At 36.3% G+C, this 144,179-nt stretch overlaps 3 protein-coding genes and 1 long non-coding RNA gene across 5 annotated transcripts in view; 2 read left to right on the top strand and 2 right to left on the bottom strand.

Annotated features, from left to right (window-relative positions):
* Nucleotides 1–9,851, bottom strand: part of LOC136028441 (uncharacterized) — an 11,434-nt gene extending 1,583 nt beyond the window's left edge. Inside the window, exons 1-4 of the mRNA XM_065706284.1 lie at nt 9,723–9,851; nt 9,063–9,236; nt 8,282–8,420; nt 357–504 (exon numbers count right to left, since the gene is read on the bottom strand). Of these exons, the coding sequence (XP_065562356.1) occupies nt 365–504; nt 8,282–8,420; nt 9,063–9,236; nt 9,723–9,851 (582 nt within the window). The 3' untranslated portion in view covers nt 357–364. The remainder of the gene's footprint in view (nt 1–356; nt 505–8,281; nt 8,421–9,062; nt 9,237–9,722) is intronic.
* The window catches only part of LOC136028122 (uncharacterized), a 26,399-nt gene extending 7,632 nt beyond the window's left edge, over nt 1–18,767 (top strand). The window contains exon 2 of the long non-coding RNA XR_010617746.1: nt 17,896–18,767. This is a non-coding gene — a long non-coding RNA (uncharacterized LOC136028122). The remainder of the gene's footprint in view (nt 1–17,895) is intronic.
* Nucleotides 18,768–29,297: 10,530 nt separating this feature from the next.
* LOC136028120 (ubiquitin-conjugating enzyme E2 G2-like) lies at nt 29,298–69,488 on the bottom strand. The gene is made up of 4 exons (XM_065705763.1): nt 69,339–69,488; nt 59,746–59,827; nt 43,933–44,192; nt 29,298–30,667 (listed from the first exon to the last, which is right to left on the bottom strand). Exons 1-4 carry the CDS (start codon nt 69,379–69,381, stop codon nt 30,546–30,548), a joined length of 507 nt encoding a protein of 168 aa, XP_065561835.1. The 5' UTR covers nt 69,382–69,488; the 3' UTR covers nt 29,298–30,545.
* Nucleotides 69,489–76,493: 7,005 nt separating this feature from the next.
* LOC136028119 (nucleolar protein 9-like) lies at nt 76,494–130,285 on the top strand. Of its 2 annotated transcripts, none has more exons than XM_065705762.1 (9): nt 76,494–76,619; nt 93,543–93,754; nt 96,142–96,383; nt 106,125–106,491; nt 116,626–116,954; nt 122,491–122,619; nt 123,799–123,966; nt 127,745–127,888; nt 129,973–130,285. In XM_065705762.1, exons 2-9 carry the CDS (start codon nt 93,589–93,591, stop codon nt 130,237–130,239), a joined length of 1,812 nt encoding a protein of 603 aa, XP_065561834.1. In that variant the 5' UTR covers nt 76,494–76,619; nt 93,543–93,588; the 3' UTR covers nt 130,240–130,285. The 2 variants fall into 2 exon arrangements, with proteins under 2 accessions (XP_065561834.1, XP_065561833.1); XM_065705761.1 differs by having other exon boundaries at nt 106,122–106,491.
* The last annotated feature ends 13,894 nt before the right edge of the window (nt 130,286–144,179 follow it).

The raw sequence follows: 144,179 nt of genomic DNA, 5'->3' as shown, positions 1-144,179 counted from the left end.
GCACAAAACTGCTTAGACGAAATATATGATACTTGTCACGAGATGATAATTACTGAAAAAGATAGCCATAAATTTCAAGAGACTAATTGTGGTATATGTGAAAAACCCCTGATCGAAAAACCGAAAAAAGTAGGAGATAGAACAGTCAGACACCACTGCCATTATATTAAAGGACCGAATTTTGAATGTTTAGCTCACTCGACATGTAAAACCGTCTTAAGACATAAGCGGTATATTCCGGTTGGGTTCCATAATTTAAGTTATGACATAAAACATGTTTTGGAAGCCCTTTCACCAGCTGAAGGTTTTAACCTACAGTACGAATCATTGGTTAAATCAAGCGAAAAATTTCTCACCTTAAAAATTAGCTGGTCCCGGAGCCTTGAAAATAACCAAGAACGCCGCTATTCGATTCTCTTCTTTGACACTTTTGCATTCCTGCCAAAATCCTTGGAAAATTTGATTGCTGTACAAAAGGCTGAAGATCCACAGTCTTTCCAAAACCTACGACAGAAATGTTCAAATGATCATCAATACAATCTACTTACGCAAAAGGGTATTTTCCCGTAGAGTTATATGGATGAATTTACACGGTTTGAAGAACCAAGTTTACCATCTCAACCATCTTTTTGTGATGATCTCAACCAAAAGGATATAAGTACAGAAGAATACGCTCTTGCGCAAGAAGTTTGGGATGCCTTCGAGTGCAAAAATTTGTGGCATTATTGCGGAGTTTATCTTGCATCAGACGTGTTAACTCTAGCCGATGTTTTTATGACCTTTGTTGAAGATATACTAGATCTTTAAAGTTTAGACCCAAATGCATATTTTTCAACACCATCTTTAGCATACCAACTAATGCTGAAATTTGCAGCTCCACATAAAATCCACTTAATTGAAGATTTAGAAATTCATCTTAAGATTGAAAAAGCTATATATGGTGGTATGATATTCCATAATGATCGGTACATTCAATGTGACCCTACTCATCCTGATAATCCGAGCTATGTTTTCTGTTTAGATCATAATGGACTATATGCAAACTGCATGTCAAATTATAAAATGCCCATTGGTGACTATAAAATTTTAGAATCTCAGGATTACCCCGACTTTTCTACTATAGAAGAGAATGGAGAGTATGGCTATTTTGTGACAATTAGCGGAGAAATTCCACGAGAGTTCCACGGCTATTATCAAATAATGCCACACCCTATTTCCAGGCAGAAAATCTGCTTTGAACATTTGTCCCCATACAACCAAAAACGCATAAAGGAAGACAAGATCCCATGGACGTCAACAAATAAATTTCTCGCATCTTTTGGCTACGAAAAGAATATTACCCTACACCATACATACTTGAAATTCATACTCAATCATCATTTTCGTCTAGATAAGATCCATAGTGTAATTCAATTCAAACAGGATTTTTTTATGAAACCGTACATTGACCATTTTATGGAAAGAAGATCACAAACAAAATCTAAAACGAAAAGTGAGCTCTATAAGCTATTTAACAACAATATTTTTGGGAAATCTGTAGAGTAAGTACGAAAAAGGACGTCGTGTATAGTTACAACAGATCTGAAAACTACAAGACGTCTGGTTAGAGACTGTAATATATCTTCTTTCTCAATAGTTAATGAGAATCTTGCGCTGATATTTAGAATAAAGAGACAGGCCCTCCTAAACAAAAATATTGCAGCTAGTGCAGCCATCCTATATATATCCAAGAATATTATGGCTGAGACGTATTGGGACAATCTAGTTCCATATTATGGTGGGCCTCTTTCTGGTAGAATTTATTTAGCTTATTCTGATACTAACTCAATCTTTATTAAGATATTTACAAAGGATTTAGTCGGTGATTTGACATCCCCAACCCTCCGACCCATCATGGACTTTTCCAATTGGGACCCCTTCAAATATCCCCATCTGGTAAATAGCCAGAAGAAGAATGAATTTGGAAGCATTAAAAACGAACTAGGAAGCGATACGTTCATAAAATTAATCGGCGCTTCGCCTGAATGCTACTGTGTTGTAACGCAGAACGAGAAATTAAAGAAGGCTGCCAAAGGAACATCAAAGCATCTGATGAAGAAATATTTAATGGCGGAAAGATTTAAAGAAGCTGTTTTTGAAGGAAGGGTCAATAGAACTACAACAAACGCCATAAGATCTCTCAAGTTGAAATTATATACAATGGAAGTTGTCCGTACTGCCATCTCTGGTGTTTCGGACATGGTATATATTTTTGATGATGGGATCACTACCCTTCCTCTTGGACATTACAAAATTGAAGAAATGAAGTGATCTCAGATATGATTGAAAATTTCAAAAACAAATTTAGTATTGTATAGAAAGTGCTAGTGAAAACATGTATACTACAGTTAGTTTTCTTTGTGACTGTTTAGAAATCCTATGTCAGAATTTTATAGTAAGATATAAATGCAAGTGTAAAACATTTATGGACTATAATAATTGGAAAATTTTAAATAGTCGAGTGTGTATTTCATGCAATTCTTTACCTGAGCTACAGATAAGGCTCTTAGAAAACGGTAGAGAATGTAAATGCAGCAAAACAACAATTTTGGACGTTTTAACGTTGGATGCAAAATTAGCAGGCTACAGTAGCCATAGTGAGATATGTGACTTTGAAGATGCAATTAGTAACTGTTTACAGAACACAGTGTTATACTATATTGATAAAAATGAAAGACAACCTCAAGAAGTTAGAGCAATTATTCAAAAACAGAACAATCTTTTAATCCATTCTTGTGAAGACTGCAAGAACTTTCTAAAGGACATTTACAACCAACACTTTTTTTTTTGTTCAGAGAACTGGATATAGATAATCTATAAGAAGAGTGTTTAATCTTGAAAAGTGACAGTTTAAAGAAGAAAAACAATCAGTCAACATGTTTAAAATTGAAACACCATTTCGGATGATTATTGCTGGCCCATCGATGTCGGAGAAAAGTGTTTTCATATCTAAATTAATTCAAGAAAACGAAAAACTATTTGAAAAGCCTCCAAGAGAAATTTACTATTGTTATCGAACATGGCAGACAATATATGATAAAATAAAAGAAGAAATGCCATATGTCCATTTTATTCAGAACTTCGAGATTCTTGAGAACCTCAAGTCAAATTCTTTAGTGATTTTTGATGACCTTGCAACGCACATGGAAAAGCACTCTGAAAAGCTGTTGGATTTATGGAAAGTCGAATCTCATCATATGAACATTTCAGTGATATTAGTATTGCATAATCTTTTTCAACAAACAAAAAGTATTCGAACGATAAGTTTAAATACAAATATATTTGTATTATTTCGACAAGCACGAGATCAATCCTCTATTACAACTTTAGGGAAACAAATGTTCCCAGGAAACGCTCGCTATTTATTGGACAGCTATAAAATGGCAACCGATAAACCTTTTGGATACTTATTTATAAATTTGAATAGCAAGGATAGAAATCTTATGCTAACAAATAACATTTTCGAAAAAGAAGCAACAGTATATCTACCACACGCATTGAAAAAGTGACACTAGTCTTGAAGATGGAACGAATGAAGCAACTTCATCCTTTTGTAGAGATTTTAGCTAAAGCTAAACCCAAGCTAAGACGTGCTTTATTACAAAATTTGGACAAGGATATTGTGAAAGCATTTTCAGAACTTTGTTTAAATATTACCAATTCAAACATTTCGATGCCATTATGTCAAAAGAAACGGTGCAGTCAACATCGTAAAATTATCCGTGATTTATCAGTTAAAAAGAAGAATATTAAACAGAAGCGCCGGAAATTAGTGCAACCAGGAAGTGGTTTTTTTGGTGTATTATTACCAATTATTGGAAGTTTAATTGGATCTGTACTTACCAGAAATGGCAGCAGTTCGACCATACAAGCTCATTCCACTAGAGACAGCTATTCAGCCAAGGCAGCGCTTTGAATATGAGATGGCTGATTTCTTGAATAACGATTCCATATCTGTTTCTGAAAAATTACTTTTATTTCAGTCTGCAATGTCTCGCCTTCAAAAGTATCGAAATGATATGACAAAACCAATTAAAGTGGATGTTGTTTCAAAACCTAACCTACCCTCAGAACCGCAACCCAGCGGACCGCTGGCATCACGACGGGACCCAACCGCGGTAAATCAGAATCCGGGCCCGTGCGCTGCGCCGGAACCTTTTTCACCATAGGCGAGCATACAAGAGCATGAAGGTCTTTTTGAGAAGCTCCCTGTATCCTACCGACAGTCTGCACAATCATTATTTCATCACTTGCATGAACTGGATGGATTTGAAAATGAACGTGGATTTAACAATATAAAAATTCACGATAAGCTCTATAATGCAGCAGATTTATTAACGGACCTGGTTTTGAATAGGAGTCACGATATGCTATTGATTAAAACATTTTAAACTTTTTGGCTGACAGCAATATCCCCCTCAGTCTAATCAGAAATAAAGGCATTTTAAAAGACGTGCAAAATTTAAGAAGAATCAGTTCAGAACAAGTCGCTGAAAGTGACGGATTTTTTGCAAGTGTCAACTCTACAGTTCTCGAGTCACCAAGCCAGTCACCAATCAAATCGGGACAACGATTTAAGACTGGTACTTTTAGAAGTCATTATCGACGACCATCAACAACCCAACACAGATTTCGTTACTAAGGAAATGGCAAAAAATTTAAAGCAAGTTTATGAAAATATTGGCAAGTTTGGCGCTCTTTCCTCTCCACGCCGTCTTGCATTGGCTGCAAATACGTCTCAACAAGAACCTCAAAAGTTTTCAGAGAAGCAAGAGTCCTATACTTTGCATAGGAGAGCTGTTAGACCGAAACATTTTAGAAAAACTATAGCACTCTACCCCTATGAGATTGCTCAAGCAGATTTAATGAGTTTGGATGGATTTTATGCCAAGCATAATGCACCGTATAAGTTTTTACTGGTCATTATTGATGTTTTTTCACGCAAACTTTTTGTAAAGCCACTTTAAAAGTAAGCATGGAAGTGAAGTTGCAAAACAATTGGAGCAAGTGTTTTCTGAACAGACATTTAAAAAGATTCACGTAGATAGAGGGAAGGAATTTTTGAATCTAAGTGTGAAAACGACTCTTGAAAAGTATCAAATTGAACTCTATCATACCCATAGTCATCTGAAAGCTACAATAGTTGAAAGAAGCATACGTACACTTCGGTCTCATCTAAGTCCATTTTGTACTCATTTTAATGCATTTTCTTTTGTACCAAGACTTGACTTAATTGTTTCTCAGTATAATGATTCACCGCATCGTAGCCTTAGAAATTTAGCACCGAATCAAGTAAACTTGCAAAATACACCTTATATTTCTAATTTTATGTATGGAAAAAGTGAAAGCAAGTAGAAAAAGCTTAGGAATCAATTACAAGTTGGACAAAGTGTTAGAATCTTACGTGGTAAAGGAATCTTTGAGAAAGGACAGTTTAATTTTAGCAAAGAAATTTTTCAAATTGCTAGCGTTCAATCCACAGATCCAGTCACATTTAAATTAGTGGATTTGTCAGAAGAGCTTGTTCTTGGATGTGTTATCAGAGTGAACTACAAAAAGTTCAAAAGCCCGATGAATACGTTATAGATAAGGTACTTAAACGGCGAACATATCGTGGAGTTAAACAGTTGCTTGTCAGTTGGCTAGGATACCCCACCTCTTTCAACACTTGGATAAACGCAGATCAAGCTAGAAGCGTCGATTGAATCCTTCTATGTACAATTTTGTTCGGACGCCACAGACCCTATTTATGATCACACAAACAAGATTGCAGATTTCCTAACAAAGCTTAACCCCCCGATTGTGCTTCAAGGATCAGGATGGAAAATGGCCTTAGTATCCCTCCATTTAACCAACTCTTTCGATTCCTTGAGACAAGATAAAGACTATTTTTTCAAATTGTTTCGATTTGTTGAAAGACCCAAGCAAACGTTTAGGCACTAAAATAACGCTTCCAAAGAATAAGCGGTATAATACAATTCCGGGAATTATCAAAGACATGAATAATTTGGTTTATACCGGCAAAGACTCGGTTAATTTTCACTACAATAAACTATACGATCGAGTCTATATACTGGGACTAAAAGTCGGCAAATCCTGCTATCTTAGTGATGGTTTGCGAGAAGTTCTTGGATACAGAGAAAACATCATTGAGCCAGAACTGGATAATAATTTTCACCAGACTTATGGCTTTGAAGGACCTTTAGTCCCAGGACTTTACTATCAGTGGAATTCAATCTTTGTGTACACGGACATTGTTCATCGTTCACGTATTGGAAATACATCTGCTCCCATCCTAACAATTCTCCCGAGAAAAATGACAAACGAGGAAGTAATTAGCTATTCGTTCCAGCCACTTTTTTATTTAGATATAAGTAGACAAAACATTGAAATTGTTCATTTTAGTTTTAGAACTGAAAAGAACAACGTCATACCCATTTATAGAGGACTAATCTCGCTTACAGTCGAATTTAGAAAAGATGAATAGCCGTAGACAATTTGTTTGTCCCTCTGTAGACTGTTTTGTGAAAAAAATACAAAATGGAGTTGGAATGGATTACTATAAAGGAAAAGCCACACCTATGGTTGGATATGGTGCCTTTAGGCAATTTTTTGGAAAAATGATGCAATTTGCCATACCTCTTTTAATAAAATGTGTTGTTCCTGCGGCGTCTGATGTTGTTGGCAATACAATCACTGACTTTGAAAAAGGACAAGATTTTGGTTCATCCTTGAAAAAAAAAAAATATACGAAATAAAGTACGTGACATTACAGAAAGTATGAAACAACGTGGAAGTGGTATAAGTAGACCACGCAAACGAAAATTGATCAGTTTGCATCAATCAAAAGTGAAAGCAAGACCTCTCCGGAAAATTAAGCGGTCAAAAGCAGATTTTTTTGGCGAAAAATGAGTTTCCTTCCAACCGCAGACCGTGTGCCCTTAGTTAGTTCAGCAATCAGCTATTTTCAAAGCCCAAATGTTGATATATCCGTCAAGTCTGCATATTTTGATCCAATCTACCCAGTAGACCCTTTATCAGATGGCTCACCTATTCACTTTCGCTTTTCAAGCAACGAAAACTATTATTCTAATATGCGAAACAGTATTTTATAGTTAAAAGTCAAAGTTTTTAAATCAGATGGAAATCCTGTAACACATAGCGACAAAGTTTCATACGATGATGGGGGCATTATGAATACTTTATTCGAAAACATTCAAGTATTTGTCAATGATACGCTTGTATCGAGTAATAATTCGTTAAGTGCCTACACTTCATTCGCGTCGTATACATTATTAACGCCAAACAGTGCAAAAAATAGCGTGGTTCAAACCATGGTTTTTACACAAAAGAAGATGGTACTTTGGATGCTAAATTGGCTGTACTGGCCACTGAAACTTTATACCTTGCTGCGCGACCATCGCACGATTTCTTCCAACTAAATCAGTTTATACCACCTGTATTAAAAATTGACATAAAGTTTTTCCCATCATTGCCTAGAATTGTTTTTCGAAAACTCGAAAAAGCCGCTCCTGATGTTATACTTACAATAAGTGAAGCAGTTTTATATATCTGAAAAGTAAAAATTGTATCCTCGCTAGCATTGGCAGTAGAAAAGGTCAAAACAAGCGGAAATAATCTTAAAATTATGATTCCAAAACTGCTGCCTACAGCAAGAATTATTCCAACTGGAAGTCTCTCTTTTGCTGAAAGTTCATTGTCGACATATGGACATCTCCCTTCAAAAGTTATTCTTGGCCTCGTAAAAACGTCGAATCAGCTGGGAAGCTACGAATCCAGCCCGTTCAAATTCGAGCTTTTTCATCTATCTTCTCTGTATCTTAAAGTGAATGGACAGCCAATTTATTCACTAAGCTTTTCTGATCAGAGTTATAGACTTCTTTATGAAATGAGCATGCGAACTTTGGGAGGAGACGAAACAACTTTTGAAAATGGACTATCCTATGATAAATGGATACGTGATTCTTCCCTTATATGCTTGGATATTTCTGGAACTCCAGACCTATCTCTTATTAAAGACGGAACAATTCGATTAGACCTCACTTTTTCACAAGCTACAGATGCGTCTGTTAGCCTTATAATTATCGGATTTCAAGAGACATTTTTGGAAATTGACAATTCAAGAGCAGTATTTCTCCCGATTGCACCATGAATACGGTTCAAGTGCTAGCTGTTTTAAAAAAGGACATTGTTGCTAAACAATACAAAAGTTTCTGCTTACCTTCCGACTTTCTTGATCGTCTTACAATTACCAGTTTCCCGACAATTATCGTGGTGAATACCAGTTCATCTAGGCTGCTTTTTGGCCATTGGGTTGGTTTAATAGTGATGACCCGGAAGACGATTGAAGTTTTTGACACCTACGGAAGAAATTATTCTGAATGGAAAAATATTGGACAATTTGTAGACAAATTTGAAACAGTGACTCAGAATCGAAGAAAAATTCAAAATACAATGACTATGGCTTGTGGATTTCATGTTTTAGTGTTTATTCTTTTACGCTTACGCTGTTGTTCAGTTCAAAGTATTGTTAATGTTTTTACACCTAATTCGTTGTGGAATGATTTTTTAAGTGAGAATATTATTGTGAAATTCTTTAATGTTGATTTTAAAGCATTGTCTCCGTTCTGTATTGATAAGCATTGTGAACAAGTATCGCTTTCTTATTAAACTTTTATATCTATCAGCTTTGTTCAATAAAAATTTTTGAACTCAAAAATGTGTTTATAGGGAGTTAGACATTTGAGACAACAAAGTATAAACATAAGTGGTTGAAAACTAGACCTTTTACGTACTTTTCCAGTGGAGGCTCGAACCCAAGTCCGGTATGAAAAGTTAGATATGCCAGTCCAATCTAGAAAATATAGTCCAAGTTGTATCTAGCCTAGGTAGATTTCTCTATTCAGACTTTGCATATCTTTAACTACAGGTACTAGTTGAAGTACAGTATAATTTTTTAAAACCAACCTATACTAGAAAAAATAATGTTAAAAAAAACTTACCTCTTTTGAATGCAATCTATCCATAGGTGTGTGTTCGTATTCACAGTCTAATCCAAGATTGTTGCAAACCCACATTTCACGTATGAACAACGTTTTGGTCGCAAGCTTTTCACCGCTAGCTGTGTTGAAACAAACGTATGAACAACAATTAAACATTGCCAGATCGACCGCTATCTGCGTAGAATCTAGTTTAATTTAAAATTGTATCGGGTCACACGTAATTTTTTCCATGTCTTTAATTAGGAATACGCGAATAAGAAATAAAAATTAAGAGTAATGTGGGGAAAAGGGGTAGAGAATGAAGGATCATTTAGTGTAGGCTTAATTATACCTCCAAACTACTTACGCCATATTGGAAGCTAGGAAAAACATAGACCTACTCTTAGAAATATTTTTTTTCTAGCATAAAAAGAATTAAAATTCATAAATTTCCTCGCATGATACCTAAGTTACGTGACAATATTTTCGAAACTGACTTTAAATGATAGGGTATCATCAACATTGATTCCGAGGTATTTGGTGAACCTTGTTCGTTTAATAGTTCCCCGCTCCGAAATCATTTCCGTAAACCAAGGGTAAAAATTCGGAGATCGAGAGAAAATAACAAAGTTTGACATCTATATTCAGGTCAAGGTGGTTTATTTTAAGCCATGTACATACCTTGCTCATTGCTGCATTTATCGTTGTCATGAGCAGTTGTTCCGTAGGGGCAACACACACCAAGGTTGTATCATCAGCAAATAAGGGCATAGTAACCTGGGTCTTGCTCGGACCGTTGTCAACAGTCATCAATTCTGGGCAGAGCTTTCACAACATGCGGCAGATCATTAATACAAATTAAAAACAGAGTCGGACCCAATGGGGATCCTCGGGGAACGCCCCAATGAAAAAGATTTTTACTAGACAAAATCCTTGTAAATTGACATACTGCTGTCTGTTATGAAGATAATTGCAAAGCAAACCCAATGTAGCACCCCTTAATCCATAAAATTCACATTGTTTTATTAATATTCAATGGTCAACAGTGTCAAACGCCTTAATTAATTCCAAAAATTTACCAGCTACCCTAAGCTTTTTATCAAGAACATCATTAATTATAGTAGTAATAAGTGAAATCGCCATTTCTATTGTTCTACCCTTCCTGAAACCAAACTGATTTGGATTTAGAAGTTTATGACGTTCCAAATGCTCATAAATTCTAATATTAATACATTTTTCTAAAACTCGTGAAACAACAAGTAATAATAAAATTCGTCTAAGATTCCCCAAATCAATCTTGTTACCACCCTTAAACAAAGGAGTTATCCTTGGGATTTTAAGACAATTGGAGAACTTCTCTTGCTTAAAACAAACGTTAATAAGGGACGTAAATATATGTGAAATGCTTAGAAACGCGGTTTTAAAACAAGAAGTTTAATAGAGTCACTCCCAGCCGAAGAACTTTTCATCTCAAAGATAATCTTACGAATTTCATCATGAGTGACAGGTCTTATAAATTGATACATCGACAGAAGTACCCATAAAAGTCTAAAGCGGAAAATCATTATCAGAAGTTACTGCAGTATGAGAAAATCGCGCCCCAACAGTTGCAAAACGTTCCGAAAGCGCATTACGTATTACATCAGGTTCATTCGATTTTAACCCATTACTTGTAGTAACTTCATCACGCAGAACCGGATCTGTTAACGATATAACACTTTTAATAATTTTCGATGTTTTAGCTGGGTTACCACAAGCATCTTTAAATTTACATTCAAAATATTTTTTGTCGCGTTTCTCAAAAGTTTATTAAGAGCATTTCTATAATTTTTATAAATTCTAGTGCAAATTGGATCATTTTCATTCCTTATTGAATCCCTATATAACTGGTCTTTCTTATTTATGCACCGCAGAAGACTAGGTGACAGCCACGGCTTTTTGGGTATCTTTTTCCTGGACCTTGTCCGATTCATTATAAAAGTTTTGCTCAAAATAGAGATCAATGTATCATAAAATCTCTGAAAACTTATATTTATATCATCTAAATTTTCAACTACATTATTCCAATGAATATTAGAAAGCTCATGTTCAAACCTTTCAAGGTTACTCTGGTTGAGCACAGGTAACATACTCATTTTCAGTGTGGGGCCTTTCTGTCCCGGGAAACAAACTTAAAAACTTGCCGAAATCCCAAAATGGTCAAAAATATCACTAAAAATAACCCCTGGATCTAAAAATTTAGAATTAAAAATAATATTATGAGGTAGCTTGACCGTTAAAATGGTAACATGCACACAAATATTAATAGTGGGAAATAAACTATATGACATGCAAAGCTGTAGGAAATCCATAGTAGTATTTGAATTCATATCGTTAAGGACAATATTAAAATCCCCAAGCATGAAGAATGGGTGCGAAGTAGTAGGTAGTTTATCCAACTGTTCCTCCAAAATATCCATAAAGGACGATATGGACCCAGATGGTGGTCTATATAGTACAACAACATAAACGTATTTTGGCTTAAGCCTGAGCTGAAGGATAAGTGGCTCAAATAACATCCCGTGATACAGCACTAGATCATTTCTTACCGAAACCTCGATATCACTCCGTATATAAGCTCCAATTCCTCCATGTTGTCGAAATTGACGATTCCTATGATAAAGTGTATACCCTGGAATATCCAAGAGAGCAGAGTTATGCTCATTTAGCCATGTTTCTGTGAGACCAATAACCTGAAAAATGGAAAGTTCACATATCTCGCTTAAAAATTAAAAGATGAATTCAAACCCTGGCAGTTAAGGTGGAAAAATCTGAGATCTTCAGAATCACCACCACTATACCCGGACCCAAAACCGTCTTTAAGGTACTTTGAATTACAAGAAACATATTGACCAGCAATCCCAAAATCATAATTCCGGTGGAGCTGCGCCGTAAACATACTGCCAAAATCCACAAATGAAGCTTCCAAATTTTTAAGACGGCTGTTGCCCGGGGTGCCACGATCACCGTCAACCATATTTATACTGTTTTACAAAAAAGTAATATGGCCTCATCTCCAAAACAAAACAAAAACAAAAAAGAACAAAAAAACAACTAAACAAGAACAAATAGAATATAACAAATAACAAAAGAATGACACTTCCAATCTTGGAAAAAAAAAGGAACAGGCCGTATTTAGTTTGCCCGTAACGAATCCATATACAAGTCACCAAATACAACGGCTACTAATTTCCATAATTATCACGACAAAATAGCAAGTTTTATTTTTTATTTAATTTTTTTATTGATTTTTTCAATAACAAACAAATACTCACTAATTTTAACAGCAGCAAACAAAATTTAAGAATCCAACAAACTCTTAGCATTTTACCAAGGCACGACTGTTAACTGTACCCAAATCATTCTGAATTTTAAGTACACTCTGCTTTAGGTTTCCATGTTCACATTAATAGATTGGACCATTTCCAAAATTTTGATGACATTCTCTGCATTCGTTTTCTGGCAGTCCGCATTGACACTCGTATCCGAATTACTAGTAGAATTCATAACCGGATCCGATAACTTAGCTTCTGTCCGGTTGCGTTTGGGTCTGGCTTTCTTTCCCGTTCTGACTTTATCAAAATAATATAAGTCATCTACCTTTGCAAAACTTATTTTTTACCCACGCTAGTTTACAGCGTGCAATTTGCAGAAACCGTTAAAAGGGCACGACTAACACCCACATCCGGATTCCTCAGGAACTATCTCGAACGTAGAACTCACTCCTTTGTATCCAAGGTTATATTGTAACAATTAATTCAAGCAATTATCACGATATTATTCACATAAGTCTACAACATAGCATAGCAACCGTTATATTCAGGCAAAAGCAGTCAGATAAGTTTATCCATTGACTGCTAAATGTGAACTGAATATTATTATTATTTTTTTCATGTTCTCCCTACGGATGATTTCATCGAACCAAAAGTCCAAGAATATCGGGAAGGGGCTAATTTGAGCAGAAATTGAAAGTTCTAGTGCCCTTTTTAAGCAACCAAAACGATTGGAGGGCAACTAGCTCCCCTCTCATCCCCTTTTTCCTTAAAGGCGTCCGATCAAAATTTTGAGATAGTCATTTTGTTCAGCATAGTTGAAACGCCCAGTAACTATGCCTTTAGGGATAATATGACCCCCCCCCCCCCACAGCCCACGAGGAAAGGTCTATAGTCATGGAATTTGTCCACTGTTTACGTATAGTAATTGTTATTGGGAAGTATACAGACATTTTTCAGGGGAGGGGGGTTGAATTTTCTTCTGAGGGGGTTTTCCCTGGGTGTAATTTTCAGTGAGGAGGAATTTTTTTTTTTTTGGGGGGGGGGTTGAACTTTCCAAGGAAAATTTTACACAGGTGGAATTTTCCAAAACTCATATATGAAATTATTTTTATTCGTCTTAGTATTTCTTTGCCGACTGATTTTTGTATGTTGAAGGAATTATCCGGAGGGAAGTTTTACCGTGTTAGAATTATCTAGAGTTTCTTTATGGAGGATTTTCAACGAAAAAAAATCTCCATGGGGGAGTTTTCAACAGGATAAATTTTACAGGGGGAATTATCGGCTGGAAAAAATTTATACTAGGAGGCAGAGGGGGCGTGGTGCCTACTGGAAGAATTTTCTATGGAGGGGGGCACTTCTGGCCTGATTTTAAAATCAAACAGAAACTGAAGTCTATTTCAAATGAAAGTGTGCTAAAAAAAAATTTCGGTAGTAACATAGATACAGGAGGAACTTCCTTATTTGGGCACTAAAGCCTGCATATGCTAAACTAATGCATTGACCTGCTTGCATAACCAACCGCCAGACAGGTATCCGATGCTTTTGGATGAATGACCTACATATTCCTGTCAAGACATGATTAGCAAATATTCGATCTTCACTGAATAAAATTAGTGAAATGTTAATATAATACTTAATATTCAAGTCAGGACTATTATAGGAATAATTTTTTTGTCTTTTTTGAAAGTATTGCTTAGTATTGGAGTATACATAGTCAAAAATAAGTCAAAATAAATAAAGTCGTATACATATTAAGCAATGATACGACAGACCTTGTTCATCCATGACCCCAACCTCTTAAGGGGACCAATGCCCCTACCCCCTACTTTTGCCCTTCCCACTTTTTAGGACGTAGAATTTCTGAATCAGTGTTATGTCAAGAGATAACTACATAGTGAGAGAGACGAGCAAACAACAGCTCAAGGAAACAGGTATAGTGAGAGAGAGAGAGACAAGAATACATACAAACAGACAGAGTTAGACGCACAAACCAAAAAAAAAAAAGAAACGGAAACATGCAAGCATCCGATCAGACACACAGACATAGTGAGGGGGCCACCAAACAGCTGCTCAGAAACACAGGCATAGTGAGAGAGAGAGAGAGAAAGAGACAAAAGCACCTAAAAATATACAGAGTCAGACAAAAATACACAAAGACGGACACGAAAATATGCAAACACCCGCTCAGATACACAGGCATAGTGAGAGAGACAAGCAAACAGCCACTCAGACAAAAATGCATAGTGAGATATATATATATATATATATATATATACATATATATATATATATATATATATATATATATATATATATATATATATATATATATATATATAGAGAGAGAGAGAGAGAGAGAGAGAGAGAGAGAAATAAAAAAGAGAGAGAGAGTAAATACCTACAAACACAAAGAGTCAGACACAAAAACACACAAATATAGATACGAAACATGCAAACAGCCACTCAGACACAAAGGCATAGTGAGAGAGAGAGAGAGAGAGAGATAAATACAAAGAGAGAGAGAGAAAAAATACCTACAAACACAAAGAGTCAGACACAAAAACACACAAACATAGACACGAAACATACAAACACCCACTCAGACACAAAGGCATATTGTGTGAGAGAGAGAGAGGGGGGGAAAGAGAGAGAGAAAGAAACACGTACAAACACGCGGAGTCAGACAAACTATCAAAGACAGACACGGAAACAGGCAAACAGCCGCTCAGACACACAGGCATAGTGAGAGAGACCAGTAAACAGCATCTCAAACACACAGGCACAGTAAGTGAGAGAGAGAGAGAGAGAGAGAGAGAGAGAGAGAGAAGAACACCTACAAACACGATGGGTTAGACACGAAAACAGAAAATTACAGACACAGAAACATGCAAAGACCAAGTCAGAAACACAGGCATAGTGAGAGAGACAAGCCAACAGCCACTGAGACACACAGGCATAGTGAGAGAGAGAAAAACAAAAAAATCCCAAACACACAGAGTCAGACACCGAAACACACAAAGATAGACGCGGAAACAAGCAAAAACCCGTTCAGACACACAAGCATAATGAAAGAGACTGACAAACAGCCGCTCAGACGCACATTCATAGTGAGAGAAAGAGAGAGACATAAACATCTACAAACACAAAAATACAAAAACACAAAGAAAGATCAGGAAAAATGCAAACACCTGCTCATCAACATAGGCATAGTGAGAGAGAAAAAGAGAAAGACAAAAATACCTAAAAACGCACAGATTCAGATACACAAAAACACAAAGACAGATATGGAAACACAAAAACACCCTCTCAAACACACAGGCATAGTGTGAGAGAAGGCCAAACAGCTACTCAGACACAAAGGCAGAGTGTGTGAGAGAGAGAGAGAGAAAGACATCTACAACACACAGAGTCGGACGCACAAACACACAAAGATAGACACGGAAACCTGCAAACACCACTCAGAAACATAGGCAAAGTGAGGAAAACAAGGAAATAGTCGCTCAGATACACAGGCATAGTGAGAGAGAGAGAGAGAAAAAGAGACAAATACTTATGCAAACACACAGAGTCAGACACACAACAGTAGTATAGTAATTGTCGATTCTGGACCACCTAGATCGCCCCATTCAATTTACATCATCTTCTGTCCATTTCACATCATTTTAACATTAAATATTGCACAGGTTGAAATTTTTTATCCCTATATTCAACATAATAACAGGTTATTGAAAAATCAAATTTGGTCTCATTTCTACACTTTTTCACAATGTAAACATGGGATCTAGGCCCCACCTAGATCACCTGATCAATTTACCCCATTTTCTTACACTACTGGAAGAATGTAATTATTTAATATAATTTAATATTTAGTAGATAGTCCGATACCAATATCTAAATAATTGTTATTATCTTTATTTTTCTTTCACTAGCCTTTAAAATTAGACCTTTATCTATTTTTTTAAATTTCTTTTCTAGATCGGCTGCTTTACAGTCAAAAAGCTTAGGTTCAAATAGATCAACTATTTTGACTTTAAATTCAGTGGTGATAATTTTTTTTTTACCATATTTAGTTGTAAAACATTTCATTGCTATAATTCTTTATTCTATTCCAATGTCTAAATCTTTTATCGGAATGGTTCGATTATAATTAATTTCGTTTTAAATTCTCTGAAAAGACTCTCCATTTATGGGGTGTTGATTTCATTAGATAGATATTCTAAACCATAATTTTTTTGTTACCATTCCATTAGTATATAACTCTAGACAAGCCGCCTTAGCGCAACTTGTTAAAGCGCTTGACCCGGAACCTGAAGGTTACGTGTTCAAGCGCCGTAGCCACCAATTTTTTTACGATTTTATGCATCAAATGAAACAGAAAAACATTGTGTAAAATAACATTGGCTCTCTTCCTATGAATATTTCACTTGGTGAAAAAATTCTGTGAAGACATCCAAACACGCGTTAGAAGCATGTACGCAATCGTCTCTGACTTGTTTAATAAGCTCTATTATAGAAACTGGTTTCAAAAGTAATTATTTGAAACAAATTTTCAGAAATTTAAATGGAAGCTTCAGGTAATGACGCGTTATTTGGTTAGATGACATATGAGTAAAGCGTCTACAGCTTTAGGAAAAAGATGGTTTGTATTGTCTAACTTTTGGAGAATATATTGCAGAAAGTAAGAAGGTTCTCTATTTATGGTTGCACTTTATGGTTGCAAATTTCATACATTTTTCACGAGAAAAAAACCTGTAATGTTTTCCGTAATTCATTTCCACTTTTAATTATTTCTTCATTAGTCAATTCACCTAATTTATGCGTAGCAGGTAATCCTAAATAGAATGAATAAACCACTTTGTGCACAGCCTTTCTTTCTGCTATTCTTAGATATTTTTGAGAATTTCAACCAAAACTTTGCCAAGAATTAAAGAAGCAAGGGGTAACATTGCAAAGGCAGATAAACCTGAAGCACTAAATACAAACTTAGATACTAGGAAAGCATTGCTAACAATTCCATAATAATCAAAACTTCTAAAAAACAAATAATCTCTTTTTTAGTTCTTCACCATTTATATTTGAAAATATACATTAAATAAAATTCCGTGGATCCATTCCCTTAAATCTTCTTTTTATATAATCAACACACAAATGACCACAATTCACATCGTTAAAATTTTAGACTTGAGTAGAATGATAGACAATTTGTTTATTTGAAATTTTCAAGTAGCTGACAATTTCATTTCCAGTTTAGATTCCAAAGGAATCATAAAATTCAACAAATGAGTACTTGGGATCATTAAAATAACAATTCGAAACCATCCTATGCAATCCCTTGTAATCATAATTCATTACACCACATTCTTTATTTTACATCTTTATTTTTATTTTATTTTTCTTTATTCTTTATTTTTACACCACATTCTTTATTTTACTAAATAGGTTATCTCGAGAAAAAAAACCTCAAAAATAATGAATATGGCCTAATTTATTCAATCTATCAATATTTATCAACGGTATCATGTGATTTTTTATTTTTTCAGACGTTCCCCGTTTTCTGGAAGCGGGCATTCACTGACTTGTGAAATCTCAGCTTCAACAATTTTTCTCGGTCTTCCACGCTGTCTACGTGCTTTAACCACTTCTACTTGTAATTTCTTGGGTCTACCACGCTTTTTTGGGAGCTTCAACAACCAGTTCCGATCCAGATCCAACAATTTTGTTTTTACCGGGTAATTTTAAACCTCGACCTTTCGGTCTCCGGTAATGTTAAACCTTCGCATATAGCGTTAGAAGAATCTGTAATTTTATCCACAATTTTCTTTCCAGCATATGTACCTAATGCAGCTGCACCCCTTGTTAGAGCAGATTTACCTATTCCGGCTGCTAATGGTATCAAAAATTGAAATAAGCAGCAATTTTGAATCAGTTAATGATATGATATAATTATATAGACATCTTTATTCTTTATTTTTCCTTGCTCAATTTTTTCAATTTGCTTTCTTTTAAGCAACAAATTAACAAGTCCTGAGCCAACAATAATATTTTCTTTTCAAATTCGGCATTTTTTCTTAAGACATCTCTTTGCTTTTACTTTTTGAACAGGGGACAACTGAATTGTGTATTCAATAAGATCAGCTTTTTTCTTGATTTCAAACTTATCTAGCAAATATAAGAACGATAATCTTGGATGATTTTGAAGTAGTTGTTTGTAGGATAAATCAATACAACATCCTTTATTTTCATTTTTATGTTTTTTCAATCTTAGTCACCTGTCTTTTATGAAGTAATGGTTTAACAGGTTTTCGTTAATTCACTTTTGTATGCGTTACTCGCACTTTACATTTTGTTTTGCATCGAAACACGTTTTATTTTTTGCTTTGAAATTCTGATAAATAAATTTTATACTCTTTCATTTATTAGATAATTATTTTTACAAATAAAATTCCAAGGTAAGGCTTTTCGTAACACTCTTTTCAGAAAACTTTATAGGCTTGATTTTTGTTTTAACCTTTCTTTCATTTTCTTTCGAAAAATAAAATCTGGAATTTTTTCCAACATATTTACAACAATGGGTTCTAGATAACCATAAAATTCACTTAATTTACTAAAACAAAGGTCAAATGCAGCCTGTTCATAAGCGAGCGTCATTAATGTTGAAAAGTTAACTCCATCTGCACCAGTTTTAAGGTTGGCAATGTTTCTGATTCTTATATTTTCAGCATTAATTTCTTGATCAGTCAATTTTTATAATTTTTTTGTAAATAATCCTTTACCAGTGATTCCAGTTAGAGTATTATCCGGCGATTCATGTATAACAGTCAGTCTATTTAATTCTTCGCTTAGATATTGATTTATTTCAATTTGTTCTGAAATAATCTCATTCGTCGATATATTTAAATCTTCTTTACACTGATTTAAGGCAATTTGCATCGATTGTAAATTCACAGCATCACTTTATGATTTTGGATCACCTAGAGTAGTTAATCATTTCAATTGTAAATCAAGATTACCATTATCATCCAGTAATCCGCTTTCTTTATTAATATTTGCTTGATTATAGTAGTTGATACAGTTTTCTTTTTTCAAGTCAGATACATGGTTTTTTCTGATTTTATTAATTTCTTTTTGGGTTACAACACATGAAAAATGCAAAATAGTTACACTTTAATCGTATTATTTTAGGTGTATCAAAACACCTCTCAGAAATATGGATTACTAGCTGTCGGGGTGGCGCTTCGCGCCTCCCCGACACCTAGTTGGTGGGGGCGCTTCTCGCCCGCTAAGCCCCCCCCCGCACGCGTAAGTCGTTACGCGCCATTGTAGTTGTGTCCCTGTGTCCCACCTGTGAATATAGATAGATATATATATGTTTTTAACTACGTAAAACTTGCGAATATACAACATTCTTCGCTGTCCCGTTGTCTGTGCATATAAATAGATTGTCAGGTTTACCGACTCTTGAACATGCAACATATAATTGTCCATGGGAAAAATAATCCGTATTCAGATCTATACCTCATTATTATAATGATTGCCCTTGAGCTTTATTGATGATGATTGCTAATCGAACATTCCCTGTGTCCCCATCGTCATTTATATATCCCCCTGTGCCCCCCCAGTGTCCCCGTTGTAGTTGTGTCCCCGTGTCCCGGTCGTCATTTATATTCCCTGTGTCCCAGTCGTCATTTGTGTCCCGGTGTAGTTTTATTTTGGTTTTCCTTTTTTTTAGTTTTGCAGCTTTTTTAGTTTTTTTAGCTTTTTTTCTTTTTAGTTTTTTACCTTTTTTGTGTCCCACCTGTGAATATAGATAGATATATATGTATGTTTTTAACTACGTAAAACTTGCAAATATACAACATTCTTCACTGTCCCATTGTCTGTGCATATAAATAGATTGTCAGGTTTATCGACTCTTGAACATGCAACATATAATTGTCCATGGGAAAAACAATCCGTATTCAGATCTATACCTCATGATTCTAATGATTGCCCTTGAGCTTTGCTGATGGTGATTGCTAATCGACGATTCCCTGTGTCGCCGTCGTCATTTATATATCCCCCTGTGCCCCCCCAGCATCCCCGTTGTAGTTGTCTCCCTGTGTCCCGGTCGTCATTTATATTCCCTGTGTCCTGGTCGTCATTTTTTTCCCGGTGTCCCAGTCTGTGATTTCTCTTTGAGGGTCCTGGGCGTCATTTATATTCCTTGTGTCCCGGTGTCCCGGTCGTCATTTGTGTCCCGGTCTGTATATACATTCGTTTTTGAATTGGTCTTTTTTTTAGGTTTTAGTTTTTTACCTTTTTTTCGTTTTTTTAGTTATACCTCATGATTCTAATGATTGCCCTTGAGCTTTGATGATGGTGATTGCTAATCGAACATTCCCTGTGTCAACGTCGTCATTTATATATCCCCCTGTGCCTAGTCATTTATATTCCCTGTGTCCCGGTCGTCATTTGCATCCCGATGTCCCGGTCTGTATATACATTCGTTTTTGAAATGGTATATGATGAAATAAATTTTTGTATTTTTCCCCTTTTTCTTTTTATTTTTTTTTTGGTTTTTACTTTTTTTTTAGTTTTTTTTTCTTTTTTCTTTTTAGTTTTTTTTTTTCATTTTTATTTTTTTAGTTTTGTTTTTCTCCTTTATTTTTCATTTTTTTTTTTTTTTTTTTTTCTTTTTTTTTTTTTTTTTTTTAGCTTTTTTATTTTTTTTATTAGTTTTTAGTGTTTTTTTTCTTTTTAGTTTTTTTGTAGTTTTTACCTTTTTTTAGTTTTTTTAGTTTTTTTTTACTTATGTCCTGGTCGTCATTTATACTCCCTGTGTCCCGGTCGTCATATGTGTCCCGGTGCTTTGTTGATGGTGATTGCTAATCGAACATTCCTTGTGTCCCGGTCGCTTTCTCTTTGAGTGTCCCGGTCGTCATTTATATTCCCTATGTGCCGGTGTCCCGGTCGTCATTTTTGTCCCGATGTCCCGGTCTGGAATTTCGTCAGTCGAAAACATGACGTCAGTCGACACACAAACATGACGTCACTCGACAGACACACACACACACAGACAAATTATTTTTATAGATATAGATATATATATATATATATATATATATATATATATATATCATGACCGGGACATAGGGAATATAAATGACGACCGGGACATAGGGACACAACTACAACAGGGACGCCGGGGGCACAGGCGGGATGTATAAATGACGACCGGGACACAGGGATTGTTCGAATAGAAATTACAGACCGGGACACCGGGACACAAATGACGACCAGGGCACCGGGACACAGGGAATATAAATGACGACCGGGACACTCAACGAGAAATTACAAACTGGGACACGGGGACACAAATGACGACCGGGACACAGGGAATATAAATGACGACCGGGACACAGGGACACATCATTAGAATAATGAGGTATAGATCTGAATACGGATTGTTTTTCCCATGGACAATTATATGTTGCATGTTCAAGAGTCAATAAACCTGACAATCTATTTATATGCACAGACAATGGGACAGCAAAGAATGTTGTATATTCTATGATTTACGTAGTTAAACACACACATATATATATATATATATATATATATATATATATATATATATATATATATATATATATATATATATATATATATATATATATATATATATATATATATATATATATATATATATATATATATATATATATATATATATATATATATATACAGTTGTGTATATGTTGTAGTTGTGTACACAGGGACACAACTACAATGACACGTAACTAATATGGCGCGTAACGACTTAAGCGCGCGGGGGGGCTTGGGGGCGCAAAGCGCCCCACCAACTAGGTGTTGGGGTGGCGCGAAGCGCCACCCCAACAGCTAGTATATATATAAAAATAAGTTGTCTCTGTGTGTGTGTGTGTCGAGTGACGTCATGTTTGTGTGTCGACTGTCATGTTTGTTGATTGACGAAATTACACACCGCGACATCGGGACACAAATGACGACCGGGACACCGGGACATCTATATATACAAAAATAAGTTGTCTGTGTGTCGAGTGACGTCATGTTTGTGTGTCGACTGACGTCATGTTTGTTGATTAACGAAATTACACACCGGGACATCGGGACACAAATGACGACCGGGACACCTGGACATAGGGAATATAAATGACGACTGGGACACTCAAAGAGAAAGCGACCGAGACACAAGGAATGTTCGGTTAGCAATCACCATCAACAAAGCACCGGGACACAAATGACGACCGGGACACAGGGAATATAAATGACGACCAGGACACTCAAAGAGAAATTACAGACCGGGACACCGGAACACAAATGACGACCGGGACATAGGGAAATAACAACAACGGGGACGCCGGGGGGCACAGGGGGATATATAAATGACGACAGGGACACAGGGAATGTTCGATTAGAAATCACCATCAACAAAGCTCAAGGGCAATCATTAGAATAATGAGGTATAGATCTGAATACAGATTGTTTTTCCCATGGACAATTATATGTTGAATGTTCAAAAGTCGGTAAACCTGACAATCTATTTATATGCACAGACAATGGGAAAGCCAAGAATGTTGTACATTCGCAAGTTTTACGTAGTTAAAAATATATCTATCTTTCTATATTCACAGGTGGGACACAGGGACACAACTACAATGGCGCGTAATGACTTGCGCGCGCGGGGGGGTGGCTTGGGGGCTGGGCGAAGCGCCCCCACCAACAGCTAGTATATAAATAAGTTGTTTGTTTGTGTGTTGACTGAAGTCATGTTTGTGTGTCGACCGACGTCATTATAAGGATTGAGCATTATTCCGTCATAAAGTTGTTTGTCGACTGATGTCATGTTTGTCGACTGACGAAATTGCAGACCGAGACACAAATGACTACCGGGACACCGGGACACAGGGAATATAAATGATGACCTGGACACTCAAAGAGAAATTACAGACTGGGACACTGGGAATATAAATGACGACCGGGACACAGGGACACAATTACAACGGGGACGCCGTGGGGCACAGGGGGGATTTATAAATGACGACCGAGACACAGGGAATGTTGGACTAGCAATTACCATCAACAAAGCTCAAGGGCAATCATTTGAATAATGAGGTATAGATCTGAATACGGTTTGTTTTTCCCATGGACAATTATATGTTGCATGTTCAAGAGTCGGTAAACCTGACAATCTATTTATATGCACAGACAATGGGACAGCGAAGAATGTTGTATATTCGAAAGTTTTACGTAGTTAAAAACATATATATATCTATCTATATTCGCAGGTGGGATACAGGGACACAACTACAATTGCGCGTCCCTAATATGGCGCGAAAAAAGCTAAAAAAAAGAAAAAACCTAAAAAGAAAAAAAACTTAAAAAAAGGAAAAAAATAAAAAAGGTAAAAGGATAAAAAGAAAAAAACATCTAAAAAAACTAAAAAAGCTGCAAAACTAAAAAAGAAAAACTAAAAAGGAAAAACTAAAAAGAAACTATATCTATATATATATATATAAATAAGTTGTATGTATGCATGTTTGTTTGTTTGTGGGTTTGCATATTACGTCATTATAAGTATATAAGACTTTGTATACGACGTCATTATAAGATGACACTACAGACCAGGACACCGGGACACAAATGACGACCGGGAAACAGGGAATATAAATGACGACCGGTACACTCAAGGAGAAATTACACACCGGGACACCGGGACAAAAATGACGACCGGGACACCGAGACACAGGGAATATAAATGGCGACCAGGACGCTCAAAGAGAAATTACAGACTGGGACACTGGGACACAAATGACGACGGGACACCGGGAATATAAATGACGACCAGGACACAGGGACACAACTACAACGGGGACACCGGAAGCACAAGGGGATATATAAATGACGACGGGGACACAGGGAATGTTCGATTAGTAATCACCATCAACAAAGCTCAAGGGCAATCATTATAATAATGAGGTATAGATCTGAATACGGATTGTTTTTCCCATGGACAATTATATGTTGCATGTTCAAGAGTCGGTAAACCTGACAATCTATTTATATGCACAGACAATGGGACAGCGAAGAATTTTGTATTTTCGCAAGTTTTACATAGTTAAAAACATATATATATCTATCTATATTCACAGTTGGGAAACAGGGACACAACTACAATGGCGCGTAACGCCACCCCAACAGCTAGTCTTATATAAAAATAAGTTGTTTGTGTGTTGTGTGTTGACTGACGTCATGCATGTTTGTCGACTGACGTCATTATAAGGATTGAGCATTATGCCGTTATGAAGTTGTTTGTCGACTCACGTCATGTTTGTCGACTGACGAAATTACAGACCGGGACACCGGGACACAAATGACGACCGGGACACCGGAACACAGGTAATATAAATGACGACCGGGACACTCAAAGAGAAATTACAGACTGGGACAACGGGACACAAATAACGACCGGGACACAGGGAATATAAATGACGACCGGGACACAACTACGACGGGGACACCGGGGGGCACAGGGGGGATATATAAATGACGACCGGGACACAGGGAATGTTCGATTAGCAATCACCATCAACAAAGCTCAAGGGCAATCATTAGAATAATGAGGCATAGATCTGAATACGGATTGTTTTTCCCATGGACAATTATATGTTGCATGTTCAGGAGTCGGTAAATCTGACAATCTATTTATATGCACAGACAATGGGACAGCGAAGAATGTTGTATACTCGCAATTTTTACGTAGTTAAAAACATATATATATATATATATATATATATATATATATATATATATATATATATATATATATATATATATAACAAATTAAAAATTGCTTAGGTTTCCTCGTCATCCTTATTGAATTAGCGTATACTTATGATCTTGAACCAACAAACTCAGACATTCTTGTTCTAGATAATTCATCCTTCATTATACGTATCACTTTTCTGTTGATTGCAGGGAAGTTATAGGCGTTATATTTTTTATAATCCAAAGCATCAAATTTCCTTGGAGGTCAGCTTTATTATTTTCATAAACATACTCAGTCCGAGTATCACAAATAAACCTACAGTTGATATCGGCAACAGCTCAAAATTTGACCTAATATTTCTATGGTTTATTCGCACTTACCAATTTCATTCAGGCTCGTCTATCCCTGAAGTTAGTCGTTTATTTAAGCCCTAATTCTCGCCCCCAGTTGAAATCGACAACTGCTAAAAGTTCTACTGTCCCAGGGTTTGGAACCAAGCAGGGGTTAATTCATGCTCCACCCCCCATCCACTGGGCTCTTGAGGAATGCCGGGCGGGCGATGTTTGGCTCAAGATGCTGTTCTCTTTGGCGTGGCTCACAGAATGTATTCCGAAAGAATGGTGAGCTGACATGATTCTGCCTCTATGAAAGGTAAAGGGGAGCAAGAGAATATGTTCTAATTGCAAAATGATAACGCTCTGAAATAGTTCAGTGCCATGAAATCTAGTTGCAATGACCCTGCTAGATAAATGCACGAGTATCCTCCGAAAAAAGTAGATAGTACAGAGGACCAGGTTTACGCAGAGGAGACCCATTGTCGAGCCAATTTTTACCATGCGACAGGTAATAGATAAGACGAAGGAATTCGGGAAGAAAGCATACATAGACTTTAAGGAGTTCAAGGCTGCGTTCGACTCGATGTATTATAACCCGCTCTCGCTAATACTTCTATCAGTAGGACAGCCTGACAAATACTGCAAGCTGTTTGAAAAGCTTTACGAAGAAACAGAGAGTTGCGTTCAAGTCAACGGCAAAAGGACCGTGACATTTGACATCAAAACCGTTGTCCGCCAAGGGTGTGCTGTCACTTCGGAATTATTCAATTGAGAAATAGGCTATATCATGACGCGAACTATAAATAGCCTGCCGTTCAGTCTGCAATTTTGAGATCGCATCCTGATAGTTGTTGATGCCTATGGTGCTAGAATTTCGTCGGCTGGATCCGGAACTAATTAGTCATTTCCCATTTGGGGATGAAATATTTATGTCTATTATAGAAGTAAGGAAAGTTAAGAAATAAAAATATAGAAACAAAAGGGAAAATAATCTGAGCCTAGTCATCCACAGGACCCTATATACTTGTTGCCACAACTAATTTTAAACTAAGCCGCTGGGCAAGCCTAGTTTTTGATCCTGATGCATAGTTATTTCCATTGATAGAGGTTAAGAGGCTAGCGAAGGCAATCCCTCAAAGGAGCCGTCCCATGCACCGAAGCCCCGCTCTTCGATAATTTGAATCGTAAATCCGAGAGTGCAAGGAATCTTCTTCATTAATTAAGCTACAAAGACCATATCTCTAAATTACTCAGCACCCATTCATTTTTATTTGAACTAAGAATACTATTTAGCTGAGCCCTCACCATGAAATCGTCATACCTGAATGGTTGGTAGGCAACCTGCACATGATCCCAACGCCTTCTCCCCTTTTGTTTATGGTTGTTTAGTATAAGTAACTAAATTACTCCCCCTCCCCCACCCTGGATGAGCAAGCAAGCCCTCCCATTCCTCCACCGGATGAGAGTATAACCAGCATTCCCTTCCTCCGATGGATACAATTCTTCAACTTTAAGTCTTCTAGTGATGGCCATGTAGACCCACAATACGAATTTCCCAACACTGGAACCACTTCGGACCACAGTTGATATTCAGCGGGACGATACGTGACCAGCAGCCATAGCTCATAAATTTGAAAGAAGATATTAAGAGGAAGCAGACGCCAGAAAGGCGAAGATAGAAGAATTTTAAGTTGGTACTTTTCAGTTTTGTTTTTTTCGTATTTTTTCGTTTACACCTAAGATGACGGTAATAATTTCCATTTAGCTTAGTAGGGGCTGGTTGGATGTTGAAAGACACTCGATTAATTATGAAATAAATGCATAAATATTAAATGATTATCAAATTATAAAAAATAATTACAAATATTAAATAATAAATAATATATAATAAAATAATATACAAAAAAACTATACATATAAATAAAAAAGAAAGACCAAAGGAGAAAGGAAGACTGTTTTCCTACTTAAGTAATTAATATAGATAAGTACTTGAACGAGGCCTTAACCCTACTCATCCATCCAATTACATAGGTCAAACAGCATAGCCATACACAATCAACCGCAAAGAATAATCCATGGACAGGCAGTCGTGTCGTAAGTCGTCATATACCGAATATTTAAAACAATAAATAAGACAAATACTTCAAAGGCAACCACACAACACAAGGGCTCATCGGGAGAATACACACTTGCCTATAGAGTATTTGTTAGGAGGAAAATACTCAGGAAGCAACTCACTCAAGATATAAGTCTTTGCTTATATTCCCAGTGTTGTCGCTTTTTTTCTTATTTGTGCTAGTAAGTACGATATATGTTACGCTTAAGTATACCATTAGGCATTTGCACTTTTTGTTTACGTGTGGTATACAATTCTCTGTTTGTGAAGTGAATAGATATTTATCTATCTATCCATGTATCTACTCATTTAATCGGAGACGTTACAACTAAGCTTAGTTAGAAACGTTATTCCTGGAGAGGAACAATCGTCCAGTGAGACATCGTAAATTGTTTTCTTTGACATTGTACGATGATAAACTTCTAGGGAGTCAATTCATCGGATTATCGGGTACATTAAAAACAAAATCAATAACATACCTCCTTTAAGGATTTCTATGCTGTTTGTATTATCGACAGGTAGGGTAGATCATCAAGCCAATCTTAGTGATGTTAGTACCATAACACTACTACTGAAGCTGAAAGTTTTGATGGCCTTAAATCATTGATAGGGCGTTCCAACTTATTACTATGATGTATCGTTATTTATGTCTTTTATGTTAGTTATCATGATTGACTACTAACATAAAAGACATCCTTGTATTGTCATCAAGGATGTGACCAAGAGCAACTCCCATCACTTCCGTAAGAAAAAAAAAACTGTTTCAACGATAAACTGAAATTTGCCATAGGGGCTAAACAATATGTAATTCTTTCTCTGTATTTGTCCAGCTTGGCTACTACTACTGTCACAATCCTAGGAATGACTCGCAATGTAGCTCGACACCTGAACCAAAGTGAGCGTTCCAAAAGGGGATAACACTCTAAGAAAGTGTTGAAACTTCCTATATTCGAAAAACATGGCCTCCAGCAGTTTCACTTTAAATCCAAAGAAATTCTGCTGCATCCTAACTGACTTGAACAGTAAATCGCAGTAGACTTTAAGTCCATAATATATTGAAACAATCAATTTATTTATCATCGTGCCAAAACGAAAGAGAGCATAATTTTGAAGAGGAGCGAAAACAAAGTGTTTCAGCTTTCCGTGGGAATAATTTTTTTTAGTTAATGATTTAAATTATAAATAATCTCTAAAGATTCTGAGATTGTAGAATAATTTGTTTTGGTATTAAGTACATATTTTCATTTGGTGTGCTGAAACATTTTTATCCTAATCCAGACCCATCTCCCCTATTGATGTGACATGCCTTATAAATTATGACCAGCAAGAACAATTCCAAAAGAACAATCTTTTTCACTTTCAAACTGATGATTCCCGGAAACTTTTGATGACCGTCTGGGGACAAGCTTATTTTTGTCTTAGCAATCCTATCATTTCCCTCAACACTCTCTGTGTACTTGAGACGTTTTTAACTCCCTAAGGGCCATAGGGAGGCACCAGTTACCGGTTCAATTTTGCTTATAGAAACCAGGTGCGTACGGGCTTTATTTAATTCAACCTCCACGTATTTGAAACAAGACCGCATACTAATGAGAGTGTGCAAAATATATTCTTTGTGATTATCACACTTACGTTTTGACCGCTTCTTTTTTAGTTAAAAATCAGCAAAAGAAGAGCCTAGTCAAGATAGAAAAAAAAAACGAATGTTAGCGAAAATTTATTAATCAAACTCCTTATAATGGAAAAAAAGTAGGCTCTAGAAAAACACGATATTTCCAAAGGATACAACCAAATTTTATATAGTACTTTTATGAAAATTACCATGGCCTGGGAGACCATTTCAATGGTCTGGGTGGTAAATTGTGCAAAGATGAGCTGTCTAAACATCACCAACCATCTAACAAAACTTAAAATAAGGGACTTGTGTATTATATGGTACACACTAGAGAAGAGAAGTTAAACTAATCTAAATGAAATACACAAAATATGATGAAAATACAATATTTTGGTAACAAAATTATGAAAATTACAACAAAGAATTATTGTAGGGGGCCCGCACATAACGCATTATATTAAAAACCTAACCCAAACAAAATACCATCTCTACATAAATATTTAATAAAAATATAGCTAAAACGTACATTTCAACCGAGTCTAAGCTAATTTTCTTCAAATACTGACATGTATAACCGGTTATTGACTGATCTGTAGATCCAAATTCTCGAGTGTGTACCATATAATACACAAGTGTCGAAAGTAGTTTAATAGTTACGATGCATACCACAGCTTACTACTGGGAGGAGATACAAGATATACACAGGCGCATTTTTTGAGCAGCATTGCCACACTCAGACTAAACTCTTGAATTGCACCAGGCAAACATACTAATTATTTCTTGGATTAAAATTTTCTTAACGCCAGAAATATAACAAATTACACAATTCAAATGCCGTCAATCAAAAGACCGTATCGAATTTCGACGAATTTGTCAATAAGTCCTGCCTTTTTGATTATTAAGTTTCGTTCTGGTTCTACCAATATAGTCTAAGTGATGGGCAATATCATTAACGAATACATCACAACTCAAATTAACAAAGCTCACTTACTGTGCCTATGATCTTTACATATCTCATTTTATAAAATGTTATATATCAATTTTGATTGGTGATAGCCAAGGCGGTATCCAGGGTGGGTAGGAGTTTGAACACTCCCCCCCCCCCCTCCTCTCTATATTTTGTCTGACTCGTAAAAAACAGAAAAAAATCAAATATAAACAAATTTATGATGCGTTTTTTTAAGTCTTTTTTTTTAGAAAATCCTGGATACGCCCCTGGCAATAGTCAAGTTAAGATCTTGACATCCAAGTCAAGCACATGAATACGTTTATGAACTCCTCTTCACCGCTGAAAGTTAGTGATGTTGAGATAGCCTAGAATGGACACTATGGGTGGGTTATGGATAAGGTAGACCAAGACTTTTACGAACAAGACGTTCAGCAATTCTGTTAAATTCTTCTCGATTTTCCCGCCACATTTTGGCAGCATCAATGTTTGCCCCGCTTTCGTCATTTGGCTCTAAAAAATAAAAACGGGTTAACTTTAATTGAGTAAAAGTAAGTTTTAATGGTCTAAATTATATTTCAAACCTTAACCTGAGCTATCCTAAGACTCAATCCTTTGATTACACTTTCGTATTGGTGAGCATTTTGGCGTCGAAGCACTTGAATGACCTGTAATCTTTGCACAATTCGTAAAATACTTCACGAGAATAAAGACTTATGCCTCAAAATTTGGCTAGCGTGTGCCGAATAACTTTTTAGAAGGAAATTTGAGATGCTAAAATGTAACAAAAAATAAAAACATTCCCAATATTGCCACTCTTTCCCGTTGTTTATTTTAGAGTTAACCGTTTTTTTTTTCCTTTAAGCCGTTCAACGGTCAATAGAAAGAAAATATTGAGCGTATGCGTGCCGAAGACTATGTAGCCAGGGTTGTATCAGGATGTTTTTGTTTTTTTTTTTGGGGGGGGGGGGGTGATTTACACCAGGATTTTTTTTCCCGGGGATGGGGGGTTTACAAAAAAAAAACTCAAAAACCCCATAAAAATTTGTTTACATCTATTTTTATTACGTTTTTACGAGTCAGATAAACATTTAGGGGGGAGGGTTGAAGTCCCCAAAACCCCCTGTGTACGGCCTTGCATGTAGCGCACTAAAGATCCATCACAATAACTCGTCATTGTCAATTCAGTTACTATCCAAGCCGTAAATTCACTAGATCCAAAGGATTCCCAAACCTAACCTTTTTAGACGAGTATTTTTGACTCAGCAATCTTTTTTATTGAATTGTCTTTTGCTCAGTCAACATTTCACTGTTACGACCAGCATCAATCCTCTTCTCTATTACCTTTATTTTTATTGCAGACTAGTTCTTCTACTTCAATCCAAGCAAATCAGTATTGCAACAGAAACGAAGCACAGGGGTAAAGGATAAGATGTGCCTGTGAAAATATTGGAGAAAAATGATAAGAATATACCAAAGGATATTGTACTAAAAGTCAATTTTTTCAAAATCCAGAAAGAAAAAATCACAATGTATGCCTCGATTTAGCAGCTTGAAGAGAGCCTAGCGGGAGCAAGCACGAAGACAAGGGGGGATTGGGGAGATCATCCCTCCCAAACGATTTTTTCTGGAGTTCTTCCTAAATTATACAACTGAGCCCTATATATACGAGAAATAAGGACTGAAAAATCGCTTGTTTTCTGAAATAAGAACAATGAAACAAATCAACGCAATAGAATTTTTCAAAGACTGTATGTGTTATAAACCCAAGACTGAAACGTTTCTCTGATGTTAGGGAAAGCCAAAGGGGTATAGACCCAATACAAGAAGGTTGGACAGTGACAGTGCTGTGGCCTGTATAAGCATACTAAGGTTGGCAACTCACTGCTCCCCGGAGACAGAGACACAGATGAAGTGTGCGTAATACATACGTCCAAATGAATAACTTTTTTCCATCACTGAACTTGAACAAGAGCTAGGAGCTCATATGGCACTTGTGACGAGGTCGGAAGAGCCAAGGGCCAAGAGCTCATATGGCATGAGCTCTAACAAAATTCTAAGAATCAATAGATTGCTTTAAAAGGAAAATCAGAGGCATAATGCCGGTCGATTTAAAAGAAGAGCTCTGAGTCACGAGGTCCTTCTAAATATCAAAATTCATTAAGATCCGATCACCCACTCGCAAGTTAAAAATACCACAATTTTTCTAATTTTTCCTCTCCCTTCAGCCCCCAGATGTTCGAATCGGGAAAAACGACTTTATCAAGTTAATTTGAACAGTTCCCTGACACGCCTACCACTTTTCATCGTCCTAGCACGTCCAGAAGCACCAAACTCTCCAAAGCACTGAACCCCACCATCTAACTCCCCCAAAGAGAGCGGATCTAGTCCGGTTACGTCAGTCACGTATCTACGACATTTGTAAGCATTTTCCAAGATTTCTGGTTTCCCCCTCCAGCTCCTCCCAATGTCAACAGATCTGGTTGGGATTTGAAATAAGAGCTCTGAGACATGAGTTCCTTCTAAATATCAAGTTTCATTAAGATCCGGTCACCCGTTCTTAAGTTAAAAATAGCTCAATTTTTCTAACTTTTCCAAATTAACAACCCCCAGCTCCCCCAAAGAGAACGGATCCGTAAAAATTATGTCAATCTTGTATCTATAACTTATGCTTATTCTTCCCATCAAGTTTCATCCCGATATCTCCACTCTAAGCGTTTTCCAAGATTTCCGGTTTCTAAGATTTCTGTTTCCCCCCTCCAGCCCTCATGTTCCCGGAGCCGTTTCCAATTGATAATGGAGCATCTGATACATAAGATTCTTCTATATATCAAGTTTCATTGAGATCCGATCACCCATTCGTAAGATACCTCGATTTCACGTTTTCCAAGAATTCCGGCTTCCCCCTCCAACTCCCTTTAATGTCACCGGGTCTGTTCGGGATTTAAAATGAGAGTTTTAAAGCACAAGATACTTCTATATATCAAATTTCATTAAGATCTGATCACCCGTTTGTAAGTTACAAATACCTCATTTTTCTAATTTTTCCGAATTACTCCCCCGCCCCCCAACTCCACCAAAGAGAGCGGATCCGTTCCGGTTATGTCAGTCACCTATCTTGGACTTGTGCTTATTCTTTCCACCAAGTTTCATCCTGATCTCTCTGCTTTAAGCGTTTTCCAAGATTTTCGGCTCCCCTCCCCCCCCCCTAATGACACTGTGCCCGGTCAAGATAAAAAATAAGAGATCGAAGTTTCGAGGTCTTTCTAAACATGAAATTTCATTAAGATACGATCACTCTTTCGCAAGTTAAAAATACCTAATTTTTTAGAATTAATCCCCCCCCAACTCCCCCAAAAGGAGCAGATCCGTTCCGGTTATGTCAATCCCGTATCTAGGACTTGTGCTTGTTTTTCCACCAAGTTCCATCCCGATCCCTCCATTCTAAGCATTTCCCAAGAGTTCAGGTTCCGCCCCCCCCCCCAACATCCCCTTCACCGAATAAGGTTGAAATTTAATATAAGAGCTCTGAGACATGATATCCTTCCAAACATCAAATTTCATTAAGATCCGATCACTCCTTCGTAAGTTAAAAATACTTCATTTTTCTAATTTTTCAGAATTAAACCTCCCCCCCCACTCCCCCAAAGAGAGCGGATCCATCCCGGTTATGTCAATGATGGTTCTAGGACTTGTGCTTATTTTTCCCATCAAGTTTCATCCCGAACCCTCCACTCTAAGCGTTTTCCGAGATTTTAGGTTCCCCCTCTCAATTCCCCCAATGTCACCGGATCCAGTCGGAATTTAAAATAAGAGTTCTGAGACACAATATCCTTCCAAACTTAAAATTTCATTATGATCCGGTCACTCCTTCGTAAGTTAAAAAATACCTCATTTTTCTAATTTGTTCAGAATTATCCCCCCCCAGCTCCCCCAAAGACAGCGGATCCGTCCAGGTTATGTCAATCACATATCTAGGACGTGTACTTATTTTTCCCACCAAGGTTCATCCCGATCCCTCCACTCTAAGCGTTTTCCAAGATTTTAGGTCCCCCCCTCAATTCCCCCAATGTCACCGGATCCAGTCAGGATTTTAAATAAGAGCTCTGAGACACGATATTCTTCCATACTTCAAATTTCATTAAGACCCGATCACTCCTTCGTAAGATAAAAATACCTCATTTTTTTCTATTTTTTCCGAATTAACCGGCCCCCACTCTACCCCCCCCCCTGGATGGTCAAATTGGGAAAAAGACTATTTCTAATTTAATCTGGTCCGATCCCTGATACTCCTTCCAATTTTCATCGTCCTAGCTTGCCTGGAAGTGCCTGAAGTAGCAAAACCGGGACAGACAGACAGACCGAAAGACAGACAGAATTTGCGATCGCTATATGTCACTTGGTTAATACCAAGTGCCATAAAAAATCAAGACTCCTTTACCTACGCTGTAAATGTCTGCCAAATTGCTAGCACCCACACACCATTATATGAAGTACCCTGACAATGATGCCAATTCATATGCCAGCAATCTAATGTGTAGTCTCATTTCGTGGCACTGAAATAGCTTACAGTTACGACGAAGATACCGGCTTGTCATCTACTCTAAGGGTCACAGTTGTATCTTTTTTTATACCGAATGGCTTTGCATCCCACTGTAAAGAGATTTAAGAATCATGCGTCGCCTCATTCAAATCGAGAGTCTGAAATTTCGCTTCTCACTTTCTTTCGCAAAGTATATGTCCATAATTCAGCGAGTATATTTTACATCTCCCTTGATATGAGACCTGGTTACATTTATTTTTCTCACGTGTGGAACACGTTGCAGGGCACCATAAGGCTAACTGTACTTTCTGGCGTACCTCAACGATGTCCTTTGAGCAGGAAGATTCTTTGAAAGATGCATTTCCTGCTGGTAGGGCTAAGTATACTAGCACCATTTATTACCCCGTTCACCCATTTATCCTTTTTTTTCTTGACATCATATTCTGAACCTGATTAAGCTCTCTTGTAGTCTCCTACAGAAAAATTATGGACAAAAAATCAAACTGGCTCAAGAGTTTGCTGTCCACTGCATCAAAACGCACTCTTTATCTTCAGCCAATCTTTTGCCGTGTCTGCTTTTCACCTTAATTGGAATAAGTTTTGCATCCTCAGCAAAACTTGTCTTTTCTCCAAGCCAACTGACTAAGCTTTTTCTTATTCCTTGCCCTTTTTCTTTGCTTTCGAGTACTTTTGCCAAAAGTACCAGTAACAACTTTAGAAATAATCCCCTCAGCCTCAAACAGCCTTTCACGCTGGTGTCCAGGTGCTAAGAAAATCAATTCATCTCATATTGCAAACTTACAATACCGTGATGGTATCAAAGAGCAATCGAAAATATAACACCTCACTACATGCAACATGCAACGAGTGCGTAACCTTCCCTTTGACTGGGGTCGCCTCTGATTGGCCAACAGATATTGACGTTTAGTGGCAATCTAGACCTCAACAAAGCTTCACAATGCCTTGCACAAGCCGCAAAGTGATCCGGTTGATTTTCTGTTGCGTTACATTACGTCGATAATTCAATTATTGGTCTTAATTCAATTATTTTAAACAAAATCGTAGAGGGGGAGGGGGATGTTACACATTCTCCTTTTCGCACTTCCACCCCTACCAAATTAAAGCTCCGGATCCGTTCTTAATTGGGAGTAGGAGGAGATCCTTCCTTCGTAGATTAGACTAACTACCGCCAATGAGTAAAACTCCTTCCAAAACTATAACCTGACTTCGAGCCCCTACTAATCTTTCCAACTAAATTTTTTAACCATATGGTGGAGGGGTTATACCTGGCCGCAGAATATCGCACCAATGGACAAAAACTAAATTTCCCTTCCTAAACTAAATTTATAGGAAGGGTTAAGGCCTAGAGGGCCAAAAAATGGTCAGTATAACCACATTTCTAGGGCCAACGAAGTTCACAGCTGACAATTGCACAATCAATTAAGAGATTCCACCAAATAGGGATGGTACAGTAAAGACTTTTTAAGTTCTATTGTACCTTGCGAGGATATTCATATTTTTGCACACTTGAGCGTCCATTTCTTGCGATTTTTCTTATGCAAAAGGATCCTGGTGCATCCTGTGGCGTGACCCCCCCCCCCTCTTGGGCTTAGGAATAGCATTATTACCTGAACCCGCAGCTAAATTTGAACTTCGTGGTTATTTGTGAAGAGTTCAAAGCTTTAAAATTTTACATGACTTGTTGATTGCATGCTTCATCATATTAGCATGGCAATATGCCACTGGAGACATTTTATACTGTTAACAAAAAAAAGATTGCTCAAGAGACTTCCTCTTTTAGAGAGATATGGCTAAAGTGATTTGTCAGATACCAATATTGACAACAGCTAGAAATGGTTCCAACGAAAAAACTCCGTAAAACTGAGAAAAAAATTATGAAGAAAAGAAATATGAAGGCAAACACACAAAAAAAAACAAGAACATCATGAAAGCATATACAAGAAGCAAAACTTTTTCTGGAACATGAAAGTAGTACGAAAAAATGCCATTAGAAAATAACCAATCATAAAATTCACAGTTCCCTTTTTTGTTTTTATGGAACTGGAAAAACTGATCAAGATTTGTTGTTAAGTGGTGTTTACAAAGAAATGAACAAGCAATTTGAATTCATTTTACACAAAATTTTTCCACCCTTTTTCGTCTTTTATTTTTCCTATACTATAGGAATACTTAATTAGCAACAAATACTTAGAGACAAAGAAATAGTGTATTAAGAAGCAGTCTTGAAACCAGCAAAAGACTTCCATATTTGCCCCGTGCTAAAACAAAGGGTGAGGGAAACAGCTTTTCCTCCAACAGCTTGTGATTCGTAAAAAGGACGCTTGAACTTTCAAATTCCCATCGAATTTGCCTCCTCCTAAATTCCTACGGCCACCCCTTCCAAGATATATGAAGGCAAACGCAAAAAAAACATAACATCATGAAAGCATATACAAGAAACAAAACTTTTTCTGGAACATGAAAGTAGTACGAAAAAATGTCATTAGAAAATAACCAATCATAAAATTCACAGTTCCCTTTCTTTGTTTTACTGGTTTCAAGTGCTAGATCGCTGCCTCTGATTAAGGGACTAAGATACATACATCGTTCAAAATGAAATTGGATCATGTATGCACGTTTTCCTTACTTTCAATTAAACATAACCTATTTGATACTCGGCCCTGCTTCGTTAATTGATCAAGTCAAAAAGCTGCTAGGCATCCTAACTGCCTTTATTCAATGTTTTTCTTCGCTTTGAGCGTTTTTATTATGGACAACCAAGGCTTACAATCAGCGGCACATGTAGTATTTTTAAATATTCCAGCCTCTTGTCAAAGAAACAGAAAAGTGAGAGAGCCCGGTCAATGGCCCTTTGACAGGACCAAAACAGTATTTGAATTTAAAAAGAAGAAAAAACTAAACAATTTACTATACTAGTCTAGCAAGTACTATGTTGACCTCAGAGTATGAATATCTTCTTTATCTTCCTCTTTGGTATAGATCGGCGTTTGTCCCCTCACTATATGTATATATATATACATATATATATATATATATATATATATATATATATATATATATATATATATATATATATATATATATATATATATATATATATATATATATATATATATATATATATTCTCTCTCGGAGACCAAGTTGATTTTATGCTCTTATCCCTTTTCCAATCCTTTCCTCTTACCACACATCAATCATGCAAAGGATTTCTGTCACACTATCCCTTTATAATACTTAAAATACCTCGTTAAGATTCTTATCTAAAAGCATTAGCTTTCTTTTCTATTCCAAGTGTTTTCATTCGTCTCTTTCATGTTAAATTTTGTACCACATCGGAAAAGGCAAAGCAATAATCATTCATAAGAAAATTCTGACAATCAATTTTTTTAGTCCCTTTTGGTTCTATTAATTACCCAGCTAAATTAAAAGAAAACAGCAGCTCATCGGATAACACTCTAAAAGCATGCTTTCTAATTGCAGGATGTTTTTGCAGGAAGGAAGAGGTAAAAAAAGATACAAGGATAGGAGTACACATTAATCTTTTTACAAGGTAAAAAATAATGAACTAATGATCAAGATAACTACCTTTCACAAAAGGAAAAAACTAACAAATTATTATAGTCCTATTAGAAATAAGAGGCAAAAGCATAATCAACTCCTTTCCTTTTTCCCACACCGAGATTTGGGATACAATTGACTGCTTGATGATATGCAGCTAGATTCAACAATCATACAGTTATTAGCTGAGTTGACGGTTAGCCAAAGCAGCATAAATAGTCCTTCATACAATATTCCTTCACTAGCCACAGAACCTGTCAAATGACATACGTAAGAATAAAAAAAACATAGTATACTTTCTGCATATAATCAAACAAAAGAAGCAAGTTTTTTCAACAGAATGCAAGGAGCAACATTAAAAATTAAAACGAACAAAAATTATTCCGAATATGAGGGGCGCTGTCCCCTCCTCAATCCCTCGCTCTTCATGTTAAAGTTAGTTTAGTACTTTAAGAAAACTTCTTATTTTAATTAAAAGGCCCTTGTGTTTCAGGAGTTATTCTTAAGAAGGTGGGACAATCATCCAAATTTCAGCGCAAATAGCAAGGGATTGTGGAAGGGCAGCCCCCATATATACGAAATGATTTGTGTTCATTTATGTTACAATATGGCTTCTTACGTTTTGTTGAATAAACCACCAAGGAAAGTTTCTTCCATGTAGAAGCCCTCATCCGAAAAGTCTTCCGTAAAATTCGATCTTCACTGAAAATTCCGTCCTCACTGAAACTTTCCCCCAGAAAATTGCTTGCTCACATTTTTGGATGAAAAATTTTCCTTAGCCTACTTTCATTTGAAAAAAGATCTGTTTTTTATTTAATTTTTGATCGTTTTTCAAATCATTCCAGCATCCCTCTGAGTTGAAAATTTTCCCTGGAAATTTTCCTCTCTAAAGGAAAGTTTCTCCCGCAGAAAACGCTCATACAGAAAAATTCTCCCGTGGAAATCCCTCCTCGAACGGAAAATTCTCCCAGTGGAAAATCTCCCCAATGGAAAATTCTCCCCCAAAAAATGTCAAGTGTACTTCCCTATAACAAATACTATATGTAAACAATAGCCGAATTTCATAACTTGCAGCTATCTCCCCAGGGGCTGTGGGGTTATCTCATATCCAAGGCGTAGTTACTGGACCTTTCAACTATGCTGAACAAAATGGTTGTCTTAAAATTTTGATCCGATGACTTTGAGAAAAAACAGGCGTGGGAAGGGGGCTTGTTGCCCTCAAATTTTTTGGTCACTTAAAAAAAACAATACAACTTTTAGTTTCTGTTCAATTAAGCCCTCTCCCGATCATCTAAGTCCATTAGTTCGAGACATATCAGTGATCTTTTTTCTGGCAAAAAACACGAAACTCCACATTTTTGCAGTTGTGCGCTTGAAACCTCTACAGAAGAGTTCTCTGATACGCAGAATCTGACAGTGTGATTTTCAGTAAGATTCCATGACTTTTTGGAGATGTTTCCCGCCTTTTTGGTAAATTTTCTTAGGACCGTAGCTTTTCATGGATAGCATTAAAATTAAGAAATTTTGTATGGAATGAGCATAAAAACCGGATTCTTTTAATGTATCTGTTATTATGAAATTTCCGTTATAAGAGTTTCGATTAATATTTGGCCGACTCACTCATTACTTACAGTTGTTACCATGAATTGTTTGATACTAGAAGTAATATTGGCTAACAAGTTTTATTACCAAAAGCCATTAATATTATTCATAGCAGAATCGTGGCAATAATTGTTTGGTGACAAAAGTAGGAAATTAATTTTAAACGTCTATATTGTGATATTATCCACAGATTTGTACAACACAGTATTAGAAATCATTAATTACCAACATTGGTGATGGTCAAATATTATTTGCGGAATATGCGCTTAATGTTTTGATATCAGATGCTTGACATTTTTGATGCCACTTTAATTCAAAGTTTGATATTGTATCGATTCGTGACACAAGAATACCCGAATGAAATTGCTTATCCAATCAAATTGAAAATGAAAGGACACGGGAACCAAGACAACCGACCGTAATGAAGACGCAAAATACTGAAAAAAAGAGGTTGAAGCGATTGATAACACCTAGAACAAACAATTTTTGTTGTTTCTGATCCCATTGTAGCTTAATAGGCATGTAGGCTGGACAGCACGAGTCTGAGAGGACAACATATTTCGAAAAAAAATTAGATTGTATCGAACACAACGCTCCAAAACATGCCACAAATTATTTGTCTCCGATCCGATTAAAAATTTTGGGGAATGTAGACTGGATTAAGAGGACATCAGCAAGGAGAAACATTTTGAAGAAAAATTTGGTGTATTGGATCAAGTCAACCAGAAATTGCTTGGGTCGAGGAAAGCTCCGCGAAGATTTTCAGGAAAAAATTTGATCATAATGATAAATGATACCCGTTTTTTTTCTTTAGAGTAACAAATAGCCAAGATGTGAATTCATTTAAAAAAATTAATACTTAAAAAAAGACCATGAAGAGATTCTTTTAATACGGTCGTGGGCTAAGATACGTCAATATTCAAGTGTGTCTACAAGATAAGTATCACGGTGGTTTAAACCCCACAAAGGACCCAAAATCATGCAGATTTTCAAGCCGCATGACTTGAAGTCCCCTCCCTCCCCAACCCGAATTTTACAGGAGGATATTATTAAAACTCACGGCATAAAACTATGTCTGGTCGAAAATTTTTACTGAACATATCAAATTTTTACTTGAGGGAAGGGAAGAGGTAAATTGCAAGACACAATGTGTGTGAATGTAATCAACATTTCGGCACTTTAAGCTCCTATGGTATTTGTAACCTATGAACAGTTGAGTAGCGAGGCAAATCAACGAACACCGTATGTTGCCAGGTTATAAAAGTGACGTATCTGCAATATCTTGAGAGTGATTTGGGAATCAAGTGTTGCAGGAGGGTGAGTGGGGACAACTGGGCGTTGAATTATGACTTACGGGAGAATAGAGTTAAATCAAGACACTATTTGCGTCCGAGTTATCAATAAAGGATATCTGCAACATTTTGGAAGTGGCTCAAGGAGAGCATTGAAACTTCCAAGTAGTGTCTGAGAAGCACATATTGAAGAACTTCTAAGTTTGTCTCATGGGGGGAGGGGCTAAATGTGTTTTTTTCTCATCAGCTTAGGCTTTTTTACATAAGAAGCCGCTATGGAACTCGGAATTTAATCATCATTGAATGAGGATGCCAATCAAGAGACACTATGCATTGCAAGGTTATCAAAATAGCGCATCTGTAATATGTTCCTTTTATTATTCAGTTATCATTAACGGTATCTGTTATTTTTATCATTATTCGTTTATGTTTATTCGTTTTAGTTTTTGGTTGTTTTGATCTTCAATTATTATATGACCATTTCTGCTGGTTTTAGGTTTTAACATGGCTCTTTACTTTTCTTAGAAAAACTTCTTGTATGAACAACGTTTTGTTTTAAAATTAATCACACAGAAAAATCAGCCTAACATGGTAATAATAGGTGCTTCCCACAAAAATTGACAATTTTTAATTTGATGTGCATCACCTATATGTAATTTACAGAGTTTAAACATACGACAGCTAGTATCAGCTCTTTTGGGTTTACTATATGCCTGACGCACCTAATGTGTATAGACAGAGTGAACAACCGTGGAACATTTTCACACTGAAATTTACAGAATGAATATTTTCCTAAGACTAGCATAGATTAGATATCCCAACTTTATGTTCTTTTCTCATTAGCCAGTATTGTTCTTCTACAACACCATTACTTGGCACATATGTTTCTATGTCTCTACGGTAGCAACCTTATAAACACTCAAAAAAATTTGAACTGTACCAGTGAGAAGCCTCAGCCCCTTAAATTGTAACACGCGGATATTGTCTTTTGCCCGGCAACTTAACCAAAAGCATTTCTTCGAGTTCTAAAATAATTTAACTTATATAAATTATAATTTTACCTAATATTTTTTGCCAGTGGTTTCAGGAAAAGTTTATGATTTTAATCATTGCCTATTTCTCTTGCCTCCTGTTTAAAAGCATATTCTATTATTGGAATTTCCTTATCAAGATTTAATATCTTCTTCTAAAGGCCATTGGATACCTTCAAAATCATTTTGTTAGCCTCGCTGTGGGCTGATAGTGTCAAAGACAAAGGACCCATTACCGAATAGTGACAGCAACATAGGGAGCTCGCAAAGCTACCAAATTACTCAAATGATATTTTCCTGAAAATATTGATAGAAATTGATAGGGGATTTTGAATGTATCAACAGTCGAAAACCCAACTAGAGGCTAGATTAAAATAAATAAAATATAATAACTATTGAGCTAAGCGTTTTCTATTCAAAGTATCTATAGCACGAGTAATACGTCCCTTGTGTCGACAAGGCTTTCAATAAAGGTGGTTAGCACTACAGGGTATTCCCAAAGCTGCCAAATTGCTCGATCGCATCTCTTATCCAAGCTCTACAAGTTATGACAAGAACCTCTAATGAATTCTAAATAGTTTGACCGCACAAACTAAAGAGTTTTATTATGCATGAGATTTGGCGATCTTTGAGGTACCACATATCCTTAATTATACGTCACCTTTGGGGCAAGGATGATTTTCAAACTTATCATTCGCTTAGCATTAATTCCATAAATTAGTAAATACGACCTTCCTACTCTCACTTATAAGCATCAGGACTGCTGCAGATAGGCTTCTTTAAAGGCTATTGAAACAAATGTCATATAATAGCTGGTGCCAGTTGTTTGCACGTATAGGTCAATGTGTATAGGTTATATACATATTGATGTATATTGATGCATGATGTATACACATTGATTATATAATACCTGGTGCCAGTTGTTTGCATGTATAGGTCAATATGTATAGGTCATATACATATTGATGTATCATGTATACATACTAATTATATAATAGCTGGTGCCAGTTGTTTTAATTAATTACTTTTAAATAGTTTTTCTGAATTTTACAATATGAAAAATATCTCACTGATTGGGGCTGAATGAGCGCAGGGAAATACTATAGGAGGTTTAAGCGGGCCATATCTTAAGTCAAAAGCATAAGTATTTACAAATACTGAGCAACAAGAGGGACCATATCCTGAAAGAGTCGAAATAGCGTGCAGTCTTAGTCCCTTACTAGAGAAAGCCATTGTTCCCACCCCTACTGCAAAAAATCTGCGATGAGGTTACAATAGATTGCTAGAAACTTTTAATGAATATGTATAATTCGCACAAATATATACACCTTCTAAATTACTTTTGAGACAATTTTTAGGCACAAGTCTCAAGCTGTTTTGTCACTCAAAATAGAAACATGAATGTATCACAAAGCTTAGTCAAATTCCAAGTAACAAAAAGAAGAAAAACAACTTGGAAGAGCACAATTTCTTGCCATCCCTGCAGAGCTTGAGCATGATATTAATCTCTGGACCGAATTGTCAATTACCATTACCTTTGCTCAGGGCAAGTACAAAGGCACTTAACATTCCTTACGATATGAGGAGAATTTCATTTACCGCAAGAACGAGGCTTTGCGTTGGCTAAAATGATTAAAGGCTAATGCGTCGAAACTAGCAGCACCCGGTATTTGATGGCGCCACAGATCTTGCATTAAAAATGCAAAAAACGAAGAAGAAAATAAACGTACCTGCTAGCATACTAATGACGGACAGCAATATTTTCTCAACACTCTGTACTGGACTCCATCTCTCAGCGCTTGTCTCATAACCAGTGGGGTCATCACCCGGAGCATGTAAAATTGAAATACAAACTCGACCATCGGCATAAACATTCGGATGAAATATTTCAGACGTAAACTGCATCTTTGGCGGACTCAAGGGATAGTCGTGAGGGAACGAAATTTTAGCTGCAAACACGCCGCCTTCATAGCATGTGCCCTCGGGACCCCTAGAAATGATAAAATTTGCAAAGATTCATAAAAAAGATGTGTATCAACAAATAAAAGGATTGCTCGTAGAAACCAAAACAAATATAGACACAAAAAAGGTCTGACCGGTTTTTTTTGGTAAACATAGAAGAAACTTAAAAATTTGCGAAAAAAACTCAAATGCATAATCTTACTAATTTTACTAAAAACGTAAAAATAACTATAAGAGAGAGCCTGTAAAATATTTCTAAGCGCTTAGATAAAAAAAAGTTTAAATAGAAGCGTTTCTTAAATAAATGTATTTATAGAACTTCACGGCAGCAAACCTAGGACGACCAGTAATTTCAACCAGATAAATACGAAATAATCTTTTAATCTTTAGATTCAGACTTTAAGTTAATTTCAAGAGTTTATTTTAGCTGAAAAATCGGACTTCATTGGAATTAAATTTTAATTCTTGATATTTTGTCTTACTTTTGTCCTGTAAATTATCAGAGTCACCATCCCCTTATAAGAAGCATTTCCGTTTCAAACCAGAATCAAAATAAAACATTTCAATTAGACGCGATTAGAATACTTTCGAAAGTCCTTTTAAAGGCCCATTTAAACTGAGATTTTACTAGTACCGAGACAGATTTTTACACAGAATTTTTCTGTTTGGCTGAAAAATTTTACGAAAAATCCTGAATGTCTCAAAATAGCGTTTATCTCAGGTATTAGTAATATTTCGTTGCGAATGAGTCTTTACATGCACTCACCTGAGAACTTTGAACACAACTCTAGTAGACTTTGCTTTTTGTAAGTAGAGTTAGATTTTGTCTGAATAGACCACAATACACATATCTAGATATGCGTACTGTGGAATAGACCGTGACTGTTTATGATTTTACCAGCGGATCAGAAACGCTACTGACTTTTTTCTCTTTTACTAATGAAGGACCTTCAAATAATATTTTTGTTTATTGTTGATTTTTGGCAAGCTCGAGTTCAAAAAGGCTGCAGGGCAAGCATGTAAGAAGAAACTAATTTCAGGGAAGGGTTCATTGAAAAACTGGTCATATATATAAATTACGAGCAAAATAACAATGATCCCCTAACACATCATTAGTACCTGCCATGGGGATGCTTTTTGATTTTTTTTTTATTAGTCAATAAATTGAGCCCAGTTCACGAAAATTTAGCTGGGTCCACCGGAATGTACTTTTAAAAATTAAGAGGAGAGAATTTGTAACTTTTTCAATTTTACAATGAAACTAACAAAAAAAGGCAATTGTGAATGAAAAAAAAGTGTTTTCTAAAATCTAGAAAGGCGAAAAACTAAAGGGCGCAACCCCCCCTCCCCAATTGGTGCCACTAGTTGAACCTAGGAACTTCTAAAAGCACTTTTGAATGAAAAAGCTCTCACTGATTATGAAATAATCTTATAATTCAAGCAGTAAAGATACAGTCAAATAAATGAAAATTCTTTAGTTACAGGTCGATAATTTTGTCTTATAGAAGAGATCTAATAACGTAACATAGTTCACTTGTATTATATGAATGGAAACGTTTAAAACCAAACTAGAAAAAATAACAAGCATAACCTTTTCCCTCTAAAAGAACTGAAAACTAATTCAATAAGCAGAGGACGGTTACAATATTAATATTAAATGGGCATCAAAAATACTAATAATGCCACCTGTTATTATAATACCTGTTAATACTAACAGGACACTGCCACATGTGAACATCACCGCCAATCACAGTGATCTATCAATGGTTTTTTCTCTCTCCCTAGTTTTATATTCTAAACTGATTTCAGGTGATTTTCCTAGAACCCTTCTTCTGTAACATCGTTACTTCAAAGTATTTTCTTTTTAAATATCTACAAACTCCAAAAAGAAATAGCAAAACTTTAGCGGAGAAAATCTGAATCGCTGTAGTTTTGTGTTTTTGGTGAACATTTATTTTGTGTAATGTATTAGTCAATTTTTCAGTGGTTTTTGTTTTCAAAAATGATCTGAAAATGTACTTCAGTTCAGCCAGAACTGAAGCACAAAATGATGCTGAATACTAGTACTAGCTAATTCCTAAGATGATGGAAGAAGCAGTACCTGCAACCTAGTAAAGAGCAAACACCGATACAAAGTAGCCAAAACTCAGATAACGGTTGGTTAGAGAAACTCTAGTAAAGAATATTTCTCAAGGAACACTATTTGCTAATAGTAATTGTGGTTAGTGGAGCAAGAGTTTTGTGCTGTCCTGTTTTTATTTATTTATTACTTTATTACTTTTTTTATGCCACCAACTTCACTTATTTCAATTTCAAGAAAGTAACAATCTCTGCAGTTTTTACAGAAAGTTTTAACCTTCGATCAGGTTGAAGAACATGAAAAGAGCATTTAGAAAGTCGCATGGAATTCTTGCTTGGGTCCAAAAAGAATATTTTTTGCTTGTACTTTCAGCCAGAACTGAAGGGGTTTGAAAGTCTATATGAGAGAGGATTATCTGCAAGCAAATTTAGTCCACGAATTGACGTTCGACAGTTTGGTAGTTTAAGAAAAACTTCCACCACCCAAACTCCCACCGCCCATTACCTTGAGCGCTTAGTACATACAATCCTAGTAGTACCAACCAAGAGAAACCGAATGTTTGGCTAAACCTTGTCTAAGTCGATTTCCAAAAAGCGTTTGACTTGGTTGACGACAGCATCATAATTCGTTGATTACTAGATGATTTTGAACTTGATCCTCTCTTAGTAAATATTGAAATATCATTCTCTCAAATAGATCACAAGTTGTAAAATACAAAAATATTTTCTCTGACCCCCTTCATATTAACTATGGAATTCTTCAAGGAACCTTATTGGGATCACTATTATTTCAAATTATGATTAATGAAATTGGTAAAGATTTCTACAAAAGGTGGAAATATGTGGATGCCTTATCGATCCTTGAAGTATGTCATAGGAACGATAAAAGTGACTACCTCGAAATCCTAACCCATATTTTGGATGAAGCTAAGAATCTAATTATGAAAGTAAATTCCATTAAATTAAATATAATGACGATAAATTTATTGAAATCCACCCCCGTTTTCCTAAGCCCTATCCCATCCGAAAAGTTGTTGAAACATGTTACATTCCTTGGTGTCACAATTTCTAATAATTTCAAGTGAGACATACATGTTTCAAATATTGTTAAACAAGCAAATGTTTCACTATTCATGTTTAAACAGTTAAATAAATTTAACTGACCTAAGATACATTCCCTCCGTGGTTACTTACCCTTTGTCAGGCCGTTATTGGAATATGCATGTCCGGTCTGGCATACGCAACTTTCAAGTGAACTTGGCGACAAAATTGAGTCGGTCCCAAAGCTTTCGCTAATGATCATTTACAAAGAGAGCAACATCCTATACTTTTTCCTCCATAAATCTGCGCCCATTACCACATTCTAAGGTCAAAAAATATGTTTGCGTTTTTTTAAATCCGCCATTTCTAATCCCCGTACTTAGGACATTTCATCAATTTTCACAACCCTATTAGACCCCGACTCCCCCGCTTAGCCTCCTAAGCAATCCTAACTTATTCTCCGATCCATGCCGTTGGAGGTTCCAAAAAAGCGTTTTCCCTTTTATTCTGGAGTACCTTAATAATTCCTGATATGTGTCCTGAAACCAAAATTAACTTTTCTGTCCCTTATTTTAGTTGATGATGTATGGTAAAAATAATTAGGCCCACTTTTTTTGTCTATGGCCACTTATATTTTGCCCATTTGTGGTACTTGTTTGAGCTCTATTTCTTTTTAACGTAGTCGCTTGCACAATCCTTTCTTTAATTGTAAACATTTAAATTTGACTGTTAATTGACATTTTGACTTCAATTGTTTTTTTTTTATTCTTAAAGTATTCGATTTAGAATACGAATTCAGCAATTTTTCTATTAACCTGTGATAGTTGTTTGTAATCAAGAATTATCGTTTTATCCCCCCTCCTATATTTTTATTTTGTCATTACTTCATGAAGTACATTTTAGTTCTTGGAAATGGATCCTGAACCAAAATTAACTTTTCTGTCCCTTATTTTAGTTGATGATGCGTTGTCACAATAATTAGGGTCACTTTTTTTTATCTAAGGCCACTTTTATTTTGCCCATTTCTGGTACTTATTTGAGCTCTATTTCTTTTTAACGCATTCGCTTGCACAATCCTTTCTTTAATTGTAAATATTTAAATTTGACTGTTAATTGAAATTTTGACTTCAATGTTTTTTTTTTTTTTTTTATTCTTACAGTATTTGACTTGGAATACGAATTCAGTAATTTTTTCTATTAGCCTGTGACATTTGTTTGTAATAAAGAATTATCTTTTTATCCCCCCCCCCTGTGTTTTTATTTTGCCATTAATCACGTGAAGTCTATTTTAGTTCTTGGACATGGGTCCTGAACCAAAATTAAATTTTTTTTTCCTTATTTTAGTAGTCATTTTTTTTTATCTAAGGCCACTTTTATTTTTCCCATTTGTGGTACTTATTTGAGCTCTATTTCTTTTTCGCGCAGTCGCTTGCACAATCCTTTCTTTAATTGTAAATATTTAAACTTGACTGTTAATTGACATTTTGACTTCAATTGTTTTTTGTGTTTTTATTCTTACAGTATTCGACTTGGAATACGAATTCGGTAATTTTTTCTATTAGCCTGTGACATTTGTTTGTAATAAAGAATTATCGTTTTACCCCCCCCCCCATGTTTTTATTTTGTCATTAATCACACGAAGTCCATTTTAGTTCTTGGACATGAATTTTTTAATACGTTAAGATTTTATTGACCATTTTTATTCTTGATTGATGTTCCTTTTGCTTTAATCTTGCTGTATTGTTTTTGTTTGTTTTTTTTTGGTTCGTTTTTCTTAATGGACATACGAAGCAAATTCGGCTCTATTAAAGCTTGTGATAGCCTTCTGAAAATAAATCCTATGTTATCTGATTTTGAGCAGTTTCAGGTTGAAATTAAACTAAAATCTAAAAGTGCTAAAGATAAGTGATTATTTTTTAAGCCCCATTACCAAAATATTCTTTTAAAACAAAAAACTTTTCTTAGTTTGTTATTTCAGCTGTGTTTATGGTTTTATTTGTATGATCATGATTGAGGAAAAAGAGCGGCGTCCATTTAGCCTTCTAGACTATAATAGTTCTCTCATAGCTAAAGAAATTGGTGGTTCCCTTTCTGTCATTTCTTAGTAGTACTAATAGGAACATCGTTGGAATCAGAATGACACAGGGATTTTTAATCTTAGATCAGAATGATGCACGGTTTGATTGTGGAACCAAAGTGGGTTGCCCCTTCAATATCCTCTCCCCGCTCCTGCCACAACGATATTTTAAGAAGAGTGTTGGACATGTGGCACCTTGTTTAAGTCAAAAACAAGGCGGATATGCATTTTATTTACAAATCGACTTGAAGTTTATGGTGAAAGTACCCTCGGTCGATTGCACTTGAGAATGACTATTTTCAGAAAAATATTCCCTTAATCTGACCTCAAACCTCCTTGGAACTTTTCAGGCAAGTAGTTACAGGCTAAGGGCACGAAGTGCATTGGATTTTCAGAGGCTTTCTTCACGTCTGAGCCACTTACTTTCCACACAAAAGGGTCTATTCCATTGAAATTCGGTCAGAGGGTGCCTACAGCCAAAGAGGCGTTAAACAAGAAAATTGGAACAGTTTAACTTTAGAGATGAGTTGCTCAGAGACTCAAAAGTTCCAACATTCGGAGACGTCTTTAGGAGCACAAGGGGCGATTCGTAAGCAAGAACCGTAATGCCTGTTCCTTCTAACGGCCCGATGCAATCATAATTTATAGTTTTTACTAATAATTTTACAATCTTAGATTTCTTAAACTCCGGTAAAGATAAAATCCCAGTTAAACGCCAAAGAGGGGTCTATCAAATACCATGCGACTGTGGCAGTTACTATGTGGGCAGAACTCATCACAATCTAAAAAAAACGACTACACTAGCATATAGAAGACATAAATGAAGCATTAATCTCTAATAGTTCTAATAGCTCCTTTGATTCTGGTTTAGCTTGCTTGCTATATAATAATCCCACCCCCACAATACTTTTTGAAAAATCTTCTCTTATTATAGGTATTTTTGAAGACCACGCTGCCTTTCCATGTCGATAGATAACAGTTCAAATAGAGATAAATTCTTTTACTAGACAGTGAAAAAACAATCAAGAAATACTACATATTTCGATTACATATACAGTGACCGTCATCAGCTGATGACGGTCACCTATTAAGCTGCTGAATAGCGAAAAAAAAGATTTAACTCTATTTGAACTATTATTTTCTATTTATTTAGCACACTGGTCTAAGTTAACCCAGTCTGCTAACAGAGAAAAATTGAAACGGCTACAAGCAGGATTATACAGTTCTTCCTTTCAGCATGTTCGTTGGAGCCAAAAGCTGGAGTTATCTTAGAAAATTCTACGAATGCCACAATACAAATTTTGAACTAGAGCCTTTTGGCATCTAAAGCGACTCTTTGATTTTTGCACTTCTCAAGAAAGAAGTGAAATATCGGCCATAGTTTCTAATTTCAGTGCATAACCAAGCTGTGAAAACTTGAAGAAAAGTCGTAGATTTGATTAAAATTGTTGTCATATTTAGACCAGATTTTGGAAATCATAATGCAGGTGTGCAATTCAGATCACCTTATCTGTCAGTGGTATTATGTCTTCTGCAGTTAGTTAATTTATGGCACCAAAAACTAACGTCTTCCGCATCAACCCTGGCGGTAGACTTGATACTAGAAAGACCTGGTTCATTTACTTCAAAAGAAGATGCGCCTATGAACATCAGAAACGCTCTGAGGCGTAAATCCTTTCTAACTTCTTGTTTATTTGGGGCTGAGCTACTAAAACAAATTAGAATACAAGCCCCTATTCAAGCAACATCACAACGTGTTACATTTAAGAGACCTCTAAGAGAGGCAAGCTTCAGCCAGCAGGCAAAGAGATACAACCAGGAAGCACTTCAAATATAACATATCAATTTACTCCGCAATCCTTCGACAATAACGAAATGTCAAAACAACAATGACTATCTTTGTATCAGGCCCAATAATACGGATACGGGAAGAATGCATATGTTCTTATAGAATGTTGAGGAAGAATAACAAACGCTGAAAGGGTTGATTTCCAACCATCTTCTGCCATTCAGCAACAGAGCTATGCACCCCAGAAAACTTGTAACCAATGCTCCATGTCCCACACAAGAGCAAGAAGCAGCACAAGTTTCAGAAAATATCTAAGATTCGAAACGGAAGGTTCTCACTGTTACCATTCCTCCTGGCAACAGCAACATCTCTCTTCTGGTTAATAGTTGGAAAAAGCACCAGGTTTTCTACAAATCAAGCATACACATTCAAGATCATTGGGACGAATCGTCGTTAGACGATATAACCACAAAAGTCACATGCGATTAACTTCAGCTCGCCTGACGGTAATTCTGGCGCTTATGACTTCCAAGTCCAAAATCACAAGGAAAATTGAGATAAACAGTAGATTGTTAGGGAAAGTCAGATAAATCATTGGGAGAATAAAGCCCTTCCTCTCACAAAGATAGGTTACAGCACAATAGTTCATGGAAGTCTTTGGGACCTTAGACGCGGCTTTTCCACTCATAAAAGACAGTTGCATTGCCTTGAGGCCTCTACAAACAGAAATTTTCAACACACTGAGTTGTTTCAACTTAAAGAGATTCTTGGAATAAAAACACAATTTTGTCCGAATCTATAACACACAGGAGTAGCTGATAAAGGGGACTCCTTTGGTACCAATCCTTTCCCTGTTTATAAAATTTACGGGAGCCTCAAAAACAAGTTCGGAAGCATTCTTCCAAAATCAAGATTGTCAATAGCAGGCAGCTGCTTATTGGAGGAGAATCAAAATTACATAAATGCTATCGAAGGCAATAGTCCTCATTTTCATTTGTGCAGCAGTGTTGAGTATCGACCCCTTGAATCCTATTCGCTAAAAGCCCCTGCCAAAATTGTTGCTTGTTTTCCTAGTTCCAATATCCCCAAGACTATCTGGAAAAAAATATGTTACAATGACTCATTCATAGTATTAAGATTCCTTTCTTATAGAGAATCATCATCAGAAGTTTCAAAAAGAAATTATACTATGCGAGGTCATTTACTCTCTACCTTACTGGACTCTGTCTTGTAACATATAAATGAGGTAGCTTAGAATTGTGTGCGGTTACAATGTATGAAGCTATGACCCCTATAGCTCTGGGAGGGCTGGTATTGAAAAATTTTTCATCAGAGCAGACTTGGGTAAAAAGCTTGTTTTTTGGTTCAAACTTATACAGGAAATTATCCCTTTAAATTGCCTGCATCAGTGAGCCTGCGACTCAAATTATAGCAAATCTTTTGTTTTATTCGGCCTCTATGCTTCAGGAAAAAAACGATGTAGCTTGCCAACTTTTCATGCACATTATAACATGACGAATTTCGATATTTCCTGTTAGTTGTTACTTATCAATTCATAAAGGAATAGGAAGTGAATACTCCAACGAAGCTGCCAACGACCACGGCCCTTATATTAATGCATTGTTTTTAGAACCGGGTGAGAACTATGACATTTGTGTAGACCACCTACCCTAATGAAAAACTTTGATATAACCAGATGCTTTTGAACGAACCTACGTATTTTTTCATTGTTAATTTTTAAAGTCTACCTAGCTTTGGCTAGCTTTGGCTTTCATCTATAAAAGCTTATACTCCTTTAAAGTTAAAATGCTTAAACAAAAATAGTAGATAACTTTGCCTTCAAATTATGTTTGTAATTTGAAATCGACAGGTGATAATTATCGCCCGTTAAACCAATTAGATGGATCACTGAAATAGATACTGATTCCTTGGTTTGTAGAGTAAGCAAACCTATGCCTATGAAAGAAATTTAGCAGATCTTTTGAGACCTAGGCAACAATGCTGTATAAACAGAAATTGATGATAGACCTTAGTGGGCTAGTTACCGGTTCGTTACTAAATATTTTTATTGGTGCTTTTGTCTCTTTTGCCCCTTTAGTAGCCAAGGAACACCTAGCATTTTTATGAAGTACTTTGAGAAGAAATAAAAAATTTCGCACAGATAAATTACTTTATGTTGCTGACAACGTACTCAAGGGAAAAGGCTATGTCAAAAAGCTAGTTTTATTGGCTTTCAGACGATCTGATGTGTTTTAATGAGACACATTTCAAAAATAAAGTATTTTACTTGGAATATTGTTGCGAAGATTTTCCACTGAATATATGTATATGTTTTCGTATAACAACATAAGTTTTGTAAGCAGGTAACAAGTGCAACATCTAAATTTTTTGTAGCGCAGTAAAAGTCAAACTTGTGAATTTCTTTATAGGCTACAATAAATGGTACCCAAATTCTTGTCATTTTAAAGTCAGATTTTCTAGACATTAGAAATGTTTTTTTTAGCGTTTAAAGAACAGCAAGGCTTTATATTAAAACCAAAACATAGAATAATGACAGAAAAATTCAAGTTTAAAACAGAGATTACTGAGTGACTAAAGGAAAGGGCATTTATTTCTGTCGATATTTTATTTTCTTATAATTTCGTTTCATTCAGAAATGTAGAAAATCGACCACAAAATGAAATTTTTAAAGGCTCAGTGACAATTTTCTAAGCAATCTGTTTGGCTTTCAGTAAGTCAGTCTTGGAAAAAGTAGCTGTAATAGAAGTAGCCGAAGAAGGATTTTGGACTTTTTTTTATACAATACTGGTCCTAGATTTACAATCAACAAGCTTAAAAAGCCTTACATGCGATCTTGGTGGAAAACTTTTGCAAGTGTAAGTTCTTGTATATTTGCCATATTATCAGTCTTCTTTTTGGAAAACTGGACTAAAATACCAATATTTTTGAAATAAATAATAAATTCTATCGCTCTGTTTCGGATGAAATGAACTAATTCATCCCTTTCATAACGCAAAAGAAAGCCCATTGAATCGTTTTTAATAGATTATTAAAAGGGATGATAAAATATGCTTATAATAGAAACGACCGTTTTGTTTAGTTTTTCTTTTTGTCCTAATTGTTACTTTGTCCTTTTGTTCCCTCACTTTTAATGGTTTTCCTTTATCGTATGTCATATACAGCAGTGGGGTATTAGAACCTGTTTATACACATCAAATCGTCTGCTATATTTGTGTTCATTAGCAAAAATAAATTAAGTTCTGTTCAAGTAGCAGAAGCTGATCATCCTGATTTTTTTTTCTATAAATGCAGAGAATACACATTAACAGAAAACAATAAAAATATTTGTAGTGTTCCATGTAAGTAATACCTAAACAACCAGAGGAAACATAACACGTCCCCTTATAATGATCTGGACTCTGTAAGATGCCTAATCCCACACTCGGAAAAAGTACTGTGACTGACCCCCCTGGCCAGTCTTCTGATACTACTAAAGGTGACAACGATAGACATCATCAATACATCAATACTTTGACCAAGATCAGGGAAATGACCTCACCAGAGATATCAACTTGTCACAAGGAACTTCTAAATCACTTGCTTCAAGGTCAGAATCTACCTGACCCAGGTACAAAATTACCGTCTATTATACAAGAGAGAAGGATCTTCTAACCTTTTACACTGAAGAAGAAAATCTTGTATTCAGACACGGCATCTTGGACTCTGGGAAAAACTGAATCTTCCTGAATATTTTCTAGATGATTGGTGTCTAATTAATGGCAGCTCAAAGCAAAGTTTGAACTATGCTCTTCTGCGTAATGGAAAAAATAGGCTTCAACAACAACTTCTTACTAAATAAAATGAAAGAACGATATGACAACATAGCTTTGGTTTCGGACAAAACCAAATTATCCTGAATGGCAATGCGTAATCTGCGTAGCCTCAAAAACGGTAAACTTTCTCCTTTGAAAGCAAAGTGGCCTTACCAAACATCGTTGCTTCTTCTGCCTCTAGGGTAGTAGAGACAAAACGCATCGCCAGATAAGAAAAGAGTGACCAAAGAGAGAAAACATGGATATTGGGGAAAGAATACCGTTAACCTCTCCTTAATTCCACGAGCATCTTGCCACAACTACATATCAAGGTTGATCAATTTGTAAATTTGTAAAGGCTCTTAATAAAATTAGATTGTGCTTTGCATATATGGGAGGAAAATGCCTCAGTTTATTACAGAAAAACTTAAGCACAAATATTTGAATGCTCACAAATAGGACACTAGCTTCATAAATTTGATGACAGGGATTGAGTAAAAATTCTAAAATTCCTTTTTTCGCAGTAAACGAGATACTTAAGAGTTTCATTAAGAGTAAACTACACTATTTATGCAGTCACGTAGACCTTACTAATATTTTAGAGGAAACTAGTGAGAAATAAGGTGCTATCTGGAAATTTAGTCAAAATAAATAAAAATTGCAAACAGGTAACAAAATTACAAAATTGAGTTTGCAATTTTTTATTGGAATTTCTCACTTTAATTGGAAATCTAAGCTTCTTGGCAAAATCTGATAAAGTGTCTGAATTCAGGGTTGGAAATTCATATGGAATTGCCCCCCAAGAGCCTTGACACCAAAATCACTGTTGATCTTATAATACTAACTTTCAGTAAAGCCTATTGGAAAACAGATATAAGAATAAAAAAAAACTTAATGCCCAATAGTTTTGCAATTATGGAGAAAAGTTTTTCAGAAAAATTGCGTAAATACTGTTTTTTGACGAGAAAAGATTCCCCCTTCCCTTTAATCAACCTCTTTATCCTTCTACAGCCATAAAAAAGTCTTATATCAATTTTTCTTCTCCTAAAATGTAATTTATACCCCAAAATAAATGTTTTCTAAAAAAAAGCCTAATGATGTTCTCGAGCCTACGACATCGAGAACGAGATTCTAATGCTCTGTCATCTAAGACCACCATGCTTAATATTTGGTTTTATATCTTTGCTGCATTATTAGACACAAATTAAAGGATTTCTGTCAACTGGCATTGTCTACGTTACTAAAACTGTCAATTATATACATAGTAGATCATTGAGGAAAATACCCTATATAACCACTGAATGACCAAGACCCAGCATCACGTTAATGTTTGAAGCACGGAGAGTACGTGCTTGAGGGGTTACGGGCCTAAGGACTTCGGGTCAACGAATCATACAGACTAAAAATCTTTGCATGACTGATTTCATCATTGTGTGACATGTTCATCATCTGGGCAATTTCAAACAGTTCATGGTGACAGACTGTAAGTGAGGATGAACTTGGCTCAATAGTAACCAAAAGTCTAAAGAAAAAATATTTTTATAACAATTAATACATCAAAAGAATTGACTTTTTATGCTGATTCCAACTACAGAAACGTCATTAAGTTAATGTAATCCATCAAAAGATGAGAAAATTTGCCTGATTTCCGAAAAGAGGAAAAATACCCCCAAAAGTCAAACTATCTTAATGAAAATTCCACCACCAGATTCCACACATCAAGAGTATCCACGGGGAAAATATCAGAGAATTTTCCACGGGGAGAATTTTTCGTGGAGGGAGGGGGTATGATTTGAAAAACAGTAGGAAAAACAAATAAAAAAGAACAGTTTTTTTTCAGATAGAAGTCAGGAGCCACGTTAAAACTTCAAAAGAACAGAAATCATTCCGCATGTAAGTGGGCTATCTCATCCCCAACCCTGGCTCTATATTCTAAAGATTGAATTTTTGACACATTTCTTTAAAAACGACTGCTCGAACACAAGAGTCGTTGAATTGAAATGAGAAAAATTTTTGGATAACTTAAAAACTTTACTGTAGAGAGAGGATTGAGGAAGGGGCAGCCCCCCCTTCCTCAATCCTATATATATATATATATATATATATATATATATATATATATATATATATATATATATATATATATATATATATATATATATATATATATATATATATATATATATATATATATATATATATATATATAGCACCAGAAAATCTACTTTAAAAGCTTTGTGCACAGTCTTGGCATGCTGAATTGTGAAAAAAAAACATGGAAACAAAGTCCACAATTTAATCATGCTTTTTACTTGTAAGAACTCAGACAAACACAATCTTTTAATCTCCAGTACATTGATCATATATTATATTTTGTTTACAAAATTGGCATAAACTAGAAGAATAGCCTTGTGGTTAGAACTCATTTTTTTTATAAATGCTTCTATGACGCAGAAAATGCATCAAGTCTAGATTTTCATCTTGCCATCACAGGCCGAAAACTGAATTTGATATTTTCACCTTACATAGTAAAAATTAAGTAACAAAACCAATTTTTTTCAAAATCCAAAGAATATAAGTATTCTTTTGATCTGTGAATAAAGTTTGAGAGACTAATTGATAAATATATATATATGTGTGTATGTATATATATATATATATATATATATATATATATATATATATATATATATATATATATATATATATATATATATATATATATATATATATATATATGTATATATATATATATATATATATATATATATATATAAAATAGGATAATTGGTTTTACTAAGATGTTCTTGTATGTAAAACAAGTAACTAATAATTAAAATTGTTTAAACTTGAATAATTTAAACCAGTGGCTCCCAAAGTTGACTGGGCTCTGGCCAGTTGACTGGGCTCTTGCTTTATAGTTGAAGGAATGTGCCAGTATATGCAATAATGGTATGCGGGCTATATTCGGGAAAAATGGCAGTGTGGTTACTGGAGTTCTTGAACCAAGTCCTTGAGCTTTGTGGACACATTGTGGACTTCATAGAGCAGCACTGGTTTCCAAAGCACAGCCCAATGATTTCTCAAATTGATTCAGCTCAAATTGTACTTAAACAAAACCCTACCAAGGCAGTCTATTTCAAAAATGGGTAGCCATGATAAATTTCCTCTTCTGCATACAGAAGTTTGCTGGTTATCCATAGGAAAAGTACTGGCACGATTAGTAGAATTGCGAAATGAAGTTACAATTTACTTGGAAGAAAAAATTTACTGGAAATTACTTGGAACCTACTGGAAGACAACTTCATTCTCAAGCTCATTTATTTGACGGATATTTTTTTTCCAAATTAAACAAACTCAATTTGCAACTGTGGAGTTAAAAGGGATCAGACGCTTTTGCTGTTCACAATAAAATTTCAGGATTCATTAAAGAGCTTATGGTGAAAAAGTTCCATTGATAATGGCAAGTATGATTGCTTTGAACAATTGAAAATTTTATTGATAACCAAGTGCAGCCTTAGATGAACGTACTGTCTGAAACTTCCATTCATTTATCACTATTAAACAATAATTTAGATAACTATTTTGGGGAAGAGATTAAAAAGTTTAATTCAATGAGTTGGATTTGTAACCATATGAAGACAACTTGCCAATTAGTATGTCAACAAAAGCAACTGAAGAACTCTTTGATTTATCAGAAAGTATGTTGCTGAAAAATAGTTTTATTATCGACAATTAACGAGATTTTGGCTTTCAATTGCTGATCTACATGCAACCATGACCCACTCAATATTTGCTTGCAACCCACTGGTGGGTCATGACCCAAGATTTGGGAACCATTGATTAAAAATAACCATATTAATCCTCAACTTGGAATTATTGGCTATTCTATAATATATAGAATTCTTTCATATTCATGTTTGGTAATAAGATGTTAGGAATATATTCTTATATAATTCTACAAATTCAGTCACTTCTTTTTTACCCAGTTTACTACTAATTAATAGCAGCATTTTTCTTCTGCTGCAGCAATCAAGAAAACTATGCTTTCTAGAGCTCCGTTATGATGTTTTTTCTTGCTCAGTTTTTGTTGACTTTTTACATGTATTGCCTATTTTCAACTTTGCAACCCACTAAGCAATTAAACAGCATAATGGCATATGCCAGTTTTTTTCAAAACTGTGTTCCTGGGTTTTCCTAATTTTTCAAGATGTATAGGGTAGTGAAAGTTTCAAACTAACAAATTTAACAAATAAAATTTCATTTTTACCGTCATTGGTGCTTTCAAGATCTTCTGCTTGAGAACAAAAATACAGAATTGAAACTTAAATTTTTGACAAAGGCTAAATCTTCAGTCAAAAATTAAAAAGATCGGGTGAATTTCAAAAATTCACAAGATCAAGCAAAGCAATCTCTTTGCCTGACCAGCTAACTCCCAATCACAAGAATATTATGCCAAACTGCTACCCAAGCAGAGAAAGGCCTAACTTAAAACAGCATATCCACAAGAATATCAGAAAAAGAGTTACTACAAAAAAAGGAATGCAAATTTTTTGATTGATTTATAGGAAAACAGTTATAAGGAGTAGACAAGCCATTCAACATGATTTTGAACAAAACAATTCTCTACCATAAAAATAAAGGAATTTTCCTTTTCACATAGGTGTATCATGGATAAAAAAAAAAAAAAATTTAAATAATTTAATACATCCCAACTACATTTATATAGGTCCTTCTCAATTCTGATTGCAATAAAATTAGAGCATGGAAAGCAAAGGCTTACAAAATTAGAGCTTCCCAATCAAAGAAATTTTCTTCATTGGTAGGTCCAGCCACAATTCCATCTGGTGGATTTGTTGTGAGTTCTAGAAGTAAAAAAAAAAGTTAAACAATATATTCTATGCGTTGTCAAAACTAAAGAGAGATAAAATGGCAAAAATATACTATTTTTTACTTAAAGCCTCTTTTTACACTTTTTTGGGAGGGAGTGTATAGAGTATGTGTATTGTCTCTTCAAAAGAATTAAAAATCACTGAAAAAGATGTACATGTGCAACTAGGATGCTACTTCTGAAGTCAATCCACTGAACCAAATATCTTAGAAAGAAAAACAAGTCTTTTACAAAAAAAAAAACTATTTGCTTACAAACGTTTAATAAATGAAAAATCTTAAGAAAAAGTGGTCAGCCATGACAAAGAAACAAAGAAAGGAAAACTCAATAAAGAAAACAGACAAAAAGAGACTTGAAAAAAAACAACACATATATTTTGCCTGTATAAAAACAACAAAGTAACTGATACTTTCGCGTGTCGACTCTTGTTGATAGAAGAGCATCGCCAAGTGCTGAAAACCATGTTGTGACCAAGATGGGCCCAGGATTGCACAAAGCCTCCAACTTACTGGAGGTCCCAGGGACTTCTTGCTGTCCGGTTCTAAGCCGGCTTAAGCTCTTCGGTGTAGACTTGAGAAGATATGTTGGTCCCCATCCTGCACTGGTATCTGGGATCACTGCTTTTCTTGAGGCCAAAATAATTTCAAAGATTTAAAGAACATGAAAATTGGAACTTGGAATATTACGACGTTAAAAAATGACTATCGCATCGACATTTTGACTGACGAATTCAGACGGTTTGATCTGGATTTATTAGGAGTTTCAGAAACTCATATACCAGGGGTAGGAAGCATGAAATTAGGTGACATAGAATTTCTTTACTCAGGCAGGAAGGATGGGGTACATAGACAGGGAGTAGGGCTCATGATGAATAAGGAAGCTGCTAAGTCTTGTTTAGGCTGGGAAGGTATTAATAATAGAATACTAATTGCTCATTTTATGACTAAAAAGTTTAGGGTATCAGTTATAGTAGTATATGCCCCCATTGAACCAACTAATGGAGATACTAGTGACTCAGATGAATTTTACTTACAGTTACAGGAGCAAATAGACAGGGTACCAGGTAGAAATATGGTGTTTTTGCTAGGAGATTTTAATGCCCAGGTTGGTAGAAATAGGGATAGATGGTATCCTAGCCTAGGTAAATTTGGTGTAGGAAAAGAAAACAGTAATGTCTATAGGCTTTTGCAATTTTGTAGGTATAACAACCTAGTTATAACCAATACGGTGTTTGGTCACAAAATGGCCCATAAGTTGACATGATATTCACGTGATGGTAAGACAGCAAACCTTATTGATTATGTTATTGTAAACAGAAGACTAGCAGGATCAATACAAGATACTAGGGTGTATAGGAGTGCTGTTATTGATGTTACAAGCAAAGATCACCATCTAGTAGTGTCTAAGGTTAATTTAAAGCTGAAATTTCGGAAGGGTAACTCCCTCCCGGAAAGTTATGATGTTGGTAGACTTCAGGATGAAAATTTGAGAAAAAAATTCCAGGAACAGTTGAGTACTAAACTTGAGGGTCTAAAATTTGACAATGTGGAAGATGGATGGAATAATTTCAGAAAAACAATTTGTGAAGTTGCTGATGGTGTCCTAGGGAAGAGTGCTAAGACAGCAACTAGGAATATTAGTGAAAAAACTTTAGGTTTAATAGAGAGTAGAAGGGGTTTGTATAAGAATTATCTGAGTGATAGGTCGCATGAAAACAGAAGGAATGTAAAGAAAGTGGAGAAAGCATTAAAATATGAACTAAGGAGATGTGAAATGGAGGCGATGGATAAAATTGCCGAGGATCTGGAAGATGCAGCTAGATGGTATAATAGTAAAATATTATACTGGCATGTTAATAAATTGAAAGGGAGTAGCCAATCCGGACTAGTCCCAGTTAAAGATAGAATGGGGCCACAATTAGTGATAAGGAAAAAGTTAAAGAAAGATGGGTGGAACATTTTGAGAATGTGCTAAACCGAGATACAGTTGCAGGAAAAGATATAGATGAAAATGAAAAAGTTTGTGATACCTTGGATGTGAAGGAAGATTTGTTTAGTGAGGAAGAATTAGCGACAGTACTAGAAGGATTAAAAAATAATAAGGCCCCAGGTGCTGATAGTATGATTAATGAGTTCCTTAAATATGGTGGCTCTGAGCTTAGGAATAAGCTACTGAAGATTATGAACATGATTTTTGAAAAAGGGGAAGTACCCAATGATTTTAGGAAAACCTTAATTAAACCACTGTATAAGAAAGGTGACAAGAGTGAGTGTCGTCATTATCAAGGCATTAGTCTGGTCTCTGTAGGTAGCAAATTACTGACTAATATGATAATTTTTAGACTGAGACATGCTGTAGACAAAGTTTTAAGGGAAGAACAATGCGGTTTTAGAAAAGGTAGAGGATGTGTCGACCATGTTTTCACTCTTAGGTTAATAATTGAGAAGTCCCTTCGTTGTCAAACACCTTTGGTCCTTAGTTTTATCGATTATGCGCAAGCTTTCGATTCTGTTGATAGGACAGCGTTAACAAAGATCTTATCGTTATATGGTATACCAGAAAAATACATTAAAGTGATCTGTGCTATATACGAGAATAATACTGCTGCGGTTAAGGTAGGAAATGAGGTTAGCAACTGGTTTTGTATTAAATCAGGAGTTAAGCAGGGTTGTGTTCTATCCGCCTTTATATGGATCATTTTGATGGACTTCGTCTTAAGGAGCACAGAAAAGGCAATTGGAGACCATGGAATCAAATGAGGAGGAAGAACGCTCCTGGACTTAGATTATGCTGATGATTTAAGCATATTAGATGAAAGTGTGAGCAAAATGAATGAATTTTTAGAGGTTTTACGAGTTCAGGGTGCTAAAATAGGCTTGAAAATTAATGTTAAGAAGACTAAGTCACTAAGGCTAGGAATAAGTGAAGATGAACAGGTGACATTAGGTAACGAAACGATTGATCAGGTTGGGAGCTTCAGTTACCTTGGTAGTATTATTAGTAAAGATGGTGGGAGCAGTGAAGATGTTAAAAGTAGAATAGCTAAAGCTCAGGGTGTTTTTTCACAGTTAAAAAAAGTTTGGAAGAATGGAAAGATAAGCCTACAAACCAAGATTAGAATATTGGAAGCTACAGTGATGACAGTGGTAAAATATGGCTCTGAAGCATGGGCACTCCGAAAAGCAGATGAAAATTTACTATAAGTTTTCCAGAGAAATTGCCTACGGATTGTTCTGGGTACCCAGCTGACTGACTGTATTTCAAATTGTAGGTTGTACGAAAAGTGTGGTTCAATCCCGCTTTCTGGGGCTATAATGAAAGAAAGGTTGAGATTGCTAGGCCACGTTCTACAGATGAAGGATGACAGATTACCAAAGATTGTCCTTTTTGGCCAACCGTCTGGGGCTACACGGAAAGCAGGTCGTCCTTGTCTGGGTTGGGAGGATGTCATAAATAAAGATTTAAAGGAAATGGGAACTTCCTGGGAGGGTGTAAAGAGGGAGGCTTTAAATAGAGTAGATTGGAGGAGGAGCGTGCATAGCTTTGTTAGCCTCAGGCGGCTTGGTGCTGCAGTGAGTTATTAGTAGTAGTAGTAGTAGTAGTAACTCTATTAGTAGCAGTATCCCAAGAGGTCTTTCAATATTTGTAGTTTAATACTGGGGGTGGTTTTTTATATATTTTTGGTTTGTTTAATTTTTTTAATCTTTGCTTCTTTTATGCTGAAGACACCTCGTTTTTATACAGGCAAAATATCCGTGTCTTTTTTTGTCTTTTTGCTACAGGCTGAAGTCTCGTTTTGTCTGTTTTCTTCATCAAGTTTTTCTCTCTTCGTTTCTTTGCAAATGTTTAATGATATCAATAACCATTGAAAATACATAAACCACGAAGTGTATCCTCATATTATAATTTCAAAAGGTCAAGTATGAATATTATTTCCTGACATGATATTATGACAAAGGAAACTGTCTTTTTACATATTTTCTTTTTTACAACTTAGGTCTAGGGGCATTGTTGAGGAAGGGGGGGATTATCAAGTAACTTTTAAACCACTGCTTGTTTGAAGTTTCAACTTTGTTCTTTATATGAGCAGAGTTTTTTTTAATTAATCCATCCTCATTTGTAATATTAAAAAAAAACACGCAAACACAGGGGTCCATTACACTTCCTAATATGTTCCAAATTAATATTTATACAAATATGCCGCATCCAAAACCTTATCATCAAGTAAAGAGGCAAACCTAGCTAATGGCAAAATTGCGAAAACGTATTATGCTTCCTGTTTTGCCATGTTTGCTCAGGTCAAATTATTTCCCTTATAGATTAGGACCTCCTTCTTCCGGAAATGTATATCTCCCATAGCCTGATTTACACTCACAAAAAAATGTGTATTATTTTTCTAGATTTCATTCTTTTTAACAAAGTTACAATGGGGGAGCTAATTTTCAAACTCTATGTGTCAATTTTTCGCATCCAAATGGCATTCCTGGTAAGTATTCATTAATGCAAGGTTTCTACTGCAATGCTGTCAAGAACTGTTCACAATGCTCAACAAGTAAGATAGTAATTCACACATTTTCTTTTAATACTTTATCTTTTATGAATCCTTAAACAACTCTCTATGATGTTCCAGTGCCTCAATAGCAATGAAGAAAGCTAAGAAGATATATTATCACTGCTGCCCATGTAAAAAAAAAGTTTTTTTCCTTGTTGTTCAATGAGGGGGTTGCAATTTTCCACTAGAAGGGTTCAACAATGGTAATGTAGAGGGTATACTTTTCATTTATTACAATGTCATTTTCAAATCACATGCACCTGAATGACATTTTGCTTGGGGCTGTTGGAATAGTGCATAGTATAACAGCGAGATTTTGTTTACTATGATGGCATGCACAAGTTGAAGGAAGTAGAAGGGAGATATGCACTTTAACATCAATAGTAAAGCTGGCAAAGAATCCAAGCTTATCAAACTCACCATCACCCAACCAAAGTGTTTACAGTACACTACTGGTGTCTGCACCAACTCCTTGCTGACAACCTTAGTAAAAGCTGAGTCTACTACTTACTTTATGTTTGTTTGATGTGAGTGTATTGTTTATTTATGTATTCTGTAATGTTTTGAATTTAACCAAGTTAATGTCTTGGCTAAATAGTAACTTTTCTTTGTTATTGGTTGAAGAATAATATCATATTGAATACTTAGGGGAGAAACTGGCTATCCTTACTTTTTAACCGCTTGGTACACCCCCTCCCCCCACTAACTGGAAAGGTGCTCATGTGGTCCAAGAATTTGGACAGCTGGCCTGTTATGCATTCTGTAAATTATTAATTGAGAGTAAACGCGTCCTTAAGCTCAGCAATGTAAGATGGCCAAACTTTTGGTTCCTTAACCACAACTTTGTTCAGCTCTCAACTTTGATGTGTTTTATAATGTTATTAAAAAATATAATTTGTATCAATTTTAATTGGTTCTAACAGGCTAATAAAATCAAGAAAGGGTAGAGCTCCTTCTTACTTTCTTTCTTTGGCTTGGAATTAAGCTTACAAAGCAACAGAAAGTAAAACAAGAGGAAAAGGGTATTGAAAAGAGATTTGATTCCTATCTATGTCTTCTTATAGTAGCAAAAGAACAAAAAGTGAAGATGATCTTAACAGGGAAACCAGCTCATACTAGACCAAATTAATCAACAAACATGATTCAATTAATTGTCCAACCTCAGCTTGGGCTCATATTTGTGATGGCCCCTTTCAACAAAGGGACTTGATTTCTCCTTAGAATACTGAGAGAAAATTTGTAACAGAATCAGTAAAATTTTCAAACGTCTTTAAAACACATCTAGGCTTGTGTTTTTCATGTTTTTAATACCTCTTTGTCCATGGGTGGTTTCAGAGGAGAGGAGGCACTTGCCAGAGGCACAGATATTTTAGAGGATGGAAATTTGAAATAAATAATCTAACATTTCTAATGATTTTGTAGTTCTTTTTTCAATTTTATCTTTATTAAAATAAAGTAGAGGTCACAGTTGGCAGTAACTTACTTACTATAATACTTGAATAATAATACTTAATACTTACTAAGTATAAGCAAATTGAAGAGGCCAGAATGACCACTGCTTTCCCCTGACCATGTTCATTGACTATCTATAGGTGGACTCCCTCTTGCACCCCTCCCTCCAATAAAAATACTGCAGTTACACCCCTGCTTAGATCCATAGAAATAAGTTTAATCAAAATAGGAACATATTAAAGCTAATATAATCAAGAAATATGATCAGAAATATAATCAAGTCTTTCCCCAAAATAAACAGAAATAAAAATGGATAGTCATTGCAACCTTGGAAATAATTGAAATAGATCTGAAATGAATGAAATTTAGAACAAACAGAAATTACAAAAAATGTTCAATTCAAGTCTAAAATAACAGAAAATAACCACAAAAGAGAACACACCCATTGCCCCTTCAATTCTCTAAATCCCAGATCATGATTTAGGCTTACTGAAAAGATTTGTATTTCGAGTTGTGTATTTTTTAGTTGTTGTAGGCTAACAATAAACATCAACAAAAGAATATTGCAAGGCTATTTGGAGTTTTTTAAAATTAGCTACTTCAAATAAGAGCAATCCCACCCTCAAAGCCTCTTAAAGACTTGAATCATTTATACATCCTGAAAACAATATGTATTTTGAACAAAGTGGTTTTTATTTGTAAAAAATAAAGATGTAACCATAATAATCAAGATTACAAGAAATAAAACCTATTTATTGGAATAAAAACGCCTGTGATTTTCAATTTACATTGCTGTTACAATTACATTCTAGCTCCTCTCCTTCAATGGGGCTCTTAGGTTAAACACAAAAGTTTGTGCATTTTGAGGGGGGAAAGAGGTTCAACTTTGCTTTACATTATAGTATGGGCAAACTTTTGTGAGAAATATGTATTAAAAATGGTAGTCTTATGCCAAGATTCCTTTATAATACAATAATACCATTTGATTCCCTACCATAATACTCTTTTAAAGATATTGGCCAAAACAAGACAACTGCATTCCAGCTTGCCCCCAAAATCCCTTATGAGGCAGCCTTGCTAACTTTGTGTTTAATTTCATTGTTTGGTTAGTGTTTCTGGTGATTCCTCCCCATGCCCTCTCTCATTGTCTCATAAAGCCTTAGTTTATACAAAGAAACTAGCCAAAAATTGATGCAACTCTTAGTTTATAATATGCAGCAAGCACTAAGAAATCACATTTAATTCATTTTCTCATTTTTATCTGTTTTTGAATCAGCTTCTATAATTTATTATGATACTTTTGGTAAAATTCTAGTTTAGTCTAGTCTAGTTAAAGTAATTCTTCTTAAATTCTGCTTAGAAGTAATTCTGCTTAAATGAAGTGCTTAAAAAACAACTGTTTTCAGCTTCACAACTTTGCTCAATCCTAATTTATGACATATCAAAGATCTGCAAATACATTTACCAAATCTAGAGAAAAAAACTGGTTGATATGGCTTAAAATTTGGTACAAGCCTAGGACCCTAGCTGAACATAAGGAAACATGTTAAGAAAACAATTCTTGCTTCATAATATGTAGAACAATCAGAGTTAAAACATTTTGGATGGGGAGAACCTTATCTTCACTTCTGTCTTGTATTTCCAGTTTTACTATCACATTTCTAAATAGTTGTGTCAAATATCTAAGTCTTGAAAAATGTTTATAAGCAAACTCCAAAGCACCATTTAACCTAACCTAATTTATCACTATTAAATGTGATTTGCAAATATAATTAGATGGCACTGCTGATGGTATTTAATTACATAGAGTGTTTGAAAACAGAAAAATGCAACCAAATCCATTTTTATTTTTCAGAAATTTGTTAAAGAAATTGTACAACAATGAAAGAAGTATTTGAACTTGTGCAACAAGTTCAAAATGTGTTTTCAGATTGCTCTGGATGTTATGAAGTAAGAATTGTTTTGTTAACAAGTTTCCTTGTTTTTAGCTAGTGTCCTAGGCTTAGTAAACCTAAAATTAAGCTGAAACAGCAGGAATTGCATTTTTCAGAACTAAAAACAAGGAAAAAAGAACTGTTAACTGAAAATTAAGGTAAAATAGTGTTTTGTCAAAATTCCAGTATGTGAAAGACCTCTTTTTGGGAAAGACCACTTTTCTTTAGTATTCCAGAAAAAAAGCAAGGGGTTTTTTGACCACCCATATTTTACTACAGCATGATGTAATGTGAGGCTTAGTAAACCTAAAATTAAGCTGAAACAGCAGGAATTGCATTTTTCAGAACTAAAAACAAGGAAAAAAGAACTGTTAACTGAAAATTATGGTAAAATAATGTTTTGTCATAATTCCAGTATGGTGAAAGACCTCTTTTCTTTAGTATTCCAGAAAAAAAGCAAGGGGTTTTTGGACAACCTGTATTTTGCTACAGCATGATGTAATGTGAGGGCAGTAACAAGAACCCTGCCTTCTTGGCAAAAATTTCACCAATAATTTCTCAACATAAATTACAAATTTGGTATCTGTTTTGAAAAGCAATTGAAAAGAAAAAATTACATTTAACATGTCTGATTTAAAGGATAAATTTCAAGCAATCAAAGTTACATTTTTAGAATCAGAAGAAAGTCAGTCTTCTGTATATACATCAAAATAGGGTAATTGGCATTTCCAAAAAGAGGTCCTTGTAGGTAAGTTGGTAAAATTCTAGTTAATTGACTTCTTGCTATCTTGGAAAGGGGTTAGGTTAGGAAAATAAAACTTTTGGAGATTGGTCTACAGGCTAATGTATATCCTGGGAAGGTATTTTAAAGTAACCATCTCTACTCTTTCTCCCTCTGGAGGGCCCTGAAATTTGCCTACATGATAGTTCTATTCCTATTAAAATTTTGAAAAAACAACATTTTACCTTAATTTTCAGTTACTAGTTGCTTTTTCTCTGAATTTAGTTCTGAAAATACAATTCCTGTTATTTGAATAGAATTGTGGGTCATATCAATGTTGTTTTTTTTCAAAATTTAGGAAATGTATTTGCATTATCTTTAAAACCTTATAAAGTGGGATTGAGCAAAGTTGTGAAGCTGAAAACCATTTTGTTGTAGCCTACTTCATTCAAGCAGAAGATCTATTTTGCAAGGTTTCACTTTTATAAAACACATATTTTCAAAGGTCATGACCCTCTAGAGGAAGAAGGAGTGGAGATGGGTAATTCAAAATACTTTCCCCAGACATACTTTAGCCTTTAGACTCATCTCTGAAAGTTTCATATTCCTAACCTAACCCCTTTCCAAGATGACCAAAAGTCAAGCAACTAGAATTTTACCCTAACTTTTCTATATTTGGCCTGCACCATAAGCTATAGGCCTATTTACCGACTATTGGACAGGAAGAAATTCTATCTAAGGCCTTTGGGCCAGTAATGCATTGTCTATAGGCTACCCTATATGGTTTAACTAAAAGCCACTCCAAGCTTTAAATTTAAAGAAATACGTCTGTATTCAGCCATTAGTCTTCTAAGCGCAGAAACTGCCATTTTTTTATGATAAATAGTAATTTTTTGTTGTTGTAGAGAAAATATGCTCGGCTTTCGCACTCTGCGATAGTAATAGTAATTTTCTTCTTCTTTTAAATGAAATAGCGTTTGTATAATTTAAAACTAACGTCGCTTGCCAAAATTAGAAGGAAAGTGTTTCAATCTTTACAGGAAGCAAACATAGCATACAGAAAGAAAAATCTTCTTTTTCTGTCGTTTTCTTTTTGTTTTTGAGCGAAAGACATAGAGATGGAAAAAAATGCCACTTCTTACGAAATTTTGCAATCAGATTCCACCATTTCACCAAATTAGGCCATATTATTCTCCCAATCGCCCAGAACCAATGTTCCAGTTCCAAAAATTGTAGGGAGGTATATGGACTAACAGCAATTCCTTTCACCTCTTTGGCTTCTTCTCCAGAAAAACTAGCTACTGGAAGCGCTATTCTCCTCCAGTCGGCAAACAATGGATATATACAATTATGAACAATAATACACTGTTATTGATTGTGGGAAGTGCGAGTACCTGAGCTACCTGTCCCCAGCAGTTTAAGGCACTAGGCCGACCGGTACCAATACGGCTCTTCCTATTCATTCCAGCTCTCTTCTGCACAATCAAAACCTATGGATAAATCGCGTCTCTTTAAAAATAGACTTCTTCAAGCTTTAATAATTATTAAACAATATTTCTCTTCTTTAAGGTATCAATTGCTGCTTTTAATATCTTACGATCAATTTCCCATGGCAGGTTAGAATCCAGGATAGCTGTATAAGTATTTGGTATCTTAGCAAAGGAGCAGAAACGCTTAAGAGCAACAGTCTCCTCACTCTGAGCCTGACAATCAAATAAAATATGCTTGGTCGTTTCCTCTGCTGAAAAGCAGATTCGGCATAAAGGGGAATGATGTAGCTTCCAATTAAATAACAAGCTATTTAGAAGTAGGGCACCTGATTTCAGCCGGTAATATAGCACTGTATTTAATTTTGTATGAAATGGAGATAACATTAATTTACTTTGTTTAACTTTGGATCTTTGCCTGATAATATCTCGTGAATTAAGGTCAGAGGAAGGAGTAGGAGGTAACATAGAAGCCTTTGCTGCTAGAGAATCAGCCATATCATTATATTTTATACTTTGTCTTTAGCAATTCTATTAATATTTTGGATCAGTAGTAATGCTGATTTAGAGTCGGAGAGACAGAGTAGATTTTCAGATTCCATTTTATAATTTATAACTGCATCCAGGGCCAGGCGGATGGCACATAATTCAGCAGACAAGATAGAAGATCCCAATGGGGGAGGAGAAAAAATGTTCAAATTCAGGGATGGGATACATGCTCCAGCTCTTTCCCTCTGGGCAGATCCCTCTGTATATATTTTTCTATAGTTGGGGTAAGCCTTTGAGATGTGTTCAGCCAAAATAGTCTGGATCTCGTAATTAGGAATCAAATCTTTACTAATAGAGATAAATTCTACTTGACAGCTTTGAGGACTCATTTCCCATGGGGGGGGGAGACTCAGCAAAGGGATATGCATAAAGCGAATGTTGATTCCAGTTTGGGACCTCCAGTTGAAACTGATTCCATGATGAATGGGCATTGGGACAGGATGACTTCTCAGCAAAGGTATGTGCATATAGAGCATGCTTGGCTCCATAAGCCAGGATTTGCGAGAAATATTTTATCCTTAGACTAGATGCTCTTTCACTTAAGACACCAATCCCGACAGTATTTTCAACTTTGACAGAGGAGTATGCTTATGCACACCCAAAGCTATTCAATGTAGCAAACAAACCTGAGGATTTAAATGCCGATTTAATAGCGTTGAGTAAAGTAAAATATTAAAATTTGACATAAGTACGTACATGATCGATGAGCATTAACACTGAAGCAGTAACACAGAATTCAGCTGAAGCAGTTGAGTAGAATCATGGCAAAATTTTTGGCAGTGATGCTTATGAGCGGTATCCCCGGGCATTTCTTGCATTCAGCTTTATCCCCTTTGTTGTACAGGGGGATGATAGTTGAAAATCTCCAATCGTGTGGAAAAATCTCCTGTGTCCAAATTTTCTTGAGCAGTTTTTCTAGGTTCAGTGCAAGAAACCTGGGGCTTGCCTAGTACGTTTCTGCTGGTATGGCGTCAATTCTCGGTGTGACATATGGACCAGCAACCCCCCTCCCAATTACAGAACTCAGAGCCAAATCCTTCTTTTGTTCACTTTAGAAAGTTTTAAAATAAGAATCTTTTAAACGTCTAAAGATTTTAAAGTTTAAATCCATCATCCCATAGGATTCGTGCTTTTGGCACGAGTTTTACAGCAAGAAAAAATGATACTTTTTAAACTATCAAAATTGGATTCAAAAATGTAACTTTTGATTAAAGCCAATTAGAAACCAGATTTTTATTACTGGTTTGGTCAACGAACTAGAGGTGAAAATCCTCGTTGTAAAAATAAATCTTTTGCAAGGACGTTAGACCATATGTTGGAGAATAAAAAGAACAGTTGTATTGCAACATTTCTGAGGTCAATCTACCAAGTTCTCAATTTAGAAATCCGGGTTGATTCTGGATACATAAGGTAGACCTGGAAACCAGGAGAGTATTCAGTAAAGTTCTGTCTTTGATGCACAACATAAAGCTAACTCATATTGAAGTCATTTTATCTGAAGTTGTATATGAAGTAAGAAAATAAAGTTATTGTCAATAATTGTCTTTGTCTATGAGTCAAGGTATCAGGTACAGTTCCTATTGTCTGTAGGATCGTTCCCAAGGGAATCTGCACAACTCGGGGGACCTGAACATCAGGATAATGATTCTGTCTCCATGGTTATAGAGATTTGTCTATAGAACCCTCTCAGTCTATACCCCTTATTTACCCTGCTCCCATGTGCAAATTTGCACAACCCCTTAACTATACTTCATAAGAACCCCCCCCCCCCCGTAACAGTGGAGCGGCCTTCAATAAAGACATTAAAGGAACTGTATGTGCCTGACAATATGACTGCCTACTACCATAGACAAATATGATTATTTACAAATTATTTTTGATTTTTAAGTGCAGTATAATTTTATTTTCTACTTATGTGTTTTTTTTATGTGTGTACCCCATCTAAAAATAATTCGAATCTTCAATAGTTAAAATGAAATCCCAATAGAATTTAAAAAAAACTAAATTTTTATATACCGTATACCGTCAATAATTCTTTAAAGAAAAACTGAACTAAAATAACAAATATGACTCAGGAACAAGAAAAGCGCAACAAATTATTGCAACTTCGGTAGAAATTGCCAAATCATTACCTGAGTATGAAGGGGATACGGATGTGGATCAATTCAACATCCATTTAGGACAATTTGTGGAAATGACAAAAATTGACTTAAAAGCATTAAAAAACATGCTACTCTTAAGACTAAAAGGACAGGCATTGACGTTTTTAAAACAAATTGAAAATACCGTAGGAACAGAAGCCACCTCGACAATTAACTCAATAGAGTTATTGCAACAGGCTTTTCAGAAGAGATTCATCGACACTAGTTCATTGAACAAACTAAAACATGGAATAGTAACATTCCAACAGACCCAAAACGTCAGAGAATATTTAAATAAAATTAGAATCGCAACAGAAGCGCGATACGGTCCAGGCGAAGGGGAAATATATGAAAAAGTAATACTAAATGCATTTAAACAGGGACTCAACCCAAATTTATATCGTCTATTAATTGCCAAAAATATCGACGACTTAGAACTGGCAGCTCAGGAAATAGAAAGAGCCGTGGAAATAGATTCAATAGTCCTGCAGCATCAAAAATTTTCAATAAATGTAGTAGAAAGCAAAACAGCTATAAAATCAAGAGATCTCTCTTGCGATTTTTCGCTTGACTCTCTTGCGATTTTTCGCTTGACCCTCTCCGCGATTTTTCTCCAGAGAATCATCGCCGAAACCACTTCGAAATCAAATTTGAACCACAGCATCCCCAAGACAAGTACGCTTTGCCCCCAATAATCAATTGCAATCACAACCCAATAACCAACCAATCAGGTGTTACACCTGCAACCGATTAGGCCATGTAACCAGGAATTGTTTTGTAAACAATAATTTTTGCCCTAATTTCAGAGGGACAAGTATCCATTTGTCCAGGGAGACAAATTATAGTGGGTACGCCATCAGAGGTAACCGGGGAAACACCTTTTTACCAAGAGATAATTCCAAAATTTCCAACTCAGTACGAATCAGTATCGCGGAGGGTATCGCGGAAGGACAAACCAACCTAAAAATGGTTGGAATAGAAACACAAGAGGTAGTTATATCAACCGACGGAACCAATATAACAACTCGATTGCAATTAATAATCAAGAAAACCAAAGTAGAACAAATGAGGGATTTGGTTCTGAGTTCTGTAAGGGGGAGGGGGGTTGCTGGTCCATATGTCACACCAGCGCTTTATCATTCTTCAGCTTCTCAATTGATGCCAGAATTTCCTCTTCGTCAGGGTGCTCTACGTAACTCCTACGTATTGGTTAGTGAGCGTTGATGAAGGAGGCGGGGGGGTTGGATCACTAGTAGATTTAGACCAGGTGACGAAGGGTCCACTTAGGGATTTAGAGTTTTCTGGAAAAGGCACTTCCAACGGTCAACAACTTCGCCACGACTTGTTAGGATGTTACCGTATTCGTCTCTTACAGAGGTCAAGTTCTTCAACCTCTTCCCAGTTGACTCGTTGAGCAGCTAGTACAGTTTCCTAGTATCAGACAGACTAGCTGCTTTTTGTATCTCCACTGCCATATTCTCCCAGTACTTCCTTTTGTATTTTCTTCCTGACTTGTGGCATAGCTTGCGTAGCTGTTCGAATTCATCTGAGCGGCGTAATGGTAACAGACTTTTCTTTGTTACAAGTCGGATGTTATCTCGACCCGCTCGAGTTCTTGTCCTCAAAGAGACTCATTTGAGTGTTCATGCTTGAGGGTGATGAAACGATTTGAAAGCTGAAGACGGAATTGTTCTACTACTGCCGGGTCCTTAAGACGGGCAACGTCAAATCTTTTTGGAGGTTCTTTCCGCTTACGAGCCACTAGCCTGATCTTCACAGATATTCTGACCAAGATGTCATCTGACCCGCACTTGGGACCTTTGTCTTTTCCCTTGTATTTTCCCGTAATGCATCTGATAGAAATTTTCAGATGGACATTTGTTGTCGTAGAAACTTCGAAAAAGGCTCGTTTGGTTGGAAATTTGAAGGGCTGGTGCCCTTTTTAACAGTCGAAAGCGATAGGAGGGCAACTGACCCCCCTTTTTGCTTGCCCATCCATTTCCAAAACACCTCTAACCAAAGTTTTGGAATAGCATTTTGTTCAGTGTAGTTGAAAGGTCTGGAAATTATGTTTTTGACATCCCCCATACCTTCTCAAGACCAGAGCATAATTTGCACTTTACTGACAAAAATGGCTGTGGATTTTTAGTTTATTATACCTATACAGATATATATTCCTTATATTTTCAATAGATTTTAACTTATTAAAGTTACAAAATCAAAACTTTTTAAACGACTTTTATTTATTCAAATCATACAATAAATAACCGAGTCAATCTCAAAACGATCAAAAATTAACATGAGTAGAGTTTGCAACCCCATGCCTTCTAAAGATCAGAACATAATTTGTCCTTTACTGAAAACAAAATATATTTACAATGTTTCCCTTTGTTTTTACTTGTTAAAATGTTTTTAATATATATATATGAAAGGGGAAGTCCTCCCCCTTGCACTCCAATTAAAGTGCGAGTATATGGTGCCCGTTTTAAGAGTAACAAGAAATTGAAGAGATTGGAGGGCAAGCAGTCTTTCTATCAAGCCTATTTATTTTTCAAATGCATCCAGTCAACACTTTGAGACAGGCATTTCGTTCAGCATATTAAAACGGTCCAGCAACTATGTCTTTAGGAATATTAAGCATGTCAAACCCCCACAATTATGCAATTGGCCTATTATGCTTTAAAGCTAAATGTTTCTTTAAAAATAAATCAAAATGAACTGTGTTAAAAGGTTGCCAATAAGACACCTCAGCAATATATCGAGAACGACTGGGATTATTAAGTTGAAACTTTGGGGGATACCTCCATTACTACTTCTGCTCTTATAGGTTAAGTTGATAAAAAGAGTGTAGGTGTATCCAGGTTGTCAAAGAGCATAGATAAAATCTTTTAAGAATTATATTAAGCATTATTTTTCAGGTCAAATTCAGAAGCTATAAAATTAAATTCAAAAATACAGTTTGAGTTAGGGTGAAAAATTGTTAATAAAGTTTCTCCAACATATAAATAGCTACCCATACCATGGATCCTTACAGAAGAAAACTGAAAAGATATACAATATTTTTTTTCTATTAAAAAGACTACGTCAATAAAAGCGAGCAGAAATCAATTTAAAAAAAATCACAAGACTACTTTTTCAAAGAAAAGTAAAGAGCTGTTTTAAGCCAAGAATGAGCAAAAATAAAGTCAAATAATCTTTCAAGCGCAAAACTACCACAAATCATTAGCAATGATTCAATGAAACAGTAAATTATTAAAATAATTTACATAAATATTACGAAGAGTAAATATTACAATAAGTAGCCGAATCAAACTTAAACAAGCAAAATTAATATGAGTAGTTTTGATTGCACCTCTACCATTTTATGACCAGAACACAATTTGAGCTTTACTGAAAACAAAATACGTTTGAAATGTTTTCAGCTTTCTTACTTTCATAAATAAGAATCATCAAAACCTTAACAAAGAAATGTTAACAAAGAAAAAATAAACAGTGAAACATTGAAGCATTTTCATTTTTAACATAGGAAACGCTATAGCGTTCGCTATGCTATAGCGCTGCTTCTCAGAAGGGTTTTTGGACAAAGCCCTTTTAAAAACGGAAACTTTGGAGGAACTACCTGGCTAGCATAAGAGAAATAAGTTTCAAATCTTGGCAAAATTTAAGCCTTGTATCTGTGAAGGATTACGGTGGAAAAATCTGCGAAGTATTTGTGGCCATGTCTTTGGATCATGAGACTTTTGAAGCACCTAGAGTCTAACGAAAAGTTCTGCTGGATCCAAGCCTACGGATTTTCTATCGAAAACTTCTAACATTCAAGGGGAAATAAAGAGGAATAGTGAAAACACTGATCTCCAAGCACTGGAATATTTCAAAATTTCTGAATGCTGCAGACCAACAAGACGGCAAGAGTCTGTAACCTCATAAAAGGTGAACTTATGCTATGTGAATAAAATGCTAGGATATTTTTGTTTCCCCAACACGTTCCTTTAAAAGCTATCTCAGGTCCCTACTACCCAAGGCTGCCACACAAAAAAAAAATTCAACCTGCAGCCATGTAGCCTAGGCTATTGCTTTTATAAACAAGAGCTTAGCCTACTAAATTATTCTTGTTTTTTTTAGTGATTTTGAGAACAAACTTTTCAGAAGTATTATCTATGCAAAAAGACGGAAAATACAAGACTGGAGTAAATGCTAATTACAACAATAACTTAGGCTACTTGGTAAATTTATACATATTCACAGGATATCAACTATTAAGCTTTTATAATATATATGTATATATATATATAAATATATATATATATATATATATATATATATATATATATATATATATATATAATATATATATATATATATATATATATATATATATATATATATATATATATATATATATATATATATATATATATATATATATATATATATAGGCTATATATATATATATGTGTATATATATATATATATATATATATATATATATATATATATATATATATATATATATTTATAGGCTATATATATAGTATAGTCTGTATATAGAGAAAAATTACTTAGTCAATTAATATATATATATATATTTTTTTTAGCTAACTAGGTTGCTGAGTTGATGAAAGTTTTTGGTAAAATTCTAGTTAATTGACTTCTTGCTATCTCAGAAAGGGTTTAGGTTAGGAAAATGAAACTTTCAGGGATGGGTCTACAGGCTGAAGTATGTCCTGGGAAGGTATTTTAAAGTACCCACCTCCACTCCTTCTCCCTCTAGAGGGCCCTGAAATTTGCTACATGACAGGTCTATACCTATTGAAATATTGACAAAACAACATTTTACATTATTTTCAGTAATTAGTTGCTTTTCTCTGCCTTTAGTTCTGAAAATGCAATTCCTGTTATTTGAGTAGAATTTTGAGCCATATCAATGTTTTTTTTTTCAAAATTTAGGAAATGTATTTGCATATCTTTAAAACCTTATAAAATAGAATTGAGCAAAGTTGTGAAGCTGAAAACAATTTTGTTGTAGCCTACTTCAATTAAGCAGAAGATCTATATTGCCAGGTTTCACTTTTATAACACACATATATTTAAAGGTCAGGGCTCTCCAGAGGGAGAAGGAGTAGAGGTAGTTACTTCAAAATACCTTCCTGGGACATACTTTAGTCTGTAGATTCATCCCTGAAAGTTTCATTTTCCTAACCTAAACCCTTTCCAAGATAGCAAGAAGTCAATTAACTAGAATTTTACCAAGTTTTATATATATATATATATATATATATATATATATATATATATATATATATATATATATATATATATATAGGAGACTTTAAATTTGCCAACCATTTGGCTATTAGATCTCATCTCTATATAATTTCAGCTTGAATTAGCCATCTAGTGATTGAAGTACAACAAAATTGTTTTCAGCTTCATAACTTTACTCAATTCCATTTTATAAGGTTTTAAATATATGCAAATAGCCTACATTTCCTAAATTTAAAAAAAAACAACTTTGATATAGCTCAAAATTCTACTCAAATAACAGGAATTGTATTTTCAGAACTAAAGGCAGAGAAAAAGCAACTAGTAACTAAAAATTAAGGTAAAATGTTGTTTTGTCAAAATTTCAATAGGCAATAGACCTGTCATGTTGGCAAATTTCAGGTCCCTCTAGAGGGAGAAGGAGTAGAGGTGGGTACTTTAAGAATACCTTCCCAGGACATACTTTAGCCTGTAGACCCATCCCTGAAATTTTTATTTTCCTAATGAAGCTGAAAACAATTTTGTTGTACTTCAATTAAGCAGAAGATCTATTAACTTTTATAACACATGTATTTTTAAAAGTTGTCAAAGGTTAGTGCCCTCTAGAGGGAGAAGGAGTAGAGGTAGTTGCTTCAAAATACCTTCCTGGGACATACTTTAGTCTGTAGATTCATCCCTAAAAGTTTCATTTTCCTAACCTAAACCCTTTTTAACTAGAATTAACTAGAATTTTACCTAAAATAGCAAACTAGTGTGCTATTATTAAAGTTTATAAGCCAAATACACAGTAGAATTAGCTTACTATTTTGCTATTAAAGTTGCAGCTACATACATACATTTAGATTAGCCAACCAGTTGGCTAATAGATGTGACCTATATATACAGTTTAGCCTGAATTAGCCAGCTAAGGTACAAAACTATTATCCATTTGAGCAAAATTATGTAAAACTAAAACCCTCACATCTTCTAACCAAAAAGGAATTGAGAAAAATTGTATGTATCAGATAAAAGCTAAGCTAAACTTCATGGTTTTTATTAAAATTGTTTAAGCAAACACATGAAATTCTTATTTTATTGACTTATCTACAAGGACCTCCTTTTGGAAATGTCAATTATCCTATTTTGATGTATGTATTGTTTTAGTGATTCAGTTTTATTTATTCACATATTAACAGAAACCTGACTTTCTTCTGATTCTGATAATGTTACTTTTATTGCTTGATATTTATTCTATAAGTGACAAATACTAAATATAATTTTTTCTTTCAATTGCTTGTCAATACAGAGACCGCATTTAATTTATGCTGAAAAATTATCCATTGTAGAAGCCATAAGAGGTACCTCACATATTTATAATATGTAGACTGCAATTCTTTCTTATCTTCCTTTTGGAATATCCTCCAAAAAGGACTTAAATACAAATAATGGGGTGGTGCCATTGCATTTTACAGCTGGGCCAAAATCCACCAATCAAACTGACGCTTTTAAACTACAACACAGCTATGTGCTAAAGAGATCTATTTCTGCAAATGACTCTGCACAAGGTGATGTGTTTCAAGCATAGACCAGCCAACAGGGATCCCCAAATAAACTATGTGTTTGGTAAGCTGAACAGTAGCACCACCTAGCCTAACATCAACAGCAGACCCTTGCTTAGCATTAAATAACATCACTTCTGATTTCTCCTCATTAAACTGAAGGCCTATTTTTCCAAATTCTACTTGAAACTGAATAAAATTCTCCTCTAAACCATGAAGGAGGCAGCTCAGATTATGTACATTGTCTGCATATTTTATTACTCTCAGAATGTATGTCAAATTTGACTTAGATTCTGGTTTGACAATGCTGTTGTTAAATGTGGTAGGTGATGTCAATGGACCCTGTCTTACACCTTTTTTAACAGGAAGCACTGGGCTATTTGTCAGGTTTGGTGTTGTTGGTAGCTTAAGCTCAGCTTTTAAATTTTATTAAATATCATATAAAGGGTTTAATATATACATGGATCAACACCTGCTAGGCTCATATATAAAATAATCTGCTCATGAAATAGTGAATTGAAGTCCCATCTAACATCATGCACAGCAAGAGCTATGCTCTCACCATTTTTCTCAGCTTCAATCATGGCCAAAACAAAAGCAGGAAGAGCATGGCCATAATCTAGACCAGACTGAAAACCAAATTGAAAGTTCTGGAAAGTTCTGGGTTGCAAGGCTTGTGTGATACTGGGTAGGTATGATCTTAGTGGGTATCTCATCACTATCTGAGCAGGGGAACATTCATCAATGATGTATGTCAATACTCAAAGACTCCAAGATAATCAGGTATAGATAAGTCTTGCTGTCATCCACTTGTGTTAGTAGTTTTTTGCTGTATGAACAGCCTTTTCACTTATGCTGTTTGGTTGGTGACTGTCCAGACTCAAGTTTGAGTATTTGACTTGCATTAAAATGGGGGCCATTATTGGTTGTTATTCACCCATGCTGGAAAAAAATGAGATTTCAGCTTGTTAATAGCTTGCTGTCACATGGTGTTGGTTTGGTAATCCACCTTGAAAAATTGACATATGAAGTCAACAGCAATATTTTCCATATTTATATTCCATATTAATTTACTTAAATGCCAAAAAAACTACAAAATATGGCATTCCTGCCAGGAAAGCACAAAATGAGTGCTTGGCTAGGGCAGGAAAATAACTAATGTTAATTAAACAGCAAACAGAATAAACCAACTGAACACAAAAAAAAGAAAGAAGAAAAAAAGGAAAGGAAAAAAATTACCTAAGTTATAACTTTACATAAAAACGAGAGGACATTATGGAAACAGGTAACTAGAAATAAAGGAAAAAACAGCTGGGGGGTCTAAATGAAGAGAACACTTAGCGATTTTCTTGTAATGACCTTTTGCTGCTTGCTTGAACAAAGTAATATTATTTAAATTCCAGATATCACATGGTAGTAGATTCCAAATATTTGGTACAAAAGATCTACTTAAAAAAGAAGCTCTTTTTGTTGAGGGCACTTCTTGGATGATGTCACAAGAATGTTGGGTCTCATAAGAAAGCTGATCTTGACTTATTGTGAACATGTTTTGGTAAGCTGACAGTAGGAGACTTTTGAAATATTCAAAGCATAAAGTTGCAATCTGGAAATCTCAAGTCTTAGACACATCAAATATCCTAGCACTTTTGAATTGAAGGTTGATGTTATCTGTATGTTGAACCAAAGATACAATCTGAATTGCTTTAATTTGTATGATTCGAACTCTTTTGTAACAAGAAATAAAATTACTTGCCCATGTAGAAGACCCATAAGACAGAGGAGGATAAAAATAGAATGATAAATAATTTTTAGTATTTTCTTAGGAAATGGAATTTAAGGTGATGGATGACTCCAAGGGATATTCAAAGTTTGTTACCAACTAACTTTGCATATTCTTTCCATGAAATATTCTCCTCAACTATAAAACCCAGATATCTACAAGTTTTGACTCTTTCTATGGTATTATTACCTACTTTTAATTTCAGATCTGTTTCACTTGACGTTATTGTAGAAAATATAATATAATTTGTCTTACTATAATTAAATGTTAAAGAATTCAAATCTGCCCATGACCCAAACTCATTAAGAGATTTTTCCATTTTTTTTTTTAAACAAAGAAGGTAGACTTTCAGATGCAACAAACAAAAGTGTGTCATCTGCAAATAGTATTATATTAGCTTCAGTTAAATAATATTTTATTTGGTCAACACAAATTAGAAAAATGGGGGGGAGGTCCCAAAATTGACCCTTGTAGGTCTCCTCTCAATATAAAATGTCTCTCAGATGTTATTTTTGAATTATGCAGGACTTGCACCCTATTTCTTAAATACAAATCAAACCATTTTAAAGCTATGTTATCTACCCCAATTGATTTAAGATTATACAGCGACTTATCATGATCAATAGTACTGAATGCCTTTTTAATATCTAAAAATAATGCTGCAGGAATTGGGCCTTTATCAAATGCATAGTTTACCCAATCAACTAACTTTAGGATGGCAAGATCCACTGAAAGCTTTTCCAAAAAGTGGACTGCAAAGTATATACTGCTCTTGAAATGATGTAGTCTGTGTCTATATGCCTGAAAGGGTAATTCAGTATTTTAATTGCAATTATCACCTCCTTCTTTTGGTTTGGGGCAAACTTTGCACAGGTCTTGCATTGGCTTTCTAATCTTTCATTGTCTTGTGTGATAACTGGCCAGAATGTAGACATCCTGGTCCCCCTCTTTGGTCTTCCCTTCTCTGAGATGAGAAGTATGTAGTTAGTATACTTTGTCTGCCCTCAGGTATCTTGGGATGGCTATTTGCTTCCCTTTTATGACAGATCTGTTGAGTTTGGGCCAATTCTTGATGGTAATTCCAGAATTATCCAACTTTTAGTCAAGGTCTTTATTATTGTTTGACTTTCCACTTTTAAAGTTTGGATCAGGGAGTTCATTACTTTGTCTTTTATTGTTTCAAGATGTATGTGGTTTAGGCTTTGGCTTTTTATGACTAAGTTTTGGAGGACAATTGGGCCAGAACTTCCATGTCTATCTGACTCCATGTCTATATCTGCAAGGTGCATGCAAGATAGGGCATTTGTCACAGAGATAGTCTATACAGGTCTGTACCTCAGCTTTATATTATATGGTTTAACAGCTAACATCTGTCATTGTAGCCTTGAATGTGATTTTAGTATAGACTCCTCTAAGATAACTCAATAGGTTTCTGGTATGTGTAAATACCAATCTTTCTCCTAAGTAGATACTGGTGGAATCTTTTGCAAGCAAATGATATTTTAAACTTTTCTTTCTTCAATTGTCAGTAATGCTACTCTGCTTTGCTTGGGAAAAAATGCGCCATTGCTCTGACTGTCATCAGTTGTGCACCCAGACTGTGCTAAGAAGCATCTATAATCACCTCAATATCCTTGGCTTCCGGATTGAACAATGAGAGCTTTTGATTGACGAAATTCTGATTAACTCCTTTTGCCTCTTTGTTACTGGGATTCCAATCAAGTTTGTGCTGTTTGGACAGTTGTCCAATTGGCTGCCCAATTTGATGTAGCTAGGCTGGGGATGTGTCTGGAAATGTAGTTGTATGTTTGTAATAATATATGTAGTTCTTCTAGGCTTCATGGTGCAGACATGTTTTCTAATGTCTTTGTTTACTTTTGATCAGGGATTGTGCTGCCTGTTGTCGATCTTTGTCTAGAGTAGGCCATAGAAGTAGCATTGAAGACATATTTTTCTCTATTGAAATGTGTTCCATTGTCTCTTGCAGCTTGGAATACTGCCCTCAGTACTGCATCATGTTCAGCACCATTGTCTGCTATGCTATCAATGATCAACCTGAGCTCTAGTTCTGCAAGAGTCTCTTCCATCCAGTGCTGAAATTAGTCCAAAAGTGTATTGCTTCCATTTGTACTCTACAACACCATGCATGATGTTGAATGTTTTCAACTTAGAGGAGGGTTTGCCCAGCACCATCAACGTTATCAACATTGGGTATTCTTGATGAATACCAATCTTGATGAATTTCTAGGCACCTTTGCACTTTGCTGGTAATTTGTCAAATAAGGGTATAGTGTAATGTGGTCTCTGAATTGCTCTGTTTTAATGATAATCCAAACAGATTCTAAGTGACCCATCTGCCTTTGTTGCCAGGACCACATAATTTACCCACTGTGTTGGCTTGGTAAAACTGCTTTGGTGGCTATACAGTAGGTATTGCATCACACTTTTAGATACATATTGCAGGTTCCAGGTAATATTCCTCTGTCCTCAAACACCTGACTTAATTCATTTTAGCAAAGTTGGATTCCTGGCCTGAAAGGGGCTGGATTATTAACACTGAGGACAAACTTCAACAGAAACGGTCATTTGCAGGACTGGTAACTGGTACCTGCAGATAGGGGCTCTGTTTGTATATACTACATAAAAGCTATGAGCCTGAGGGATTGGTTCTTGTACCAAACTTTTGGGTTGACTGTCTCAAGTAGCTTTAGCTGTCCTCCACTGTATTAGCAGTCAGAAATAGTGCTGGCTTTCCAAACTTTGCCTAAACTTCCAAACTTAATAAAGTATTTAGATGACAAAATGTTGGTCTTGGCACCAGTGTCAATCTTGAATACAAGTTCACTATCCTGCTCAGCCAGTCTTATGTGTGTACAAGGATTTTCTACCTTTTCTTCACTGTAGATGGATTCAATCATGAATTGCATATCTTCTTCTGCCTTGCTTCTTGTTTTAAGCTTGTGTACTGCCTTGCTCTTGCATGTTTAGGCAAAATAGTTCATTTTCCAACACTTGCTACAAAGTTTCTCTTTTGCCGGGCTTTTATGGCGTTTAAAGTACAAGCCACCACTGAAATAGCATGCAGGGAGATTTATCTGTCTTTAAACCACTTCTGCCTCCTGTTGCAGCGCTCAATTCGTCTAGCCATGGTAAGTGTAGCTCCCTTGCTGAGAATCCATTCATATGTTCTTGAACTCAATGATTGTCTCGATCATCAGATTAAAAGTCCTTTGCAAGTACTTTCAACTGGATGATGTAATGTCGTCTATTGAATAGGTTTATTGACCCAGGCTACCTACAAAAAACATAACATGAAACTTCCATACAAGGTAATATAAAAATACTACATCTTCCTTCTCATAATAAAAAACAACATACTAAACTTCCAAAACACTTTAACTTCAAGGGTGGTCCACTAAAGTCTTGGCTCGGTCCACTTCACTGAGTCTTTGGCCGCGTTAAGGCCGCAGCTTTTCATACTTTTATGTAATATAAAAATACTACATCTTCCTTCTCATAATAAAAAACAACATACTAAACTTCCAAAACACTTTAACTTCAAGGGTGGTCCACTAAAGTCTTGGCTTGGTCCACTTCACTGAGTCTTTGGCCGCGTTAAGGCCGCAGCTTTTCATACTTCTTTCCACTTCACTCCTTTTACAGGTTTAGCTTCAGGGGTCTTCTTACTGTTCGACCATAGCGCGTGCGTAGCTGCAATGGTGTTTCGCTGGTACCCTGGGGCTGAGATACGGTGGCCATCTGGTTGGGGCTCGGGCTGGCCTGCTGATCGTCCTGCAGTAGCAATGGGGACATGAACAGGTCTGGCTGTGAAGCTGAGGGTGGTGACTCAATAGCCGTTTCTGTTATTGGTGGTGCTGCTTCATCGCTTGTCTCACTGACTCGGCTCAAACCTTGCTGGCTTTGATGTGGACGGGCTGTGAGATGTTTACGGTTTCTCCTTAGCACGGAACCTTCATTGGTACGCACCCGGTAGGATCGTGGCTTTCCTGCATGGGATAGCACAACAGCCTGACTCCATGGTCCGTCGGGTGTCTTCTGTACGTAAACCGCGTCTCCAGGGGTGAGTTGTTTCAGTGATCTAGCTGATTTGTCATGATACAGCTTTTTGCGTTTCTGCATTTCAGTTCTTCGTTGGGTGAACTGTGTGGTCGGAATGACTTTCTTCTTTAGGTGCTGTGAGGTGCACGGCAGAATGGATCTTAGCTGACGCGACATTAGGAGCTGGGCTGGTGACGTGAACCCGTCAACTGGTGTATTCCTATACTCTAGTATACCCAGAAAGGGGTCTTCTCCGTTTTCTGTCGCTTTTGTCATGATGTTTTTTGAGATTTGTACCGCCTTCTCGACCAGTCCGTTGGATTTTGGGTATCCTGGGCTGGACGTGGTTAGTGCGATTCCCCACGTCTTGGCAAAATCGGTGAATTCTCTCGATGTGAACTGAGGTCCGTTGTCTGACATTAGTTGAGACGGTATGCCGTGTCGGGCGAAATGGGCCTTGAGTTTCGTGATGACTGCACTGGATGAGGTCGTCGGAAGCTTGTCGATTTTGAAAAAACGGCTGTGGTAGTCGACGGTTACCAAGAAACTGGCGCTTTTCCATTCGAAGAGATCGGTCGCAACCTTTTGCCACGGCAGCGTCTCGATGTTGTGGTTAATCATCGGTTCCTTTGAATTGCCTGGCATGTTGTTGGCGCATGTTTGGCACTTCGTTATGTACCGCTCGACGTCGGCGTTGAGTCCTGGCCAATATACCAGCATTCTGGCTCGTTGTTTCGTTTTCTCGATTCCGAGATGGGCTGCGTGTAACTGCTGCAGTGTAGCTCCCTGCATATTCTTGGGAATGATCAGCCTTTCTCCTTTGAGCAGGATGCCTTTTTTCGAAGGAGAGTTCATGCTGCAAGTTCCAGTATGCTAGGATGTTGGTTGGGCAGTCTTTTCTTGCACTCGGCCACCCCGCTTGGACCGTTTTGATCAGGGTACTCAGTTCTGAATCTTTTGTTGTTTCCTCCTGGATCTCTTCGAGCTTCTGGTCACTGGCAGGTAGGTTTCGTACAACTTGATGTACGTAGACATCTAGACTTTCTTCCAGTGTTGGATCCGCATCGCCCAGGTGTAGGCGGGATAGAGCATCGGCTACAGGAATTTCTGAGCCCGGTCGGAACTTCAGGCTAAGGTCATAAGGCTGGAGCTGGAGCATTAATCTCTGTACTCGGGGTGGGGCCTTGTGGATAGGGTTTGCCACCACTGTTTCGAGTGGGCGGTGGTCAGTAGTAACTTCGACATGCCGGCCATAGAGATAATGGTGGAAATGTTTGCAACCAAATACGATGGCGTACAGCTCTTTTTCTAGCTGGGAATATTTCTGCTCTGTTTTGCTGAGCGATCTCGATGCGTACGCTGTGACTTTCCCCTTCGAGACCAGGTGTGCACCAAGTCCGTGGCTAGAGGCATCAACTATGAGTTCCACGTTGTTACTTTTGTGATTGAAGAACGGGGTGTTGGATACTATGGAGCTCTTCAAGTCTTCTAGGATCTGTGTGTGTGTCTCTTCCCAGATGAACGGGTCTGCTTTAGTCAGGTCACGGAGTTTTTTGTTCTTTGTTGAGAGACTTAGTTTGTACTTGGCTAAGTAATTGATCATCCCAAGAAGTGTTTGGAGTTCTTCTCGGCATGATGGGCTTGGCACGTTGTTTATGGCACGGATCTTATCGGGGTCTGGCTGCATTCCTTCGGAGCTTATGACGTGTCCGAAGTACTTTACTCGGGATACTGAGAACTCGCACTTCTCTTTGTTGAATCGGATGCCCTTGACAAGGATGCGTTCCAATATTGCTGCTAGGCGTTCGTCGTGTTCTTCTTGGGTGTCGCCATACACGATCATGTCGTCAATGATGATTTCGAATCCTTCTAGGCCTTCGAAAGCGTCTTCCATTCGCCGCTGAAATTCATCTTGGGCTGAGATGATTCCGAAGGGCATTCGCTTGAAACGGTATCTCCCATAGATCGTGCTGAATGTCATAAGATAAGAAGAGTCGTCAGACAGCAGAATGGACCAGTAACCGGATCGGGCATCAAGTTTGGTGAATACTTTGGCTCCGTGTAGCTTCAAGGTGACATCGTCCAGAGTGGGAATCGGGTAGTGCGGTCGCTTGATGGACTTAATTAGATCAACTGGATCTATGCACAGTCTTATGGAGCCGTCCTTCTTTTCTACCATTACCATTGAGTTGACCCATTCGGTCGGGGTCACTACTTTTTCTATGATACCTAGGCTTTCTAGGCGGCTGAGCTCTGTTTTGAGCTTATCCTGCATAGCGGCGGGGACTCGTCGGACTGGGTAGACGGTTGGCGTAGCGTTTTCCTTTAGGTGTATGTTGCATTCTCCGTCCAGCTTTCCAATTCTTCTGAATACTTCTTTGTACTTTTCCTTCAGGTGTGGTACTTGGGAGGTTGCTACGTCTATGTTTAGGACTAGCTTGATCAGGTCCAGGTTGAGCTAGAACGGTAGCCAATGATTGGGGAGGATGAGGTCTCGACTACGTAGAACTGCTGCGTGCTGCTCACGTTGTGTTTGTACCTACAGGATTTTTCACAGACTCCTGTTACTGGGATCCGCGCTCCACAATAGCTTGTGAGGTGCTTATTGGTGGGCTTTTGCGTGATGAGATCAAAATACTTCTTTGGGATGATATTCACCTGGGCTCCTGTGTCGATCTTAAATTGTACAGGGAACTGGTTGTTGATAGTCAGTGGAATAACTGCTTCGTCTTTGTTCTTACTTTGCTCGATGGAGTAAAGGAAAACAATTTCGTCGCCGGGGTTTGTATCTGCGGCGTCTTCATCAACTGCAATGACTGTCTTACTTCGACAGACCCTGGCAAAGTGGTTGGTCTTTTTGCATATGGAGCAGGTTTTCCCCTTTGCAGGACAGATGTGTGAGGGGGAGTATGTTCCGCCACAGAAGTAGCATGCTTTACTCTTGGAGCCACTTGCTTCTGTTTGTTTGTTTCTACCACTGTTCCGGTTTTGGTAGCGGAATATAGCGTCGATCTCTTGTTTGATGGGGGCTGGCCTCGTTCCGTTGAATGTCTTGAGTTGAGCCTGGGTCGCTTCGTGGCTTCTGCACATAAAGGTTGCTTTATCCAGTGTGAGTTCATCACCTTCAGCCAAGAGCTTTTCACGCACATTTTGGTTTTGGATTCCACATACAATTCGGTCCCGAACCATTTCATCTGGGTCTGAGTAGGAGCATGGTTTCACTAATGTCCTTAGATCTGTGATGTATTTTTCCACAGTCTCTGTGTTGTTTTGGTCTCGCTTCTGGAACAGGTATCGTGCAAAAACTGTGTTCTTCTGAGGTGAAGCATATGCTTTGAATTTAGCGAGGTAAGGTTCAATTTTATGCAGCTCTTCAGGCACGACGTTGAAGGTGTTGAATATTTCCCGACCTTTTGCTCCAGCCCAGATGAGTAGGTAGGCACACTGTACTTTTTCTGTTTTGCCTGAAAGTGGCCCTGCAAACATCAGCTTAGCGTGTTCTTCGAAACGGTCCCATTCCTCTGAAAGGGAGTTGACCTCCCAGTTTATTGATGGCTGAAGGACGTCCATTGTTATTCAGATCCCACTTCTGACACCATGTAATGTCGTCTATTGAATAGGTTTATTGACCCAGGCTACCTACAAAAAACATAACATGAAACTTCCATACAACGTAATATAAAAATACTACAGATGATGTAGGACTCAGTAGTATATATCTCAACAATATATCTGGCAAAGACAGGGTTTATGCTTTGCTGAATTTGGTTATCAAGCCTGACTGTGTATACCTTTGGCTTATTTTGTTCTGTGTAAGTTCAGATCAGTATACAAGCATTGAGCTATGTCTGAATTTCCACTTAGTAGAGCAGAGAACATAGCTCACACTGTCTTCTGAATTTCCTTCATTCTGATTTGAGATTGGGGCTTGACCAACTGATTGATGGGGCTGGTGTGCCATCTATGTTGAGTTCTCGACCTCTGTTTCTAACACCATGCAATGAACTCTGTTATGCTCAAGTCAACTCAATAGGTAAATATATCACACCAAAGCACCTAGAATATTGAAATAAACATAATCAGAGTAATCTGTCTATATTAGTTAAATCTGTTCTTTGTTAAAATGGGTTTCTGCATTCTTGATTTGATTAAATGGAGTTTTGCGTGGGTGATAATAGACCTTGTAGAATTGTTTTCAGAGACACCGCTATAGTTTTGCCTTTGATAAAGGTTTTTGGACAAAGCCCTTCTAAAAATGAAAGCTTTGAAGCACCTAACTGGCTTGCATAAGAAAACAAAGTATCAAATCTTGGCAAATTTAAACCTTTGGGATTGGGGCTTATCCAACTGATTGTTTGGGCTGGTGTGCCATCTATGTTTAAGTCTTGACCTCTGGTTCTGACACCATGCAATGAACTCCATGTTGCACTCATTTCAACTCATTAGGTAAATTTGTCAGACCTAAGCACCCAAAATATAGAAATAAACATAATCACTCTGTTTCAGTTACATCTATATTTCTTTGTTAAAATAGGTTTCTGCATTCTTGATTTGACTAAATCCAGTTTTGCATGGATGATAATAGACCTTGTAGAATTGTTTATATAAGTATTATCAGAGTAAATACAAGAATTGATTTGATAAATCCAGTTTTGCATGGGTGATAATAGACCTTGTAGAATTGTTGATATAAATGTTGTTTGAGATGTTATAAATATGTGAATAACAAGAGAAGAAAACATGATAATCTTATAATAGAAAAATTATTAATATTATGAAATAAGAGTCTTATTGTTTTTGTTTTTTTAATTGCCATTAAGACAACTATTGTGGTATAATATAAAAGAACATGAAATAAGGAATTCGATGGTGCTGGTTATGTATATGCTGGACTAACAATGCTTCTTGACTACTGAGGTCCTTGTACCAGCTCTGCAGTGTGTTGTTACAGTTGAGTTTGAACTCTGGATCCTAAACTACCCAGCTAAGATCAAACCCATTGTGCCACCACAAGACATTAGTACTGCTCTTTTTGTTTTATGGTGTTTCTATCAGAAGACTCTCTCATCCAGTGGTAACTTTCTTAACATAGTTTTGGGTCTGCTTTTCTTTGACTCTTGGTTTTAAAAACAGAATTCTAATGACTTGACCTGGTTTTTAAGCCATGTCGGAATTTTCTGTTTTTTCAAATTTAATACATTTTTTGAATTCTTTATAAATTATGACTTAGCAAAATTATAAGGTTCGAAATATGGTAAAATCCAAGATGAGGGTTTTATGTCAATCTTGGAAAGTAGTTGAAGAAGGTATAAAACTTACGAATGAATTCTTAGCTTCAACTATTTTCTGGGAATGAATCTTTAAGCACTTACCTCCAAATAGCTATTTCCTTTTCAAATGATGGAGTCAATAAAAAAGAGACTGAAAACCCAAAATACAGGTAAAACATCTTATGTTGGAGTTTGGATAGGTATATGCACCCCTAACCAGGGGCACAGCTAAGGAGGGTGGGGTGGATCCTCCCAAAAAGTTCCAAGACCTTGGCATGCAGTGCTGATGCCTTAGGATTTTGGGTATCCTTGTCATCTTAATTTAGATATGTATTTGCATTTGTTGACAGACTGGATGATTTTGTTAGCACATTCCTTATATACCTGCCAAAACTCAAAACCCTAGCTTCGCCTCTGCCTGTACTTAGGTATAGGTACTTGCCATATATAAAGCTTTTAATCCCTAGAAAAAAGGAAAGGGTAGAAATAAAAGCTTGATAACGCCTTCCCAGGATGTATTTTATGCCCTGGATTTATTCCTGAAAGTTCGATTCACATAGCTCAGCTATTTTCTGAGATATCAAGAAGCCCCATGATTATAACTTCACCCAAAATGCTTTCCATGCTTTGTTGGACCTCACGTGTACTGTAGATCTATTTCTCAAATTTCCATTTTGCAACGCGAAGTTTGTGTGTATTTATAAAAGGTCAATGCCTTTTGGAAGGGAAAAGGATGGTGGTTGATCCAGAAGACCTTTCTTGGCCAAATTAGCTCTGAAAATATTCTTCAAAGTTTCATTCACCTGACTGAAGTACTTTCCAAGGTATCAATTACACAATTCTCTCCTTTCCAGCCCTACCTTATCTCCTGCCCACTCTACCACCCAAAATGAAATTTAACAAATACCATTCTAAAGATAGTTTTAATTTCTGTTCAAATAATTCACAAGTTCCACTGCCTTAATGCTTGTTGGCAGCATATTCTTTACAGTGAAACCCATGTGTTTCATTAAAAATGAAGGCGAAATACCATGATATAAGTCAACATTTATTTATCTCTATGTCAAGTTCCTTTTTTATGCATTTCTCAATCAAATTTCTAAAAAACATTTGTGGTTAAACATTCTTCTTTCGAAAAATAGCACATGGAGCCTAAAAACAGCCTTCTTTCAGCTTCATACAAAAATTTGGATGCATTTGGGAAAAGAGGCTGTTTGTGTGTGTGTTGGAGGGGATGGTCCCCCGCTCACTTTTGACTCATAAAAAGGTAACTAGAAATTTCATTTTCCTGTGTAGTGAGCCACCTTTGAAGTTTACACTACCACCCCTTATATAGAAACCTTATGCACCCCGGGACATAAGTGTAAACACTGGTTCCTGGGCTTTGGAGGTTTGTTTTGACCCTGGATTTTTGTTATATGATATTTGAACTATTTAAAAAAAATGGCTGTCTAAAAATTGTATCGGATGGGTTTGAGGGATAAATGGCTATTTGTCCTTGGATCTCTTATGACTCTTAAAAAGTGCACCAGAACTTTTAATTTCCAATCAAATGAGCCCTCTGAAGTTTATACGACCATCATTTCCATAAGAACCATATATGCCCTCAGGGCATAACTTACAACGTCTGCCCTCGGGCCCTGGGGGTTTCGTCGACGCCGGAGTGTTTGTTATCCGACTTTTCAACTATTTTAACAAAACGGGTATTTCGAATTTCTTCATCCGATGTATTTCGGGTAAAAAAGGGGCGTGGGGGGGCTAGTTCACCTCAAAATTCCAGTTCAAATCAAATTCCAGTCAAATGAGCCCTCTCTGAAGTTTATATGAGTATCTATACCATAAGAACCATATATGCCCACAGGGCATAGCTTAAAATGCCTGCCCCCGGCCCTGGGGGGCTGTGTCGACACCCAAGTTTGTATCTCATCTTCGAACTATTATTAACAGAATGGCTATCAAAAAATTTTTATCTAATGCATTTGGGGGAAAAGGGCGTTGGACGGCTAGTTGCACTTTGATCACTTTTGACTCAAGGACACTAGAACTTCTGGTTTCCAATCGAATGAGCCCCCTCCGAAGTTTATACGACCATCATTTCCATATGAAGAGCCTCTGGGAAAAAGAAAAAATAAGTGATAATAATAATAAAACATTGGAGCCGTATGGCCTTTACTATAGGCAATGCTTAATTAAAACTTAGGACTCCTTGTAACGAGTTATATTTAAGCATGATATCCGTATCACCACAACAGTCTTGTTTAAAGTCTATCAACTTTGGTTAAGTTACCTAAACTGAATTAATCTTCTTTAAATTCGTGTTAGGGTCCTCACTTTAGCTCTGCTGTTACATACCTGACTAAAGGTTCAGGAAATAAACAAAAACCCAAGCGCAGACTTACCGTTGAATTTATTTCACAACGGACCGAGGTAGATTTTGAGATAGGAAACCAATAAATGAAATAAGCTCATATTTATTTTTAGATGATTTAAAATCTTCTACTGCATTTTTATGTTGTAATTTTCAAATATACTCTTTATTTTTTTTCTTTCTTATCAATAAATGTTTTGTTGTTTTTTTTTTATCATATCTTGACAGTCACTTTATAATATTGTTTGTCCAGGACTCTCTACTTTGTGTCCACATTTTCAGTTTTGTTATAATAAAGCCCATGTCTTGTGACAATATTATTCATGCTTATGCTTTTGTGAGGAACGCATTTTGAATGTAGATGTCATTTTTTGTATTGTTTTTAACTCTTCTTCATTACTTTTTTACAGATGACAAAGGGTTTTGGACGTGTTCCTGAAATATTTGGATTTTTTCTGTGTTTCAGTATTTTCTTCAGTTTATCACTTTACTGCCTAAAATAAAAAAAGCTCTCATTATAGAAAAACTATAGTTATTCTAAATTAAATTATTATACGTTTCATTTTCTTATTTAAGGGAATTGAAAATTAACAGACGATTTCATCTCCTTTAAATTCCAACTATGGAAAGGAAATATAAAAAGAAAAAGTCATTTCTCTCCTGTGCCAAGAAGTTTGGATCAAAAGGACTTTATGGTAAAGGAAAGAATATTGATGAAGAAACATACCATTATTACCTCCAAGTAATGAAACGCCTAAACGAAAATTTTGAACAAGAAGATGAAAAAGGTTCGATTACTTTCATATTTGTTCCTTCACTTCTAAGTTATGTTAGTTCTAGCATATTTTAGCATCCTTTTGTTTTATATTTGCAATGAAATATTTTGTTGTTGTCTGATCTGTAACTTGGAGCTGTTACTATTGCAAGCAATGCAGTACTGCATTGCTTGCTTGAAAACCTGTCACCGTAGTCATTGAGTGACATCGATGCGTTTCTCAGCTCAAATGTTTGCTGCTCTTTGGAAATGACAAAAATGTAAAAGGATTTATGCCAGCAATTAGGTCAAAGCCAAAACAAGAGCATATGAGTAGTGATCTAGATAGTATTTTTATGGGCCCAATACCCCTTTAATTAAATGTAAGTAGCCTCTCGCTTGTCAAGGACATTCCATAAGGCACTTTTGAGGTTCAATAAACTCTTAAGGAACCGATTTTTCTGGCCTTGGGTGTTAGTTGTGCAATAATTTAACCCTAAGGCACTCATGAGGATCAATGAAATCTTAAACAATCGATGTCTCTAGCCTTGAATGTTAGTTGCGCAATCATTTAACTCTAAGTACAATGAACTCTAGAGGATCAATGAACTCTAGCACCATCGATTTCTCTGGCCTTGAATGCTAGTTATGCAATGGTTTAATCCTAAAGCATCTTGAGGATTAATGGACTTGAGGCACAATTATTTTTTCAACAATTTCATGTTGATTAACTAGTTTTGCAAACTGTAATTGCTTCCAGTTGTGCGTGGTCTTTTTTTTGCTCGCCATGTTAATTGCGCAATTGATTTATCTAGCCTTGAGTTACTTGTAGGTTATTGCCTAAGGTACTTGGAGGAGAAATAAAATCTGAACAAAACTGAACATGGTGATTCTAATGGTGTGCTGGAAGACCAATGAAATCTGAACAAACCCGCTGACGGTGATTTCCTAAGGCGCACTTGAGGAACAATGAACTCTGAACAAACATGGACAAGGTGGTTCTACCTTTTTTGATTCTGTTGCGAAACATGTTACATAATGATCTAAAATGACTGCTAACTAGTTTCTGATGATTTCAGAAATATTTGACTTCTATAAGATTTGAACTGGAGACTCCTAAGGACGAATGAATGACGCTCTAGTCAACAAAACTATCAAGTCTATGTTGCCAAATTGTTTTTAGAAATACATTGACAAAAAACCTTACATGTTACCTTATGAATTAACAATTAAATGAAATGAGTAGTATCCTATTAATACTTCCGACCACTCCCATAGGTACTACTCTTTTCTTCCTTAGTGTTTAAGATCACGAAGAAGGGTTAACGGCGATTCGTCAAGTGCTGCTATCGACCTAACAAAAGTAATTGATGGCGATATTCTGAATTTATGAATTATTTGTCTGGTGTAGGAATCGAACGTGAGACCCCAGATTTACTATGATAAAAGAACGATGCGTTACTTAACTGAAATAACCAGCCAATGATTATGTGATGTTCTTAGAAACATAATTTAAGCGACAGATTTCATGTTAACGAATGTTGCCTCCTCCTATGAGCCAGTTTGTACGGGGATTTGAGGGAACTAATGGCCCTCCTCGTACCTCCCCACCCTGAGTTTTGAACCCTTCATGAGCATCCCTCACAACGTTTTTGACCCCCAACTCTTTTGTTCTCACCCTCAACTTTCACCAAACTTTTTTGTCCCTTCCCCCTAAGCCCCCCCACCAATCAGTTCTGAATTGTCCCAAAGAAGAGAAATAAAGCTACATTTCAGTTCTGAATTTTTCAATGGAAGAGGAAAAAAGTATAACTTCTGTTCTTGATATTTTAAGAAGAGAAAAAAGTCACACTATTTTCTACAAGAAGAGAAATGTTCAGCTTCTGTTCTTTCATTCGGTCACGTGTCTACTGCTGCCATTTATTCATTTACGGTCATAGATGGCAATATTCTCACGCCATGTATTCCACTATTGTTATAGTTGGCAACAGCTAGGTCCGTTTGGCTTCAGTAAGCGTGCCCGTACGCTAAGTGAGGGTAGTACTGAGTGTAGTAAAAAAAAAAAACATCGCCATTTATGACTGTAAATGAATAGATCACAGCAGTAGAGATGTGACCGAATGAAAACACAGAAGTTGAAAATCTCTCTTCTTGGTGAAAATTCAGAACTTATGTGACTTCTTTCTCTTCTGTGACAATTCTTTGATAAAAGTAATCCGTTATGTTTTGAACTGACTTTTTAAATCTATAACCAGAAGTAGAAGACGTTTTAAATGAAGACTAGCTTAACTTGGATTGTTAATACCACTTCCAATAATCCTCGTATTGAATAGTTACCTTCAGAATTTAACTAAACATGTCCTTTTTTTCTAAACGCTGATAGAAATACTATATATTTTTAACAATTAATTTAATATTAAGAAATGTTCGCAAGTAATGTCTTCAGTCAAACAGCTGGATCGGAACTGGAATTAGTTTGTAATCAACTTGTTTCAAGAGTGTTGGAGAAAATCCTTCCGTTTGCTTCATCTGAAGTTTTTGAAAACTTCGCCAATGCCTTAAACTCAGATCTGAGGATTGTTTGCACTGACCCATTTGCAAGCCAGGTTCTTGAGAAGAAGATGAAATTGGCCAATGACTGCATGAATAATGCTCAAACCAAGGTGATAACCCTATTCATTACAGTATGACTAAACACAGGAGGGGGGGCAAATTCTGCACAGTTTACTTGAATATATTCCCCCCCCCCCAAAAAAAAAGAAGAAAATGACAGAAAACAGGTTCAAGGGCCTGCTACACAGAAAAACCAGAAAATGATTGCCCAGCACCACTCTTTTTTGTGTTTTAGCCGCTCCTCCTAGGGTGTATCCTCTAATGACCCTTCCCAGTAAAGCTAATACCTTTTTGTGTCTGTCTAGCATCAGAGACATATGCAAGAATGTCTTTTGGGCTTAGAAAGAAGCAAATTCGTTAAAATGTGATTTTTGCTGAAGTTCGATGAATTAATTGGGGAAATCGTAAAAATCAACAGTGGTTTTGGCGGGATCTTCAAGCTCTTGTCCCTCTCACCCTGTATATTTGTTTCTCTTAAGATTTTAGTTTATGTTTGGAGATCTGGAGCCCAGTAAAGCAAGCTACGCCCAATTTTCGCCCAGTAGAGGCAAGCTACTGTCTATAATGTCGAACTATTCCCGAACGGTTTGTTGAGACTAAGTCATGACGCGTTGGGAGTTGCGGTTGAAATTAATTTTACGATTCTAAACTCAACTTAGCCGCAAAACCTCTACCCGTGAAGCTACTTATTCTATTGATTATAGTTTATTCTAGGTGATCTCTGCTGAAAGTAGGTGATATTATTTCCTCTGAAATTATTGAATAAAATTTATCACTTAAATTATAAGAAAAAAATAAGAAGACCGAGTAAAAAAAAACTTTCTTGCTGAATTTCAAGAAATTGCATTCGCACTTGGTTCACCCTTGAGTCTTGAAGATGTGTTAAAAGTTTTATCACATAGGATAGTGTCGTATTTTGTATCTGTCAATAGCACATGACTTTACCACAACGTATTATCCACATATAATCCAACGTATTTATCCACAACGTATCACAAAACAAAATCATACGAGATGAACACATTTAAATAGAATGTACAGAGGATCTGAGCTTTTACTTTGTTTAGACCAACGATTGACGTGCAGATCTATTAACAGAGTCGACTCTAGGTTACTATTTTTCAAGTTAGATCTCGTTCCAATCACTTTTTGTTGATCTATCACTTCCAATTTGTTGGCTGCATAGAAAGAACTAGTATGGGCAGACTATGCATGAATAATGTGGAAATTTCGGTGCACACCTTAAGAAGTCACATTTTTATCGAAAACGTGTAAGAGTGTTCCACGGGTGAGGTAGGTGTGTTTTTTGTGCTGTAGGAAGTGTTAGCGTCCATCAGAGACAAGCGAAGCGTGAAATGGCTTATGCCAGTCGTCAGATTAATGCTTGTTTTTCAAAAACTCAAGCCACTTTGTTTCGTTTATGCTGACTAAGGATTGTTTTAAAATATTTCAAAATATGAGGCAACCATTTCGCATGAATAAATCCTTTTTTGTTGAAAGAAGGATATGTCCTCTTTTTTACTTGCGAAAGAATAAACTGTCTGAGATTGCTTGCTCTCTGTGGCCTTTTCTCCGGTACAGGAATTCTAACTTGCGTACAAAGCAAAGATTTACTATCATGGAATGTGCGAATTTTTCTTTTCCGCTCTTTCCATTTTTGCCATTTTGCCCAGGAGAAATGTTAATTATGGGTTCGGTTTTCTAACTTAGTATTTCTAACTTATGAATGGGTGATGGGATCTTAATGAAATTTGATGTTTAGAATGATATTGTGTCTCAGAGCTCTTGTTTTAAATCCCGACCGGATCTGATGACATTGGGGGGGAGTTGGAGGAGGGAAACCTAAAATCTTGGAAAACACTTAGAGTGGAGGGATCGGGATGAAACTTGATGGGAAAAATAAGCACAAGTCCCAGATACATGATTGACATAATCGGAATGGATCCGCTCTCTTTGGGGTAGTTGGGGGGGGGGGGGTAATTCTGAAAAATTAGAAAAAATGAGGTATTTTTAACCTACGAACAGGTGATCGGATCTCAATGAAATTTGATGTTTAGAAGGATGTCGTGTCTTAGAGCTTTTATTTTAAATCCCGACCGGATCTGGTGACATTTGGGGGGGAGTTGGGAGGGGGAAACCTAAAACTTGGAAAACACTTAGAGTGGAGGGATCGGGATGAAACTTGGTGGGAAAAATAAACACGAGTGCTAGATTCATGATTGACATAAACGGAACGGATCCGCTCTCTTTGGGATAGTTGGGGGGGGGTATTTCTGAAAAATTAGAAAAAATCAGGTATTTTTAACTTACGAACAGGTGATCGGATCTCAATGAAATTTGATATTATAAGGATATCGTTGCTCAGAGCTCTTATTTTAAACCCGAACAGATCTGGTGACATTGGGGGGGGGGGAGTTGGGAGGGGGAATCCTATAACTTGAAAAACACTTAGAGTGGAGGGATCGGGATGAAACTTGGTGGAAAAAATAATCACGAGTCCTAGATACATGATTGACATAACCGGAACGGATCGGCTCTCTTTGGGGTAGTTGAGGGAGGGGTTAATTCTGAAAAATTAGAAAAAATGAGATATTTTTAACTTACGAACAGCTTATCGGATCTCAATGAAATTTAATATTGAGAAGGATATCATGTCTCAAAGCTCTCATTTTAAATCCTGACTGGATCTGGTGACGTTGGGGGAAGTTTGGGGTGGGGAACCTAAAATCATGGAAAACGCTTAGATTGGAGGGATCGGGATGAAACTTGGTGGGACAATAAGCAGAAGTCTTACATACATGATTTACATGATTGGAACGGATCCGATCTATTGGGGGGGGGGGTAATTCTGAAAAATAAGAAAAATACGTATTTTTAACTTAAGAAGGAGTGATCGGATCTTCATGAAACTTCATATTTAGAAGGACCTCGTAACTCATATCTCTTATTTTAAATAATATGAAAAAAACTTCGTTTTCTTAAAGAGTTAAAGAGGCTGCGTCCCAAAGTCGAACCTTAAAACGTACAGGAATTAGAAGAGGCAGTTGGGGGGCTGCCGCCCCCCAAACCCCCCGCTTTTAAAGACTCTTTTGTACAGGTTTTTTGTTTTTTTGCTAACCCCCCGCTCTTGGCTTCGGAAAGGCCCTCTTTTAATTAACAAAAAATTGAAATGAATGAATAATGGAATAACTTCGAAAAATGTTAAACACAAGAGGACAGGAGAACCATTGCGCCGAAACTAGTGAATAGTAACAATGAAGTCCCCCCACAAAAAAAAACCTGTACAAAAGAGTCTTTAAAAGCTGGGAGTTTGGGGGGCGGCAGCCCCCCAACTGCCTCTTCTAATTCCTGTACGTTTTAAGGTTCGACTTTGGGACGCAGCCTCTTTAACTCTTTAAGAAAACGAAGTTTTTTTCATATTATTTCTGTACGTTTTTCTACAATCCATGGTGGATGTAATTTAATAATTCCTGTACTCCTCGTACAGGAATTAGGAGAGGAACTTGGGTGGCTGCCGCCCCCCCGCTTTTAAATCATTGTATAAAATAGAAAAAAATTAGGACTATAAGAAGACTATTAGGAGAGGCGAACCCCCCGCTTTTAAAGACTCTTTTGTACAGGTTTAATTTTTTTTTCATATTGATTCTGTACGTTTTTCTACAATCCATGGTGGATGTAATTTAATAATTCCTGTACTCCTCGTACAGGAGTACTCCTCGTACAGGAATTAGGAGAGGAACCCCCCCCTCCCCCCCCCCCCCCCCCCGCTTTTAAATCATTGTATAAAATAGAAAAAAAATAGATAGAATGACCGAAATGTTTCTTTTGCTCATAAGAAGCTAATATTCTGTTATCTCTCAAATGATAAGCTGTCCAGGTGTTATCAAAATTTTTTTGATGTTGTGAAAAAAAAACCGCCCGTAAGGGACTTGAACCCTTGACCCGAGGATTAAAAGTCTCACGCTCTACCAACTGAGCTAATAACCTGCATGTGTGTAAATATAACTTCTCAATAATTTTTAAAATTTCAAATTAACATGGGCTCTTATGGAGAGAAATCCGTTAATTAAATAGCTAATGCGTGGTTTCTGGAAAACAGGGAAGGAGTTATCGGATCGAGCTGAAATTTCTTGGATAAGCTCCTGGGCCGTAGGGGACCTTAACTTGTGAATTTCAGCCCGATCGGACAACGTTAAAAGGGAGGGGGGGTTGGAGGGTCGAAACTTTCGGGGGGTTAAGATTTTCCTACGAAACTTTCTAGGAAAATTACTCGGAGAATTCCGCATCGAATGAGTCTTCGTACACCCAGATCCGATGTCGGATGTGACCTGTAGGCGTCTAGGAAAAAAAAGTAAATGAATTTTAAGTGGCTATGCGTGGTTTCTGGAAAACAGGGAAGGAGTTATCGGATCAAGCTGAAATTTCGCGGATAAGCTCCTGGGCCCTAGGGGACCTTAACTTGTGAATTTCAGCCCGATCGGACAACGTTAAAGGGGGGCTTGGGTTGACGGGTCGAAACTTTCGGCCAGATTTTCCCCATGAAGGAAAAGTTGGAGGGGGATGAAATTTTGCAGGTTTCTTAGTTGGAGCTCGGGCTACGAAATGCATTCCTCCCCATCCCTCTGCGACCACTGGAACCGAAGATCGCTTAACATTGTCGTGTGTCGCCTCTTTATAGAGGCACGAGTGTGCCTCCTTGATCTCAACCGGATCAAGCGTAATTGGGGGGGGGGCAGTTGGGGGGACCGGAAATCTTAGAAAATACTTAAAGCGGTGAGATCAGGATGAAACTGGATGGGAAGAATAAAAACCTGTCTAAGATACGTGACTGACATAACCGGACCGGATCTGCTCTCTTTGGTGGAATTGGAGGCGGGGGGGGGGGTAATTTTGAAAACTGAGGTATTTGTAACTTACGAAAGGGTGACCAGATCTTAATGAAATTTGATATTTAGAAGGATCCTGTGCTTTAAAGTTCTTATTTTAAATTCCGACCAGACACTTTGAGGTTGGGGGAGTTGGAGGGGGAAACTGGAATTCTTGGAAAACGTGAAAATTGGGGTGTTTTTATCTTACAAATATATGATCGGATCTTAATGAAATTTTATTTTTAGAAAGAATTCAGGTCTAAGAGCTCTTATTTCAAATCCTGACCAGATCGTTTGACATTGGGGGGAGTTGGAGGGGGAAATCTTGGAAAAACACTTGGAGTGTAGGAATCGGGATGAAGCTTGGTGGATAGAATAAACAAATGTCCTTGATACGTGATTTACATAATTGTACTGGATTCGCTCTCTTTGGGGGAGTTGGGGGGAGGGGTTCAGTGATTTGGTGAGTTTGGTGCTTCTGGACGTGCTAGGACGATGAAAATTGATAGGCGTGTCAGGGAGCTGCACAGTTTGACTTGATAAAGTCGTTTTCCCAGATTCGACCATCTGGGGGGCTAAAGGGAGAGGAAAAATTAGAAAAAATTAGGTATTTATAACTTACGAGTGGGTGATCGGATCTTAATGAATTTTGATATTTAGAAGGACAGCGTGACTCAGAGCTCTTATTTTAAATCCTGACCGGCATTAAGCCTCTTATTTTCCTTTTTAAATCAATCTATTGATTCATAGAATTTTGTTAGAGCTCATACCATATGATCTCTTGGCTCTTCTCGCCTCGTCACAAGTGCCATATGAGCTCTTAGCTCTTGTTAAAGCTACTAACTATAAATGTGATGCTGACATAGCAATTTGGCTCTCTTGAAATAATGCACAGTATGTAGCGTAAACGTTTGTCGAACTCCTGTCAGTTCTGTCACATTTTGTATAAAAGTAGTTCTAAATTGGAATTATGCTATTAATGATTATAAATCTATGGCTAAGATTGTAATGTAGAAGTCGAAGAGTAAGATGCGGCAAGTATATATTTCTTAAATGTTGTCTAGTTTTCACCAAAGTCGGAATCGAAGGATTTTAGAAGTCACTTGCTATCATATGGTGCTGGATCTAGAATTTGGGTGTCTTAACAAATAGCTTTTAATTTATACTAGCGTTTGTAAAATGGACTGCTGAAACTGGTGATCAAATTTAAGGGGCTAGCATTGCAACATAGAATTTCAAGAGTAAAACAAGGGAAGTACATGTTTCGCAAATGGTGTATGGTTTCCTCTAAATTTGGTAGCTAAAGGTCTTCGAAATCACAAATTGTGAATGTGAGCCGAGATTGCTGTATGACGGTCCTAAAACAAAGCGCTGTGTGTAACAGGGATTTATAATTGAGGTTTGCTTCAATTATAAATCCCTGTTTGGAGGATTATATTAATATAATATAATTATATTATTCAATTTGAATAATTCAATTGATAATAATTTGAAGCTATTACAATTTATTTTTAATTCTTTTCACTTACACTTCATTTCAACTAAGAACTCAGAAAAATAAAAAGAAAGAAAAAAAAATCATTTCACGCATCAAAAATCGTTCTTCAAAATGCAATAACTGAAAGGTTTATAGAAGCTAATCTTTCCTGTTGTGGAAACCATGTTTCTCATGCAGTATATCGAACTCTTTCAGTACTAGCTGGTGTGGCAGAACTGCTCAAGCTTTTCTATGTTTAAGAAAGCTATATATATATATATATATAATTCCCTACTATTTGGTCATCAAAATCCCTTCATAAAATTATTAAACAGTCTAATTTAAAATGGCATTAAAGCCTTTCCTTCTATCCCTTCTTTTTAATTCTTTAATTCTAATTGGAAACGAAAATGTTTTGCCCATTTTAGGGTCTCGCAAATCGATTCAACTCATTTTCTGTCAGAATTTTTTTCCTCTTTAGTTTGGCTGGCACTGTAAGTAGTCTTCCTTTCAGAGAAAAACAAATTGGGATGCATCGTTGGTGTTGCGAATCAATAAAACAGAGTCGTATCCATAACTTTCGTCTTCATTCAGCTTCATTTGTTTCTAACTACATATCTTGTACGTCTAAGGCCATGCGAGAAAATAGAGTTTGTTGTTCAGTTTCAGGCGTTACATATCCTAAAAGCTAATCTTCAAGGTGTTTTCGTTTTCATTGGGACCTACCTGGTCCTGCCTACATGCCCTGTGAGCTAATATTCTGTCAGAGACAAAAAAAAGTTTTGGCCCGTTCTTGGGCGATCAAAATCCCATTTAACCAAACTCCGATTTTTTCTGCTTAGGGGTACACCTGGCAAAGAAATTTGTGAGTTTTGCTTTCAAGCCAATTAAATAGACTAAATTTAATATTTCTTAAAAGTTCCAACTCAATCCCTCCAGTCGTTCTTGAGATATTAAAGATGCACTTTTTGATAACCTGTTTGATGTTGTTGCCTTTTGATTTACCTCACTACTTCACCTGAATATATTTGAATATTCGCTGAAACTTATAGTATCAAAGATCTTAGGAGAATGTAAGACACCTCTTTAAAACACAAAATAAGAAGTTCCGTTCTCTCGTTCCTCAAAGAATCACAAAGTGTCAGCTCGATCGCCACCATTCATTCGCGAGATGTTGTAGATAGGCAAGTTTGATAACTTGGATACATAATATTCATCATTTATTTCTACCCTTCCCTCTTTTTCAGGTCCCTTTGGCCCTCTAGCACCCCCGTAGACTTCATCTCGATCCCCCAAGCTGTCCCTAGGATAATACAGATACCCTATTGTGATGAACTCTGTACAAATAGTTTTTTTTTGTCTACATCCCTACTTCACCGGGAACATATTGCAGTTCAACCGGGGCTTATAATGCCAAAAAATTTAAACAAATTACAGACGAAAATCTTCAAATCTTTCCTCTCTGCTGCCTCTCCAACACTCCGTAAATTTTCGGCTAGATTTCGGCCTTACCTGGGACTAGCTTGCAAATAATTCGGGTTCATCAGCTGGCTGCTGTGTATAGTGCAAAATCGTTTTATGAATAAAAGAAAGAATATATTAGCCCTTCACCTCTGCCAACTCATTCTAATCCAAAATCTGAGTTCAGCTTGTCCTCACCCACATTCCCTGGAAGTTTCAGCTTGATACCTCAACCCATTCGGGAAGTGTTACAGATACGCTATGTTGATAACCTGGCATCACAAAGTTTTTTTATTTAAATCACTGCTTAGACATCAATAGATTCTACGCCCCATTAGTGTTTATGGTGAAAAACGTAAGGGCAATTGAAGATTAATATTTTTAGCCCCCCCCCCCTCCAGCTTCTCTTTTTTCCTACGATTTTCTCGGAAAACCTCGCTCATTAAACAAAAAAAAATATTATCGGCAAGGCTATATTTGAATACTGCTGTTTAGTTATGTTAAGAAAAAGTCATGGTTTTTCTGCTTGACTTTTTAATTTCCGGTAAAATTGTAGATTCTGTTTTTTTTTTTTTTTTTTTTTTTTTTTTTTTTTCATGAAACGTCCAACAAGGTAGTTGAAGGTTTTTGGTAGGTTAACAGTACAAATGAGGTCTAGTGAAAACTTTTAAGTGTTCTTTGTTAAATCCTGATTTAAAGGGATTTAAGGAGTTCCTGTCTTGTTTGAATCTCAAATATGAAAAGGAAAAAGATCCAAAAATAGCTTAGATATTTACTCAAATTATTAGAGTTTAAAATTTTGAGCCAAAGAAAATTACATAAAAAACTTAAATTACCGAGATAAAGCATGTTTAAAATGAGGAGTAGAGATAGGTGCTTGCAGTCAACATCATCTAGTGTGTTGCGACATTTGATTTCTTTTTAATGTAAAAATAAGAATAATTAATATAAGTAGTATGATTGGTAAAACTAGGATAGCAATAAGTATCTGATCTCAGTTTCTGACTGAAAAACGATTACAAAGCTTAAAAAAATGCCATGTTTCGCCAGATGCTAGATGGCATTGATAGTTTTTTTCTGTCGATGCTGAATCTAGTTTCCTCTCTTATAGGTTAACCATTGCCTTTTCTTTGGTCTCACCCTCCTGATTCAATAATTTTCTAAGATAAAAAATTCCACCATCTAGAATTTAACAATTGTACCTGCGGTCAAAATTTATATCCGTTTCTGGTTGAATACGCACCCTATATACTTTGGAAATTGAATTAGCTGTTATAATGCTTTTCTATTACTACTAGTGCGAACTAGTTATGTTAAGATAGTATAGGCTAAAACAATAATGTAACCTAGATGTCCATTCTTTCACGCAAAAGTAAAGTGTTGAAATATACTGAAAATAGACTAGTCAAAATGTCAAAAATTATAGTTGAATCTGTTCTGGTCGTTTGAAGTTTTGTTTGAATTTTATTTTATTTTTTCAAGCAAAATAAAACCATCTAGGAAATTTTCAAACTAATTTCAAATATTTAGTCTTTATTATTGTAATTGCATATCAATGTAAAATGCAGTAAAATTTTAGTCAGGTTTCTTTTCATTACACCTATTTCGACGGTAAAAAAAAAAAGTAAACTGTTGCAATTTCTGATGTGCAGATAAAAAATAAAACAAAGATTTGACTTTTTCTCTCTCTCTCCCGCTTTATCATCGCTCTATATTCTTTCTTTATCTTCATTTGTTCCCCTCTTTCTTTCTCTCCCTCTTTATCTTCTCCCTCTGCAGTCTCTCTGTCCATCTCTCTCTCTCTCTCTTTCATTTTCTCTCTCTCTCTCTCTCTCTCTCTCTCTCTCTCTCTCTCTCTCTCTCTCTCTCTCTCTCTCTCTCTCTCTCTCTCTCTCTCTCTGTCTTTTCTCTTTCTCTCCCTCCATCTCTCTCTTGGTATTACTTTCTAGTCGTTTATATGTTTCTATAATTTTTCATTCAAGAAGGCCTCTGCTGAAGAACCTGTCAAGAAAGAATTGGAGTCGGAAAATGAAATTGAGAAACCTGAAAAAGAAGAAAATGACCAAAATCACCTAAAATTTTGTACTGAATGGCTCCTTAAAAATTCTAAATTTGTTTTGAACAACATGGAAGAATTTGTCAACGACACTTATGCAAGCCATGTGGTGAGGACTATGCTCCAGTACGTTAGTGGAGTTACAGTGATGACAGACATTTCAAAAAGTAAAAAGTCACGGGATCAGTCTGATGAAAATGGGGATGGCCAACGGGGAATTATGGCAAGAGATAAAGCTTTCCTGGAAGTTCTGAGAGAATTTACTAATAGAATTATGTTATGGCCACAGTTTGGAGGTTTGTGGAACAACTTTGTTGGGTTTTTTTCAGAAATTAGGCTAGAACTTGTTTATTAGTTTTGCGACTTTTTCTTCTTTGAAAACCTCAAAGAGCACCATGGAACAGTGTAGATTCCTGTACAGTCGGTTTTGAAATAATTTATCGCTCATTTTTGCCCATTTTTGCTCGTTTAAGTTTCTTTTCTATAAAGTTACCTTTCTGTTAGGTTCGTTTTTTGTTAACGTTTCTTGCATACGTTATATAATAACAATTTATTTACAGTGACAGTTCCATTAACCACTGGCGGATCCAGGGGAGTGGGAGACCCCGGGCTCCTCAAGATATATTTTGGTGTCCTTTCACTGTTTTCTTTTTTTCACTCTGTTTTGTAGAATATATTATTAGTCAATTATTGGCACCTTTGTCACATTGCCACCCCCCCCAAGATTTGCTCATTGGCGCCCTTTTCACATTGGGCCATTGGGTCAATATTAGCTAGCGGTGAAACACTCTAAATATACGTTTGAAGTTGTAGAAGTGGGAAACTGGTTCGTGATGGTGGATTAAATACGTGTTCAGGCCCGAAAGTAAAATTTTTCTGTTAGAAAAAAAAATTATGGCCTGAGATTCCAGCCACCAAAACTTACCCACACAGTTCCATCTCTTATCTTCCATTTGGGAAAAGTCTAGGAATTGCTTAGGGATGGCTCCAAATAATATTTTATTTAACTGATAATAACTGCTTGAGTAAAATTCCATTTTCTGTTTGGGACAGTGTACAAAAATTTGTGCTGTAACAGCCTAAAAAATCAAGAAACTTATCCTGAAAACCCCCCTGTTTTACCTTTAATCTATCTCATATAGTATTTTCTTCTCTGAAATGAAGAACATCCAATTTTGAGCATTTAACTTTGGCTAGATATTGGCGTGGCATATTTGACCTAGGGATACCAAGTGGATCCCTAGGGACGCTGGAAGTTGACTTTCATAACTCGAAGTTGGGACTTCAGGGCCTGGAGTCCCAGATGTCAAATTGCAGTGTCCTGAGATTAAGTACCTTGAGTCCTTGTGACTAGTAATGACTTTGAGTGACTTATCGGCCTTTTCAGATCGTTTGAAATTTTCTTCAATTGTTATGAAGTTAAATAAAATTCCGATGACTTTCCTCCCTTATCAAATTCAATTATTGGATTATTGAATCAGTGATTGAATTGTAGATTTTCAATTTTCGTAGATAATCTTATTTTAGCAATCTTGTTTGACAGATCCACTAATCGGGATCCTGAGTTAAAAATGTAGATTGTGAATATGACAACACTGCCTAGAAAAAAGAATGTAGATTTGAATTTTGGATTTTAGCGGTAGTTGGGCTAGGTTTATAAATTTTGCTGTTCTGCAGTTTGCAATTCGACATTCCGGTCTTATAAACTGATTGTCATTGGAAAATGTCCCAAATTGAACTTTCAGAATGCTGGCAAAAGATTCAAAGTTTATAATTAATTTTCGATCACATTGCGAAATAATAGCTTTCACATCACTAATATTTCTGAGGATCTTTGAGATGATATCTACGCTGCTTTTCTACCAGTTACGAATTTTTGGCTTCTTAATAGAACAAAAAAACTATAAACTCATTTGGTAATGCTAATATCCCGTTTCACTACATTTTCAAGTCATTACGCATACCAGCGACAAATCTTTTTGCTGAAACGGCTTATTTGAATTTGCTTTTGTTAAATCAGTTCACAAATGGTACCTTTTCAGGCAAATAAGAGGTCCAATTTTAAGCGTAAAAATTAAAAAAAAAAACAAGTTTTTTCAACTGAAAGTAAGGAGCAACATTAAAACCGAAAACGAACCGAAAATATTACGTATATGAAAGGAGTTACCCCCGTCTCAACACCTCGCTCTTTACGCTAAAGTTTTTTTTGGAACCCCCTTCATATGCGTAATAATTTCTGTTCGTTTTAAGTTTTAATGTTACTCCTTACTTTCAGTTGAAAAAACTTGTTTTTTTCATTTAATATCCGATCATTTTCTAAATAATGCCAGGGGGGGAAAACCCCCTCACCATGGAAATATCCTCTAGACAATTAAATCCCGGTGAAAATTTACCCCTGACAATTACTCTTAACGACTCCGCACGTAAAATTGAGACGGAAAAGAGAAAGCAAGACATATAAAAAGAATTTTGTATAGGAATTCTGGCAATTTCTCGCAGTGTATAATTCCCCCTGATAAATTCACTCCCTGGATAGCTTCCTCCCAATAGAAAATTCTCCCCTGGAAAAACCCCCAGCAGAAAATTTGTCATCCCCCACCCGAAAATGTATGTTTACATCCCATAAAAAATACTATGCCTAAACAATGGGTAAATTTTTTAACTTAAAGACCTTTCCCCTGGGGCTGTGGGGGAGGGGTTGCTATATCCAAAGGTATAGGCATTGGACCTTTCAGCTATGATGAATAAAATGGCTATCTCAAAACTTTGATCGGACGATTTTGGGAAAAAAAGTTATGGCGGAGGTGGCTTAGTTGCTCTCTTATTCTTTTGGTTACTAGAATTTTTGATTTCCGTTTGAATGAGCCCTCTTTCGATATTCTAGGACCACTGGATCAATACGATCACCCCTGGGAAAAAAAAGAATAAAATAAACACGCATCTGTTATCTTTCTTCTGGTAAAAAAAAAAAATACAAAACTCCACATTTTCGCAGAGAGGAGCTTGAAGCCTATTCAGTAGGGTTCTCTGATACGCTGAATCTGATGGTGTCATTTTCATTAAGATCACTTCAATTTTGGGGTGTTTCATCTGTAAGTGCGTGGTAACGTACTTGCAGTTTTTAACCACGAACTGTTTGAACTGCAATTTCCTCAGATTTTTATTTTAATTGTTATTATGTATATGAGGGAGTTGCTCCCTCCTCAGTACCTCGCTCTTTACTCTAAAGTGTTTGTGAATTTGTAAGGAGCTTATTATTCTAATTAAACAGTTCTTGTGTGTCAGGAATCATTCTTAAATAATTGGTTCAAAATCGAACATTAGCGTAAAGAGCGAGGCGCTGAGAAGGGGGCAACCCCCTCATATACGTAAAAATTTCTGTTCTTTTTTAAGTTTTAATGTTGTTGCTTACTTTTAGTTGAAAAAAATTTGTTTTTTTTATTTAATTTCTGAACGTTTTTGAATTTTTGCATGTTTTGATTTTGGCTCACCGCACATGTATCATGAAAACAAAATTTTAATAACAACCACAAGCCAAAGACATGCAAAATCTTTGGTTTATTATCACATAAAGATCATAGTTAAGAAGCTTGCTTAAGATAATATTAAAAGCTAAGATTGGCCGAAAAGTTCAAAATTTTGATCATACTATTTTGGGAAAAAAATTACTGGGGGAGGTGACCTAGTTGCCCTCTAGTGTTTGGTCACTTAAAAAGGGCACTAGAACTTTTATTTTCCTTTCGGACGAGTCCTCTTCCGATATTTTAGGACCACTGGGTCGATACGATCACCCTGGGAAAAAAAAGTTAAACACGCATCCGTGATCTTTCTTCTGGCAAAAAATACGGAATTCCACCTTTTTGCAGATAGGAGTTTGAAACCAATACAGTAAGGTTCGCTAATACGCTTGATCTGATAGTTTGTTACCACAAACTGTTTGAACCGTAATTTTCTCAGACGATTCTTTTGGTTGTTATTACGTATATGAGGGAGCTGTCCCCTCCACAGTTCCTCGCTCTTTACGCTAAAGTGTCAGTGAATTTGTAAAAAGCTTATTATTCTAACTAAACGGTCCTTGTTTGTCAGGAGTCATTCTTAAATAATTTGAACAAGAAGTCAAACATTAGCGTAAAGAGTGAGGTGCTGCTGAGAAGGGGGAAACCCCCCTCATATAGGTAATAATTTCTGTTCGTTTTAAGTTTTAATGTTGTTGCTTACTTTCAGTTGGAAAAACTTGTTTTTTTTTATTTAATAACAACCAAAAGCCGAAGACATGCAAAATCTTTGGTTTATTATCACATAAAAATTATAGTTAAGAAGATGCTTAAGATAATATTAAAAGCTAAGATTGACCAAAAAAATTGCACAAACAAACTACTGTTTATATCGGCAATTATTTAACAAAACTCTAACTTTAGCATAAAGAGAGAGGTACTGACGAGGGAAGAAACTTCTTTATCCGTAATATGAGGAGGTTCCCCCTTTCGTCAATACCTCCCTCTTTGCGCTAAAGTTCGAATCGGGTTCCAATTTTTTAAGAAGAATGTCCCCTGAATCCCAAAAGCCATTTAATTAGAATAAATAGCTCCTTTGAAATCACTAAAAATACTTTAGCGTAAAGAACGAGGTATTGACGAGGTGCCGAACACCCTCATATACGTTATTGGTATAATATCTGCTCGTTTTAAGTTTTAATGTTATTCCTTACTTTCAGTTGAAAAAAGTTGTTTTTGTAAAATTTAATTTCTGAATGTATTTAAAATAAAATTACATCAATAAAATTCATGAAAATTTCCCTTCAAAGATCCTCCCACGAGATCCTAACTTTTGATGGGTAAAAACATATATTTAAGATCAGCATAAAAATGCGATTCTTTTGATGTATCTATTTGTATCAAAATTCCGTTTTTTATAGTTTCTGTTACTATTGAGCCGGGTCGCTCTTTACTTTCAGTTCGTTACAGCGAAGTGTTTGATCAAGATGAGAAGGGTTTTATCAGGATGATAGAATGCTTTGTAGGATTTAATTTCCATTTAATAAATAAAAAACAAGTTTTTTTCAATTGAAAGTAAGAAGCCCCAATTCCCTTAAAGTAGGGAAATTATTCCGTATAAGAAAGGGGTTGTCGCCCCCTCGTCACCTCGCTCTTTACACTAAAGTTTGACTCTTTCTCACAACTCTACTGCTTAAAACAATAAAAAAATAGCGTAAAGAGTGAGGCGTCGAGGAGGGGACAACTCCTTTCGTATACGGAATAATTTCTGTACGTTTTAATGTCGCTCCTCACTTTCAGTTGAAAATTTTTTTTTTTTATTTAATTTCTGAACGTTTATGAATTAATGCATGTTTTGATTTTTGGCTTTTTTTGGCTAAATGGCTTTCTCATAGTTTTTGATAAAGGTGGGGGAGGAGGCATAGTTGCCCTCCAATTTTTGGTTATTTAAAAAGGCAACTAGAACTTTTTATTTTTTTACTAATGTTTTTATTAGTAATAAATGTACGTAACTTACGAATTAACTTACGTAACGAACTTCCATATTTGTATATTTTTATCACGTATATGAGGGGGTTCGCCCCCTCGTCAGTACCTCGCTCTTTAGGGTAAAGCTTGAATTTTGTCCCAATTCTTTAAGAATGACCCCTGAATCACAAAGGCCGTAGAATAAATAGTTGAAATTACTAATAATACTTTAGCGTAAAGAGCGAGGTATTGAGGAGACGAACCCCCTTATATACGTAATAATTTCTGTTCGTTGCAAGTTTTAATGCTGCTCCTAACTTGCAGTTGAAAAAAACTTTTTTTTTTCGTTTAAATAATGCTAGAAAATCCTACACGCCCTTCATGGAAATTTTCTTCCCTCATGATAAATTCCTCCATGGAAAGACCCTCCTACGTAACCTCCTTCCCCTGACCCCCCCCCCCGTGAAAAAGTCCCCCTGAAAACGTCTGTACACTTCCCAATAAACATTACTTTATGTAAACGACGGTCGAAGTTTGTAGCTTGCAGCCTCTCCCACGGGGACTGTGGGGGATTAAGTCGTCCCCAAAGACATAGTTATTTGGTTTTTCGACTATGCTGAACAAAGTGGCAATGTCAAAATTGTCATCTGGTGACTTCGGGAAAACGATTAGCGAGGGAGGGGGCCTAGGTGCCCTCTAATTTTTGGTCATTTAAAAGGGGCAGTAGAATTTTTAGTTTCCGTTAGAATGAGCCCTCTCGTGACATTGTAGGACCACTGGGTCGATACGATCACCCCTGGGAATAACAAATAAAAAAGACAAATAAATGAACGCGCATCCGTGATCTGTCTTTTGGTGAAAAATACAAAATTCCACATTTCGAACTTCTACAGTAGGGTTTTCTGATACGTGGAATTAGGTGGTGTGATTTTCTTTCAGATTCTATGCCTTTTAGGGGGTGTTTCCTCCTGTTTTCTAAAATAAGGCACATTTTTCAGGCTCGTAACTTTTGATGGTTAAGACTATACCTGATGAAACTTGTATATTCGAAATTAGTATTAAAATGCGATTCTTTTGATTGCAAAAACAGAAACAAATTTCTGTTTTTTTTAGAGTTTCGGTTACTATTGAGACGGGTCGCTCCTTACTACAGTTCGTTACCACGAACTGTTGAATAATTTGAGCGGTTTGCTGAAAAAGTTTTTCTATGTTTGACAAGTTGCTGGTGTAAGCTTAAATAAAATGGCATAAAGCTCCCTCGTAAAGACATTTTTTTGTACAAAAAATGACTTTCATGCATCTCATGTCGTTTCTGCTCGCAACAAAAAAAACTGGTTTCTGCACTAAGATCTGCACTAACCACTAGGATCTGCACAACGTATATTGCATCTTGAACAACTATTTGGTTTTTCTGTTATACGACGTGTGCATTATCCCCCTCATGAAAAAGCCTCTGACCACTCCCTCAGACCTAAAGAGCTTTGTGTAGCTACGAAAGAGCTTCAAATTACGCAATTTGGATAACACTAACAATAATATAATTATAACTTCAAAGGCGTATCCAGCATTTTTGTTCGGGGAGGGGGATGGGGGTTATGATTGGGACAATTTTTTCCCGGTGGTGTTTATACTCATTACCTCCCCCCTCCCCCCTCTTGGATATGGTGTTGGTCTTGGATATGGTAATTTAGCATGGACAATTTGAGACTGCTTGTGCAGATTTACCTGCACAAGTTGTTTTACAGCATATTGTTGTGTCAGGTTTCTTGCAGTTGCTTCAGAAAAATAATAATAATTCTGATTTCACATAATATCACCCTGTTGAAAATTCTGGAAAGTGGAAATATCGTAATTGGCTCGTTATGTGTTTTATTCCGTTTCAATTATTGATTTTATTGCTTGACGTTTAGTTTTGCCCTTGAAGTAGTTAGTACTTTGAATTTCTGATGTTGCACTTTTAAGTATTATTTAATGCTTAATTTATTTCATATTTATATTTAATGATCATTTAATACCTATATAATAGCAGTATTTAAGCATAATTTCATTAACTTTTTTCTATATAGACATGATCGTTTTAGCTTATGTTAGTTGAATGTAAATGTAAATACGACATAGAAAACGTTTGAACTGAACACAATTGCAGGAAAAAGGGAAAATGTCTCCCCATACCCAAGATTGCCCAGGGATTTTCTTGCTTCAGGAAAGTTTGAAAAACCTTGGCTTATTAAAGGACTATAGTATGTTCTTCACTCCTTAATATCCCTGGAAATGTCCTGTTATGGCCCCCTCTCATCAAAGCTCAGAGTTATAGAAACCTATTTGTCTTAGATAGGTGCAAGTCATTTATAGATTCAAATAAATTCAAACATGATTTGATGTAGAAAAAAAAAATAATAATAACTAAATGTCTCCTTCAATTTGAACAAGTTTTTTTGCTTCTTTTTATTCTCAAATTAAAGTGGCAAATTTCAAATATTTTGATTTCCCTTTGTTTCCCTCTAAGCACTTGTAATACATCCTTGAAAAGTATAAATCAAGGAGGCACACTCGTGCCTCTATAAAGAGGCGACACACGACAATGTTAAGCGATCTTCGGTTCCAGTGGTCGCAGACGGATGGGGAGGGATGCATTTCGTAGCCCGAGCTCCAACTAAGAAACCTGCAAAATTTCATCCCCCTCCAACTTTTTCTTCATGGGGAAAATCTGGCCGAAAGTTTCGACCTGTCAACCCAAGCCCCTCTTTAACGTTGTCCGATCGGGCTGAAATTCACAAGTTAAGGTCCCCTAGGGCCCAGGAGCTTATCCGCGAAATTTCAGCTTGATCCGATAACTCCTTCCCTGTTTTCCAGAAACCACGCATAGCCACTTAAAATTCATTTACTTTTTTTTCGCCACGCCTACAGGTCACATCCGACATCGGATCTGGGTGTACGAAGACTCATTCGATGCGGAATTCTCCGAGTAAGTGCCCATGAAAGTTTCGTAGGAAAATCTTAACCCCCCGAAAGTTTCGACCCTCCAATCCCCCCCACCCCTTTTAACGTTGTCCGATCGGGCTGAAATTCACAAGTTAAGGTCCCCTACGGCCCAGGAGCTTATCCGCGAACTCCTTCCCTGTTTTCCAGAAACCACCCATTAGCTATTTAAATTAACGGATTTCTCTCCATAAGAGCCCATGTTAATTTGAAATTTTTAAAAGCTATTGAGAAGTTATATTTACACACATGCAAGTTATTAGCTCAGTTGGTAGAGCGTGAGACTTTTAATCTTCGGGTCAAGGGTTCAAGTCCCTTACGGGCGGTTTTTTTTCACAACATCAAAAAAATTTTGATAACACTTGGACAGCTTATCATTTGAGAGATAACAGAATATTAGCTTCTCATGAGCAAAAGAAACATTTCGGTCATTCTATCTATTTTTTTTCTATTTTATACAATGATTTAAAAGCGGGGGGGGGGTTCCTCTCCTAATTCCTGTACGAGGAGTACAGGAATTATTAAATTACATCCACCATGGATTGTAGAAAAACGTACAGAATTAATATGAAAAAAAATTAAACCTGTACAAAAGAGTCTTTAAAAGCGGGGGGTTTGCCTCTCCTAATAGTCTTCTTATAGTCCTAATAGTCTAATAGTCCCATGTTAATTTTTGAAATTCTTAAAAGTTACGAATATCAACATTCAAGTACATCAAAATAATCAGCTCGGCACGGCGAGAATGACTGCAAGCATCATAAAAATCCAGCTCCATTCCAGAAAAATTTTTGATAACACCTGGACAGCTTATCATTTGAGAGATAACAGAATATTAGCTTCTTATGAGCAAAAGAAACATTTCGGTCATTCTATCTATTTTTTTTCTATTTTATACAATGATTTAAAAGCGGGGGGGGGGCGGCAGCCACCCAAGTTCCTCTCCTAATTCCTGTACGAGGAGTACAGGAATTATTAAATTACATCCACCATGGATTGTAGAAAAACGTACAGAAATAATATGAAAAAAACTTCGTTTTCTTAAAGAGTTAAAGAGGCTGCGTCCCAAAGTCGAACCTTAAAACGTACAGGAATTAGAAGAGGCAGTTGGGGGGCTGCCGCCCCCCAAACCCCCAGCTTTTAAAGACTCTTTTGTACAGGTTTTTTGTTTTTTTGCTAACCCCCAGCTCTTGGCTTCGGAAAGGCCCTCTTTTAATTAACAAAAAATTGAAATGAATGAATAATGGAATAACTTCGAAAAATGTTAAACACAAGAGGACAGGAGAACCATTGCGCCGAAACTAGTAATTAGTAACAATGAAGTCTCCCCCCCCCCAAAAAAAAACCTGTACAAAAGAGTCTTTAAAAGCTGGGGGTTTGGGGGGCGGCAGCCCCCCAACTGCCTCTTCTAATTCCTGTACGTTTTAAGGTTCGACTTTGGGACGCAGCCTCTTTAACTCTTTAAGAAAACGAAGTTTTTTTCATATTATAGAATTAAAGACCCGCTTGAAATAGTAAAGATTAAGTGTGATCTTCTTGCAAAAAAGTCTAAAAATCATTTACGTGACACAAATCTATTTCCTTTATTTGCAATAATTTGAAAGTCGCATGTGCAATTGTTTTTAATTGATTTTTCCGTATTTGCTATTTTGAGGCTGCTATTTTGTATTGATATGACTAGAATTTCTTTTATATTTGTTACTACTCCTCAGTTTTTGTATTTACGAGGCAAATAAAAGTATAATAATGCAACTGCCTTAGTAGATTAATGAAAACCTTTTTCTTTTGTAAATACTTTCGTGATACATATTTCATTTAAATCCTGTTGTAAAGTTTTCTGTAAAATTCTTCTGTAAAACTTTTTCTGTAAAAAATCTTTTATATAGAGCATATTAAAATAAAGTTTATTTTATATTCGATAAATTTTTTCCCTAATCCTTCAACTCCTTATTACTGTCTTACACTCCTTTTATCCTCATCCTTTTTCTCTAGACTTGGCTTACAACGAAGCTTCTGCAGCCACTCTACAAACTCTAATCCTGGTTCTTAACGGAAGTCTAGGGAAGCTATTACCTCCATTGTTAGACTTGCTGTATTCTAAATGTTTTTCACAGGAAGAAGGAACAGAAAACACGCTACCTTATGTATTTCAAGATAATTGTGCTCAAAGGACATTGGAGGTGGCGTTGTCGGTTGGCTCGTCCACGTTTTATGATAAGGCCTATGAAAAGCTTTTCAAAGGGAGGCTTGTAGATCTTTGCGAAACTGAATCTAAATTTGCAGTTATTTCTTTAATAGGAGGGTGCAAGGATAAAGAAAAGGTATGTGAACTGATTTTCTTTTGTAGTTGATATCAAAGATTTTTGTTACAAAAGAAAATATAATATGGCTTAAAACATTTCATCAATATAGCGGCATAATATATTTTTCCCTTCCCTGTACTTTCTTGCTACCTCTTTCTTTTCATTAGTAAAATGTACAGTTTGCTAATTCTCGTTGCTCTTGTTCAGCTTTCATATTTATTAGATGTTTACCTCTTTCTTTTCATTAGTAAAATATACAGTTTGCTAATACTCGTTGCTCTTAGATAACTTCGAAGACCACACTGCCTTTCCATGACGAAAGTAAAAAAGTTCAAGATAGGGATGAAACCTTTTTATTGACAGTGAACAGAAACAAAATTTAACTGGATATTTCGAACACATATACAGTGTTCATCATCAGTGTTCAGTGTTTTACTGCTGATGATGAACACTGTATATGTATTCGAAATATCCAGTTAAATTTTGTATCTGTTCACTGTCAATAAAAAGGTTTCATCCCTCTTTTGAACTGTTTTACTCGTTGCTCTTGTTCAGCTTTCATATTTATTAAGGCCTTGGGTCAAGCAAATCAAAGCGTTGTCTTTTAGAAAGAGGTTTAATCAAAATTAGAAAGAGGTCTTGCTACCTCTTTCTTTTCTTTTGTAAAATGTACAATTTGCTAATGCTCGTTGCTCTTGTTCAGCTTTCATATTTATTAAGGCCTTGGGTCAGGCAAATCAAAGCGTTTTCTTTTAGAAAGAGGTTTAATCAAAATTAGAAAGACGTCTTGCTACCTCTTTCTTTTCTTTTGTAAAATGTACAATTTGCTAATGATCGTTGCTCTTGTTCAGCTTTCATATATATTAAGGCCTTGGGTCAGGCAAATCAAAGCGTTTTCTTTTAGAAAGAGGTTTGATCAAAATTAGAAACAGGTCTTGCTACCTCTTTCTTTTCTTTTGTAAAATGTACAATTTGCTAATGCTCGTTGCTCTTGTTCAGCTTTCATATTTATTAAGGCCTTGGGTCAGGCAAATCAAAGCGTTTTCTTTTAGAAAGAGGTTTAATCAAAATTAGAAAAAGGTCTTGCTACCTTTTTCTTTTCTTTTGTAAAATGTACAATTTGCTAATGCTCGTTGCTCTTGTTCAGCTTTCATATTTATTAAGGCCTCGGGTCAGGCAAATCAAAGCGTTTTCTTTTAGAAAGAGGTTTAATCAAAATTAGAAATAGGTCTTGCTACCTCTTTCTTTTCATTAGTAAAATGCACAGTTTGCTAATACTCGTTGCTCTGGTTCAGCTTTCGTAAAACGAATGCCTTGGTGTGGTAAATCAAAGCGTATTTTTTAACCCAAAGCCAGTTCGAATTAACTAGCTTACAGAGAAATTATGCTACCTTTTTCGTTTTCCTATGGGAAAATGTATCAAAACTAACCTTGCTTTTTCTTGGGTGCTACCAATCGGTAAAGCAAGATCAATAGCCAGAAACGTCCTATTTGTCTAAAAACTTTAAATATATTTAAATACTTTTGGATTTACTTTCAACTGACTCTGTTGTTCTAGTACTGGCGAGCTTCAGCAAAGACAGAAACGTGTGTTTTTTTCTGCTTTGTTGTGTAGCTAACAATGATGCTTATGAGACTTAAGGCTGCTCAGTCACTTGAGAGTCTGGTAACCACTGCTTAAAACATTTGAAAGGAGCTTTACTTGTAGTATTTTTTAGTTAGTGAATACTTTGGTTTGTTTAGTACAAACATCTTCTGACACAAGCTAGCCCAGTTGACTAGCCTAAGTTTATCTTACGAGCTCTTATTTTTTTCGAATTTCTTTTTCAATTAATATACTTCTAAGAAAAAATTGTCAACAAGTTTTGTTAGCAAACACTTTTTCTTCAAGAAGTAACAGAAAATCGTCATTTGTCAATGAACCAAATTACAAATCATAAGGACTGTTATTTTTAGAAGAGGGTTTTTTCAACTCTCCCATTAAAATTTTCCTATCCCGCTGCCCAGGAAGTTGGACATCATCTTCTTCCTTCTAAATGTCTAATTTTGTCAGACGAAAGCCATTTGTAAGTTGGTTCATCGGATGGCGGAAAAGGCCTTTAAGTAAACGGGATCTTGTTGACAAGGCCATCTATGATCTAGTATGTTGATGTAAAGAGGCTTCACAAATGTAGATGGTTTCCTTTGATGTTGCCGTTTGTAGCTAGTACTTTAGAAAATAGATCAATGGTTTTGCCGTAGAGTTATTTTGAGGTTGCGGAGCAGCGGGTGAATGTAGTTTTAAGAAAAAATATGGTTTTAAGGACTGTCATTTTTGGATAAAACATTTTCAATGTCCCATTGAAATTTCACTATGCCGCAGCCCACGAATTGGAACGTCATCTTCTTCCTTTTACGAGCCTAATTTTGTAAGACAATAGCTGATTTGTAACTTAGATCATTAACAGCTAGTAAAGGGCGATTTGACAACTAGTCATGGTTTTTGTATTTGTCATAGTTCACTTTCGGCCTATTTCGAACTGTGATAGTATCCATTTTATATAAGGCGTTTTAATTGGATTTGTAATCGTATCATTGGAGTAAAAAGGAATTTCACAATGCCAATCAATCTGTTTAAATTGCTACATAGCAATAAAGTAAAAAAAAACTTTCCAAACTTATTAGCTTCAATTGTATTAGATTCAATTTTATGTACTACTCCTATCATAGCTTTTTTTGATGAGATAAATGCGTGTATTTTACACTTCATTATTTTGCGGAAACCGTCTTCAAAGTTTCTCAAGTTTTGCGGCACTTTTCCCGCCAGTTGCACAACACTAAACATAGGATTCGAGTGAAAAGTTGTTCAAGTGAAAAGGTTTAAATAAAAAGTGAAAATGTCATGTGCATGTTTTACCATTGGCGTATTTCTTAGTCTTGTAGGAACTCCATCAGGTAAAACACGTATATCCGCAAATACGCGTTTTTACCATTGGAACACATATAGGGATTCAGTTATTTATTTAGGAAGTAAGAGAAAAATCATTTTCAGATCACAAAAATAGAATAATTAGAACACTCTTCAGTAAGTCAATGGAATGGGTACCAGATGGCATGTCTTTTAAAAAATTCTGCGATTTTCTGGCATTAAAGGCACAAGCTTCGCCAATATTTTATCTTTTTTTTATCAGGCTTGACCCCTTTCCCTCGGTTTAGCTTCTCCCCAAGAGGATGTTTCTGTACCCTCTTTGATCACTTTTTTACATTTTTTCAGCACAAAATCTAAAGAATTCTCTTTGCTGTCTAGTGAGGTATTGTACAACATGGATGTTTCACCACGGTCAAATCTTACTTGAGAAAATTTGTTCAACGGGGATGGAGATTTGATGGAAATCTACTTGTCAATATCCATCAAAGTGCCCCCTTGCAGTTTAGTTACACATATTGCTTTTTCAATAAATTCGCACGGGCATCCAAAGTCCAAAACGTATTTGTTTCGAAGCTTGAATTCTATGGACCCATGCACTGAGTCTGGAGCCATATGGGTGTAACCCTTCGGTAGATTAAATATATAATTTTTTTTTTTTTTTAACTGCAAGTCAGGAGCGACGTTAAAACTTAAAACGAACAGAAATTATTCCGTATATGAAAGGGGTCGTCCCCTCCTCAGACCCTGGCTCTTTACGCAAAAGTCTGACTCTTTCTCACAACTCTACTTTTAAAACAATAAAAAAAACTTTAGCGTAAAGAGCGAGGCGCTGAGGTGGGGACAACCCCTCTAATATACGATATAATTCCTGTTCGTTTTAATTTTAATGTCGCTCTTTACTTACAGTTTTAAAAAAAAACTTGTTTTTTTTATTTAATTTCTGAATGTTTTTGAATTAATGCATGTTTTGATTTTGGCTCACTGCACATGAATAATTAAAACAAAATTTGCATATTAATTTTTTTTTTCGGCTAAATGGCTTTCTCATAGTTTTTATCGGACGACTTCGATTTAAAAGAAAGGGGTGGGGGAGGAGGCCTAGTGCCCTCCAATTTTTGGTTACTTGAAAAGGCAACTAGAACTTTTTTTTCCGAACTTTTTATTAGTAATGTAACTTACGTAACGAACTTCTATTTCTTATATTTGTATTACATATATGAGAGGGTTCGCCCCCTCGTCAATACCTTGCTCTTTACACTAAAGCTTGAATTTTGTCCCGATTCTCTAAGAATGACCCCTGAATCACAAAAGTCGTAGAATAAATAGTGAAATTACTAAAAATACTTTGGTGTAAAGAGCGAGGTAATGTGAAGAAGATGAACCCCTTATTTATGTAATAATTTATGTTTTTTAGGTTTTAATACTGTTCCTTACATCCAGCTGAATCATCTTTTGTTCATTTTCTCATTGTTTTTTTTTTTTTTTAAATAATGCTAAAAAATCCTGCTGCCCCTTCATGGAAATTCTCTTCCCTCATGATAAATACCTCCATGGAAAGATCCTCCCACGTAACCCCGACCCCGACCCACCTCCCGCTCAGCATGAAAAAGTCCCCCTGAAAACGTCTGTACCTTCCTAATAACCCTTACTCTATGTAAACAATGGTCAAAGTTTGTAACTTGTAGCCCCTCCTCCGGGGACTCTGGGGGATTAGGTCGTACCGAAAGACATAATTATTAGGTTTTTCGACTATGCTAAACAGAATGGATATCTCCGAATTTCGGTCCGAAGTCTTTGGGAAAAATGAGCGTGGGAGGGGGCCTGGATGCCCTCTAATTTTTTTTTGGTCCCTTAAAGAGGGCTCTAGAACTTTTAATTTCCGTTAGAATGAGCCCTCTTGCGACATTGTAGGACCACTGGACCGATACGATCATCCCTGGGGGGAAACAAATAAATAAACACGCATGCGCGATCTGTCTTCTGGAAAAAAATACAAAATTCCGCATTTTTGTAGATAGGAGCTTGAAACTTCTACAACAGGGTTCTCTGCTACGCTGAATTTGCTTGCTATATGTCTTTGACAATGTCATATTAACATTCTCACTAGTGCTATTGCTCTCATTGCCATACTCAGTTTCACTATCTCCCCCATTAGTCCTACTTAAGTCATCTTCATCTGTTGAAATGCGGAATCATCTGAAAAATTGTAGTTGGTATCTAATGTCGCTCTATTTTTATATATATTGCATAAAGTAATGTTGGTAACACTGAGCTTGAGGTACTGGAAGCCCACCCCTCTGGGAAATTTTGACGGTATGTTTATTGGTTTTCGTTAGCTGTGTCTTTCTTTGACTTTGTGAAATATGTATTGCACTGTGAATAGAAGGACATTTTTTGGTTTTATTTAGTTATGTTGTAAATGTGTTCAATCTAAACATATATCCGACAAAGATCTAAAATATTTGTTGAAAAATCTAAAGTATGTCCAAAATGATTACCATATTGAAATGCAATTTTTTTTTAAGTAGACAGTGTTAGGTTTTTATGCCTTGAAATGCTGAGAGTGTTTTATTCTCTTTTTAACATTTTTTTTTAATTGACATGTTTTTTTTGTTTAATTACCAATCCTCTTTTTCCTTTTTCCAGTTTTCCGAAATTTACGAAGAACTAGAGCCCAACTTCAAACGTTTTTTTACCGAAGGTGAAGGGGGGATAATGCTTGCAATTGCCAAGGCGTCCCAAAAATTGGTTACTAAGCAAGGAAATTTTCTAAGCGTAAGCTGAATTCTTTTTCTTATTATTTTTTTTAACTGTACTGAATTTTTAGTAGTTTTATGCTGGGTCCAGAGACATACATCTTCCATGACATGGGAAGGGGGGGGGAGTAAAAAAGTTATTAATACATCCTAATATTTATGACAAGCTAAAATGTAAGGAATGCTGTTCAAATAGCTTAGCAAGAATGGAAACTGGCTTGAACTTCAGCTGTGTAATGATTACCCATAATAATTGACTGGCTAAGAATGTATTGGAATTATGTCTCCAAGATATATTGGAAGTATGTCTGTCATACTCTAGGACGGTGGACATATCAAATCTTCGTCGACCTTATCTTCTTGTTTGGTTTCTTTTTCTTGTTGGACAGGCTTGAAAGATTATAGAAAACAAAAGAAGACGAACTTCTTGGTTTGTCCATGATATTTTCTACTAAGTAAGAACAAAACATGGCAACGCTGTCCAACAAATTAAATCCCTTGACATCGTAAAGTACTCCTTGGAACATCAAATGAAGTATAGTTAAAAGAGCTGTTAATTGGAATCAAGAGCTAAGTCATCACAGTTATTAAAATCGACACTAAGGCTAGTACTACAAAGACCTGTTACAAAAACTTTGTGCAAATAAATATCTACTAGAATCTATGTTTGTTATTTTAATAGGTTCTCTGCGTTTTTATTTACAGTCAAATCTTGAAAATCTATTTTTTTTGTTTCGTCGCTTCTCATCCATTGTGTAAAACTTTTATAGTTCAAAATTGTTTATAAGTCTGCTGCATTCTTTGTGTCTACGTTTTTTTTTACTTTTTTTTTATTTTCCGCTGTGTGTGCCTTGTTGATTATATAAGTGGAATATGTGTGATATATTACTTTTATGAAAGTCCAATTTCTTAGTCTTTTTTATTTAGTATCTATTTGTTTGTTTTTGTTGGTAACTTTGGCTTTCGATCTTCGTTATTCTAGCCCTTTTTCTTGCTTTTACTTATTGCCCCGACTTGACTGTAATTTAGATAAAGCATATATTTAAGATTGATTTGTTTTTTTTTTAATAATTAGTTAATATGTTTCTTTATTACAGAATTTAATAGAAATCTCGTCATGCACAGACCCAGAAGGCAATAATCATGTCTAATACAATCCGTTTTGAGAATAACTAGTTAATATGTCTCTTTATTCTAGAAATTACTAGAATTCTCGTCATGTACAGACCCCGAAGGGAATAATCCATGTTTAATACAGTCTGTTTTGAGAATACAAGCGTCGAAGTTCAGCAAGGGCTCAAACAAGATTACTTACGCTGGTTCTCAAATGGTACAAACATTATTAAGGTTCAATAAACCTATAAAGGTAAGAGAATAATGTTTATGCATAAACATAATTGCCCACTGCTTGCTTCCCATGCATGCCTCTATCATGAAAACAAGCATTAATTTCCAAACTTGCAAAAGCGTGTAATTTGTAAGAATCAATGGAAAATTCTCGAGATGGATAGACAAAAAAACCTATCCTAGGGCATAACCCATTTTAAAACACTTTTCCGTCTTTCTGTTTCTTGTAGAGCGGAACAAGCAACTTTAGAAGTTGTTTGTTTCGGGAGAAGGGGACAGGAGTAATTTGTAACAATCGAAACAACAAAAACAGGTAAATTTTATGAAAGATATTGTAATTGATTAATCTAAGTTAAATTGATTCGAAGTGTGTTTAAGTTAAGGTAACTTGATTGATTAAGTTTAAACTAAGTTAAATATAAATTAAAAGTTAATTTTTGTTAGAGACCTAGCCTAGATCCTCCTTCCCTCTTAAGCACGATCCAGCTTTCCTGTGCTCAAGAAAGGAAACACTGAAAATAGCTATCTAAAAATTTTCTCTCTCCCGATGACCTTTTCTCTTCCTCTCTCCTCAAGGAAATAGCCAATGGTGATGCATGTACTTTCTTGTTTCATGAGGACAACCATATTCCAGTCAAACGGGATAAGAATTAAGCCAAGCGTAAAGAACGGAAATATAAAGATCTTAGCGGAAAAATAAAATACAACCTACTACAACGTGGGATACATATTTGTTTTGTAATTTTGTTTCAAAACCTTTTTTTTTCGATAATTTAGTTTCAAAATTGCAAGTCTATCTTTGTTTATTCCTTCATATACTTTATCGTAAAAAAATAAGAGATTCAGAAGTAAAAGATTCAGACGAAAGACTTCCCTGTTCATTTAAAAGCCATGAGTTTTTTGTAAATCAAGATCCAAATGATCTAACTAAGAATTAGCTGAGATTTTCTTTAGTACTTTGTAGGTACTTCCTGAACCTTTCACTACTGACAAACTTACTTTATGGACTTTAGGTTAGCAAACTGGTTTATGATTCGATCTGTGAATCATAAAAAAAAAAACATCATATAAACTCCGCTATTTACGTTTGTCAGTAGTATTTGGAAATTTCCAGACTCTAAATCTGAATCTCAACGCACTGGGTTCGAGTGGGATATTCTTTTCCCGTTAGTAAAAATAGTCTTTTCCCCCGTTCTCACGACTGAAAAATGGGACGGTATAATTTCTGCGGCTAATGCTGATTAAATGACCTCTACTTTTCAAGAAAACTTCTCGGCAAGTACCATTTCTATTTTCCTGAAAAAGTTAACAAACATTTTTCAGCAGATCGTCCATACGTTACAAAAGAAATCAAAGCACTAAGCAGGAAAATCAGACAACTTTTCAGAAAAAAAAAACATAAAGAAGGGACTATCCTGAAGAATGAAATTAGACGAATGACCCGCCAAGCAGAGCCAGTTTACTATCAAAAGGAAGTATCTCACTTATTTGATTCTAAGCCCGGACAGTAGTACAAAAGGGTAAGGCAAATGACAGGTAAAATGGAGAATGGACTGGATTTTTGCTGTAATGAGCCGGACGAAGAAACTGCAGTTCTCCTAAACACCCACCTGGCAGCGATTATTCACACTAGACCCGGGGGATTCTCTGCATCTGTCTCCAGATTCTATGGATTTCCCAATTATCACAGAATCCCAAGTTTGTGTCAAACTGATGAAACTGAAGAGGAGGAGTATTACACCATTCAATATTCCTATTGACCTCTTTAAGGCTTTTCCTGAATTTTTGAGTGCTCCTTTAACTTTAATATTCAACAAGATTGCAATGTCTGGCCAGTATCTACAAAATTGGAAGAAGGGATTCATAACCCCTGTCCCCAGGAGAGGAGGCCCCTGTAATTTTACTGGTATGTGGCCTATTGCGACGACAACTATTTTAGTAAAATCTATGTAAGTTTCATCGCTGGGTGGCTATAAACCTTTATTCTGCATAAAAGATGACCCTCAGCAATTTGGTAGTATTCCCAAGAGTTCGGCAAGCCATTACTTAATTAGCTTGCTTGATAAATTTTAAAGCATCTAGATGAACCGGAACGCCAGGTCAACCTCTTGGCGATTGACCTAAAGAAAGCATTCGAATTGGTCTGCCATAGAACCCCTATCCGCAACCTATTGGTAAGTTTTTAATGTTGATGCATATTTAGTAACAATAGTTTCAAATTTTCTTTGAGGTAGAAATAAAAAAAAAACATAATTCAGGCTATTGTAATCCACAGCCAATCTACTCTGGAGTTCCCCAGGAAACCATTTTACGCCCTCTACTTCTTTTGGTTATGGTAAATGAGTTAGTAAATGGTGGGTCGGAACACTTTAACGTTTATGATTTACGCGTACTGGAGCTGGATGAAAAGATTGTTTCAAGCGAGGCAGGCAAAGTAACGGCGACTTTATCACGCCAAGCTGATGAGGGCAAAATGATCGTTAATTGTCAAGAAACGCTCGTAATAACTTTTTCTTTCCTGAGGGACAACCCATCCCTTGGTCTACATAATGTTTCAGGTTGCAGCATCATGGATATCAAACTCCTAAGGATATCTCTCACACATGACCTTAAGTTGGAAAAACAGACACAAGAGATGATCAAACGGGCAAACCTGGGAATCGTTTCTTTAAAAATCCTTGCTCGTCATTGTATTTTTCTTACATTTGTCAGACTGCTGTTAGAATATGCTTGTCCCGTTTGGCATTACGTACTGATTTTGGACCAGAAGGACCGCCTGGAAAAGATCCAATACCGAGCTCTTCTGGTAGTATCTAAATCTCCTAAAGTCCCTTATTTCTCCCTTTCAAAACAATTTCCCTTGCAAATCTTTCTACACGCCGTGATGAATTGTGTTTTAAATTTGGTATTGGTATTTTGGCCAATCCATGGCTTCGTGACATACTCCCTCTTGAGCATCTCCCTTCGTGCCAACGGCTCCCGCGACAAGTAGCTCAATCGGTGCCAAATATTCAGCCGGTCCCAGCTCGGTATTTGTATTACCCAAGTAGTTTTGTTACCTTGCTCGTCGAGATTTTTAATACTGGACTCAATTGTCAATAATTGAACATATTTATTTGCTTTATTTCACTATTCTTTTGTTTTTTGTTTTTTTTTTTACAGATAGTAGGACATTTCAATATCTTAGGTTTTAGTTTGACTCTGGGATATTTCGAATCATCCTCTAAGTTGAAATGGCGATGGCTGCGGAGGTGATTTTTATATGTTTAATGTCTTATGTTTTAATGTAGCAAGAACTGTAGCAATGACCCTGTAAGGCGTTTGATAATAAAATCGTTTATCGTTAAGTAAGAAGGGCAAATATTTGAAAGAAAGATTGTTCGACGAAAGTTATATTTGTGGAGTAAGTAAATCGATATTAGACCAAAATGTGTGTGAAGATGGATAAAGGAATTGATTTGATTTAAACACGAATTGGGGCTTTTCTTTCTAAACGAGTATTTCCAAACTTATTGTTTTGGTAAATCAACTGTATTTGGTCTAACTGCAATATTTTAAAACATCTTGGTGGAATTTTTCAAATAGGGAGGAGGGGTTTTATGCTAGGGTGGAACCATTTTTCTCTGACCTTCAAAAATAGGATACAGTACGTTTTTCCTTCTGCATGTCGTCTGGCAGGCTTTGCTACTAGAAATTTTTCAACATTGTGGGTTTTGGTTGTGGAATTTTCAAGTTTACAGTTGCTCTGTTCAAAATGAAATTATGATTCGTCTCTAGCCAAACCCATCTTATTCTAGATGATAAACAGTATGCTGTCACTACCTGCAAATGAGCTACGTGACTTATTCTGTGATCCTTGTGGAAGCTACGTCATGGATACTTTTGTCTCTTCACCCTCTATTGGGGAAAAATCCAGGGATAGACTGAGAAACAAACTCAAGGTAATTATTCAGTCTTTTGTATTTGGATTTAAATTATATGCTTCAATTTTAATATTTTTTGAAATTAAGTTCCTTTAATTTCTTTTACTATTTCTCTTAAGTTTAATTTAGTTAGTTTATTTGGGGCCCCCTGATGCTCCTGTTGTTATTGATAAGGTGTTTCGTCTTGGTTTTACCATTTAGTTTTGAACAAAATTGCCTACCCAACGGAGTTTTTGATAAATGTGGCCATTTTTGAAACGGTGTATGAACCATCTTTTATTTACAATTTAGAAAACCAAAATAAGCTTTGTAATTGTCTGAAGACAAGACTGTATTTTTACTTTTTCTTATTTAAATATTAATTCCCATGAGGACCTTAAAAGGTATGTTTTTGCTCCCCTATAAAACTATTTAAATATTCATAGGCCCGTTCGGTTTTCGCACGATGAATGCATCCATTATAAAATTATAGAACTTAATTTATTTCCAAACTTACAAACGGTCTGTTCGTTTTATAATTGAAACACTATAACCTTCTCTGAAATTCTTTTGGGTTGAAAAATAAACAGAAACAAAAAGCATGAAAAATTGTCTCTTTATGTAGAAATCCTTGATCATAAAATGGCAGGTGAGCCAGAAAAATCTGGCTTATATCACACAGGAGTAATTGAGCTTCAAGGAACATTTGGTCCTTTTTTTCTTGGAGGTTGTCTTTATTTTCAACAAGCCAGTAGTGTAGTTTATAGTCATTTTGAACTAGCAATTATTTTCAGAAGTTTCATGTATACACCTATAGCTTACTTGTTGACCGGATGCAGAAAAAGAACCGACCCCAGCAGAAAAAAAAAATTACAAGGGCTTATATGTCTACCATGTTTATTTTTAATCCCACCTTTCCACCAAACATAAAAGTCTGCGTCCCCTTTCCCTGTTCAAGTGAACATTTAATGACAAAGCATTTCTGCTTGTAATCTGATAGAAAGGTGAGTTTTGCTTGAAAATAGACCCAATTTTTTTAGAATATTAGTCTGTATGCTAGCAAGGCTATAAATAACACATAAATAAACATATTTCGCAAAGTTGCCCCTACCAAACTAGAAACGTTGTTTTTTCTTTTCTTTTTTCTTACAAAGTGGATAAAAGACAAGAAGCTTTAATATTCGCAGCTGATTGCGTACAAATTGACAAGCCTTGCCATATACAAGAAAGTGAAATCAGCTTTAATTGGGTGGCATTATTTTTAGCTTGGTCTGCTGGTAGAACTTGGATTTACGCCCGGTTTTTACTAATTTATTTCCTGTGTTTGGGAAGGAGGCTTGGTATAAGTTTGATAATACAGAGACAACTTTTTTATCTTTTTTTTGATTTAGCACCGTTTAATTGTATTTATCTTCGAATTTTTTGGAATAGTCAAGTGGTTGAATGTTCGCTGTATCTGATCCTAAATCAATTGTAGGTTCGCCGGAACCTGCGGACGAACAGCATTATATTGACTTTGTGCAAACTTCGCCCAACTGCAACAAACTCCGCGATATTTAGCAAATTAATGTTGTTTTTTTTTAAACTGTGCAGATGGCATAAATGCAACTGGCTCAATTGATTTTTATTGGTTTTATTTTAGCTTCTTTTTTTCATGTCATATTTTTGCAAGGAGTGTAATTACTTTACATATTGTCCATACATTTGGCGAAACTAAGGATTCGTTGTGGCTTATTCACAATCAGATTTAACAAACACCGAGATATAGTCAGTGCTAATTTGACTCAGTTAGATTTTTTATAGAAGTTTTGATTGGCTGAAAAATTTCTGATTGGCTCAAATTAGCGCTATTTAAGAATCAAAATCTCATTATGAATGGGTCTTTACTGCTAATATGACACATCAATACTATCAATGGCAACTAGAGACTAGAGAACTGTAAGATTAAACCTGCCGTTTGTCAAGGGGATGCCCTTTTTTTTTTAGCTGTATGTGCATGGAAGTTCAATGCCACCTATGTGTTATTTCCCAACTGAAGAAAACTACATATTCTGCTAAATCAAAACCCATTATGTTCAGTAAGAAACTATTGAATGTTTTTCGGATTGATTTTCTTTTTTCAGGGCGAATTTGCAGGACTAGCGTCATCCAGAAATGGTTCTCGAGCCTTCGATTCATTGTGGGCAGCATCAGATATCAAAACAAAAGCTACTATTGGTCAAGAACTACTGGCTAAGGAGGCAGCTGTTTCTGGAAACCAATGGGGGTCAATTATTTTTGCAAAACATGGATTGAGCCTCTTAAGGAAACGGAAATTGGACTGGGAAGCGTTCCAGGGACAAGAAACAAAGAAAAGGAAGCTATTCAAAGAATTTTTGAGTGTGCCCTAATGTCTTATTTGCGCTTCTATAAAATAAATGTACCCTTGTCTTGCAATGTACGATACTTGCGTCACTCAAAGTGGTCGTGTGGTTTTATTATGGCACTTGGTATTAACCAAGTGACATATAGCAATCACCAATTCTGTCGGTCTGTCTGTCTGTCGGTCCCGGTTTTGCTACTTTATGTACTTCCAGGTAAGCTGGGGCGATGAAATTTGGCAGTGGACCAGCTTAAATTAGAAATAGTCGTTTTCCCAATTTGACCATCTGGGGGGGGGGGAGTGGGGGGCCGGTTAATTCGGAAGAAATAAAAAAAATGAAGTATTTTTAACTTATGAATGGGTGATGGGATCTTAATGAAATAATATGAAAAAAACTTCGTTTTCTTAAAGAGTTAAAGAGGCTGCGTCCCAAAGTCGAACCTTAAAACGTACAGGAATTAGAAGAGGCAGTTGGGGGGCTGCCGCCCCCCAAACCCCCAGCTTTTAAAGACTCTTTTGTAAAGGTTTTTTTTTTGGGGGGGGGGGACTTCATTGTTACTAATTACTAGTTTCGGCGCAATGGTTCTCCTGTCCTCTTGTGTTTAACATTTTTCGAAGTTATTCCATTATTCATTCATTTCAATTTTTTGTTAATTAAAAGAGGGCCTTTCCGAAGCCAAGAGCTGGGGGTTAGCAAAAAAACAAAAAACCTGTACAAAAGAGTCTTTAAAAGCTGGGGGTTTGGGGGGCGGCAGCCCCCCAACTGCCTCTTCTAATTCCTGTACGTTTTAAGGTTCGACTTTGGGACGCAGCCTCTTTAACTCTTTAAGAAAACGAAGTTTTTTTCATATTATTTCTGTACGTTTTTCTACAATCCATGGTGGATGTAATTTAATAATTCCTGTACTCCTCGTACAGGAATTAGGAGAGGAACTTGGGTGGCTGCCGCCCCCCCCCCCCCGCTTTTAAATCATTGTATAAAATAGAAAAAAATAGATAGAATGACCGAAATGTTTCTTTTGCTCATAAGAAGCTAATATTCTGTTATCTCTCAAATGATAAGGTGTCCAGGTGTTATCAAAAATTTTTCTGGAATGGAGCTGGATTTTTATGATGCTTGCAGTCATTCTCGCCGTGCCGAGCTGATTATTTTGATGTACTTGAATGTTGATATTCGTAACTTTTAAGAATTTCAAAAATTAACATGGGACTATTAGACTATTAGGACTATAAGAAGACTATTAGGAGAGGCAAACCCCCGCTTTTAAAGACTCTTTTGTACAGGTTTAATTTTTTTTCATATTAATTCTGTACGTTTTTCTACAATCCATGGTGGATGTAATTTAATAATTCCTGTACTCCTCGTACAGGAATTAGGAGAGGAACCCCCCCCCCCCCGCTTTTAAATCATTGTATAAAATAGAAAAAAAAATAGATAGAATGACCGAAATGTTTCTTTTGCTCATAAGAAGCTAATATTCTGTTATCTCTCAAATGATAAGCTGTCCAGGTGTTATCAAAACTGTTTTGATGTTGTGAAAAAAAACCGCCCGTAAGGGACTTGAACCCTTGACCCGAGGATTAAAAGTCTCACGCTCTACCAACTGAGCTAATAACTTGCATGTGTGTAAATATAACTTCTCAATAGCTTTTAAAAATTTCAAATTAACATGGGCTCTTATGGAGAGAAATCCGTTAATTTAAATAGCTAATGGGTGGTTTCTGGAAACAGGGAAGGAGTTATCGGATCAAGCTGAAATTTCGCGGATAAGCTCCTGGGTCGTAGGGGACCTTAACTTGTGAATTTCAGCCCGATCGGACAACGTTAAAAGGGGTGGGGGGGTTGGAGGGTCGAAACTTTCGGGGGGTTAAGATTTTCCTACGAAACTTTCATGGGCACTTACTCGGAGAATTCCGCATCGAATGAGTCTTCGTACACCCAGATCCGATGTCGGATGTGACCTGTAGGCGTCTAGAAAAAAAAAGTAAATGAATTTTAAGTCGCTATGCGTGGTTTCTGGAAAACAGGGAAGGAGTTATCGGATCAAGCTGAAATTTCGCGGATAAGCTCCTGGGCCCTAGGGGACCTTAACTTGTGAATTTCAGCCCGATCGGACAACGTTAAAGGGGGGCTTGGGTTGACAGGTCGAAACTTTCGGCCAGATTTTCCCCATGAAGAAAAAGTTGGAGGGGGATGAAATTTTGCAGGTTTCTTAGTTGGAGCTCGGGCTACGAAATGCATCCCTCCCCATCCGTCTGCGACCACTGGAACCGAAGATCGCTTAACATTGTCGTGTGTCGCCTCTTTATAGAGGCACGAGTGTGCCTCCTTGATTTGATGTTTGGAATGATATTGTGTCTCAGAGCTCTTATTTTAAATCCCGGCCGGATCTGATGACATTGTAGGGAGTTGGAGGGGGTTACCTAAAATCTTGGAAAACACTTAGAGTGGAGGGATTGGGATGAAACTTGATGGGAAAAATAAGCACAAGTCCCAGGTACATGATTGACATAATCGGAATGGATCCGGGTAGTTGGGGGGGGGGGGTAATTCTGAAAAATTAGAAAAAAATGAAGTATTTTTAACTTGCGAACGGGTGATCGGATCCCAATGAAATTTGATGTTTTGAAGGATATCGTGTTTTAGAGCTCTTATTTTAAATTGCGACCGGATCTGATGACATTGGGGGGGGGAGTCGGGAGGGGAAAACCTAAATTTGGAAAACACTTAGAGTGGAGGGGTCGGGATGAAACTTGGTGGTAAAAATTAACACAAGTGCTAGATACATGATTGACATAAACGGAACGGATCCGCTCTCTTTGGGATAGTTGGGGGGGGGGTATTTCTGAAAAATGAGGCATTTTAACTTACGAACGGGTGATCGGATCTCAATGAAATTTGATATTTAGAAGGATATCGTGGCTCAGAGCTCTTATTTTAAACCCGACCAGATCTGGTGACATAGGAGGGGGGAGTTGGGAGGGGGAAACCTAAAACTTGAAAAACACTTAGAGTGGAGGGATCGGGATGAAACTTGGTGGAAAAAATAATCACGAGTCCTAGATACATGATTAACATAGCCGGAACGGATCCGCTCTCTTTGGGGTAGTTGGGGGAGGGGATATTTAGAAGGATATCGTGTCTCAAAGCTCTTATTTTAGATCCTGACTGGATCTGGCGACGTTGGGGGAAGTCTGGGATGGAGGAACCTAAAATCATGGAAAACGCTTAGATTGGAGGGATCGGGATGAAACTTGGTGGGAAAAATAAGCAGAAGTCTTACATACGTGATTTACATAATTGGAACGGATCTGATCTATTGGGGGGGGGGGGGGTTAATTCTGAAAAATAAGAAAAAATGACGTATTTTTAACTTACGAAGGAGTGATCGGATCTTCAAGAAACTTTATATTTTGAAGGATCTCGTAACTCGGATCTCTTATTTTAAATCTCAACCGGATCAATCGTAATTGGGGGGGGGGGGGGTGGCAGTTGGGGGGACTGGAAATCTTAGAAAATACTTAAAGCGGTGAGATCAGGATGAAACTGGATGGGAAGAATAAAAACCTGTCTAAGATACGTGACTGACATAACCGGACCGGATCTGCTCTCTTTGGTGGAATTGGAGGGGGGGGGGGTAATTTTGAAAATTGAGGTATTTGTAACTTACGAAAGGGTGAACAGATCTTAATGAAATTTGATATTTAAAAGTATCTTGTGCTTTAAAGTTCTTATTTTAAATTTCAACCAGATCCTTTGACGTTGGGGGGAGTTGGAGGGGGAAACCGAAATTCTTGGAAAACGTGAAAATTGGGGTATTTTTATCTTACCAATAGATGATCGGACCTTAATGAAATTTGATTTTTAGAAAGAATTCATGTCTCAGAGCTCTTATTTCAAATCCCGACTAGATCGTTTGACATTGGGGGGGAATTGGAGGGGGAAATCTTGGAAAAACACTTGGAGTGTAGGAATCGGGATGAAGCTTGGTAGATAGAATAAACAGATGTCCTTGATACGTGATTGGCAGAATCGTACTGGATTTGCTCTCTTTGGGGGAGTTGGGGGGAGGGGATAATGTTTTGGCGAGTTTGGTGCTTCTGGACGTGCTAGGACGATGAAAATTGATAGGCGTGTCAGGGAGCTGCACAATTTGACTTGATAAAGTCGTTTTCCCAGATTCGACCATCTGGGGGACTAAAGGGAGGGGAAAAATTAGAAAAAATTAGGTATTTATAACTTATGAGTGGGTGATCGGATCTTAATGAATTTTGATATTTAGAAGGACATCATGACTCAGAGCTCTTATTTTAAATCCTGACCGGCATTAAGCCTCATATTTTCCTTTTTAAATCAATGTATTGATTCATAGAATTTTGTTAGAGCTCATACCATATGATCTCTTGGCTCTTAGCTCTTCTCGCCTCGTCACAAGTGCCATATGAGCTCTTAGCTCTTGTTATTCTTTAAAATACAATGATAAATAAATCAAGCCTCACTTGGAACCAAAATCTTTATCTATCAGTACTGCGCGGTCAAAAGAGGGAAATCCGGAGCATTTTGCTTCAGAAAGGATGTATCTTGGAGAAACACCCTCTCCCCTCTAAACCTGCACCTTTCCTAGTGACTACTTTCCGCGTCCCACTTGTCATGTTAAAGGTCATTCCGGAACGAAAAAATTTGTATTAGTAAATCAGGAGGAAATCTTTTAAAAATTAGCATGAAATTCAGAATGTGTTAGAGCCGTGATTCTCAACATGATGTGCTGGCCCCCAGAAAAAAAACCTAGGTTAGTATTTAACCAAAGGCCGTGTGAAGTGCCTCGGTTATTTTGACTTATGGGTCACACTTAACAAATTTGGACATTGGTAAACCTGGCTTATTGCACTGAAAGCCTGTAAGAATGCAAATTTGTTTCTAATTGATGCATGATTTTAAGCAGTCCAAATGTAAACTAAAATCACGTTCTTTCTATCTAGCCTTAAACATCCCTTTTGAAATTGCTTGATAATAGGGATTACACATACATATATATATATATCATCACAAAAACATTCAAAACTCCACGTTTCTTAGATCCATCCGTTGTTCTTGCTTTATGATGGGTTGGCGTATACCATGAAGTATTTCAACTAGACCTTTAAAGCGCATGTAGCAAACTATATTATCAAAAATCAAAAGATGGATTGCATTGAAAATTAATTTTAGCTGTTAGATATAAGCGAGTTATACATTAAAGAGAAACATGATGAATGTAAGTACCTTTTGTTATAAAAGCAGCAAAACAAGTTAAGTTTGTAAATAGTTTTTACTCAACTCTAGTTTTATTCGCTGTGTTTTAACGGATTTACGGGGCCAGCTTGGTTTTGCGTTTCTGCTCCACTTGTCATCCGGCTGCTTAGTGTGAGAAGAACAACGAACCTGTCTCAGACAAAACTAAGAGTGTTTTGACAGATGCTAATTCGGCTCTGCAGTTTTTAAATTAACACCCATCTTAAGGAGAAGCCGTCCTGAGCTCAGAGCCGTCCTGGCCGAGTGGGTTGGTGCGCTGGATTCGGGATCTCTTGTCTCAGAGAACGCGGGTTCGAATCCGGTGTACGCAATTCTTCAGTTTGGGACGGGGGTCAGTGACGTGACTCTGTAAGCTTAGCCAGAGTCGACCAAGCTCTAAAATGGGTACCTGGAAAAATCTGGGGAAGGTAAACAGGAAGGGTGTGCGAAAGCACAGGATGGCTGGGCCCCCAACCCCCCATTGCACTTCCTGGCTGAAGGGCCAAGAAACGGAGATCAGCACCGCCGGTACGGACTGTAAAGTCTAATGCCGTATCCTTTACCTTTACCTTTTTAAGGAGAAGTGCTCTGATTTATGATGATATTAATACGAAACGGTTTATAGTCAACGCACCTTATTATGAAGCAGGAAATCAGCCTACTCACACTATATTTCAGATAAAACTTTAACCAAGTTAAAATCTAATCGCGTGCCGTAGATCCCGCAACTGTCCTTTATTATATTTTCCTTAAATTTTCTTATTTATTAACAGGCCTGTATGGTCATTTCTACTGATATAGGCTATTTCGGTATGCAATAGATTCGCCATCCACTGAAAATAAAGTCTATTTAATAATATTTTCATCAGAATTTGCCTCACTATATTCAGAAATTTTAGCGCAAACATAGCAAAATCGCCAAATTCCATGGTAAATCACGAAATTTTAGGGAAAATCACCAGCAGTATTATCCTTGCTTGTTTCTAACAGTTTAGCCACAAGACTGTATTGAAGAATTAATGATCTTCGAGCATAATTCCAGTTTTACAGTAGAATCTGAGCATAAATTTTTCAAAGCACCCATAGCTTTGAACCCTACAAAACCAACAAAAAAATGACACAAAAGTCTTTGAAGATAAATTCGAATAAGACAGACTTATTATAAACAAAGTAGTTCAAGGGATGTTACACTCCAAGACGGTAGCTTCGTTTGATTTTTTCAGTAAAGAAGATCAAGGCTCTATGGACGATCAATCTCCATGGACGTACATTTTTAAGTTTATTTAAAGAGATTTTGGAGATATTGCACAATCATTTTATGTAGAGTATGTGCTGAACTTTGTCATGTGCTCGGGATTTTAGGCACAATTCTTCTAATAAATAGAACATAGCAATATACCCAGAACTTGACCTTCTCTGAAGGGCTCAATGGTCAAATTTACATGTCACATTATTGTCTTAACAATCATAAATTGTATATTTTCCTGTTTTAACTAAATAATATATGATATATGAAAAAGCCAGAAGGAAGATGTAGAGTATGAACAAATGCTGACCTGTTTCAAATGCTTTGGATTTTAGGCGTAGTTCTTTCAATATGTATCAAACATGTAAGTTACTAAGAAATTAATCTTTTCAAAAAGGCCTAATTGTCAATTTTAAATGTCGCCGTATTGTTTTAGCAACAACAAATTGTGTAGTTTTTCCTTTTAACGACCTTTTTATGACCTATGAAAGGGCCCGAAGGAAGATACTTTCCAATATGTGGAGAGCGGTCCACGCACACGCTGTCCCTCATTACCAAAAATTACGCTGTTGTGTAACTCCCGTTTTGGTTAATCACATGGGTGAGCCAATCTGATGTGCAACGGAAATACTTTTACGATCAACTGTTAAGACAGAAATGTGGTGATAGATGGACCAGGCGAAAATATCTTCTTAGTAAGTTGTTGCAACGCCGTCGAAATATTAGAAAGAACAATTTAAAAAGTGATCACATGCAAAAAATAATTATTTTACTTACAAATCCATTGAAGTTGCTTATATAAGGTATAATCTTAGACAATTCCATTAATTATATAAATGCATGGCGAACACGCTATTTGATGTCTTGATAAAATTCTAGTTAATTGACTTCTTGCTATCTCGGAAAGGGTCTAGGCAAGGAAAATAAAACTTTCGGGGATGGGTCTACAGACTAAAGTATGTCCCGGGAAGGCTTGTCAAAGTACCCACTCCACTAGTTCTCTCTCTAGAGGGCCGTGAAATTTGCCTACATGACAGGTCACCTATTGAAATTTTGACAAAATAACATTTTACCTTAACTTTTGGTTACTTGTTGCTTTTTCTCTGCCTTTAGTTCTGAAAATACAATTACGGTTATTTAAGTAGAATTTTGAGCCATATCAATGTTTTTTTCTTCAAATTTTAGGACCTTTTTATGACCTATGAAAGGGCCCGAAGGAAGATACTTTCCAATATGTGGAGAGCGGTCCACGCACACGCTGTCCCTCATTACCAAAAATTACGCTGTTGTGTAACTCCCGTTTTGGTTAATCACATGGGTGAGCCAATCTGATGTGCAACGGAAATACTTTTACGATCAACTGTTAAGACAGAAATGTGGTGATAGATGGACCAGGCGAAAATATCTTCTTAGTAAGTTGTTGCAACGCCGTCGAAATATTAGAAAGAACAATTTAAAAAGTGATCACATGCAAAAAATAATTATTTTACTTACAAATCCATTGAAGTTGCTTATATAAGGTATAATCTTAGACAATTCCATTAATTATATAAATGCATGGCGAACACGCTATTTGATGTCTTGATAAAATTCTAGTTAATTGACTTCTTGCTATCTCGGAAAGGGTCTAGGCAAGGAAAATAAAACTTTCGGGGATGGGTCTACAGACTAAAGTATGTCCCGGGAAGGCTTGTCAAAGTACCCACTCCACTAGTTCTCTCTCTAGAGGGCCGTGAAATTTGCCTACATGACAGGTCACCTATTGAAATTTTGACAAAATAACATTTTACCTTAACTTTTGGTTACTTGTTGCTTTTTCTCTGCCTTTAGTTCTGAAAATACAATTACGGTTATTTAAGTAGAATTTTGAGCCATATCAATGTTTTTTTCTTCAAATTTTAGGAAATCTAATCCATATCTTTAAAACCTTATAAAATGGAATTGAGCAATGTTATAAATAAATAAATATAATATATTTGCAAATTTGATGGCAGGCCGTTAAGCCTCTACAAAACAAAAATTTTTTTGAAACTGAAAACAATTTTTGGTCAATGTTCCTATTACCTGAACAGTTGTTTAGGGTTATGAAACTATTGTTAATAGATAGATTTTGACTTTTTGAACATCTTTTTTCTCTTGCAAAACTACTGCAAACTCACTGTTATGGAGTTGTTCCAGTCCACATATTCTTGTATTTACACATATAGAATTGCAATCATTTCCATTTTTGTTGATCAGATATTTGAAATTACAAATCTGTAATAGTTTAGAAACAAATTTGGGCTATAGATTTGCACATTAGGGGGTGGGGGTAAGGCATAGCAAATATTAAATACTTAAACTAACCATTGCTGTATTTAATATATGCTGTGCTTTACCCCCCCCCCCTAATGTGCAAATATATGATAACTCCATAATGGTGAGTTTGTGGTAGTTTTTCAAGAGAGAAAATATGTTCAAAAAGTCAAAATGCATCTATTAACAATAGTTTCATGACCCTAAACAATTGTTCAGGTAATGGAACATTGACCCAATTTTGTTGCACTTCAATTAAGCAGAAGGTCTATTTTGCAAGTTTTCACTTTTATAACACACATATTTTTAGTCATCAAAGATCAGGGCCCTCTAGAGGGAGAAGGAGTAGAGGTAGTTGCTTCAGAATACCTTCCCAGGACATACTTTAGTCTGTAGATTCATCCCTGAAAGTTTCATTTTCCTAACCTAAACCCATTCTGAGATAGCAAGAAGTCAATTAACTAGAATTCTACTGATGCCTTTTTTATGCTCTTATTAGTAAATTTAGAAGAGTTAGATTATTCTAAATCCCTGCTTTGGATCAAACATTAATTCTTTAAAGTTTTATTGGACTAATTTAACAATTTTCTTAGACAGTTGAAAGCTCATGATCTTGAATTCTCCTAAGTCTCCATCATGGTTAATTCAAGCTTGCAAAATAGATCTTGTGCTGAAATAATGTAGGCTAGCCTACAAGAAAACTCTTTTCAACTTTACACCTTTGATCAGTTTAAATTTACAAGGTTTTGAAGATCTGCAAATATATCTCCTAGATTTAGAAGTGAACCCATTATCCTTGTTTAAAAATTACTTAAATGGCAGGGATTGCATTTTAAGACTAACACCAGACCAAAAGAAACCACAAACTAGAAATTAATTTAAAATATTGTTTTGTCAAAAATCAAATTGATATAGACCTATCAGGTAGACAAATTTCTAAGACTTAATAGGCTAATAAGAAAAGGGGCAACATTGAAGCTCAGCATTACCTTCCCTGAGTATGTTTTTGGCCCTGGATTCATTACCAAGAGTTTCATTTCCTAACCTAATCTGTTTCCAATATAGCAAAGATTAGGTGCAACTCTTTGTTTGGCTAGTGATAAGCTACATCGTTTAATAGGTATATATATTAGATGCAAGCACATGGAACATAAAAATAAACATAATAGTAATTTAATTTCATCTTCCTTCTTTTCTTCACCAGATCTAATGCTTGCTTTTGTAGATGTCCAAATTTAACCTCACCAGGGTTTCCACCTGATGACTAGAATGGGTGAGAGTCCTGCCCCTACCATAGTTGTTATCTTCTGCATGAGTCAGACCAGAGGGTTCCACTTCTGTCTCCAATGCACCTTGCATTGGTAGCATAGGCTCTGTCATATAGGGGTAGGTGCTTTCATAGGAATCAGCTTGCTGATTAAGTGTGTTCTCTGAGTGTGGGATGCTTCTTGATCTGCTGGGATCCTTTGAAGATTGGGAGCTTAAAGTTTGACAGCTTACACTGTCATTCAGGTAAGTCACTGTTGGAACCTGTCTTGGTTTAATGTGTACCTTGTTGAGGTGGAATATCCCTCCTTCTTAAAGATGAACATAGTATAAGCAAGATTTGTTAAGCAAGAGTTGGTCATAGTATTTGGTTTGGGCCTCTTGTGCCACCTTTCTCTGTTATTTAAGCTTTTCTAAATGGACAATTTCAGGTTGCAAAGCTTGCTTGATACTGGGTAAGATAAAATAATATTTATTTTCAAAAGGCTATCACAAGCTCTAATAGAGCCAAATTTGCTTCATATGTCTAAAAAGAAAAAGCAGAACAAAGAAACAACTAATACAGCAGAACAAAATTAGAAGAAAAACCAATCAAGCATAAAAAGGGCCAAGAAAAATTTAACACATATGAAAAAGAAAAAGGTCCAAGTACAAGAAATAAAATGAACTTTATGCAATTAATGGCAAAAGCAAAAAGGGTAGGGGATAAAACAAAATCACAGGCTAAAAGAAAAATATTGCCAAATTTGCATCATATGTCAAATACTGTAAAATTACAAAAAAAAAATACTTTAAATCAAGTCGAATTAGCTGTTAAAATTAAATATTTACAATTAATGAAAGGATTGTGCCAAAGACAAGGTCAAAAGTGAAATAGAAGGGGGGGGGGGTTATTGATTTAAAATTTCAGGTATGTGAGGGGTGAATGTTCTTCTATATCTTTCAGTGGAAACTCTTACTGGGGCAAGAAGGGGGATTTTTCTTGAAACAAAATGTGGGGGGGGGGGGGTAAATGATCACTAGGGGAAAGAGAAGTAGCACAAGCGTTATGCAAGGCATTGTGGGCAAAACATAATGAAATTGGTGCTCTGCTTTTCTTAAGGGTGACTAGATTTCCTCTCCAAAGAACAGAAATGTAAGGCACTTTACCCTCATTGAAAATAATTCTTAGGTACCTTTTTTGCACTGCCTCTATTGTGTCTGACAATTCATTGGAGATGCCAGGATGCCAAACAGGAGAAGCATATTCAAGGGCAGGACATACAAAAGAGAGAATAATCCTCAAACAATGTGATTTAGGACATTTAAATTTATTGAGGAGAGAAAATGCAGTATTTGTATATTTTAAGAAATCATTAATGTGGCAATCCCATTTTAAGTTGCTTGAGATGGTAACACCCTGTAATTTCATAGTATTAACAGAGATTTCAGGGGGGATAGGACAGGAGAAAGAAGGGGGGAGTTTTTAGGAAACTAATTGTTAAAATTGTTGACTTTAAAGGGTTGACTCTCATATGACTAGCAACAGCTTCATCTGATATTGACTCCAAGATGTCCATTGGGTTACTTTTTAGATTTTTTGAACATGTTTCTAAGACTGTCAAATCATCAGTGAATTTCAATCTACCTGGGAAATCAACACCAAGACTGTTTATTATGGTAAGAAATAAAATTGGACCTAAGAGGGTTCCCTGGGGTACACCATTATAAATTGGGAGGGGATCAGAGTATACATTCAGGTATTTGACAACTTGCATTCTATTAGAAAGGAAGGACAAGATTATTCTTATTAAATAGGGGTCAACTAGGAAAATTATTACAGTTAACTAAATCAAAAGGCGTTTGTAAGGCAACTGTGATAACATTGAGCCAGGTATTGGGTTTTTAAGTTTATTACATATAGTATCCAAAAGTTGAACCAGATAGTGTGATGTAGAGGTAGAGCCCAAATTTCCAAATTGCTTTTTGGCCAACATTTGGGATTATTTTTACTTTCAACCAATCAGATAAAAAGCTTTCATATAACTTGGAAAACGCAAGAGTAAGAATAATGGCCTGGACAGAAGCAAAATCTTATTTACTACCCTTCTTTTTTATGGGAGTAATAAAACCTAATTTCTAACAATCAGGGAACTTACCAGTATAGGTAATTTCATTAAAAATGAAATTATCTGAACAGGGGAACATCCATTGATAGGTGTATTTCAATACTTAAATAGCACCAGGTGTGGATTGCTCTTGCCTTCACTTGCTTTCATTAGTAGTCTTTTTGCGGTTTCCACAACCTTTTTGCTCATGCTGTTTGATTTGGGATAGTTTGGGCTTGAGGTTGAGTGGGTGATTCTCCAGTTGATTATTAACTGCTCAAATTCCTTTGCACCAAACTGAGGTCTGTTGTCAGTTGTGAGTCACTCAGGTATCCCATGTTAGACAAAATGAGATTTCACCTTGTTAATGACTGGCCATGGTGTTGATCAGGCAATCTAATTCAATGAATCAACTCATGTAATCAACAGGAACCATGTAATCTTGCCCATTCAGCAGGAACAGATCAGTGCCTACATACTGAAAGGGATAGTCTGGTATTTTGCTTAATATAATTGTTTCCTTTTGTTGGCTGGAGGCAAACTTTGAACATACCTTGCATTGGCTGATGGAATTTTTCTATGTCTTGTGTAATGCCTGGCCAGAATACAGATGTTCTGGCCCTCTCTTTGGTCTTCCCTGCTTCTAGATGAGAAGCTTGTAGTTGGTCTAATATGCCTGCCCTCATGCATCTTGGGATAACTATTTGTTCCCCTTTTATGACAAGTCTGTTGAGTTTGGCTTATTCTTGGCAGTAATTCCAGAATGATTTGTGTCTGGGTCTTTCTTACCAATCTATTAAAGTCTTTGAATGGCAAAATGTTGGCATTGGCACCAGTGTCTATCTTGAATGCAAGTTCACTATCCTGCTCTACCAGTCTTGTCAGCACATGAGGCTTTTCCACCTCTTCTTCATTGGAGATGGGCTCAATCACGAATTGCATCCCTTCTTCTGCCATACTTCTTGTTTCAAGTTTTTGTACTGCCTTGCTTTTGCACTTTTTGGGAAAATGGTTTATCTTCCTGCACTTGCTGTACTGCTTCCCTTTAGCTGTGCACTTGTGATTTCTAGAGTACAAACCACCACAGAAATAGCATGTAGGGGAGTTTCTCTGTCTTTGAACCATTTCCAGTTCTTGTTTGATTCAAATCTGCACATGTTTGTTTACCATCAGTGCTTGGGTCTCTTGAACAGTTTCTATTGCATGGCTGCACTCAATTGTTCTAGCCAAAGTAAGTGCTGCTCCCTTGCTGAGGAGCTGCTTCACGATTTTTACATTTTTTACTCCAAAGATCAATCTATCTTGAACTAGCTGGTCTTCCTGAGTGTCAAATTCACAGTCATTTGCGAGTATTTTCAACTGGGTGGCATGCAGCTCAATAGTCTCTCCTTCACTTCGTTTTCATTGGTGAAAGATATATCTGGCAAAATTGTGTTTGTACTTGGCTGGATATAGTTCTCAAATTTATCCAAATATACTTTTGGCTTATTTTGTTCCTTGTCAGTTAAGGTACATGTGGAGAATACATTTTTTCCCTTTTCTCCAGTCTAGATTAGTAGACATCTACGTTTAACTGCATCTGGTTTTCTACTTATAGGACCTGAGAACATAGTTCACAGTGTCTTCTGAATTTCCTCCATTCTGACTTGAGATTGAGGCTCAACGAATTGATTGATGAGGCTAGTGTGCTATCCATGCTGATTTCTAAACTTCTGCTTCTGACACTATGCAATAAACTCTTCGTTTGGCTAGTGATACATCAGTTAGTAGGTACATATATTAGACCCAGTCACCTGGAACAT

Source organism: Artemia franciscana, chromosome 6 (assembly GCF_032884065.1).
Source record: "Artemia franciscana chromosome 6, ASM3288406v1, whole genome shotgun sequence".
Classification (NCBI taxonomy): domain Eukaryota; kingdom Metazoa; phylum Arthropoda; class Branchiopoda; order Anostraca; family Artemiidae; genus Artemia; species Artemia franciscana.
The sequence above is the reverse complement of the archived record's forward strand: the minus strand, read 5'-3'. Positions and strand labels throughout refer to the sequence as shown.

What these genes read in the sequence shown, in the direction of transcription:
- LOC136028119 (XM_065705761.1), top strand. Translation starts at nt 93,589, where the DNA reads ATGGAAAGGAAATATAAAAAGAAAAAGTCATTTCTCTCCTGTGCCAAG. An exon ending in GTTATGGCCACAGTTTGGAG is followed by an intron (nt 106,492 to 116,625) that starts GTTTGTGGAACA and finishes CTTTTTCTCTAG; the next exon opens with ACTTGGCTTACAACGAAGCT. An exon ending in GACTGAGAAACAAACTCAAG is followed by an intron (nt 127,889 to 129,972) that starts GTAATTATTCAG and finishes TTCTTTTTTCAG; the next exon opens with GGCGAATTTGCAGGACTAGC.
- LOC136028120 (XM_065705763.1), bottom strand. Translation starts at nt 69,381, where the DNA reads ATGGCAGTTTCTGCGCTTAGAAGACTAATGGCTGAATACAGAC. An exon ending in GATTGGGAAGCTCTAATTTT is followed by an intron (nt 44,193 to 59,745) that starts GTAAGCCTTTGC and finishes TATCATTTCTAG; the next exon opens with GGGTCCCGAGGGCACATGCT. An exon ending in CGTCATTAGTATGCTAGCAG is followed by an intron (nt 30,668 to 43,932) that starts GTACGTTTATTT and finishes TTTATTTTTTAG; the next exon opens with AGCCAAATGACGAAAGCGGG.